This window comes from Notothenia rossii (assembly GCF_949606895.1).
Source record: "Notothenia rossii genome assembly, chromosome: 7".
Classification (NCBI taxonomy): domain Eukaryota; kingdom Metazoa; phylum Chordata; class Actinopteri; order Perciformes; family Nototheniidae; genus Notothenia; species Notothenia rossii.
Window position 1 is genome coordinate 16,333,187 of NC_136905.1, and position 103,950 is coordinate 16,437,136.

The window sequence follows — 103,950 nt, forward strand, 5'->3', positions numbered from 1 at the left end:
CAGTTATGTCTCATTTGTATATAATATATTATGTAAATATGTCTATATAATTGACACAAAATCTGTGTTTATTCTTGTTTCCTCTTGTGTTAATACCTGACGCAGTAGGACTCACATCAGTATGTGGAACTATAATTTTAGCGTGTACCCCTACGTTCCTTATGTATGTGACACTGTTCCCTTTTTTTCGCGGGGTTCATGCATCGTTCTCCCCTTTTGATACTGATCTCTGTGGGAGAGGTAGGCGGCTCTTCAGCCAGAAGCAATTTCCGTGTTTTAGTGTCGACTTTATGCACTTTAAGTTACTTTTATTACTTATTTTTGTTGTAGTGTCTCACGGGTGTTCACAATGTATTTCTGTGTTGTTTAATTTGTATAGGGGCACGTTAAAGAGAGTACTGACTGGAGAAATGTTTTCTTTCTGTCGCTGTTTCGTCAGGTATGTTGTGTTACTTTTTACGTTATGCCCTTTTGATACTGATCTCTGTGGGAGAGGGGCACGTTAAAGAGAGTACTGACTGGAGAAATGTTTTCTTTCTGTCGCTGTTTCGTCAGGAGTGAAATAAATGTACATCCTGAATGAAGCTACACGTCTGGGTCGTCGTCTTTCTACACAACACAACGCAGAGTCAGACACAGCCGGTTACACTTGGTGCCGTGACGACCCGTTGTATCCGCGACCAGCGCCGTCTGGTCCCCGGGGTAAAGCTGCTGCCCACCGGCGGGAAGAAGGAAAGACTGGAGTGTGTGTTTTTTTTTTTTTCCTCTTTTTTTTTTTTCCCCCTCTCTTGCTGCGACGGCAGGTGCGTTAAAGGGACAGTGTACATATTCAAATTGAGAGATGCACTGAGTCTGAGAGGACACTTATCAATGAGTATATCTGTCTATCTGTGTTTTATCATTTTATTTTATTTTAGTGTTTTATCTCTTGTGGGTGGCTTTAAACTGTGTTTTGATTGCTTTGTGGGATTTTTTTGTTGTTGTCATTAACAATATGGATGTTAGTGGGCATGATGTCACATTTGGGTTGGGGAGGGGCCAGCGACTTAAAGGTAGTGAAAGATTTGGGTTCGCTAGTGATTTCAACCCGACATTAACACCTGCTGCAAGCTCCACACCTATTATGCAGCCAGACCGTAAACTTACACAAGTAGTATCTGTTGAAGCTTTTGGGGAAATGATAACAAGTTTGGCTAAACAGATAGGTGAGAACATATCAAGCACCATGCACCAGCCCAGTGCTGCCCAGCCTCAGTCTCCCACCAATCCACACCCGTCCCACCAGGCTGATTTGTCTCAATTGAAGGTTGTGGTGCAGTCAGACACCAAGGCTCCGCCTTACTTCAGGGGTGATCGTGCTGATGTATTTTCTATTCATGAATGGGAGGACATGATGAGATGTTACCTGAATAGAGTGAAATGTGACACTCACGTAGAAAGGTTTGATCTGATTATGTCAAGACTAACAGGTAAAGCCAGGGATGTGGTGAAAGTGTCAATCCGCAGCCGACCTGACTTGAGTGCGACCGACCTGCCCACAGCTGTGTTTGACATATTAAAGGGTAACTTTAGTGAGCTGTCATACTCTAACTTGCCCATGAAAGATTTTTACGGCACTGTTCCACGTGCTGGTGAAAGTGCTATGGACTATTGGATACGCCTTAACAAGTCAATAGATGCTGCGGACGAGTGCCTCCGGAGGCGAGGTAAATGTGTAGATGACCCCAGTGCAGAAGTGGTCTTGATGTTCATTAATCACTGTCCTGACCCAGTCTCGCCATATCATTCCAACTGAAGGCACCTGAGCGGTGGACCACGGCTGAGGTTCAGGAGCGTCTGGACGCCCATATGAGAAATGTGAGAAAAACAGCAGCGCAGTCTCATAATGTGGTGGGTCTGTCAGTTTATAGTCAGAGCCCTGTGACTGATTCTTTTCGCCCTGTCAATCTGGGGATGTCTCAGGCCTCATTAGCGCACCAACCAGATCCCCCTCCCAACTCTCTACCGGCCACTGCCCTTGCTTACAGTCAGCCTCAGCCAGACCATGCTAGGGTGAGTCCCAAGTGTCCCCCTTATCCCTGCCTCTCTCTACTGTCTCTGACCCAGCCCCTACCACCGTCAACCCACCTACTACCGACGCTGGTGTTCAACAGGTAGTTGCAATGTTTGACAGAGTTCTGGCTATGTGCAACGCTTCCCTTACAACCAGTCAAAGGCCAGACTACCATCAGCCAGGTAACCACCAACAAGCCCACCGTCAGAATGGTCAGCCAGGCAACCACCAACAAGTCCACCGTCAGAATGGTCGACCCCGTTACCAGCAGGCATCTGAGTCCTTTCCATGCAAGGTTTGTGGCTCCAGGGACCATTCAACCCATGCACACTGCAGGCTTTACAGATTATGCCTTAACTGCTTCAGTCCTGGTCACATAAGAAATCAGTGCCCACAGGCCTCTCCTTCCTCAGCCATGCCACCTTCTCCCTCCAATGCTGGTTTAAACTAGCCCGCCCGTGCAGTGAGAGGGATAGCATGGGCGGCACTAGTGACACCCTCAGTGAGGAAAATGACTTAAGATCAACATATGTGAACTGCTGTAGTAATCTTCCTGATGACAAAACTGTGATTGCTGTGGGTTCACATAGAGTTGAAGGAGCCAATGACTTGTTTTATACCCCAGTGTTAGTAGGGGGTCAGTCAACTTTAAGGGGGATGCTTGATTCAGGGAGCATGTCATGCACACTCAGCGAAGAGGCAGAGTCCAATCTTAGAGCTGCTGGTGTCCTCCCTTGTCCTCAGCCTGTGCCAGAGAAGGTGGTCCTAGTTGGCTGTGGTGGCCTTATGACACAACCCAGATGTATCTATGACCTGGAGATTGAGGTTTACGGTTCTAAATTCATTGTGCCAACTTTCCTTGTCCCAGGGCAGAGAGACGAACTCATTATTGTAGCAACGTCATCAGGCCCATATTACAGAGGATGAAGTCTGATGAGAAGTACTGGGAGCTCATCCAGTCCAACACCTCAGACCCCGACTGTGAGCAGTTTCTTCAGTTGCTCAGCTGCATCACTCGTTGGTCTGGTCCTGAACTGCCTGACAAGGTTGGCACCGTCAAGCTACGGCAAGCTATCACTCTAGCACCACAGAAGGAGTATCTGGTGTGGGGAAAGCTACCTGGCAGTGTTCCTGTGTCCCTGGGAGCACTGTCATTGTGGAGCCCACCTCCTCCCGTTCAGCCCCCAAAGACATTATTGTGGGACGGGTTGTGGCACCCATGTGGGGAGATCGTTGGGTCCCTATGAAGGTCCTTAACCCAACCAAGAGTCCCGTGACACTACGCCGCAATGCTAAAGTGGCCGATGTGTTTACTTGTGTCGCGATGGAAGACCTTCCCCTCTCTCAGGGTGTGAATAGGCCACAGACCAGTCAGGCAGCTGACCCTCCTCCCAACTCAGATGCCAGCTCTACCCACACTCAGCAGCTTAAAGACTGTGGATTGGCAGACATCGACCTCGAAGGCTGTGCGGTGTCAGATGAATGGAAAAAGAGACTCTCTGAACTGTTGCTCACTTACCAGGATGTCTTCTCCAAAGACAAGCTGGACTGTGGGGAAGCGAAAGAGTTCGTCCACCGGATTCATCTCACTGATGATCACCCCTTCAGGCTACCCTATCGCCGTGTCCCTCCAGCACACTATCACAAACTGAGAGAGGTGCTGTCTGAGATGGAGTTGAAAGGCATCATCAGTAAATCAGTCAGTGAGTATGCATCGCCGCTGGTCCTTGTCTGGAAGAAGTCAGGAGAGTTAAGGATCTGCACTGACTTTCGCTGGCTTAATGCCAAGACCGTCAAGGACGCCCACCCGCTGCCTCACCAGGCCGACTGTCCTGCTGCCCTTGGTGGAAACGCCTTTTTCAGCACCATGGATCTCACATCGGGGTTCTACAACATCCCCCTCCATGAGTCTGACAGGAAGTACTCGGCATTCACAACACCCTTAGGCCTGTATGAGTACAACAGACTTCCCCAAGGTCTTTGCAACAGTCCCGCGTCCTTTATGCGGATGATGATGAGTGTGTTTGGTGATTTGAACTTCTCCAGCCTCCTCTGTTATTTGGACGACCTGCTTGTCTTTGCTCCATCCGAGGAGGAAGCCCTGAAACGGCTGGAGACTGTCTTCTCGCGGCTCAGAGCCAACAACCTGAAGCTGTCTCAGAAGAAGTGCTACTTCCTTCGCAGGACTGTGGGGTTTCTGGGTCACGTGATAGACAGCAGTGGCGTCTCAGTCGACCAAGAGAAGGTGAGGGTTATCTCAGCTTTCGGGAAGGAGGATCTCATGAACGACGACGGTTGCACCCCATCTCAGCGGAAGGTCAGGTCTTTCCTCGGGATGGTGCTTTATTATCAACACTTCATTCCTGGCTGTTCTTCCATCGCAAAGCCACTCTACGCCTTAACTGCAGGGCAGAAGAGGAAAGCCAAGGGCTCTTTCGGTCGGAGAAGAGCTGGCACCTTTCGAGAACTGACTCCTCAGGATTGGACCCCTGCCTGTGAGAAGGCATTTGATGATCTGAGACACGCACTCCTCAACAGCGTGGTGCTGGCACACCCAGACTTTGATAGGCCTTTCATCCTCTCCACCGATGCTTCCCTTGATGGTCTGGGTGCTGTACTGTCCCAAATTTCTGCTGGTGAGGAGAAGGCAAGACCCATCGCCTTTGCAAGCAAAACTCTCAGTCGCAACCAGCTCAATTATCCTGCACACAGACTGGAGTTCTTGGCTCTAAAGTGGGCGGTTTGTGAGAAGTTTAGCCACTGGCTCAAGGGTCACAGATTCACCGTCTGGTCAGATAACAATCCTCTCACATATATCATGACCAAGCCGAAACTTGACGCCTGTGAGCAGCGGTGGGTTGCTAAGTTGGCTCCGTATTCCTTCGAAATCAAACATATTCCCGGCAGGTTGAACGTGGTGGCGGATGCCCTCAGCAGAGACCCTTTCGTGAAACCTTTGAGGGAACGGTTGCTGCGTGAACCCTACTTGGAGCTACTGGACCAGGTCTGTGACGTCAGTGATGGGTCTGTGCAAGATGCCTTCCGCCTCACCTGACAACCACAGTCACTGGAGGGTCCATCTCACTCTGACGCCATTGAAGGTTCAATGTCTGAGGATGAGGTCTCTTCTCTTCTTTCCTCCTTGGACGAGTGGGACTCTGCTCCTAGGGAGCGTGCAGCCTCCCTGGTTGATCACCTCACCACCTTTGAACCACCTGGCCAGGACACGTTGCATTCCCTATCTCTTTCTGAGCTGCAGTCACACCAGCAACAGGACCCAGTAATTTCCAGGGTCGCTCTCTATGTCGACAGGAAGCGCAGGCCTTCCAGACGGGAACGCTACAATGAGAGTCAGCCGACTCTGAGAGTCTTGAAGCAGTGGGATAAACTGACTCTTCTGAATGGCGTCCTCTACAGGGTCACGAAAGATCCCTTGACTAGACAGAAGAGGTCCCAGTTCGTGGTGCCGGAGTCGCTAAAGGCAGATGCATTATCTGGTGTTCACGACCATGCTGGCCATCAAGGTCAGCCCCGCACACTGTCTCTGGCCCGCCAGCGTTTCTTCTGGTACGACATGGAGAAGGATGTCCGCAATCATGTGAAGCACTGCCACAGATGTGTTCTCAGCAAGACTCCTGAACCTTCCGCAAGAGCCCCACTGGAGAGCATTAAGACCTCTGCCCCTCTGGAGCTTGTGTGCATCGACTTCTGGTCAGCTGAAGACCGTCACAACAAGTCTGTGGATGTTCTTGTGATCACCGATCACTATACAAAGTTGGCACATGCTTTCCCCTGCCAGGATCAGACAGCTAAGAGAGTAGCCAAGAAGCTGTGGGACAACTTTTTCTGTGTTTATGGCTTCCCTCAGCGCCTTCATTCTGACCAGGGAGCAAACTTTGAAAGTGAGCTGATTGCTGAGCTCTTGCAGTTGTCAGGGGTTGACAAGTCCCACACCACACCTTACCACCCTATGGGGAACGGCGGCACAGAGAGGTTCAACCGCACCCTGGGCAACATGTTGAGGTCTCTACCACTTCGCTCCAAACAGAAGTGGCCGCAGATAATACAGACAATGACTTTCGTGTACAATTGCACTGTCCATGAGACCACTGGGTTCGCGCCCTTCTATTTGATGTTCGGGAGAATCCCAAGGCTGCCAGTGGACCTTCTGTTCAGGAATGTACTTCATGATGTGACTGTGTGTGACTACAATGCCTACGTGAAATCCCTCTTGGAAGACCTGCACTGTGCCATGGCACTGGCCCAGAAAAACTGCACAGCGGAGCAGAGACATCAGAGTGACCAGTATAACAAACGGGTCAGGGGCCAACCTCTGTCTGTCGGTGACCAGGTGCTGCTGGCGAACAAAGGCGCCAAGGGAAAATGCAAGCTTTCTGACAAGTGGATGCCTGTTGTGCACACTGTGGTGGCCTCAAAACCAGCCCTCCATATCTACCGGATCAGGGATCCAGAGGGACATGAGCGTGTTGTTCACCGAAACCTGCTGCTGCAAGTCAACTTCCTTCCGCTGGAGGAGGCCTCGGATGGTGAAGATGATGCTCCTGTGCCCGCACCTACCCCTAGCATGACCGATACCGCTCCGGCATCTGATTGGCATGGGACAGAGGTGTCCGAGTTAGACACAGCAGCTGCAACAGCTGGGCCGTCCCTAGCTGGTTCCCTCTCGGATGTTGACGGGGAGGATGGCCGCACCGCCTCATGGGTCCTTGAGCAGTCCCCTTTTGATGACTCTGTTCATCCAGACCACCCACCACCTCCTTCTGTGTTGGTCACCCCCGTTTCTAGTGACCCTGCAACTGCTGTAGAGACCCCAATGGCTTTCCCAGCTCCTCTGCCACAACGGCCCCCTGCCAATAAGCGTCAAGCATCACATGTAGATGGCCAGGTTACCTCACGATTCGGCAGAGTCATTAGACCTGTGCGCCGCTTCATTGAGTCCATGGCACAACTTGAGTCCCTTCTTGAGGGTTGAGATAAGGCCGCGTGCTGTTATTAATGTGTGAAATGTGGCGTGTTAGCCATTATTTGTGCTCTGGTGATATACTGCTGTATTGAGCCTTTTTTTATTTTTCGCTCATCCACATCGTTTGGCCAGGGTGTGGGGTGTAAACTGCACCTCACCTTGTCTGTAGAGTACTGTGGGTTCTTGCTGGGCCCAAGCGAGTCCCTCATTCTCTTATCCTTTAGGTAGGAAGCTCTTATTGCTGTTTCATATGGTTTTGTTGCTTGTTGTAATGGCCAGTGTGTTTATATGTGGATTGTTTTGCGACCCAGAATTTTGCATAATTCTAGCGGGGTGAGTGTAACAGGGACAGTTATGTCTCATTTGTATATAATATATTATGTAAATATGTCTATATAATTACACAAAATCTGTGTTTATTCTTGTTTCATCTTGTGTTAATACCTGACGCAGTAGGACTCACATCAGTATGTGGAACTATAATTTTAGCGTGTACCCCTACGTTCCTTATGTATGTGACACTGTTCCCCTTTTTTTCGCGGGGTTCATGCATCGTTCTCCCCTTTTGATACTGATCTCTGTGGGAGAGGTAGGCGGCTCTTCAGCCAGAAGCAATTTCCGTGTTTTAGTGTCGACTTTATGCACTTTAAGTTACTTTTTATTACTTATTTTTGTTGTAGTGTCTCACGGGTGTTCACAATGTATTTCTGTGTTGTTTAATTTGTATAGGGGCACGTTAAAGAGAGTACTGACTGGAGAAATGTTTTCTTTCTGTCGCTGTTTCGTCAGGTATGTTGTGTTACTTTTTACGTTATGCCCTTTTGATACTGATCTCTGTGGGAGAGGGGCACGTTAAAGAGAGTACTGACTGGAGAAATGTTTTCTTTCTGTCGCTGTTTCGTCAGGAGTGAAAATAAATGTACATCCTGAATGAAGCTACACGTCTGGGTCGTCGTCTTTCTACACAACACAACGCAGAGTCAGACACAGCCGGTTACATACATACGTATGTGCATTTAACTGTTGTTTTAAGACAGGCTTGAAAAATAAATGAATCTATAATTTAGTGATCTACCCTTGTTTGAACAAACTGTACAACTTACCCTGGCATGGGTCCATTCTTGGCCAGGTTGTACACTTGTCTCGGGTTCAGAAGATACTGGAACTTTCTGTATATCCTAAAAGAGTGAATATGCCGAGAGATTAGAAAACATTGAGATGACAGAGACACAATGCAATCATTTGTTTCAAACATCCCAGATAAAAAATGTGGATTAGTTGTAAAATTATGTCCTGTAAATGCCGACGCAGGCCGCCGTCCAATCAGATCGTAATAAGGCAGTGGACTGGGCAGCAGGGTGGGACATACCCAAAGTCCCCTTGAGGAGAAATCATTAGAAAGACTAATTCATTTTAATTTCAATTTCATTATATCAACTGGCTGAAGTCATATTTTGATCTCATAATTTAAACAAATGAGGGCCGGCGTAATAAGTAGTGAGTGAATGTGTTTCAGTAATAACCCAATTAGCCTTGGGTTAAAGAAGGGGGACCAGTCAGGGAGGTGACAGTGAGGAGGGCGTGGAGAGCCGACGGTGAAGGCGGCCGGCGCTTTAGGTTAGTGGTATTGTGTTTTTATTTGACTAAGTAAGCCTAAAGCAATTGGCAGCCAGAGGCCATGCAGCCTCTCTCTGCGGCTGAGGAGCGGGGCTTCAGAGGCCTCTTGTAGCATGTTGAGACAGATTGTGTACTTACCTCTCTCCCTGCTTCCCTCCGCTTTTTGGATTGACAAACACTAGCAGAGGATGAGTGCCCTCTATTGTTGTGATCTGAAAGGGAGATGTCAAAACAAACCGTTGGTGTTTGGAGACTGCAGGATGCTTCACAGGAATTCACTTTCAAGCCATATCCCTCAGACGTTTTATCGAGTATATACGGCACATCCAAGCAATGCCAGTCATCTGTTTTATTTCATAGTTTTCCAGTTTCATTCCAGAGGAGCACAAGTGGTACCTGGATACGGCAAAGTCAGGCCGCTAACCGATTCTTCGCCTGAGTCCAAATGAAATCTTGTGTTAATTATAATATCCAATTATAAAAGGAGAACAATGATGAAGCCCCAAAAAATGTATTTCTAAGGCAAAATAAATCACATAAATGTTCCTTTTATGTTGAGTTTTAGTCAGATGATGTTAAGGATCCCATGAAAAGACTCAAAGCAACAATGTATTAGTCCACATGTTAATAATTTCCTACAGTGTCTGTGGCACACAGCCCGAAGCCCTATCCTTCTAGAAGTTACATATCAGTAAAACAAGTTCACAAATATCAGGTTTCTTTTTTTAAATGGCTCAGAAATGTCCTTAAACAGCAGAGCACTGTCACTTTTAGGAATTTAAGCAAACAAGAGATACAAGAGTATGTGTTTTTGGACAACAAGAGAGCTCTATGCCATGCAGTATAGGAAAAAGTTCAGGCTTTGGATACACAGACACAACTTTTCTTACTGCCGTTTGTTGATATTGCACATTTTCTGCAAATAATTTCTTAGAGGTTATGAAGGCAGGTAATATGAGATGCCAGGTATCAGGTTTAACCAGACAGCCATGGATATACAGTACAGTAAAACAACCCATCTTCCTCTCAGCTAATCAATACTCTCAACCTGATAAATCATGATTCATCACAATTCAGTCTTAGTGGTTATCTGTCACTGCTTTCTAATTGGCAGGGCAGTTTGTCTGGTGTCACATGGGAGGCGGGGTTCCTCTGAGCGGTAGTGAGACTGTGGACAGACAGAGCCTGCGGTGAAGGAGGCCAAACTCACAAATCGCCACATAAACAAGCTCTAATCCAGCGGCCCTGTTTGGATCGCTCCTCGTGCAGTTAGTCTGCGACAACTCGCCCCGTGCTCTCCCTGACACAGATTAAGCGCTTAACTCCCCCTGTCTGCTATCCCAGCAGGCCGAGGGTGAATTAATGAGCTCCCTGTCCAGTCCAGAGTGATCCATTACTTCCTGTAATTATAAATAATAATCTTGATTATTATGCTGGTTAGCCAGAGAGAGGCATAGATGGATGTGCCTGGGATATGATTCATCATATTTCTCTCCCAGCCACGCATAGACGAGCAGTCGCCACGGACAGCGGCAGGTTTCCATCGCCTGCCCGCTGCTGACAGATATTAGAGGGGATCGGAGCGGACTGAGCTCTGCTGTTTAATACCGAGTCCCAGCAGCGCCTGCAGAGCATCCAATCATAGGTCCCAAGACCAACTGCAGAGGTTATTGGTAAAACAATATGGGTCTGTCTATTTTCAAATAAATGTCTTTCTTCAAATCATTGTTCAGACTGATGGGCTATAACTGGTGCAGCAGCAAGTTCACAAGAAATCAACCAAGATATATCAGATCAATCAGATATTGGTAAAGGTTCCACAGTTTAGTCTTGGGGCAAACCGTGGAACAGGCTTTTACTGTTTTAGGAAAAAATTATTCCTTATTACACCAGCTGTGATATGTTTGACTCAAGGACCTTCTTTGTACCGGTTAAGCTCCCCGTTGCTCTGATTTTAAGTTAAATTATTAACTTTTTATGTCTAACTACTGAAGTTGTGACTAATTTTACTAATTCTGCTTCTGATATAAATGACTAAATAAGGGATCAAAAGAAATAGTCTTGTGCTGATCTGAAAGAAATACATCCAGCCTGTAGAATAACTCTGGAAAAAAATTGATATTTTACATCTTAAAGTTTGACATTTTTTAAAAGTATGTTACTAATTTAAAATCGGCAAATATTTTCCCACCACAGTAAAACCTTATTTTTGCTGAAATCAATATGTAAAAGGAGATTTAGATCGATATAGGATAGATTCAATTAAAGCAGATAAATTGTGTCAATGTGAACTAAAGCAGGAAAACACTACACAGAGCGGAGGGCAGAAAGCTCTCACCTGCAGTCCTTGGCCGTCCACAGTGACGGAGTTGGCTCTCTGCATCTTCCCCCGGCTCGACAGACTGCACCGGGAGTCCTTCCTCAGCGTCGACTGCCTTTCCTGAGGTCAAAGGTCAAACAGAGAGGATCCAAAAAGATGTTTCCAATGTTATGTCATGAAAAACTAAAATGTACAATAAAATATATTATGTATCCTCTCTCCAACTGAAATTAATTCAAGGCAAAATAAATAAGACTTTCCAACGGAATTTAGACCATCATTTTGAAATGTAAATACAAAACAAGGCAAAGTCAAAAAGGTTGTTTTTATTAGTTTAGTTCATTATCAGATGTTGATATTCAGAGATTTTTTCTCTCTTTCTATACAACTAGAATACATTCAATTAATCTTATAGAATCCTATAAATTACAAAGATGATTTTTAAAGCCTTTAAAGAAGAGTTTAGCCCTGGTCGGAAAAAGCTGCAATTTGATCTGTTTTAAAAATAATTGTAACATTTTATTTTATAGCCGGCAACTATTAATAGCAGACCACACAAAGTGAATAATCTATGTTTTAGAGATATTTAATGAGAAATGTAGGTTACAATCTTTTCCCCTGAACATCTTAATCAAATAATCAAATAATCTCGTAAAATCCCTCTTTCAGAGCTCAGTGGGAGAACCCAGGCTGATGATTGCATCCTCAGAAAATAACAGTGTCAAACAAGGTTATCCTCTCTCTGCCACGGGACCGCTGACCAGCGAGCAGAGAAGTCTTACCAGGACGACGGGGCAGATTGAATTCGGGGGCAGGATGTGATCCTTCAGGGGTCCGCAGTCACACTCAGGTTTCACATGGGAGGCACACTTGTTATGGAGCTGGCGGAGGTGGCAGTTGTTATTAACAGCAAACGTGTGTCAATAACAAAACATGTGTACATTTTCAGATATAGGCTCAGGATTTATTTGCATTACTTGTGTCAATGCTTCTGTTTCTATTTTGCTATTAACTTGCAACAAACAAGTGTTTTCTGGGTGTAAATTGGTGGAATGACTTGTGAGGTATCAGAGGTGCTAAAACAAAACCCTAAAAAACAAGAAGCAGTGGGAATATAATGAGGAGGTGGCTGCCTCTCCTCAGGTGGTGGCTTACCGTGATTTGACACCACACACAGTGGAGCCCAGTCAGGCCCTGGTAACACTTAACGGTTTTGTGACACTTGTCACACTTGGTGGGACAGTTCCCTTCCACCCAGAAATGATGCATTACCTGCGGAAAGAGGGAGAGAGTAGAGTGAGAAAAGAAACATGGTGCAGAAAAACAAGATGTTGTATACAAGTGAAAACAAGTAAAGAAAGCAAGAAGGAAAGAAAAAAAGGAAGAAGGAAAGAGAAAAAACCCAGAAAGGCCAAACAAATGGTGCCATCTGTGTCTTTAAACTATGCTTGTCCTGGTAATTAGAAATGCTAAGTAGCAGATCGAGTTTTAATTCCATTAGAAGAAAAGAAGCCCTCATCCAAAGCCCCGTGGAGCATCGCTGATCCAAGCGTGCCGATTGGTAAACACTCCAATTGGACGCACCTCTGTGTTTTTCTTGGACTTGACATAGGTTTTGATGCAAGACGGAGGAGCGCGAGCCACACAGCGCTCATGCACTGTGTATTTGCAGACTGGGGAAGAAAGGAAAACAATGAAATGCAATGTAAGACTTTCAACTAGGAAAAGACACAAAACAGAGGGGAAAACACATTTTCATACAGTTTGAAATGATATAAACCAAGGTTTGAGTGATGTGTTTGGGAAAGCTGTTCTGAAGTTTCTTTAGCCACCATAAACACCACCAGGCTTTATTCACACGACTGTCTGAATGTGCTTTAATTGTCTTTTTCCCCTTTTCTGCTCATAGTGTTGGAGAAAGCACTAAAAACAAGTTTTAAATCATCATATGACACTAAAGTTCTTGGTAAACCTCATTTGAATTACTTCCGTTTTCAAAGAGCCAAGTGAAAAATCAGATGGCAATTTTTGAAGTAAATTGGATCACAGTGAAACACCCATATTAAGTTCACAGCAACAGACAACACTGGACAGACAGTAAGGGCCAAGTGTAATGTATTTCTCTCTGTCCGTGCCGATCAATGTATCTGTCGAACCCTTAATGGTAAGTGAATTACTCACAAGAGCAGCAGAGTCCCTGCTTCCCCAGTCCAATTAGCATGTTGAGACACAGGTTACAGTAAGCCGGCTTGTTGAAGTGCTTCAGCCTCCACACGTGTTGCCCGTCATCTTTAACATTCTGGAGCAGAAACACAAATGATTGATTCAATAATTAAGTGATTACATTTATCATTTCACATTCTAGTGGAACAATCATTCCCTAATTATTTCAATGATTTAATTGTCATTAAGATTTGATCACTAGCTGTAGTTAGCTTTCTATTTTTATTTAATTCCTTTCAGTAAAGACTCAGGACAAGTTTTGCCATCTTCCCTTTGCAGTATTATTCATTCATAAAAAATGAAGATTGGTAGGGAAGACTCCTGAAGCTGGTCAAGTGGCTCCATCTAGTGGAAGAAATATAAACCGCTCTCAGTTTGAGGATCACAGGGGATACACGAGAATAAGGAAGCTCTCAGGAAACCACTGGGTTTCATCTGTTACTAAATCATTTTTGAGTTTTACAATATGTATTAATGATGATGATGAATGTTTTTGTGTTGTCATTTACTGCGTCTGACCTTTTTTAGATTATACATGAAGTAGCATGGGCATAAAGAAAAAAAAACATTTCAGATGCGTATTATTTTAAATTCTAGTAAATAATAGTAGAAAAAACGTTGAGTAAGGTAACAAGAGCTGAGGAGAGACTGATAGAAACGGAGCAATATACACTTCTAGGATGCAAACAAATTAATTTCTCCAGGTTGTTGTTCACCCACAAACAGTGTAAGGAAACTCTTAAGTATCAGTTTTTAAATAACACCTTGAGTTATTATAAGTTTGTATGTACAGACATTAAAATATCAACTAACCATTTAAGGTGATTGGTCATTTTTCAGGGTTATGTCTCAACATCTTTTGCTTGGATTGCCAAAAATGTGGTTAACAGACTCCAGTCAATGGCAGGATGAGTTGTGATAACTTTGGTGAACCCATGAATCAGGCCCACCATGAGGTCAAATGTGTACAATACCAAAAAACTACACAAAAAACATTTAATATCAGCCTTTGCTGGGAAAACGCTAGACTTGAAGACCATGTTCGCCTGCTGATGTTAGCATTGAGCACAAATCACAAATGTTTCTAAATACAACTCTTCATCATGACTGTAGACTGTTAGTTTAATAAATGAACATTTTGATATTGTTAGGTTATTGTAAAATGGATACAACCGATAAAAGCTGCTGTACATGTTTTGACTTTGTAAAATGAAACTATTTGAATATACTCCAGGTTCACAATACATGTATGAGATTTCAACTGATAAAGAAAGAGCTGTGTCAAAACTGGAAGCAAATATATCAAGGTGATCCAATTTGTATCCAAAAAGCCCTTTCTAAGACTTTTTTTCTTGTAACATTACAAGTGAGTGGTATCCCTATCTCTCTGTGGCCTCACCGTCTCCAGGCCCAGCAGCACCAGCAGTGGGATAGTAGTCATGCCTCCTTGGATCCACTCCTCCAGTGACACCGTGCCATCGCGATCATAGTCTATCTCCGACATCATATCCTGCAGGATCTACAGTAAACACAAAGACAAAATTAAAGGTCCCCTATTATTCTGTTTTTCATCAGTATATTATAGGTCTCAGATATAAACAAAACATGTCTCTGAAGTGTTTGGCTCCAAACACCAAACAGATCATTGCAGCATCCCATAATCCTCTCTGTTTCAACCCTGTTTCAAAATTGCTGATTCTCTGTCTGTTACTTTAGATGAAAATAAGGAGCCCCTCCCCACGCCCCTCTGAGAGATATTTGGTTAAAAAGAACACAATGGTGCTCTAGGAGGAGATTCAGGTGATAAGGTGTGTGTGTGTGTGGGGGGGGGGGTTACCTTGGTTGGTAATTGGCTAATGGTTACACAAGCCAAAAAAATCGTTATGACATCATAAAGTGGTCAACATCTGATCAGCTCATTTTCAGACAGGTTTTTATATAAATGGATCAGGACAAAAAGTGAGCGAAGCTTTTTTCCTGAAACTTTCAGAATGTCTTTACACAGAGGGGACACATGTTTATGTATAAAAGACAGGAAAAAGTGAGTTTTGCATAATAGGTGACCTTTAAAAAAATAATATATTTTTTTCACAGTTCCACGTTGTATATTGGTAATCTGGTCTTAAATAACGTGGCGATGAAATAAACTCTGTGGAAACTACATTTAATGAGCATATCAATACTATACCCACTTGTCATTTTGATTTTAACGGCTCTTAAATAATGTTCAGTAACATCCTTTGTGCTAAACTCCTGCCACATTGTTGTGAAAGAAGCATGTCTAAGATTGCTGAGAAGGCGTGTGGTTACAAGCCAAGAGGTTTGCCAGACAGGATATTATATTCAAATTCCCATCATTACTGATTTCTGTTAACTGGGATTAAATATGTCTCTTACTGGTTTCAGCTCAGTCACGTCCCACTCCAGGTACTCAGCTACATGCATCATCTGGGAGATAATGTGCTCCAGCTCCTGCGGCGAGACCACAGACAGTCAATTACAGGCACAAAAATACTGTATTTACCTTTCTGTGTATTGCAGCCTTACAAGTTGATGTCCTTTAATGTCTTTGGCGTGAATAGACTGATGAACAGTGTGTAATAGTAGGTTAGGAACGTCATTCTCCCAAACAGAAGAGTTGTTCAGAGAAAAACAAAGGCAGCGTGGGAAGAGCTCCGAGGCTGACGGTTTAATTACAATGGTTACTTTTTAAGGGGGGGGAGGGTTTGATATTGGGATAATAAATCACCATGATGCACTTGGACTTCTTTAAGATGTTAAAAAACAAAATGGTATTATTATTATTATTATTATGTGTATTATCTTTAACATCTGGGTCACACACAATGAATATTTCTGAGCGCTCTGTGTCCTCTTTTCTCTACACTTCCTATACCAGCTTATAATGGGATACTAATAATAGAGTACATTACAAAATCTCTCCCCACACCCCACCCTTTCTCCCTCCTAGTTAACCCATCAATCCATTCTATGCACTTTCTATACTTGTACACAAAAGCACTGGTGCGCTTTCATTCACAACTTTTCTCTTTGATATTTTTTCTTATGTCATATTCCTAAACATGTGTTGAAGTATAAAATGTAGAGAATGGTAGCAAAGGATTTGTGTGTTTGTAATAGTATTATTTACCCCTCAAGTACTAACAAGTACAAAGAGTAGAAAGACAACTTAAGTACTCATTATGCAAAATGTCCACATTATGAACTCTATATATTGGACTTATTTGAATTTGAATGAATGAGCAGCATTTTAATGTTGTCATGGTTAATGGTTTATAAAAAGTATGAGTAATTGAATCAATAATAGAGTATACAATACTAATTTATAGAGAAATGTACCTTTAAAAAGTTATCTTGATATAAATGCAGTGAAGTGAAAAGTACCATGTTTTTCACTTATTTGTAGTTAAGCAGAAATAAAGTGGCTTCAAATTGACACACTTAAGTAAAGTACCTCAACATTGCGCCGACATACAGCACTTAAGTAAATGATTTCTCATTATTATTATTATTATTATTATTATTATTATTATTATTATTATCACCAAAAGTGCTCATGTATTTTTATCATGTTGGTTTGTATATTTTTATGCAAATCATTAACATTCAACAATTATAATGTTCTTAAGGAACGCAAACCCTCGAAGATGAAATGACTCTTAAAGGTGGGGTAGGTAGTTTGAGAAACCCCACCTTTAAGCTGATGATTTATCAATCAACATAATAATTATCTGCACATTTTTAATGTATGTTGTTGGAAGTATTGGACAGGAAACTGTTTGTGAAGAAGTTGTGATTCTATATTTTTTATTTTTTTATCTAGAATATAATCAGCACATAGTGATAATAATTGACAGGAGAGTGTATCCTGTCATAACTGTAATTTGTGTCTTGAGAGCACACATTGAAATACAACCCATTAGACATGACTTGATCACTGATCACAATCAGGGGTAATATCAGGTTCAATTAAGCTTTTTTGAAAAATTAATCCCAGTGAAAGTAGTTTTTTATTTACCGAGCTGTCCAAAGAGCCATTTCCATCAGTGTCATAGAGGCGAAACATAACTGTGGAGACAAAAAACAAAATGTCAATCTGTAGCATACACAGCCTGTGCTCTACACCCTGAGGGTTAGTGAACAGAGCAGTTATAGGCAGGAGAAACACAGAATTCACTGCTCCATAAAACTGCTTTTTTTCCCCTCTCTGCACTTCACTGCAGGTAAATACAAAACATCCTTATACTGAAACTTTAAGTGTCTCCCAATTGCTACTCAAAAGTGTCTCCATGGAAACAGACAGCTCCCACATCTCAGCTGTGATTGGCTCTACCTTTTACATCACAGTGATGCGTTAACACCCTCAAAGTCTGTATGTAACAGAATCTAGACAATAAGAACAACATGACCTGGCCGCAGATCATTTCCATACTAATGTCTGCTCTAAGAGGTGCCCCCCCCCCCCCCCACACCCCATCCTGCCTGACGTGCAGCAGAGGGGAGGAGGGTCTAACACCACAGGGAGTTGACGTCAGATGGAGGTTCGTCAGGCCACTAACGAGGAGCTAAGTGCCAGTTTCCTGAGTGGGTGCGACCATTTGGGGGTTTAGTAAAAATTATGAGAATTGTTACTTCTGTCCACAGTACAAAAGCAGAAAATAGTTTTCTCTGTGGCTCTCATGAAAGAAAAAACTAATTGGAATCACTTAAATCTATATATATTGATTTAACTTAAATATATGTCTCTCTACATGTATACAATCATTTCTATTAAATATAAGAATAATACAATTATGATTTTTTTTAAGAGACAAAAGATGGTTTCATTGAATATAGGACTTGATTCAGCCTTTTCTCCATTGCTTCAATATACTGTCACTCTTTGTTTATAAGTACAGTACCTGAAACAAGGGAAACTGCACGGGAACAAGTTACATTACATATTTGTATTTGTTTAAGTTAATAACAATGGAGACATCTGAGCTGGATTGCCAGAATCTGCTCATTTGAGATGATCTTGATAAAGCGATCAACACAAACAGCATGTATTGAAACCAGAGCAGTTCTTAAACTAACCAGCAGAGGGAGCTGTCCGCCTGATAAAATACCAACAGTGGTGTTCGCAGAGTTTGAGAGGCAGGGATACAGGCAGGAGAAGAGCTCAATAAGACATCATCCATAGTTAAATCCATGATGTGCTAACACACAGGCAGCATCAGTTTAATTATTTAACCATCCTTGAGCTTAATGAGAGCTACTCTACTCAATAATTCAGAGAATGGATGAGAATTATAGCTACGCAGAGAAAAAGGTCTGATGTCCAATTAAGTGATGTTACCTTGTGATAAACGCAATTAAGAGATGTGGGAAGATGTGTGAACAATTGAGAAGGGAGACTTAATGGGAGCTGCAATGATCGTCTCCAAAGAAAGTTATAAAGATAAGTGTAAATGGTGGTAATTAAAAATTAGGAAACCAAATTTGGTTGTAAGACAAAACAACAGGAGGAAGAAAGGCCCAGTTTGAATGCATGAGTTTGCTGACAACAAAATACACCAGAGACTGAAACTCAGAATTTATAACCTCACAAATAGATGCACGACGACAGAGAACAGGTAGAAGAAGATACCTGGACAATATTTCACTGGAAAATAAATATGAATACAAAATCCCAAGGTAGATTGTTTTTAGAAAATATCCAATATATGTTTGGTACAAAATAAGATGACTGTGTATTATCAGCGTTCCCTACTTTTCTCACAACTTAAGATGAGAAAGAAAATAATTCAATGTTTGAGTTAAACACAGCTGAGGACCAACGTAAATTTAGACAATACACTTAATAAATATTATTATTTTGGGGTTTTTCTGATTAATTTATGTTGTTTCAATCTTTTGTACCCGAGCCAGTCCAATGTGTGACTAAGAAGTGTTGAGATATAATTCTCAGCACCTGGACAAGGTAGTTGTTTTTCTTTTTTCAAACCAGTGGTTTTATTTATTTGGGACCAAAGATGTATAGACTTTGAAAGCAAAGAGGGATGGCTAGGAAAGCTGATCCAGGCTTACATGTAACGTGATAGTCATTTTCAGCGGTGAAAAGTACTCTAAGTGAGGTAATGTACTTACAGTATATACACATTTAACTTGAGTCTTTTCTTTCCATGATCTCATAGGCAAATATTGCAATTTCTACTACAATATTTAATTACCAGCTAAAAATATTAGTTTTTGCAAAGAGTCAAGAAAAAATACATTTTGTTATATATAAACTACCCAACAGTATATATAAGTACTGCTGAAACGATGTGTTGATTAATTGATTGACAGAAATGTATAATTGTTAAATATCTTACTAACCATAGTGAAAGGTGTCTGTTTGGCATGCCCTTTTACACCATTGTAACACAGATTACACAGTTAAACAGATGTTTTCATTAACTGTGAAAGTTATATCATACAGCATGTAACCATAGCAACTGTAGTACTGCTGGATGCTGCATTAGCAGATCAGACCAAACCAACCATGAGTTACATTGACTGAACATAAACTTTGAAAAAAGAACAAAGCCAAACTTACTTTCCTTTGATTCCTATAACACACTCAGTATGCCCAGTTCAAAACAGAATAGACTCCACCTCATTCATTATTTTTTCTATAAAAAAGGACTCTGGCTTTGTGTAAAATTGTGAATTGTAATTTATCACAGGATTATTTCCTCAATCCAATTAATTAGTTTTGTTCATAAAATCTGAAAAAATATAATTACTGCCATATTCCATTGATTGCTTGTTTTTATACCAATACCACCAAATGTTCTGAATATTTTTGAATAGATGGTAGCATTGTTCTACAATTTTGCAGTTTTGTCGCTGCTTTTAATTAAAACTGAGCCGTTCTGTTCATCAGTAAAGTGGAACTTCTGTGTGAACTATTCATATCTTAAACTGCACTGTAACTTTTTATTCATGTACTTTTTTTATTCATGTACTTTGTATTCATGTATTTTTTCTTTTAATGTTTCTTTTATTATCTTTTACTGTTTTGAAATGCCTTTGTCTGAATGTCTTTCATTTTTGTAAAGCACCTTGAATTGCCTTGTGTTGAAAGGTGCTATATAAACTTGCCTTGCCTTGCCTTGCCTTGCCTTGCCTTGCCTTGCCTTGCCTTGCCTTGCCTTGCCTTGCCTTGCCTTGCCTTGCCTTGCCTTGCCTTGCCTTGCCTTGCCTTGCCTTGCCTTGCCTTGCCTTGCCTTGCCTTGCCTTGCCTTGCCTTGCCTTGCCTTGCCTTGCCTTGCCTTGCCTTGCCTTGCCTTGCCTTGCCTTGCCTTGCCTTACTGTACAATGCAACAGAGAAAAGATTCATGGTTTGTCCTCTCTTGCCCTTTGTCTTTCTCACTGGACTTCAGTCTGACCTGACTGCTTTCCACCCACTGAGGTTTGACTCAACCAGTGACATTACTCCTGCCCTTATAGTGGCTCAGGTGGGTGGTTGCGTTTTTTATCTTTCTATTTTTCTATTCAGCTCCAAGTGTTTCATCTCTGCAGTTCATAAACCTGGATTTTTGTACTTGACTGTACAAAACTGACTTTCTAGATTCTCAATGTATAAAGGCATAGGAGCCAAAAGCCTTGTGATGTGGGGGGACACTCACACTCCAGCTTGTCCTCAGGACGCCCGCCCTCCAGCAACGAGAGGTAACACACGATGTCCTTCAGCTGCACCGTATCCAGAGGCTGTGGCAGTGCGACTGTCTTCAGAGGGGTCGAGCTGCCTTTCATCAGCTTCAGCCCTGCAGTGAGACGGATATGAAAGGTCAAAACATCCTCCACAATGCATCTAATGTTAGCTCAACAACATGCTGGCACCACATTAGTCATACAGTGAGATTGATCAATGGTGGGTGTCCAGTTCACAAAAGGCGAACAAACAGTCCAGTTTTAGTCTTTGTTTTTAAATCAGGGCTGTACTCCTACAAGTGATTTGAATGGATTATAGAACTATACTGTTCTACCGTTTTTCAACCTGATCTCATTGTGTTCAAACAGTAAAGATTAATACATGATTACTAACGCTGCTATTCCTATTGATTCCTTACTCTGGTAAACTGACATAACCGGCTAATGTACATCAGCTTGTTGTCAGCTATCTACTAAAGGTCCTAGCTTAAAACTGCATTCAGCTTTTTTATTGGCACTTACGTCACTAGTTTTTCTTTGTGGTATATCAAAAACTGTGTGGTCCCATTTGCATGAGCAACACACGGTAGAAAGAGGCATTTGTGTTGTGTTGGTATTTAATACCACTGACGAGAGTAATTGCTTCATCGGGTTCATAAAATATGCAACAGGCCCAAGGCTTAAATATGGAAACACAGTAAGTATAGTCATTAGCAATGGCAAACAGGTGTGCAAAATAGAATTACAAACTGAAAAGAAAAATGAGAAATGTACATACATGCTCATCTCGCCGTTATGAGCAACTTCTCCGGGGTACAAATTCAAATTCAAAAGCTTTTATTGTCATTGTACAGAATACAACGAGATTTATAGTCACTGCTCCAGCGAGTGCTTTGAAAACGCTGCGCACAAATGTATTTTTTCTCTTTCTCACAAACAGGTTAGCTTTGACTCTAGTCTACATGCTGATTTGCAAAATTATTATTAAGGATTATGACAATAAGAAGGCCACTGTTATTTCTTAGCAGTTTTGAGTGCATTTGAAATAGCTTTTTCCCATAAAAGCAGGTATCAATTGAGATTACAGTGGACTGTTATGGGGGAGAGGAGCATTCAGCCTAAGATTAAAGTTTTCCATTTAGTAGTCTACTTTCCAGTACTCACTATGGTCATGTGTTTTGGGTAATGACTGAAAGGACATATTTAATACAAGCAGCTATGTTAACATTTTCTTACAGTCAGTGTATATACACAGCTACAGCAGCCATAAAATAAGTTATTATACCGTTTGCTTCTAAAGTGCTTTTATTGGGAAATAAACCTCTTGTTAACGTTGTAAAAAGAAGACTCCTGTGTGCAGACTGAGCAGTTTATGGTAGACGGGACATGTTAGTTCTCCCATCTGAACTCAGATGAGGATCTGGGCTCCATGGTGTGAGGACTTCCTGTTTAAACTAGATCAATAAGGCCTAATAAACACATTCACAGCAGGATGCACTGACTCAGCTCAACACATGCTCTGGGAGGTAGGGGCAAACAATGTGCATTACATAAAAAATGCAAATAATACAAATCATGTTAGGTGATGTGCCGAGTCTACATTAATTTCATTTTCTGTTGATATAAAAAATGTGTGAGACTTTCTGTATATCCAATGTGCCGAATATTTACCCATCATGAAAATATGCAGATATCTTGTATTACATTATGTAAGATATAGAAATAGAAGTGACACGCAGGTTTTATCTCTGAAACAAAAAACCTTTATGTATTAAAGGAATTAAAAATGTTTTATCGGATGTGCCTGTTGTGTTTGTAAATTATATTTCAGAATATGCAAGCGAAGGATGATTTACTAGTTTTAATTGTCCTGCATTGATCTCTTTACAATGCTTAACTGATGCTAGTATATTCATTGCTACACTGCAGGTCAAACACTGATTTTATCAAATGTCAGCAACTTGTTTTTAGGTAAAAACCCCCTGCTACAAATGTTCAGCTGAACTGTAGCAACATTATGTGCTAATGTACTGTTCAATCCCCAGGGAGAATCTTCTGCAATTCCATCAACTGAACGGTAAATGCTGCTTTTGATCCTGACAGGGCAATCTCTGCTGCTGTAAGCTTGGGGTAAATGCACACCAAAAAGCAATAAAAGGCCATTTTATTATTTCAATTACTGCATCTGTGTGTTGTGTTGTACATTAACATACATTAATGATAACAGTTTTACACAGTACATCCTCGTCTGTAGCTGATTACAGCAGTTATCAGCATCATGGAAACACCTGCTTATTGTGCTGTTAAGAAACATTTAATATTGTGAGATCTATTGACACGTTTCCTTGCACCCTCTTAGTTTCATGACACAGGTGACTGTTAGCTGTTTAACCCTAAGCAAACATTTGGTCATGCAACATCCATATTACCACTTGCTTTAGTTTGCTGTCTTTTATAAGGAATTTGATCATTATTCTACAAAACATCCTGTGCCTGTGAGATTAGATTAGTGTTCAGGCTTTACATGTGTCCTACTTCCCAAGTCATCTGCACATCATGCAAAAACACTCATAACATCAGCACTAATTGTATGTCATTATCAATAGGCAGACATTGGACAGTGTAAGAAGCTCCTTTAATAGCCTCAAACACAACCAAGAATCAAAGTGAATGCTAAGAATTAAAAAAAATTACATTACAGGTGATATGAGGTCAGAATTGAGATATTGGCCGACACAATGGGATGTTTGGAGTATGTTCTAAGAGTCAATGCAGGGGAAGGCTGTCTCTATTATCGATAACTCATTGTCACAGCAGAATCAAATATAAGTGTAAATACTGTAAACAAAGGAAACCGAAGCCAAGACAATTGGCAGCCGCAACATAACAAATTGCATTGTGTGCCACCGAGCTAAACTTGGCAGGAAATCTGTTATTATCCGATGGCACAAAACACGGATTCAAAAAAATGTTGCGGCTGTTACACAGTAAAGAAAAAAATCATCACCAAAAAGTCACTAAGGAAATGCTGTTGGAGCATTATGGAATAAGGGACAGACACATTGGTTGCACTTTAGCCACAAATGCTGCAATGATTTCATTTAAATATTAGTAACTAAACACCAACAGCTTGAGGGTTTGTTATGGTAAATACTTCCTTTAACACTCACCAGAGACTCTGGGTTTGTCAGAAGATGAGGGACTGGGTTTGGGACCCTTGTTGCTAAATGTCATGAAGAGGTGTTGACAAAACTCTTCGGGGAGTTCGCTCTCCAAGAACGTCTGCATGAAGACCTTGAAGCCCTCAAAGTCGATATCCTAGAAAAAAAAACATGATAAAAACAGACCATGTTGATTGTCATGGTGAGCTGAGCTGCAGTTTAAATTGTTTTACTTTTGGGGGTGACGTCTGCGGTCACTTGCTAAATGTTTAAAACTCTTGTTACAGGTTTATGCACTCAGAAAGAGTGTTGATGTGGGTGGTGAAGCTCTGTTAGAGTGCTTTCAATGTTTTTGCAGTCTATGTTCTGTGGTCTTACCTATCATTTATTTAGATTCAAGAAACACATTACAGCAGTAATGTCTCCTAAAAATAATAATCCCATACAAACAAACTGCATTGTGAATTACATTTCAAAGCACATTTTTGACTGTCTCATGTCTTTAGTCAAAGTCACTGGAAGTCCACCAAATGCCGGCTTACAACATGAAAACCAATTAATGTTTTTTTAAAAACCAACCAAATATTTTAGTTTTGTTTCAATAAACATCAACCACATTTTAAAACTGTAAACATAATCCAAGGACCACACATGTCTCCCTCTAAACCAAACGAAATATTGTATTTCAATTATATAGGAACCTAATTATGTAGGAGACAAGATTGCATTTGTTTACTGTATATAAATGCATTTCTCTATGAATGCCGTTAACTTTATTGCTCTCTGAAAACATGTTTTTGTTCTTGACCGTTGTGTTGAGTTATCAAGCGTGACACCATACAGTATGAGCAAACACATCAACAACAATTGAAAGTGAGAGGTGAGCGTTACCTGGCTGAGGATGTCGTGCTTCTAAATCCGCAGCATTGTAGAAAGAAAGAAACCCAACAGGTTTATGGTTCATGCAGTTATCACAAAACTGCATGGCTTCATATCAAAATGTGCTACAGTAAATGTCCATTTTACACCTAAGCATGTGAAAACCCTAAAAAACGCAACGTGTAGTTCTCTGGATTAACTGCCACGACATTAAGAGGTAATAACTGTCTGGCATCAATTATCAATCCATGCATAGTGGATTACATGTGTAAACCTAAAAAGCACTGATCACTGTGGATTGAGATTATGGTACTTTCTTTCCCAACCTTAAATATACATAATCAAACAAATAGGAAATGTTAAACATTTGTATGTACAATTGTTAACAGCTATGTTCTTAAAATCAAACATATTTATGCCAAAATAACACATATACAATAATGTTATTTCTCAATGTTTAGGAATATGCAGATAGGCACATAAAGTATAAACTGTACATACGTACCTCCTCTGGATTGTATTTTGCCAACACACCATCTCCATGGAACTCCTGCAGCACATCCTTCAGCTTCTTGGTGGAGTCTGACGGAAAAAAACGAGGACATGGTAGTAATTTGTGTGTTGTGTTACATTTCTGTTACAAAGTTTGGCTTCTTCTCTCATTGAGTTTGTATTTTAATAATAAAGATGTATTCACAGAACAGTCTGGTCTTTGTCAACACTTTGAAGAGCTGCTGAAACCTGGTCATGGTAATTACTGTCGATGCAACACCATAATGTCTGCGTTACACCCTCCCACTCATGAGTCAGATATGAAAAAAAGTACCTTATGCTGTTGACTACTGTGTCACCTCATGTCAGCAGCACATGCTAGCTTACAGGCTAAACAAGTTCCACCTAGGAAAAACAGTTTGAACAAATATTCAATCCTAATAAAAAAAAGCAATAACACAATGTAAAAAAACAAACTGCGTTCAAATGCATACAAGATTAAAATAACCAAAGTAATGGTATCAAAATATACAAAAACTGCCATACTGTAGGTAATCATGCAGGAAGGCTTATTACACAAGAATAACATTATTATCCACCACGAGTGAAAAGTATTGCGTGCATCCGCCACGTGATTCTGACTTTCATTCTTGCTTTATGCTCGCCTATACATTTAATGAAAATCGGACCGGTAGGTGACCAAAATGTCAAATGTAATTCACCTGTTTTAAAAATACAGTTTTAGCATTCAGTAGACAAAAAAATATGTTGAGCATTGAGGGATTTGCTGTGATAATTATTACTGCAGAGTGTTTAGGCTTCCCGCTACTGAATCCATTTACTGCACCACAGATACCAGGTTATAAATGTAACAAGTTAATTAAAAGTAACATTTTCATATGCAGTTTAGGGCCTGGTTCACCCTTCACAAAGCTGTGGTTTGAACTTAGAAGTGCTTCATATTAGCTTAGTTTTCTCTCACCTCTGAAACGCAGATCTTTGGCTCCTATCGTGGATAAAGCTGTGACTGTACTCCAAAACATCATCATCTAAAATTGCTGTTCATTAAACAGCAAAGCGTGTCACTGATTGGTAATTAGCTGGTGCATTTGGATTTAACCTAGCAGGTAAAAAAGGAAAGTGTACTGTAGTTGTTGATTATTTTATTTTCAAAATCAGTCAAAGTTGGGAAAAGTGTATCATTAATGTTACATAATGTATTTCACTATATTAAACTTTCCATACATCTGTTGCTAAAGGTCTATTAGTTGCAAAGCATTATTAGAAGCTGATTTTCTGCATCCATTAAGATGTGCTTTTGAGCTCCTCTTAACAGCTTTGTGTTGGCTGTAACAATGTGTTGCCTCAGGCACTAATGGCTTGGGACCTTTGATTTTTTTCAGTATGCATTTGACCAACAGTGAGTAGATATAATTGCTTCGCATTGGACTGTGTGTGTCATCATTATTGACCACCTTTATTAGAACGCTGTCTACACAGACCCATTACGAAGCAGAGTGATTACGTATCCACCGATTGCCTGTCACATTCACCAGCCACAGCTGAATTACAATGTATTTTCTTAATCAGGCTAAATATGAAACCATTGTGTGGCACACATTAGTCAGAGGACATGACTCATTTCTCTAGGTTTCTAAAACACACTGAAGATCTTGTCTTGCTCTGAAAGTAAAAGAATGTTCCCTCTGTGAAGCAGCACTGGGCTACATAATACACACATTAGCAATTATATCAGACAAAGAGAGTCTAACTGTTGTGAGATAGATCTCAGGTGTCTGATTCGGTGCAGAGCTATTAAAATGTTATGAAAGTGGGCCCGGCTCACTTTAATGAGAACGAAGGGAGACATTCAGTAGGAGGCGAGATGAGAGGGGAGGCTAGCAATGTGATGCCCATTGTTGCTGCTCAGAGAATGGGATATTTTATAACCTTTAGCTGCACAGTGCACAAAGCGCTGCCCGGAGCTCGTTGAAACATGATTATCCAAATCTTTCTAGCGTGCACACACGCCTTCACGCAGGCGTGCAACCACACCGAGACTCTTTAGTTCTCTGTTACTGCCGTGCTTTTTTTCATCCTGCCTTTTATTCCAACACAACTAAACGCTTCTGTTAAACCTCACGACTATGAAACATTTACTTGTTTGATTCCAAAAACTACTTAGCCACCACAAAGCAAAACAATGTAAAAACACAGAAACAAAAAACAGAACCTGATTGGCTCTCGAAGACTGTGAATGTGGAACAATGTTGACAATGTATGACAAGGCATAGCACATTTAAAACGAAGAATTGTCATTACCAAGGAAAACAGTGGAACTAGAGATCTTAGGTGAAGAGCATCAATTATTAATATTTATAGCCAGTTGGTGCAGTAGTTGAAATCTTGAAGGTATCATGTTTGACACTGAAAATAGCTCTGTAATATATTCCACCCTGTGTCTACAGCCTGGTACAAAGAGCACTTAGGATATATAAAAGTTAAACACCAACAACACTATTTCTTGTCACAGTGAGTTCCATTGTTTTTCTTCCTGCAAAACAATTTACTCCGACTTGTACTTTCAAAGTCCGTCCAAAACTATGTGTGGGTGATGCACAACATCCCACAGTTAGGCTGCTAGGTATCGTCATATTTTCCGTCCTTGGTACCATTTCAAATGATGAAATGTGTCAACATCTTGGAGCGTAACATAAACTCCAGGCATCCAGAGCACAGTCTGCTGAGCAGGGGAGCCATTTGTTGGGTTGCAAATTAATCATTCAGAGCTAAGGCGGTACCACACAGATTACATGCTTCAGCAGCTTGAGCTACCTACATTAGCATGACGAACATGCAGTGTGAAATTACGACGACAACATTTTATCAATAGAAGAAGGGACGTTGAGATTAAGCAGGGAATTAAGTCATAATGTAGTTTTAAAGCAGACACAGAAATTCTCTTGATATTTTTTAACTGGGTGAATTGATGCTATCGGAGAGAATGTACTGTATGTATTGTTCTGTTAATGTCTCTCAATGTAAAGAGAGGATTAGTGGAGATATAAAGGCAGAAATTGGCATCATGCCAACTTTCCAATAACCCAACCTGATGAAGTGAATATGTGCCATTTGTTATGGAGTGCTCTGTATTTGCTCCAGGAGTAATATTTAGAGTTTTGAAAATGAAGAAGTGAATACGTTGCACCTGTTGCCTGCCTTAACAGTGGTCACTTCTCATCTTTTATTGTTACAGGTTAATTATTATATATGTTAAAATGTGTCCTAACAATAGTAACCAATGCTGCACGATAAATACGAGGGTCTGTTATTGGTATTGCCCGTTACTGCTTTTTTAATCTGTGATCAATTAAGTTAAAAAGTGGTCAAAGACATCCCTGAAATCAACCTTTTGAAATCAACGTTCTGAGATCCACACATTACAATGAAAACACTGGTTGATGAAATGGATTACTTGGAGCTGAGCACCTGTAATGGATTCCTGATTATCATAACACCTGTAAAATGACACATTCAAGCAGAACATGATCACACGTACAAAGAGACACCTAGAAAAATACATTCTGTCCTTATCACAGCCAGGCACAAACAGAGAGTCCTTGTCCTACTCACACTGAGTGTAATCCTGCAGCAAGGCGAATTCAGTTGGGGTCAGTGTGACCCATTTGTCCTGGCTGCTCATCGTGTTCAGGCCTTTTCTGTCCGTCAGTCGAGCATTCCCCGGGCAGCAACACACAGCGGGGAGTTTTACTCTGGAAAAAAAATAATATCAGATCATTGCCCATTAACAGCGGCACAAATCTCTTTTTACTTCATGGTTGTCAAAATGAAAAAGAACAGTAAATTCACCAAATACAGATGCACCTAACTAATCTATATATGGCTGAATTGGAGCTTGTTTGCAATAAGCTGTGTTTTTTCCATATTGTAAAAGGTCCAAAAAACTCTAGATATATCAATACACACAATTATTTCGAAATGTCATTTTGCCTCAATTCCCAAACACTGATATGTCACTTTCCCCAGTTCCCTGCCTCTGTCTGTAGCTGTCATCTCAATACTTGGCAAAAGAAGAGCCAAAATGGGATTTGGTGTCTAGATCGCCATGTTTTGATAGATGTTGTAACGATTGGACATTTCAGGCATTGACTTTTATGTGAAGCAGAACCGATGACTACAGAATTCAACATAATTAAACATTTATGGAGACCATTTTTTGGATGGAAACAAGTAATAACAGAAAAGGGCATATCGCATAATGGGACGTTTCTGAGAACATTTGACCTATGTACATAACATATACATAAAGTCTACGTTATTGTTACTTTATAACACTTGGAATATGCATAGTATACATATGTACAGGATTATTTGTGATTCAGAGGAATGAAAAGAATATGGGAGTGAGGTGGGTGACATTTCTGAAGAAACGATCCACCCCAACATAAAAACCCAAATCTACCATCGGCTTAACGGATGTTTTCAGGGTGAAGCATCATGAATTGTTGGCAGCAAGTGGAAGGTAAGAGGAAGGGTTCTTGTTTGAAAATAGTCACAATGGTGCTGCTTTTCAAATGACGTTCCCTCAGCTTGACTGGTTGCTATGATGACAACACGATCAACAGTTTGTCAGCTGTTACTTGTATTTTTTAACCGAGTCCAATATGTAGTGTTTGACTAGAGGTAAATTAGAAGCTGCAAGTGTTCCTATTAAAATACAATTAAAGCTATTTAAACAAGGTTTCATTCATTATGCAGAACCAAAACAGGAATGCAGCGACTGTTTAAAACAGAATCGTGCACAATACAGGAGCGTGGATCAAGTGTTAGCTGTTGTGGAGGAGGAGCTCCCATCATACTGTATGAGTACAACATCAAGGCTTTCCCTTACAGTTTGTGTAGCTGTCACATGTGTGTGTGTGTGTGTGTGTGTGTGTGTGTGTGTGTGTGTGTGTGTGTGTGTGTGTGTGTGTGTGTGTGTGTGTGTGTGTGTGTGTGTGTGTGTGTGTGTGTGTGTGTGTGTGTGTGTGTGTGTGTGTGTGTGTGTGTGTGTGTGCGTGTGTGTGCGTGTGTGAGATCTCCAGTGTGAAAGGTATTCTGAAACCAGAAATCAACAAGTAGTCATGTTCATTCGTGAGGTGGATGGACGTGTGTGAGAAAATAAATTACATTGATGAGTTATAGATGTGTCTAATTTAGCTTGGACGTCTGTGTGCCTTTGTTTATTCAAGTGCGTGTGTTTATTAATTCATGGGCGAATACATTTGCAGAAACTTTCCTGATGGTACAACATGATACCTTGAAGGACCCCTTTATGAAAGGATAATTGCATGAAAAAAATATATACAAAATAAGAAGGCAACATTAGTATTATATTGACACAATGTAAAAAGGATAAGCAACACTCGGTACAATTTGCAGCCACCATTGATTTTGTGTGAACACGCTGGGTGCGTAGGAATCAGCCACCCTCACATAAACTTTGATCTGCAGCTGGAGCTGAAACTATAAAACACTCTGCATAGTCTTCAAGGTTTCGTACACAAAGCCAAAGAAGGAGCTGATAGAGAATCTTTGTATTCATCTTAAATATCTGTGACTCTAGTACTCCTGCCATGCACTGCACTGTAATGATCCTCTCTCTCTACCCAATGTTGTAACTGCAGTGCATCCTCAAAACACTCTGCTGGCATCCATTCAACAATCAAACCCATGTCCACAAATGTCATCATGGATCAGTGTCCTCCAGTGATCCAGTGAGTATATTCAGTGTGGATCCATGCTCTGTTCACCACACTGACACAAGATCTAAGCTCAAACATCACTGATGCCATGCCGCTCAGATATAATAGGTAGTGGCCACTGCGACATACAGCACCATGAATGAGATGTGGTATCAACATGAAGCTCACCTGCTGCAGAGCTGGGGTTGACCACCAAGAGAGGAGAAGGGAGGAGTCCTCCAGGCAGATGTTTTCAGATGAAGCTCCTCAGCCACATTACTGCCGTATCCTTCTTTCGGTCTCCTGTCAGCTGCAGGGCAGAAGTGGGTGTTTGTAATTAGATAGAGGGTGAGAGTCTGTGTGTGAAAGAGAGGAGACGAGGGAGCAGAGGCAGCAGCCCTCTCCGCTGCATGTCAGAGTATGAGTATGTGGATGGTGTTTGTTTTTCTGGTCAGAGCAGCTTCGCTAGGGATGTATAGTGGTGAGAGAGTGAGAGCGCAAGGGAGAGAAAGAGGGAGAGCGCGAGAGGGGGAGAGAGAGAGAGGGAGAGAGAAAGAGGGAGAGCAGAATTATCCAACACTGCTCTGCCTGCAAGGATCAGTTTCCATACTCCCGCTCGCTCACGTCACATCCCTCTCTCAATTCCTTCCCCCTCCCTGCTCTGAAATAAAAAAGCCCTTAGATCCTCGGCTCTATTGCTTTTTTCTGTGTGTCTCCCTCTACTACTCCCCCCGCCCCCTCCCTCCTTCTTTAAAGCCATCTCTACTCAACAGTGGCACGCATCAACCGACAGCATTAGCATTCAACGCGACAGGCGGTAAGTGCAGCAACCTGTGGGATGCCCTAAGAGAAGCCGGGAAAAAGAGGAAGATGAAGACAGAGCGAGTAGAGGGCGGGAGTAAAGCAAAGCGAGAGCAGAAAAGATAAGAAATGGGGACAAATAAGAGAAGAGAAAGAGGATGAAGATGATGAAGGGGGACAGGAGGTGGAACAGGACATTTTGTAACCAATTCTTTATTCCCCATCTTATTTCCTGGGGACACAAAACATGAGGTATGTTAGCAATCACAGCATGCATACAGTGAGTCTATCACTGTATGCATGCTGTGATTGCTAACATATTATTGAGTTCACACTCACTGTGAGTGTGAACTCAATAATAAAATACCTATAAAAACCTTACGCTGAGAACAACATATTAAAATGTGCAGAAATCTCTGGTTTAGATCTTTGGAAAATAGGAATCCAAAACTCCACGTTTACTATCAACGAAGCTATATTTAAGGTCGACATTAGGCTACAGTTTTGAGTGACAACGCAAATGTAGGATGATGCGTAAGTGTCCAGATTTCAAGAAAAAGGCTTAATCATTGTTTACGTCTATTGTAGTCCCCTCTTACAATATGGCCATATGTCCTCGGGGACAGGGGATGAGGAGGTGAAATGCGCATTATTAAAATGTTTGTTCGCCTCTAGGATCCACTCGGGCTTGAAATTACTCATTTTTATTTTCATTTACCAAAATCGCCATGTCTCAAAGGGTAAAAAAACATAACTTTTGTGAAATTATGTTTAGAAATAAAGCTGCTTGAGGCTAATGTGTTCTTCCATCATTGATATTCCAAACAGTGTCATGACATTTTCGGCACTTAGCCCACTCTCTCATCCACAGAAATGCATGATGAGTGCACATATCGAAATGAGCTCAGATTCTTAGGTGGCCTCACTGAGAGCAATCAATAGTAATGAAGTCAGAGGGTAGAGACACAGCATCAACACATGAGCCCAGTCCAGTGCATTTGATTTATATAGCCCAATATCACAACCCTCCCACAGGGGCCTTTACATTCTCAAGCAGTAAAAACACTATGTGCTTTTCAACCCAATTAAGTGTGTATAAAAATATACATGTATACAAAATAAAGATATATCCAGAAGGAGTTTAAGCAGATCCAGATAGTTTAAGACAACTGGACAAGACAGTGTTAATTAAAAAAGATAGCACTTATTTGATATCATTTCATTTGATCAATGAATCTGAAAACAAATCAATAAAATAAAATATTAGTAACAATATACATAATTTAAATCACACCCGTACTGTACACTTAAACAATTGCACACACTGTTTTGAGAAAGACGTTATGCGACACAAATTCAATATTTTAAAATAATAATAGGGAAAACATGTACATCGCAAAAATGTTAAACAGAAAACACAAGCAAAATGTTTACTGTTTACAATGAATTGTTTTTATTCTAAAATTACCCACTTTTGCAATATAGTACATGCTAAAGAGCAAATTAGCATGACACACAACATTGTTAGGCACTCACAGTATTTATTCTAGGAAAGGGAAAGATAGTGTTTAGTCCGAAACGTACTTTACATTGCGGTAATTCTGAAGTTAATATGAGATAACATGTAAACGATGAATAGTAATGGACCAAGTACTGAACCTGTGGAACTCCAAACATAACATGGAGATTCAATATGTCTTCTTTCTATATATATAGTTTCCTTAAGGTCACAAAAAGTTCATCTATATTGTTAATGGGAGACATTTTGACTGAAATCCAGGTGTCAAAGTGAGATCCTTTGCCATCAACCAAACAAGGATTCACTATGCCTCTAACAAACTAGTTCATACAAGGTGTTGTCCAAACACCTCTAAAAGCAATAGTGTTTAAACTATTTTATGTTTATTTATTATACATGTTAAATTGTTGGAGTAGCAATATCTTTAAATTGTATTGGTATTATTCTGAACTTCCCAATGACTGTCTAGTTTTCCATGAGCCAGATATTTAACCTCCAGCTGCACATTTGGAGATAAAATATACATTGAGCTTTACTAGTTATATAGTTATAGTTTATATGTTCAGAGCAAAACCTTGCTGACGTTGACATAAAGGTTACTCAATAACAGTTTCTGCTCTGCTGTTTTGGCGTTAAGACCATAGACTGTATATATAAAGGTTCAAACCAGTCTGGAAGGATAAAAGGGCCTTAGCATGCTGCTTCCTGGAACAAACGTATTGTCTTCAATTCATTTACCAGCCCACCTTTAGATAACCTTTACATTGCTCACACGTTTTATGCAACTTCCCGCCTACAGGATCCTAAGTTTAATTTGACCCACAAGCCTCAGCATGGATTGAGTTTCAGGAAAGATTGCTGAACAATGATCCAGATATTGGCAGTCTGTCTGGGTAGCGGCTAATCAGTGTGCACATAACATTTGTGTTTTAGCGTTGCCTCCGGGTCGTCTGTGTAGGTCATGTGGGCGTCAACCTTTGTGTCACAGAGGAAGAGGTATTTGAAGTATTGACATGTCCTTCACATGTAACTGTCAACATTCAGATTCCCTATCTACCGTTGTGTTTCTGAAATGTCTTTTTATTATATGTTCTGTCTTCTGTCCTAGTTTTCCCATATATAAAGTTCTACATTTAGGCAATAAGACGGTCTCTACTGTATGTGGACAGAAAGACAGCCTGTACTAATTAAACCAACATTATACATCCAGCTCTTGATATACACAATAAAGTCCGAGCCCACTCTATATTAATGTAAAACTTTGCGGTTGAGTTTTACATGGAGATTACATACACAGTTTTACATGGAGATTACATACAGTTTTACATGGAGATTACATACAAAGTTTTACATGGAGATTACATACAAAGTTTTACATGGAGATTACATACAGTTTTACATGGAGATTACATACAAAGTTTTACATGGAGATTACATACACAGTTTTACATGGAGATTACATACAAAGTTTTACATGGAGATTACATACAGTTTTAAATGGATATTACATACAGTTTTACATGGAGATTACATACACAGTTTTACATGGAGATTACATACAGTTTTACATGGAGATTACATACAAAGTTTTACATGGAGATCACATACACAGTTTTACATGGAGATTACATACAAAGTTTTACATGGAGATCACATACACAGTTTTAAATGGATATTACATACAGTTTTACATGGAGATTACATACACAAAGGATACATGTCAGATATGTCCGTCACTGGTGAGAGTGTCAGACCTGCTTCCTTACGAGATCTCTTGAGGTCATTGTGTATGTGGGTCAGGCAGACTATAGGCAGGTTGGAGTAGCCTCCTTGGCAACTGCTGCATCAATACAAATTCAAATCAAAGTTTTTAATTTGTCTCAATAAACAGAATCTACGTTTAACAGTCCTGCGCCACTTTCCTGTACTGCATTTCAGAGATTGGAAGTTTTGGTCTCTCATAGCCCAACATTATTTTCTCCCCAAGTAAACCAATTTAGTCTTAGAATGTTTTCTTAGGAGAAAATATGTTATGGCGTCCTATGTCCTCTTGAAAAAGACACTTGAGGCACAGAAACCCAATGTTGAGACTGGATTCAAAGATGGTGATAAAAGTAAAAGCACCCATTTGATTTTGCAAAAAAATTGAACCCTGCAAATTAGTTCAACCATTTGAAACCACCTCTCAAACACCCATGGAGCATTCAGTAAGACAACATTATGGCTACACTGCAGAACAAGGGATTATTGCTTTGCTAGACAAATGGTGCTCAATGCTTGTGCATTATTCATTTTGTGCTGCCTGCACCAGTGTCATGTACTAACATTAAGCTAGTAAGTGTTGAGAACGAGACTTGTAGCAGCAGGAATGTAGTCCAATATTTTAAGGCCACAAGACATTGGTGGTAAAGCTGAACGTTGGACTCATACATTACCCTGACAGAACAATGACTTTATCATTAAAGTCTGAGTCTGCAGACTGTGTTTTCTCAGAGGATCACATATGCCTGGAGCAGGCTGTCAATAACTGCTTGAGGTCAGTGATGGAGAAAATGGTTTTCCAACATGGATGGTGAAAACAGTCTGCATTCATAACTGGAAACTGCTTCTAATCGTTTTTAGGAAGACACCATGGATTACTTTTTCTGTAAAGTGTTAAAGAAATAAAAGTGTATGATCATTTTGAAGAATTCATTAATAATAAATGAGTAATGAAAGCTGTAGGTGTTGGATCATCGTCTAAAGGCGGAGTGGGACTTCCTTTTTCTTTAGATCTCACATTGATACAAATGTGTATGCCGGTGGGGAATTGTCTTACTCTGTTGAGCTGCTTCTCATGTAAACTTAAAGGTTTAATCAGTATTAAGATAATTGTATATATAAAATATGTGAGAAGTCATAACAACAATGCTTCATCATCACACAGTGGCAGTTTGCTTTGGCCAGGGAGGCACAACATTGTAAAGTATTGACTCCCTGAGTGTTAGCCAGAGCTGATTCTAATGTATGACGATTACAGCATGGAGCACATATTGCAGCCTGAATCGTCTGCCATGACCAGCAGATGGGTTGTAGAGTTAATTTATTGCCATGTAAATCAACATTACAACTTCTAAAATCCAATCAAATCAGCCTGTTACTCAGAAGAGAGCTGGTGTCACCACCATAACCCGCCTGACTGTGACAGCTGCCCACAGTCGATACATCACTTCTACACCACTTCTGGCCTTCTGTGCTATAAATAGCAACCTGTGTGTAGAGTCTAGTGCAGAACACCATGGATCATAATGGGACCTTTACGTAAGGTCTTGTGCCATGCACCAACACAGGCTGACCCTGGGTCTTCCTTCCCGTGGGGATGGGGCTAATGCTGGCTGGTTAACAGACAGATGGGTCTCCCGCACTGAGATCACATCCCCAGGCAGAAGCAAAAGAGCATCAAGAAAGAAAAAAGACTGACGTACAAACTCAATAATTAGACTCAAGCATCTTCCATTTTGAGGAAATGTGTGAGTACGTTGGGGGAGTGCTCATGTAGTTTTTACTTTGAAAGCCCCTATTTCTTGTCAGTGAGATTATTGTCTCCATCAAACACACCTATCATTGCCTAGCATGGCAGCTGGTTTCTTCCAATGAATCATGTCATCACATTTCGCACAAAAAGCTGTTTTGAGCCTTACATATAAGTGTTGGGTCGGCTAGAGACCACGCAGCCACATCCACCATGCCTGTGAGGAACTACAGGCATGTGAGATGCATTACGGAAAGAGGACTGTTTGTCTAAAACATCAACAATGGTGAATTTCCTTGTTATAAAAGACCTGCGCTGAAAGCTTTGCTCTAAAATGTTCCTCCTGACTGGCGGCGGTAAGAGTGTTTATTGATAGATTCCTTATTCAATCACCTGCCTAGTATTCGTTGAGTGCTAGGCTGCAATGTCAGGTTAGAGAGAAGGTATGAAAATACTGCAAAATACTTTAAAATTGCTTAAAATATATATATATATATATGTGTGTGTGTGGAGGGACTCCCCTCCTTTCCCCTGCAGACAGTTGGTGCAAAGCATTGAACTATATTATCAGAGCATGAGTCACTGGAACATTCTGTGGCTCTGAGGGAGCAAATCACATTTGTTCGCTCTTCCCATCTGCCATGTAATGAGGAAAAGAGGAAAAAGAGGGAGCCACACAGACATACAAGTTGAGCTGTAGTGTGAATTTGGTTTAACTGTTAATACAAAGATACAACTAACATGTGTAGATTAAACACACATTTAAATGTGATGACATACAGATACAATTACATATAATTGAGAATCTGCTCTTTTATTCTTTCCATCTTTGCTGCAGTGTGGGTCGGACTTATTTAGATTTCCGTTGATGCAGTTGGAATCTCTGCGGCTACTGTACTTTTATTTATCTTGACAGCTCTTTAAAATCACTTTGACATTATTTATCAGCATAAAAAAGGGACGAACCAATGTGATTACAAATGAACTTAAAGGGGACCTATCATGCAAAATGCACCTTTGTACGTCTTTTATACATGAATATGTGTCCCCGGTGTGTCAGGGAACTCACCAAGTGTCAGAAAACACAACCCTCTCTATTTTCCTCCGTACCCAAATCTCTAAAAACGGGGCTTTAACGGATCTGATACGGACTGATCCAGATTTGAAAATAGTCTGACGTCAGTGATGAGGAGCTCCGCCTATATGGCCAACTCTTCACCAATCAGGGGAATGAGAGGTTGCCGTGGCATGGCAACAGCATGGTAACATGATGCTCGTAATTCGGCCCCCTCCTTTGCAGGGGGGCGTGGTCAGCTGCAGCGCATGTAAAGACAGGGGTGGAGGAGAGCAAAATAGAGCGAAATGAGGCATGGCTAAAATACATGATCTGTTCGGTATTTTGAAAATAAAAACGTATAAATATACCTTATATAGGTATGGCCCTACAATATATTATTCAAATATAGCATGATAGGTCCACTTTAAAGTCACTTAACATTTCACCAATGATGAAAATGCCAACTAAACAAGTAGTAGGCAATCTTGTAAGTTGTAATGAGGGAAAATGATGATGCAATGCAGGTGTACAGTGAAAAAATGTAGACAGAAATGTTAAAAGTAAGTCAAATTTGGAAATTGTGTTATTAACTAGCCCATGACCCCCTATCATTCTGAAAAGATGAGTACCCTGATACACATTAAAAGATTCAAAGTTTGCTTTAAAAGTCATAACTCATTCACGCCACTGTTTTAAAAAATACTTCTTTCTCAACACTTGGTTCAAAATGTTGTGAATGCACTGAGGTGTACTAATGAGGTGAATCACAACCATGCATTTACCCTCAAGTACTGAAGCAGTCGTCAGCACAACGAAGGTGAAGTTGTCTGGAGCATTCGGGCGTTCAAACGTTTTCCTGAACACTGCTGATGTGATTTGTACTCGACCCAGTGAGCAGAATACATTCTTACGCTAACGCAAGCGCTGTGATGATATCAAACTGGCATGTGAATATCACATCTCGTGGGGAGCAGAAAAGGAGCTGCACTCCTGACTTTCTCTGCGGTAGGTTGACATTTTTGAGTGTGGTTTTGTCTGGCCATATTTCATTTTCTTTTTTTATCATTAACAAATCCAATTTGTATCCAAGGCGCTAAGCAAATTCCCCTGTAGCATAGAGGTTGTCCAAAAAAAGGCTTACAAGACTAAGATTACAGCCATACTAACTGCGGGGCTGTACTTTGAAACAGTAGCACTAAATTAATGTTAACACTAGCATAACGACACAATAACAAAGACAATGTTAAAATGCTGTAGGTTACAGGAAGGTAGGAAGTTTTCAATGGTTACCGTCTTAGTTCATCATGATAGCGGTCTTATTACTTGTTGAGACATCTTACTAATGTAGCCTGGTCATAAAGGATAGAGCAAGTTTTTTACATTTCGTGACATCATCACTGTGTGCCTCTCTTTGCGGATCTCTAAATGTCAACACTTCTCCTAAAGTGACAGCTTTTCATTTACAACAGTTTGTCAGTAACTGTCTCTATTAATAGTTGTTCACCTGGTTACACTTATATAACCCATGTTGTATAGCCACATTTAAATTCCCTAAAATGAATCCTCTTGGAACCATGAATGTCTGTACAGAAAGCTTTGCTGTCTACATGCTGTGTACACCCATCAAAGAGCCACTGGTGCACTGACTGACACAACTCCTCTTTACCATGAACGCACACATTGTCATATTCTCTAAAGAACCACATGTTTATCACGAGAGAGACAGAGATAGAGAGTTGTTGCCATTCTTAGGCATTAGTTGAAATAAGATTACATTTTTAGATGAAATTGTTTTTCAAAATTCATTCTTTCTATTTTCCGATAAACCAGAGGCTGTAAAAAAATAAATAACCACTGGTTTGTTTTGTTGCCCTCTTTTACATTACAGCCAGATCTAATTCTCATTGGTTCACTCATTGATCGTCTTTCTCTAGCAACATTTCCTCGTTCCATTAAGCGAGACCCCCAGCAGAATTCCCTCACCGCCCATTAGGAGGATTTCATGTAAAGGTGAAGGCCATATCCTTCCACACTGAGATCAATATGTCAGCTTCTCCACCGGTCGGATGATCGCTTCAATAACCCAGTGGATCATTAAAGAGCAGAGAATAAGAGCCGAGCAGCACAGAGAAGGACTCTGCATATTTGCCTGTAAAATTGTATTCGGTAACTATAAGGTCACCTTTCATATTTTCATATCATACTAAATGGACTAGATAATGAAAAGAAAAATATCAGTCAATAAACTATCATCTAGTGGGAGAAATGGGTTTATTTTTCTCTTTTATACCTAATGGGTAAACCCACTCTGAATCTCACAGAGTAGATTACTGCTTCTGTATTTGTCTTTATGATCCTGATACTTGAAGTGTTTGAATTCTACTCCACAAATACTACACTTTAACTCCATTAAATGTGTCTCAAATCTTTAGGTAAGTACTGTATCTCCATATTTTGAATGGACTGAAGTATTAAGTGTTATTTTATGTGCTAAGAAATTATTCTACTTCCGAGGCTGAATAAGCTAGACTTACATTCATGTATAAATCTATTTTGTGGAGATATGTGGTTCCGTACAGCCATTAAACAGCCCAAGAGTAGTCTATATAAAAAGAGCTAAAATTAGCACAACATTAAACATTTAGACCAGAAAAATGCAACACATGCATTTATGCAGCAGTGGCATTATAACTAAAACATCTTGTAAATGTATACTTGTGGAATACTGACAGGGATGATTTTACTGCTCTATTAATACGTTTGATAGTTTAAGTATGTTATTGTAATATGTACATTCTGTTACTCAAGAAGAGATTTGAATGCAGGACTTTAAACTTTGTTTTTGGAGTATACTTCAACCTAGATAAACATCTGAATACATCTTTCTCCACTGAATAAAAGTAACCTGCAAATGAATGTACATTGTTTCAGTTCATCCTGTTCAGACAAGCTTCCTTTAACACTCAAACCCAGCTTCTTGTTCCTTAGCATAGGCTAGAGCTAAAGACATTAGCAAGTCTTGCTAGCTAAATGCAAAAAAACAAATTTAACTGAAACGTTATTGCAGTCATGATACTCACGTCTGTTTGTTGATATTTTCTGTTGTTGAAAAAGGCTGGGAAGAAAACTTCAAACTTGTACTAACTCCATTTACTTTGCATGTAGTGGAGGAATGAACACATGCTAATTGCTGATACATTATTAGCTTAGAGAACAGAGGGTCTAACCTCGGCTTTTTTCTGTGGTGAACATTGTGGGTTTCTTTACAAAACACAAAATGGACCACTCAAAATAATCTCAAATAAAATCCAGCATAATTGTAATGATATACTACTGTATATAAAAATGCATTCTAGAGGTTTCTCAATTCTTAAATGTCCCCTCCTCGACTCCTATCCTCGATACTTAGTCCCGCCCACAGGAGATGCGAGCGGAGGACTGAGGAGGGGAACCGACGAGAGAGGAGGGGAAATTTGAGTATTGAGAAGCCTGTTATGTGACCCCCTCCTGAGTCCAAACCTGTAACCATGAGTTGGCCACACCCTAATTAGTGATGTCACAGCAGGTGCTTGGTTTTCACCCCTGCTGGAAATGAGTGGCAGTGACATCACTGACCAAATCATGAACAGTTTCAAGATTCAAATTCGAAATAAACTATTGCTCAATAATAAAGTTGAGGAGGTTTCTTTTAAAATTGTACACACAATATAGGCTATCCAGCAAAAAAGACACTGCAACGATTTGGACTTGATATTGAATATTCCTCTACGTTTTGTAATCTACAAGAAGAGACTATTGGCAATTTTTTTTAATGAATTCTTCTATTGTAGAATATTGTGGTATGATGTAGAATGTTTTATTAGGAAAAAGACGGGACAAAAGGTTCAACTCCAAAATATTTAATCTGAAGTATCAAAATGTATTTTTCTTTCCTTTTTTTCTTTCTTTACTTTATGTAATGTCTTGTTGCTTTGTATGTCCGCCCCTGGACTTTGTTGTATGTAGAATGTATGATGTTCATGTGTGATGTTGAATAGATGAATACATTAAAATAAATAAATTAAAAATTAAAAACATTCCATTTTTAATTTATATGCACAACAGTAACAGTGAAGCATTTGCAGTGAAAACCCTTTTTATGTTTATTTAATTGAAAGTTACGCAAGTAGAACATTCAATGAGAATTTAAACCAAAAATAAAGCAAGTTAAAATATAGTGCTCAAATATGAAAACGACAATCAATTAAAGTAAAGTATAAACCATTCATATTTGACAGTATTTCAGATAAATGAACTGAACTAATAAAGAGAGGTAGTACTGTATATGCACAATGAGAAGTTCAAAATACATATACAAAGATGTAAACAGGAATGTAGTCAATGTAAAACTATTACTGCTTTTATTAATTTGCTTTTTTTACCTACACCATACAAATTGTTGCAAAATGTCATTGTACCTGAATATAAAAACAAAAAGATGTATCTTCTTGTAGTTATAAAACACAGAGGTGATTAGTGTTCTAGGTATTCCCAGAGTCATTTTAATAGTGCACATGTACATCCAAATGAGGTCATTATGTACCTACAGATGTGATGTGCACCTGTGGTGTGAACACATTTATTAACATTTCTGATATTTCAGTGAAGCCCATGGGTGTGCTGCACATATGTAAAGCAGCGATGCCATCTGTAGACCTGTTAATATGACACATCATGAATATTCATACCGTTTTCACAAAATCCAGTCATTTACATAAACCGCATACAGTACTGTGGTGTTGTTATAATAATTCTTTCAGTTTCACACTGAAATTATAATGTTTACCTTAGTATGTAAACAGTACTGCTTTTATGAAATAATGTTTTGTGGGAATGAGATCAAACATGTACATACAATAAGATATCTTTCTCATAAATTCCACAAACTCATATTTTGCATTGTTTATCACTAAACAGTTGTTAATTATTTATCTAGGTATGATTTTGTGAGAGGAGGATTTTTCTATTATTTATAAATATGACTTTGATATATCAGGGGTTAATATTAAAGTTATGTTTAAGTAGTATCATATAAAAGTACAGATTTTACACACTCTTAAGGGCGCAGGCATAGGATATTTTGCATTGGGTTGCTTTGTGATGAGACTGATCTCACACCCAATAATTTATTTAATATCAACATATTTAAATGACATGGAATATTCATCTTTATGCATAACACCCGAATGAAATGAAATTATAATCTATCCTAACAATATATTTTTAACATCTAACATCAAAGTATTTTTCCTGTTTTTTTTTTTACTGGACCTTACTATTTGAGTGTATGACTTAATGCCTCTCAAAACCATGGATGTAGGAGTGTTGTTGAACACAGCTGCCACTTGTAAACAGTTTGTGGATTTACAAGACTTTTGGCAGTTGATAACAGCACCATCTGCTGAGGACTGTGTGTCACTCCCACACAAGATCTGGAGGCTGGGAGGAGGAATTCATGCGGACAATCTGCTCTTTCTACACACACACACACACACACACACGCTCGCACGTCACAAACCTCCAGGTTGTCTGGTATTTTTAGGGGAAATTAAAAGTGGAGATTAAAAATCTTTTATTGCAATAAGAAATTGAGAAATAATGTATCGTACAGTGTTGTGCAAATCAAAATTAAAAGGCAAAAGTATAAGAAACATTTTCTTATGAGGTATATGTTGCATAGTAAAGGTATTATATAAAAATGTTAATTTATTAGTACTTTAATTATCACCGCAGCACCTCTGTTATTACAGTGTAGAGAAAAAAGCACAGAAGACATTTATAAGGAGGGAGAAATGTGAGAGTCTTGTTTTATGGCTGCTTTACATGTTAAAGCATAAACAGACCTTAAACAGTTATACATAAAACGTTTAAAGTGAATCAAGCAAAAGCTGAGGTAACTGCGTCTCGTACTCTACATCAACAAATATTTAAGGTCATTAAAACATGTATGGATGTATGTCAATGTCAATTTTGACATAAAAAAGTAAAATGTGGTCTGAGTCTTCTTATGTTGACTCAGTCGGTCTTCTTCCTGATGCTGAACATCTGGGAGAAACTCCGCAGAGCCCAGTACAGCAGAGAGAGGGAGACAAAGGCCTGGACAACACACACAGAGAGAAGGGTTAGCAGCAGATAACTCATTATACTTTCTTCAAAATAACGAATGCGGCACCATGTAGGAAATCAGATTTAGCCAAGATGACAGTGTAGGTGACTGTCATAGAATCATTAAGAACAGACACCAGCAGTCTGTTCTCTAAACGGGTTTGAAAACCGGCTAAGATGTTTGACTGTAAAAGGGTTAATGAGCCGACAGTTTGTAGGGCATATCATAAAATGCTCTGTTGATAAATTGAATAACCAGTGTTGGATGTTATTTTCATTCAAATGGATCGCCAATTAAACTGCCATTTAAGTGATTCATTGTTTGTTCTATTAAATATCAGAAAATAGACCAAAAAACATTACAATTTCAGAGAATAGTTTACATGTGTTTTTGTTTGTTTGTATTGCTTGTTTAATGTTTAGCCCAGTTAAATAGAAAATGCTGTTACTTTGTGAAATAGACGTTCAATTTTCTCGAAGTTTACTTACATATAAGTATAATACATTTAAGTATAATACATTTAAGTATAATACATTTAAGTATAATACATTTAAGTATAATACCGCCAGGGAATGTATTTATCTGGTTAGTTTATTTAGCTAAGTTTTAATTCTCACTCCTTTTTTTCTCCAAGCACAGGCATATTGCCTTCTCCTGTGATAAGGCAGAGTCATTAACGATCTCTGATTCAGATAATCACAGGACAGCGTTGATGGAGAGGGTCAGAGAGCAGGAAGGACATCTGGGTCCAGGGACAGGATTTACAGCGTCTTGTAGAATAATAATAGTGATTATGGATCAGGAGTGGTTAAGTATCAGTGACGGGGGAAGCTGTGTCACTTCGGTGTCTCAGAATATGTCTATGTCAATTCTCCGGCTGTAAATTCCAATAAATCTAAAGCATCTGAGATCAATTCAAAGCTCTCCTGTGTGCTCCTTGTATTCTTGTTCTTTGCTCCAAAAATGTCATCACATATTGAGAAACTCGAACCAGCAAAACTGTTGATTCATTCTCTGAATAATCAACTAATTGATATCTGTAAACGTGCCCCACTCTCGACAGAGAATAATCCCTTATTTGATACAGAACAGTACGTTTTGAAACATTAACTTGACCTTTTTCCCCCTTGCATGATTTGAAGTGATTTATTTATATACATTTTCATGTGGATATTAACTGACAAACATTTGTGTGCCTCGACAGGACACTGAAAGCACTATGTTGGTTGACCAGAGAACAATTATTTTGAATCTGATTTGCATGCTGCAAAATGTTACACTGAGTAAAAACAAGATGGTTTTCATATAATAATAAGAAAGTGTGAAAGGTATTATTTACGACCAGTCAACACAAACACTGAAAGTGAATCCCTAATTGAAAGATAACAGTGAGAAGCTGCGGTCTCAGGATTATGTAGAAAGTGGGCTCAGAGGTTAAGGAGCAGGTCTTCTCCCCTGATGCTCTCACGATGAGGTCGAAAAGGTCTCCGTCATGGGGGACTTCTTTTTTCCGTGCGGGGCGGGGGGGGTTGAGCCAGAATACGCCCTCGCCTCCACCCCTCGCTGTGCTCTGGCTCATAAACTGCATCCTACATCGCAGGCCGAGCCAAAGCCAGACCGCTGTCCATCACAGGCAAAAAAGCCTGATGGGAAAAAGCAATGTTTCCTTCTGGAAACCGCAGCTGTGTTCCTCTGAGAAACACTTGAAGTGAGAGAATATAACACAGACCCCTCTCTGCTGTTCAACCTCGCACTACCTGCCTCCACTGAGGGACAATAAAAGATTAACGATAGAAAAAAAGGAAATAAAACAACTTTTTAAAAAGGTGTTTTTTTAATCCACTTACACCTACCTGTCAAATGTGTGCGTGTGTCATATACCTGTACTTTTAGACTTGGAGATATGAGATCAATCACAAGATTATAAAACTATAGTCTGATCTTTGGTGGAATGTATATATTTATACAGAGTATTTTCGATTATTTGTTGAAAATATTTGACTTTTTACTAGTTTATTTTTCAAATAGAAGACAATATGATGAGTTCATAAAATATATTGAAATGTTATAGAATAAGCAACATATATATATATATATATATATATATATATACGTAGCTATATATTAAGTTAATACCTTAACTTTAAAACTTTAAGAACATTTCGCAATTAATATGTACTTTTAAATAATCATAACGGAACACTTTTGCAGTCTGGCATTTACCCAAAGTAAAAGTAAAGGAACTGAATACTGGATTACCCGCGGGTTTACCGGGAGTTGTGGATAAAAGTAGTTTCCAACAAGGGAATCAGGACTCATATCAAAAGTAAACATGATACAAAAATGTGGCTTCTACCCGATAAAGTTGTAACCCACACCCTTGCTGCTCCTGGTAAATCCACTTAACAATAATTTAAATATGACAATTAAAAGTCTAAGTTCATTAAAGGAAAAACAGATGCAACAATACAATTACATGGGGCTGATTTGCATCCGTCTTGGAGATGGATTGGGATCGAGAGGTTTTCCTGAACCTTGCAAATCACATTTCAGTCTGATTGAAACATGACAGAAGTTTCTATCAAAGCCGCATGTTGAGGCAAAGGAAGGGCACCTATTTTTCTCTGTTCCCATCCCTCTTCTAGCCCCTCTACGCTACATTTTAATGGACTATGGAGGAAATCCATGTGGGACAGATTACATAGTGGAAGGAAGCGGGTTTGATCGTCTACAAATAAGCACTACAGCCAGACAGCAGCGGCTCCCAAAGTAGAGATCTCAGCAAATCGTCTCACACTCACTTTGTTTTGGGCAGAAGGTACTTTGTTAAGGGAAGTAATACAATAAAGGCACGGACATGTGGCTTTTGTACGTTTTTTTTCCCCTGCCTCATTGTTGAAGTTTATTTACTTAGGGGGATACAGCTCTTAGTCTTTTACTGGCCAAACGTTCTTCAAAATAACTTTGACATGGTAGATTTTAGGTAGCACTTATAGTCTGACAAGTACATCAATATTGGGGTGTTCTAGAGGGAATAAAATCCACTACCAACTTTTTTAATATTTCTACTTTAACATTATATGCACTTTGGTATCATTAATGAATTCTGACTGTTATGTATTCTTATGCCACACTAGGAACCAACGTCATTTATTTGTTATCCCAGTAAAGGTAAGTATCCATGAAGGGATACCTGAAATAAAACTGGTAAAACAAGCTATCCTATCTGAGAGTACTCACAACAGTCCCGTAAACTTTGATGTAAATAGCTGCACTAATAAAAATAGGAAGACAGTAAAAAGGGATATTCCTATTTATCAACAGAATCAACGTAGCAGCAGGATGGTCTGACTGGCAGCTACTTGTATGTGTTCTTTTGCTATTGAAAATAATGTGAAAGTTGTATCAGACTAACCCATTGTATTTCTATTGTCTATGCACATTACAAGCGCTATGTCATTTTGGAATAGTCAAATTATTATGGCAGTTCAATGCCAGTTCTACTCTCTGTATGTTTCTATGCACTCTGTACACAGTTTAAAGGACTCTTGTGACTCCAGGTGGCTTGCTGGCTCTGGCTTGCATTCATCTACAAGAGTCATAAACCTTTTGCTTTGTATTTGATGTGGTAGCCTGTATCAGTGTCTGCAATGTATTCAGGCAGCTAATGTTAGCTTGCTAGATATCTGAAGATTTCCAAAATCAAAAACAGCAGATTAATTGATTGTGCAGATGTTCTTACTCTATCTGAGCTGAAACGGATTATTAAGTTAAAGCATGTGGTACTGACAGTCCATAACTGGATCAGATAACCTGTATTTTAAATATGTGTAACGGTGCCTTGAAGGTAGTTCAAGACTTGTATTATTGTTGGTCAACTTTCTCGCCTTCAATAACACCTAAAATGTGATGCTTCTTAAATATAATAACCTCATGAATTGTAAATCCTCCCAAGGGTTGAGAAAATGTAATTTACATGATTTAAGGGTATACTGCCAAGCCCTAGATCTAGGAATAACAAAGTTGTTTTTCAACCTTTAAAATAAACATTCAAATATGTAATTCAACTAGCATTACAAGCCTGGTGTATTGTATTGCAAGTTTCTTAAATCCCAAATGTAATATTGTTGCACTAGCTGCAATAGAAATGACAAGTTAAGATAAGATAAGAGCTTCTTTAACTTAAGACATATCTTTTCCCATCTTGGGAGTTTTATTCTCCCAGACGGTGTCATCATTGTTCTAAATATCTTTGCCTGAAAGGGAAAACTCTCAGTACTTAAAAGATGGTTAAATATTAACGGCCATCTGCAGCTCTAAAATCAAAATATCAGTATTGAACTCCAGAACAGAGCTGCTCAACTCAACAGGGATCTGAGTCATTTGGTGAGCTGGTGATGGATATATAGCATTGGGCAGCAGATACATTAAACACCCAGAGTGCATTCTGGTGACTTCCATCTTCCAGCCTTCAGCGGGTTAACATGGCAGAGCCTCGCTGTTCTGAAACGCAGCTGCAGTCGAGATTGAAATGAAAACAAGGCAGAATGGCTGCTGTCAGACGTGTGATATACGACCTGTAAATGGGATGTTTTCAGAGCTCCCTCTCCATATGGCTGCCTACAGTCCACCAGACCTGGACTGAACTGTGTCGGAAAATAACTTTTTGTTTTAACCTGGCTGCAGAGCCGGAGTGGGTGGAGCTTGCTGCATCCTGATTACATTAGTGAAAATAAACAATAGTAAATAATTGTTATAACGTAGAGCCGTATTTAAGCCGTATTTAAATAAAAAGAGTTTGGGTAAACAACACAAAACCCATTCTCACATTCTCTTACTGCATGTATAGTTCAGCCACAGAGAGTGCACAGTCCTACAGAAGTACACCTGCGCGCACGCACACATGCACACAAACACACAAGCATTTACGCGCACACGCACACACACACACACACACACACACACACACACACACACACACACACACACACACACACACACACACACACACACACAGAGAGAGAGGACTTCCTGCTCATTAAGAGCAGATATTCAGTCTCTGTGCTCGGGTTGTTAGACCATACTCAGGAAGGATATGCTGAGCAGGTTAATGTCCCACCAGAGATTTAGAAAAGTGCCCCTGCTCTGTAGCAGAGCCATGAGAAATATCGCACTCACACTCCCACGCATAACACAAACACACAGACACATGTACACACACACACACACACACACACACACACACACACACACACACACACACACACACACACACACACACACACACACACACACACACACACACACACACACACACACACACACACACACACACACACACACACACACACACAATACACACACACACACACGCACACACACACACACACACACACACACACACACACACACACACACACACACACACACACACACACACACACACACACACACACACACACACACACACACACACACACAGTGCAGTCAGAGAAAACACATGTGAAACAGCAGTTGCGTGGTGAATGTGTAGAAAAATACAAAGTGGTCTGATGACACGCCAATATGGAAGATACAGTTGTTTAGAGGTTTTACTTTTCACATATGGTGTTTGTCTTCTTTCACCATGTGTCTGCTAGGAGGTCATAATTAACATCAAATAATTACTCATCCAGATCATTATGTCTGGAAAGATAAATCCTTGAGAGTATCTTTTTACTTCACTTCAGACCCCAGAAGCATGGCACCGCTTCAGCCTCAATAATAGAAGCCCTGAGTCCATCACTAAGCACAGTTCCCTGGGGCCACACTGCTGGACCCGATGGTGAAGAGTGCACTAGTGGGCAGAAATGTGGAATTCAGAGTGAAAGACACATGTCCAGGAAGCGAAGATAAAAGACAAACACACAATATGGTGGATTGGACAGAACACTGATTTACTGGCAAAATCAAGTCCCTGTTTGTATTCACAATGAGAGAAGTTGTCTGGGTGTGTTTAAAGAGGCAATAACCAACAAATATTGCAACACAGATGGTATGGCTGAAATCAGCGCAACAAACGTAATCAATACAGATCTGTCATCCTACGAATATCTATTTGACTTATCTAAATCTGGAATAGGATCAGATAAAGAACACCATTTATCTCCACAGACATTACTACAACCCACACATCTGGCTGAAAAGTGCAAGGCTGAGAAGGCCGCTAAGGCATTTTGAGAAGAGAAACGTTGAGCCACTTTTAAAATAAAAGGAAGTCCGTTCTAAAAGGAACGTCAGGACCTCAGAGAAAAAGGCTGGGAGAGTCATAAGGAGGTTGTGAGTTGTCAGGTATATGTATATTTGACCAACAAGATCAAAGTGTTGCCTTTAACTCAAGAGCCCATCTTTTTACATCACAAACACAATCTCTGAGAGCGAGATGGAATATTTCATATATAAGAGAGATTCCTACGGCAAATCACTGAGCTTTCAGGTGCCTGTGCACCCCAACTAAAAACCTGTTTACATTAAGGAAGTCAAGCTCTAGAGCAGTCAAGTAGAGTCCTTAAGGCCTGGCCCCACACTTACCCTCGAAACATCTCATTTGACTCTGTGTGCTTTTGCCTGCAACAGTTATTCTGTACAAACCTTTCTATTGAGCGGCCTTTGCTTTCTGTAGTGGGAGCTGTGTACACTGTAGCAATCAAACTCAAAGGTCACTCAAAGGTCACTCAAAGGTCAGAAGAAAGCAGGAACACCTGAATCATTTATTTGTAAAAACATTGGCTGTACTGTATGTTGCCAAACACAGTGTGTCTTGTTGTCTTTAAAACTATGTTTGCCATCTGATTGCCACAGAAGATCTCTAACAGGCCCAAAATACAATTTAAAATTAACAGATATTGACTGATTAAGGGTTGGGTGATGTTACAGATTCAATTTTAAAAGGTAGCGATTACCCTAACCAATCAGAAGCAACCAGGGTTTAGTGTGATGCTCAAGGGCACAGTGGCATGTTGAGAGGAGGTAGAAGATCAGCCAGCTAGGGGCTTGCATAATAATAACCCTAGCACCCTGAGACTGGGTATTATAAGGGGTAAATACTTCAATCTAGAGACCTTCTCATCAGACCCTGTCAATTGATTCACTGTCAATGTAGAACAATTGATTTGCTGAGGTCTGTGTGTTATAGTTGCCATTTCCAGTTTTGCAACCTTAAATCAGAAGTATGTTCGAACCCCCTGCTCACAACTCCTGGCATCTGGAGACATTTTCCAGCTCACTTCACCCGAGATACTGTTGCGCAAACTATTGGGAAAAAGCACCATAAGGAATTTCATTTTACTACAACATCAGACGTGTGATTGTTAGCCAGTAAGCCAATGAGCGTGGCGGGGAGAGAGATTAATAAACTGAGGGAAGAGCGATGAAAGCTTGCACTGCAATAAAGATTGCTAAATTAATAAGCTTAGCCTTTATTCACTCTGAAAACGTTTTCAGTAAAAATCATTGACTTATTTATATTTGAACTTTAGGAAAGTCTTTTATCATTTGTTATGTTTTAAATTTTGGAAATTGGCATTACAGTTCTGTGAAATCTGCTTTATGTGCCTTTCAGAAGAGGGAGAAATGATACTGTAAGAAAAAAATACTGCCGTCCGGTTCAATCAGGTTCACATGTTGGCTCTGAGGCTCTATCATAAACTAGATGACTGTTGTGTTTCACCCATGAATTAAAGCACAAATAGGAAGACAAATTCAAAAGAAAGTCAACGTTGGCCCCAGAGTCTTAGCCCACAAAAGCCAAACCAAACACTGCTAGAGAACCCCCAAAGGGCCAATTGCTGTAAGATTTCCATAGCTTTACCTGGCAAGTGGTTTGACAACATAAACCAAGCGGTTACTCTTTGACGGGCCCGATCCCCTGCACATTGAGTGATAATATTTCACACTGTGTACTGTCGACCACCCCGCTGTTTACTCCAACGGAACAGTTTTACCCAGCATTTCTCTTTCAAATCCCTCCATTTTCTCCCTGGGAGGAGATTTCCTTTCCTTTCCATTCCTGCAAGCTCTCAGATGATGTCATGCTCGCAGAGTTTCCATTGCTCCAAAACAATCCTGCTAACCTCAGCGCTGCTTCTTGCTACCACACATTCCTGCTTCAAAAAAAGGCCACTGACCCCTTTCACCTGAGATTTGGCGAGAGGAAACTACACTCTCAGATAACGCTGACCTCTCACCTTATGCTGCCTTATCTCATGGCTCATGGCTGCGATAGCAGGACAAAGGGTTGGGTTTTTCACTTTTGCAGACAAATCAGGTGATGTGTTTAAGATAACTTCACTTTGTGCCTTTCTGCTTGACATAACCTTCATAATATTGTTCTGACCTCTTCCTCTGGCCATGGATCATTTATCTTTCACTTGAATGTCTGACAGAAAAGCTATTTCAGATTGGAACCCTATCAGCACAGAGATGGAAAGATTTTAATGTTCAAGATTGGACTGGATCACATAGATTTATATCTGCTTCTCAAATGTCCAACTTGCATGAGCCAATGTATCACTTCTTGAGCCCATTAATTATATGGAAACAACCCAGTCATATTGTAAAATAATAGGAAAGTAGACAATATTCTGAGGCTTTATTATTCCTTATGGATTATATTTGCATCTTTAATAACTACATAAAAGGAGAACTGACAGAAAGAAAAAATGAATGGCGTGTAGACTAAACTTTCAGTGGATTTTAAACCAAAAAGTTAAATTTAAACATTATTTCTACTCAACAGGAAGCCCTGAGACGCTCTCTCGCTCTCAACCAAAGACAGGTGTATTTTTATGAGCTCTCCTCTTAAATTACTGTGACTTCACCAGCAGTTGCCGTTTTGAGAGAAGATCTGATTAATTACTCTGCGATATACAGCGTCTGAGTTCAGCTCCACAGCATGATGCCCTGTGCCTTCAGGCAAAACAGGGGCCCACACAGTAACACAAGCATGTGTTACATAATTACAGTACAAACCAACACCCCTCATACTCAACACACAGAAATACATGTGTATGTGAAACACACGATTAGACAGCGGGATATCCCACAGACATTATAATGCTATCAAGTACAACCCTGCAATAAAAACGATGTTTATATTGTGGATTTGCTGTTGACAAATTGTAAGAAAAGTGCTTATTTAGGTAATTGCTTAGAACCCCACATGCACAGAGGGGAAAATATAGGTGGGCTTTTTGAGTGAAGATCCTGATCATTTAAATGTTTATTTCAAGTACAAACGTCAAGCATTTGCAGATACTGTATTAGCTCCAGTCCTTGGTTGCAGATATCAGAAGCAGTTGCACTGTGCGTGAGGTAGGGGTCTGTAAAGTTGTTAATTGCAGTGATAATTGTTTATTTTTGTAAATCTGATGAATAAGCCGAGCAAACTTTTGCATATTCAAGATTTCTGGATTTTGGCATTTATTGGCCAGCACAAAAACATATTTAGAAAATGTCCCCATTATATAGTTTGTGCAGTCTCTATAAAATGTCCCACTCAGTCGGTTACATCTTAGTCATAAAAACTTTTATTCATCTTATACATGTATCTTAAAAAGGAAAACGCGCTAATGTATTATTACCAGATTTCCTAAATCTCTATTGATCTAAGTGTAGGCATCAAAAAGCCATAATCAGTTGGGTTGTTTTTGTGCGCGTCCATGATGACACAACCTGAGACTGGTTTAGGATTGAGACAAGTACAACTACTCTATTCACACGTAAAGATGCTCATACACAAACACACACAACGGCACTCGCACAGACAGCTATAACCTCATACAACCCGCCCCCCTGCTCATTCTCACACCCGGATACCAGCCTCGTCTCATCTGAACCATTTCTTCATGTGCGCCACACAGACGGGGGTTTGGGGCGGGCGAGTGGGCGGCTGGGAGAGAGAGGCAGCCCTGGTTTACAGGTCAAGCCTGTAGCTTTACAAGGGAAATCTCCAGAGCCACTATAAATACCACTGTGAGCTTTAAGGGTGCAGTATATCACACCACTGGGTTTGATGGACCACAAACCGACCTAGTTTTTGTAGTTTTTTTTTCAGTCCCCCCCCTTTTCCGAACTGTACAGTCGCATGAGCCTGAATACAATTAAATGTGAATTTACCCTCCTCCATTTCGAGTGACTGTTAATTGATTGGCCCGACTTCAAAACAGGCCCCCCCACTGCAACAAAGAGTTGGCCGTTCACCTCACACGTCAAACCCATATATCATTAAAGTACCTTCAAGTTTGGGGGTGGTTTCATGTTTTTACCCTTTGCTGTAGATCTGAGCAAATGGCACAAATATGTCAGGAACCAATTGAAGTAAATTGTATGGATTTTCAATGAGCCCCACCTGCAAGCAGGACATTTATTTAGCTCAAGCTGATGTACTGCGACTTGAAATGAGGCCTAATGATTCGCTTAAGGAAACGGCTGCATAAAACTTACAGCGCTGTCAAAGTGACACAGCCGTGCAGCACGTGCAGCATGAATCAAGACGTTTTATGCTCTGAATCTGATTGGATATGCACTTAAGACATGGCTTTAAGAAATTACAATTCATTCAGTTTTATTCCATTTTACGATGAGAAAAAGAAAAGGTGGGAAAGCCTCGAGTTGTCTTTTGAACACCTGAGCAGCACAGATGTGGAGTCAGAGAACAAAAAAAGCTGCGATTCAGCGCTCACGTGCAAATCTCATCAGGCAGCTCTAGTTAGCGGCAGACGGCACTAATTGGTTCCAGAAGTGTTGCTTTTGTTCACACTGGCTAAGATGGCAAGCACCAAGGCGGGCAGAACAAAAAAAAAAGAGGCAGTCGAAGGGAGGGAGGGGGGGGGGGCAAGTAATGAGAGGTCAGCCGCCATTTACAGTTAGGCTGCCAGAGGCAGAAAGGCACGCCAATTTTATGGTCAATTGGGCGATGCATCTGGAATCATAGATCACAGAGCTGCTGGGCTGGACTTAGCACCCAGCTCAAACACATTTCACACACACAGAACAGACCACACAACACACACAATCAGATGCTACACACACACACACACACACAGAACAGACCACACAACACACACAATCAGATGCTACACACACACACACACACACACAGAACAGACCACACAACACACACAATCAGATGCTACACACACACACACACACACACACACACACACACACACACACACACACACACACACACACACACACACACACACACACACAAACACACACACAGGGGTACATAATGCTGTCATTTGAATATTTAGTTTATGGGCCATAATAAGAAAGATTGTCTGTCTGTCAAATTGACTGTTGGAAAGTATGCATGATGAATCTGAAAATGCAAAAGTAAGGAAAAAACCCTAAATGAAGGTTTTGTGATATGATTGAAATCTCCAGATAAAAAGAGTTATCTTATTTTGTGTCCACTATGCTAAGTATACACAAAAGTATAAATGTTTATAAATGCAAGCTATTTGGTATATTTTTCAGTGGAGGAAGTATACAGCCTTATGAGACTGCTACTTTAAAATGAATTATAACACACTACACGTGGTCTTACCTGTGTGGTCACAGCCAGTGTAGGCAGCAGGGGCTTCATATAGCCGTACCTCTGCATTGTCACCATGAGGACGCAGCGTAGCATCTCCAGGACAGCCGCTCTTGGCCTGTAGATGTCAACCAACAACACTTTCAGCTTAATACCTTCACCTGTATGTACCTTGACTAAATATCCAGGACACATTTCTGCTGTGGTGTAACAGAGATAACCATATTTTTTAATGGGAGGCCGTTCAATTTCCAGAGCTGATTGAGTCCAAATACATTTGACCCCTGACGAAGATGAGATTGTTGATCTACTAAGGCGTCAATTCCAGTAAAAGAGATGGAGAAGCCTTACTCAGATGGGTGAGTGTTATTCTTATATAAAGACCGTTCAGATGTATCTTGTGACCCCTTGGAGTCAACATGCTGGGGGTAGAGCCTTTTCCCTTTTTCTAGTCTTACTAAATACATTTCCAAGTTACTATAAAATAATTAACACATGAACAAATGTCAGTACTGTACCTCTGATCGACAAGGAAGCCCATGGAAGTGATGGTGAGCAGAACGTAGCCGGTCATCCCCAGCATGTTAAACTGTGACAGCGTCTAGGAATCAACATATGTTCGCATGCCATGAGACATTTGTGGTTGGGAAAAAATACATTAGAATTGAAACCTTAAATTAATATCATGGCTGGTTAAGTAACGATCACAGGAGACCTTAGTGGGAGAGCAGTAACAAACCACACGTCTGTTCGACTGTTTACTTGGCAATGCCAACCAAAACATCTCTTACCTTCAGAATAAGTGTACTGGCACATTCAGTATCCTGCAGCAAATGTAATCGGCCTCTTACTTTACACTGACATGCCTAGTTCATATAGACGCTCTAATCATCCACGATGGGTCTTGACGGGGGACTTGACCACAGTGGAAGAGCCTGCAGTTTGTATCCCGATAGCCCCTAAGCTGAGCCAAAACAACCAACATCGCATCAGAAATTCCATGCAGACTCTCACTGACCTTTTGAGAGCTATTTGGGACGAACACAAAAAAACTGAGCGGTACAGAGCGTGATGTACGGCCTAATTCGTGTTCTCTAACCTACGGCCTTGGCAGGGGGCCGCAGTTGGAAGCCCGGTGTCTCCTGAGGATGCCACGGGCTGTCATCTTAGGTTTATATTTCTCCGACACTCAATACAGAGTCTAACAGTCAGATATTACTGACTGCTCCCATACAGTTCCGACCCAGAAGGCCATATAAAGTAAACATAAAATTAACCCATCAACAGGATGCAATAAAACTATCCATAAGCCCCGACAAGAACTTTATTGTGTGGAGACCCTCACGGGAACATAAAGGGATGATATAATTATGTTTTCTGTGAATCAAACAGGGGGGGGGGGGGGGGGGGAATTCTGGCCTCGTTCCATCTATCAGACTGAAGGAACCAGACTGTCAAAGTGTATTAAAGTTGATTCTTGCATGAGAGTTCAAAGGCTACAGATATAGTTATTTTTAGCGAGAGGTGTAATGAGCAGAGAATTATTTTGGTATCAAAGGTTATGTGAACTTATCTGTGTTCAATAACCCAGGGAGTTCAGCTGCCGAGACACTCTTGTCACATGATCTTATGTGTTTTTTTGACTCTCTGTCAACACATGCGGTCAAGACGCCATGCTCGAGAGCAAATCCCCTCCAAATCCCTCGGAGTCGTCAGGTGGGGTTACACTTATGAAACCCTTTCAAAAAGAACATGGATGAAGAAATGCTTCTTTCTTCGTGTTAAATTGTACGCTGAACAAGTGTCAAACTGCAGCAATAACAGAACAGGATAGAAATTAAAGTTAACATCTGGTGGCAGCGTAATGATTGTGTTATTCTGTTGTCCCCCGAGACGAGGCAGATTAAGTCATTATTCAGGCTGCAGCCGTTATTATGGGGAAGTTCATGAGGGTTTGCTGGACAACAGAGCAACCATTGAGGAAATTCAGCAGTAGCAAAATGTTACTAAGATAATATACATCCTATACTCTTCATACTTTTTTTAATATAAAATTCAAATCTTCATTCAGAACTTATGATATGGACATTTTCTTGTTTAAGATTATTTATTTCATTTTAACTCCCAGAGATTTAACTGCTCAGTGAACAAAGTACTAAGATATTTAATTTAAATACTAAAGTATTGGCATTAAGATAGAAAACCAAAATCAAAAGTGCTTATTTTTAGACTAATGTATAACATAAAACCTGGATGATAATTATTGATGCAGTCGTGTGTCAGCATCAGCTTTCATCTTACCTATAATAATAGTACATCATATTTGTGTGAGTATAAATCTGAATCTGCATAATGATAGCATTGTACAAAGTTCAATATTAACCTCTGATGTATAGTGAAGTAGAAGTAGTATAGTATTTACAAATGATTGGTAAATGTACTTAGTTTCTTTGCACCATTGTAAATGCTGAGGGTTGACATCTGACACAAATTAGTATGAGCCTTTAGAATAAATCCACTTTAATCACACCCAGATTACACATAATTGGAGTCTGAAGTCCACACTTTTAGCAATCATCATAACACACGAATGTTATTGAGTTGTTCTGAGATAAGACTTAATGACATGGTCAGTTCCTCTCCCTGCCTGCAATAGAAACAGTTTAGCACCCTATAATAAAATGTGAACGTTGGCCTGCTGCTGATGTAATTGAAGACTAGCCTTACTTTATGTTTTCATGGCTTCAGATTAATGCAATACCCATAAATTGTCCGGCAGTGTATAATCAATTGTCAAGCTGAATAAGCGCCTAGCGAACATGTGGGTATAAATACATAAGAGTGACATGATTTATTGTTGGGCCAGAGCGCTCACTTTGTTATTTTCCTTCCAAGTCCTGATTGCTGCATCCTGAAGGCTATTTGGGTTGGGAAATGGTTGACTCGACAATTAAGGCGTTTGTGTTCACTGCTGGACCACCAGCTGGTGTTTCATTCGCCGAGAGGGAGGGGAGCCCTCGACCCTGGAAAGGAGGTGTGTGTGTAAGTGTGTGTGTGTGTGTGTGTGTGTGTGTGTGTGTGTGTGTGTGTGTGTGTGTGTGTGTGTGTGTGTGTGTGTGTGTGTGTGTGTGTGTGTGTGTGTGTGTGTGTGTGTGTGTGTGTGTGTGTGTGTGTGTGTGTGTGTGTGTACCACAACTGAAGGAGCACCACGGAGGTAGTGATCAGAAAAAGACAGGCCATTTTATTTGGGAGTTTGAAGGGGCTGGGCGTGACAGCACTTTTTGGCTAACCAAAACTATGCCTGGGGAAAATAGGCTTCCAAAGATAACTGCTGCGGAGACCTGTTTCTCTTTTTTGTGATGGAGGAGGAAGGGGGTCTTTTGGCTCGTCGAGTGGAAAATAATAGACAAAGGTTGTTCTAAAGGGGAATGCCGATCAGTCATTCTGTCATGATGTTAGTCAGAGCTAGTCTTTTCCTGTTGGATAAGTAGAGGACTCTACTCGACCATGGACCAGCCACAACAAACTGCATAATTGGGTGAAATAATGTTGGCATACAAACATGCAGCACTCAGTCTTAAATTAGGAGCCCTGGACCACCTTGTCATACTTTATATGAGGGATAACTGTAACCTAAACATAACAGTAGTCAGTGTGTGACCTAGAAGGTCAACAGTTTCAACCTTACAGAATTCATTCCCTCCTTCAGAAGGACTCCCAATGTGCTTTTGACATTTACAGTTTGTCGTATAGGACAAATACATACCATCTTGTTGTCAAACACATCTTGGTAGGTCCCTAGCGCCAGCAGGAAATGTATGATCACATACATTTGTAAAGGCAGCGACCAGTTGGGATCATGAGGCACTTCCTGTCCGGTCAACTGCACATGGAAAATGAAACATTTTTAATTTCTCAATCCCTAATTTTTGTTGTAAGGAGAGTAATATTCTGGACTGATTCTCACACCACATTTTGCCCACACTTATATAACGATGATTCACTTAAGTTTACCTCATGTTTATTGAAACATGTTCAGAAGATTTACAGTATGGTTGTACTGGTCAGGGAAGTGAAACGCTCATAACATGACTATTTATTAACAACCAGCAAAAATACATATAAAATATAATTGTGGGTGTATTATTTCTCAAGGACCATTCAACTGTTTAGAAACCATTAAAGCTACAAAAATGCTTTCAGCTAGTTGTTTTTATAAAGGAAGGGAGAATTAAAACAGCATCAGGGCAAGAGTTGAAAGAAAGTAATGCAAAATGAAAACTAATAGAGAGGAAAAGTGAGTCAGTGAGAATGTTTGAAGCCTTTCAAAAAGGAAAATGTATTAATTGAACTCATAAAAGTCATGTTTAAAACTCTCTGATAATCTTACTTTCTTCCGATTATTTTTTTACTTCCATTGTGTTTATTCTCACCACAAAAAGTACTTAAGTTGCTTCAATCTCTTTCAGGATGAATTGTAAAAATGGGTGACAATTAGTCTGCTTTGTTCCGTGCAGAAAGTCAACAAGCATTTACTGGGTGCAGCCGTTTTCCCCAAACACACAGTATTATCTATTATATGAGTCCTTTCTTAAGAATTCCCTGAGTCATTGGCCTGTTTTAGTCTGTTTCGGACCAAAAGTAATTATGCCTGAGGGCCTTGTGTTGAATCTGCATCCTTTTTGGAATGGAGTAAAAAAACCTAGCCAATGATTCCTGTGTCTTATTCAGGGGGTTTCCCAGGATCCCGAGGAACCAAACCACCACATGTGGGTTCCCCCGCATCCCATCCCCAGCCCTGTAGGTATTTCAGCACGCTGCTCTGCTTATTCTCAAAGAGCTGAAACACGTTCAGCCTCCTCTCCTCCCTCACTCCCCCTCTTTTTCCTTTCTTTCCCTCAGCGGTAGATATCAACTAGCAGCCGTCTACACAAGGCCTTTCAAGATATTTCGGTTCAATTCCAGCTCTGTCCGTGTTTAGAATCACACCGCTGGGTTTAAAGGGGCCAATTTAATTGTTAAGGCAAAGGGGAGGTTTATTTTTTTGAGTGTGAAGCATGAGGGAACTAAATATGTGACACCATCAGCGTTATTTCAAAGCTAACCGCCGGGGCATTCGACTGGAGCCTGTATTTCTTTCTGCACACACACACACACACACACATTCACACTCAACTGCATGCGGTTTTAATCCCGCAGACTGCGTTTAAAGACGGTGAAAATGAACTTATTGTGTTCCCTCAACAAAGGCTTTGCAGCTTTTATTTGATGTGGCAGTTCCTTGTAAAACTTGTAGAATATGTGAATCCTTCAATAAGGAATGCTCTGAGTCATTTAGCCCTGTGTGTTGCGTGTGTCAAAATGACGGGTAATGTATAATGCTATTCTGAAAAAACAGATATAAAAACAGGGACAATGTTGTTTACTACCTTGGGATTGTCGAGATGGTCGCCAAGCCGAGGTTTACCAGGTTTCCAACTCGGGCCGTTGATGAATGTCAAACATTTGTCGCCGATAGTCTTGAAAGTTGTAGATCTTCTCCCCAAATACAAATAGTAGTGTAACTAAAAGAGAAGAAATTCAAAAGGTCAAATATCAGACACAACATTCAACTGATGGATGTTAGTGAAGCCATAACTGCTATGGCTAATCCTGAGTAGAAACGTTTCTGCTTTCATTGGGCAGGTCATTGCTCACAGTGAGGGCAGCGGAAATAATCACAACATCCACCTCCTGGCATTTCACTTTATTGGCCTCCTTCACCCTCAGCTGGGCAGTTTGTTTAGAGTGGAGTAATGTTATGATTACCAAATAGCCACTCAGCCAGCAAAGGGAAACATGAGCCTATGCCTCATTTACTAAAAGGTGTTTGCACTCAGAGGGATGGAGGTGAGATGCTGGTCGCACCAATGATGGCGGATGGAACCCACCTGAACATAGAGGATCTCAAAGGTGTTGATAGGGGACACCAGGCCGAACACCACTTTTTCTTTCTCTGCAGTGAAGGTACCTGACAAAGACATGTACAATTTGAATATCAAAAACTGAAATAATGTGAAAAATATCATTAACTCTTCCTATGTACAGTTGTAACCAGCATTACGAGCTTTCAAGCATTGATTGCAAAATTAGTCCAGTCTGGGATATGACATATACATTTTCCCAACTTGCATCACAGCTCCGCTCCTGGGATAAAACACATAAATCCTTCTGCAGCCACAGAAAACTCTGGATAACGTTAACCACAAAATGTAATCAGTTACCTCTCGCTGACGTTTAGTGGAAGAATTGCTGAGTCGGGTATGAAGGCTGCAGGCAAACCTACGTTTTAAAGAGTCACTGTTTCCCTTCATGCTGATGCTATAATGGATAGTACCGCAACTTTTTATAGAATAATGAGAGGCAAAGCGTCACAGACACCAGTGCTGATACGAACACTGAAAACAGCTCACTAATATCATCTTTCAACCCTTTCATGGTACACAGGAGGAGATTATTATATTTTTAAAGAGAGACACGTAACAGTCACATCTCAAAGCCCTGTGAAACCACAAGCTGCTAATATCTTTATATGACTTTAAATTAATATAAAGCACCGAACACTCTCTGCAAAATTGAAATATTGATTTTTAATAATATCTACAAAAAATGCATATAAATAAATATACATTAATATGGGGCATAACATTAAGAAAACACATTTGTATCCTCATAAATGTGAGTTGGCTACACATCATCAAAGTCAGGGTATGCTTTAGCACTTCCTAGTCTTGAGTACACTAAAACATTCCTCCTTAAAAGAAGATAATCTTGCAGCAGTGAGCAAGAGTTAATATCTTCTATGTCCGTAGGGGGAGATAAGGCTGTCATTTAGCAGTAAATGCTAATTTAGCAGTTCATGAAAGAAGAGGATAGGGTATGTTTTATTTCAAAGCTAAGAAATGGAGGCAGCATTGTTTGTCTTTTGTTTTAATCCTAATCCTATATTATGAATATAACTGTTCAGCAAAAACATTCAGAATCTTTACTTCTGGTACCACATTTCTGATTACTTTTCTTACCAAATAATCGGTCCCATATGATGAGAATTCCTCCGTAGTTCTTGTCAAGGCAGTAGCTGTTCCTCCCTGTTGGAATAATATTTTGTCTGATGAACAACAAACATATTTAAACCAGTTCAAGAGGAAATACAGAGAAATTATTTTCTCGAGATACAGGGATGGGGAAGGTGTTTGACTATGTGTATGTGTATATGTGTGAGTATGTAGGTGTGCATATGTATGTGTGCATATATGTATATCAGTGTATGTATGTGTATGTATATGTGTATATGTATATATGTCAATCAACAGATAAAGCTGATTAATAATACTAATAATATCAATAATAATAAATTATAATTATTGCAGATTACAAAATATAAATATATCATTTAGGGACAAGGGGGTGGGATTAAATAAGTCTTCTTCTCACTCCTTTTCGAACATTAGATGTGGCACTGTTTATGTTGATAATGCTGTTGTTGTTGTTGTTGTTGTTGTTGTAAATGTCATTTTCATGTTTTGATTTGTTTTACATGACATTTGTTTTGTTTTTGTAATTTTACTTGTTCGAAATAAAATCAATCAATCAATCAAAAAAAACTAACCAAATCAGTCCAAGTGTCATTATAACATTTCAGCCTGTATCACATATGTTTGCTCTTCCTGTTAATGTTAAGTCTAAGCCATGGAAAAATCTAAAGACAAGAATGTCGTTCTCACCATGATGAACTTTGTGATGTGTTGGTGTGTTGAAAACCCACTCCAGAGGTCCAAGATTTTTGATCAACTCAAATAGAATAATGAAACACAACTAATTAGTAATAAATGCAAACATATAATGTGTTCTTTAAATATCATCACAACCCAATCTCCAGTTCATCCACCGGGGAGAATACTGTAATTGTGTTACTTAATTCTATCGCAACATGTCCATTTGAATATGTTGTTGTTAACATGGAGATTATTTTGGGAGGATATACATTTCAATGTATTAAAATATTGGGGTAGAGACATATTCTGACTTGACAGGGGCACTAGACAAAAGGTCAGAGGGTTAACAAAGTCATAGAGGTTCATCGTCTGAAGATCATGAATATGTGCCAGTCCATATGACTACTGACCACTGACTAATCATTTACTCTAATGTATTCTTTTGTATCAAAGGTGTACTTGCCAATTTTATGTAATACTGTAATTCTGACCAAACAGAAAACAAACAGATTGCCTTAGACAACTTTGCGAATGATGCTTTATGGTAGACTTGTTCCTTGTATTGAGTGAGGTCACCTATGTTTGTTTTTATGTGAAAAAGAAGAACACCATTAATATCAATATCAATCAAACACTCACAAATAACCATCATTTTGTTTGTTTCCTCAATCAAAATCAGCTCAAATCAGTTCAATTGTTTAATGTAGAACAGTATGTGTCTACTGCTAGGATAAGAGAAAAATATGGCAGTTTGTAAAAATAATCTCATGTAAAAAGGACTTTTTTTGCATAAAACTAGGAAACATAAATCATGTTATTTTCTTTGATATTAAACAGATGCCCCAGTGAGTCATTAAAGATTACAGGGGTCACACAGAGCATATTTCACAAACTTCATGTTTCTATTCTTGACGAAACTCTCAGATATTTTGATGTTTGGCATCGGTACTGCAGACCCCTCAGTCTGCAGAAACTTGCACGGCTGGACATCATTTCTCAGTGATTCATTATTCCCATGTAATGGCTGCGTCTGGCAGTCGAGCGTGAGAGTTTTATCTTGAATGAAAAGGGTCTCCACCACTTCACTCCGGCTCTGAGGCTGGAGCGGCGCAGCGTATAGCGTGCCAATAAATTACATGACATCAAAAAAACAAAAGCCCCATAAAGGAGGCATAAATTACATCCCTCCAGAAAATTGTGACTATTACGACTGTTTTCACTAATAGTGCACTAAAAGATGGAAGGCGTTCCAAATCCATTCATTCCCTCTCCAGATTGTGGGGCTTGTAACAGTGATACTCCCAGTTGCTTTAAAGGCTGAGAGCGGTCATGCTTCTGTTTGGAATATTTCATAAAATCTCATTATTTTTTATTGAACACAGGTTCCACTGCAACACGGGATCTACAAAGGCTCGACTCAGTAGACATATTAGTATTGGCACGGGGAGAAAGATAACTTTACAGACTTGTGTTCAGTCGGATTGCCCTTTTAACTTTGGGCACCAACCATGAATGGAGGAGAAGAAATGCAGACAGAGCTGCACGAATAGACAATATATTTATAGATTTGACTAATATTACATATTCCTATTTGAGAAGTATTTTATTAAGTATACATTATTCTATTTGAGTTACAACTAATAATGTATTCAATTGAAAGAAAAGGTCTATTTAAACAAATCAATTGATCATTTCATTCCCCTGCAGTATACAGTACACAAGGCCAATGTCACAAAGAGCATCTTAATCTTTTCCTAACACTTCACATGGAGGTAAAAAGTCAGAGTTTCACTCAGAGACATAAAACAGGACCCGTGTGAGGTAATAACTGATAGTAGTTGTTTTTTTACTCCATCTGTCCAATGGTCAAATCTTTTAACCATTAAACATCATTATCGATGCCCACTCCCCATTATCCCATGTTTCAATTTTTCCAGATTATATCGCTGTTTTTCCACAAAAACAGTCAATTAATAACAGAATATATGACCAGTGTTTAAACATTTACCTCAGTGTGGATCCAGAACTGGTAGAGAAGGTTTAACTGTATGTGGACGGCGAAGACCGCGGGGGGTGCAATAAGAGCCATGGGCAGGTAGAAAATCTGAGGAGAAAAAAGATAATACACTATACACAAAGTCCTACTTCACTAACATAAAGCTTAATTTAAGAACACATCCAGGGATTTATGTGCAACAGATGAAACATTTAATTAACACGATCACTAACATATCTTACATTATTGCTCCAGATGTGTGGATGCTGGTAGAAAATCTGACACAGGGAATTACTGCTGTTCTTTTCCACTTAAAATCTCTCCACTAGTAATGTCACTCTGAAATTAGGAGCACTTGATATAACTTCGACAGATTTACAGATAATTCCGGCAATAGTTTGTATTTTTGTACAAAGTCGATCTCTTACCAAAGATTAGTCCAACGTTTCTACGTTGTCTGTGTTACCCAGTCACATGTGACCTACTGCAACTGTGTGGCCCTCAAAACCATTTTTAATAGTTTACAGCTTTAAGGGTTGAGACAATATAATATGTGTGTCTGTTAATATGGTCAATGTGCCAGATGAATGTAGTCGAACATTTTTGCCATGGCTCTGACATGACATTGGTTTCCGACCAATCATAGCTCTTCTTGCTACACAACGTGCATGACGTCATCGAGAACCCAAACAAAAATGGCATCAAATCCTTTTAGTCATTATCACAGATTGTATCATTGAATTTGTCACCGTACTTGTCATCCATTCTGATCCAGTCTTGTCCCATTTTATTTTTATTGGGCGAATTGAAATTCAGTATGAGGGAAGACGAATAAGATATTCCCTCACAGACACTACTTGGTATTATAAATAATGAATTTATTATTCTTATTTATATGTTGACAATTCAACAAGATAATCAACCAACCTATCCTTTGAGAGCATGAATGATATCTTACCCATGACGTGAACTGCTGGGTGAGGGACTGTCTGAGGGCGGTGGTTAGGTTATAGTACTCTGAACTGTGGTGAACCTGGTGAGCAGCCCAAATGAAGGACACCTCTGTATGAAAAATAACAAAAACACACATAGATCCAACATGAAACAGGAGTCCAAGAGTCCAAATCTCAGCGGTTATCGCTGCATTACCTGCTCATTAACATGTTACAGAGCTAACATATCATCTTTCATGAGATTTATATGCGGGCCTTGAAACCTCACACACATTCAGCTGCCTTTACATCACCACAAGTGATTTATCTCAAAACCCAACCTCCCCAGATGAGTAACTAAACACGTTCAACCCCAGAAGGAGTAGTTTGAGTCCTGCTCCTGGCCAGCCGTGATGAAAACCTGAGGCTTGAGTGTAACTGGCCGCTGGAGGAGGAAGCGTTCAGGTTCTTATGGTGGTTGGGGGTATTCGGCTGTAGCTGGTTAGCGTCCAGCTTGATGTCCCAGTGCTCCAGTTTACATTCCTCTGCTGTGTTGTGATACTTGCTACATTAATATCTGTGTTACACTTCATTTTAACATCCAACGGGAACATGCTTGTTAAGTTTCACTGGATTTTGGGCTGTTTCCGGACCACCCCGTCTAGTCTGTGCTTTTTGGCACCTCCAGTCCACTCTGGCCTCTGGAGCAGTACAAGAGAGAACAGTAACCTTCAAATATCCCAGAACCACAGAGCCCCATATAGACTATGTATAGAGATGTATTTGTTTTAATAAAAGCAGCCCAAGTTATTAAATGAGGTTTAAGTTTTATGAAGCAGCCTTGATGTGTGATTAAGGGATCAATTATCAAGCAATTAAACTTCTAGTATTACGCTTGGTGTGCATCACAGTGTGTGAGCCCAAATACACATTTAACACTATTTTTAGCTTGATGACGATGCACATCTTTTATTTATCTAAAAAGTTTTATGTGTCTTAGATAGGACCATAAACAAATATTTTCTTTTAGACAACAACAACAGGACAGTTTGACCCTGCCAGGGACAGAACCTGCAGTAGTATAATGTTGATTACTGATTAGGAGTGATTAAGTGTGTTGGTTTGAGCGGAGGCTGTGGTGTCACTACTGTGTCTCAGTTAATGTCTACCATGTGTTTCTAGTTCTTTGCTCCAATACTTTCATCACACCCACATCTTGAGAAATGTGACTATTCGCTTCTAGTGGACAGTAAAGAACAGAAGATAGCAATATATCAAAACAGCAATGTGTTGTTGTACTGTGCAAGGGGTTATGAGGAAAAAGATGTCATGGCCAGCTGAAACGAGGATATACAATATATCAAATAACCACCTTTAAACGGTGGCCACTTCAGCATTATCAGTTTCTCTGGTTTTATTATTTATTATTTTATTATTCTATAAATTACTGACAACATTTCTCTGTGTTGGAATTCAACAGACACTGGAATAGAATGGCTGCCATACATATACAAACTGAGTAGTCTCCTCATTTACTCCAGAGCTGTAGGCTAAGTTCTTTTTGCCAACTTAAGCCTCTCCTTTATGTACCTTTATATTTACTGTGCAGACATGAGGGTTGTCTTAATGTTATCGTCTAACATCTAAGTCCACGGCTGATCAGATACAAATAATATTTCTTAAAATGTCAACTAGCCCTTTAACCTATCTGAGAATGCCAAATCCATCACATGTGTGTGCTGTGCTGAAGCGCAATTCTGTATTCACTGTATTTATTATTATCTGTGTATTTATTCTTATTTATACATTTCCCATCTATTTACATTTATTTTCGTATCATTTATTTTGTACACACTTCTAATAATTGTGTATATAACTGACTGTTTTGCACTCTGGTTAAACCCTACTTAATTTCGTTACACTGTGCTTGCATTTTTGTAATGACAATAAAATAATCTAATCTAATTTGAATTTGTGAGGTTTTTACATTGTAAAAGTGTTAAAGCTCGTAAAACTCTCGCTTTTTAATATACTTGTGAATGGTAGCAAGGCAGTCGAAAAAACACCAACTGGCGGATGGTCTGCTGCACCTGAACAAACACAGAACTGAAGGTACTGAAGGTGTGCAGTGTGAGCGGAGTAGCGCCACAATCTGTCCGGACACGTTCCCAATCACTGCAACTAGGAGGACTTCCTCAAGTGTTTGGGGAAACCCAGAGGAGCTCCCAAGCAATCTCCACACCGTGCTTATTTAACAGGGTTATTGCTGGGTTTCAGAAGGTGTGAGAGAATAAATGTCACAAGGAATGTTTTTGGAAGCATCACATACAATGTTAAATTGTGTTTTTTTGTATTAAGTCTAAGGAAAAGGGCTGGACTTTATTTCAAACTGCATTTGCCCTCTCAACGCAATAGTTTGCAGACAAGGCAAGGGTGTAAGATGAGAGACACAAATAAATCTGACGGCATCGACAGCAGTCAAGCTCTAAAACGATGACGCTTCTTCCGCTCTGAACCATGGGGGATTCAGAGAAGAACTGTCCTGCTAAAAGACATATTGAGAGGATAATCCAGTCTTTGTTTAATTCCAGCAGTTTTCTTTTTTTCTTCACAATGGAATCGTGCTTGGCAGGACCTAGGACTAAGGGCAGCTAAGATTGATGCTTCTTGTCATTGATAGGAAGTAGGAACCGCTAGGCTTCACTGCAAGCCCATGTCCTCATCTCGAACTCCGCGGGACGCTGCATAGTTTGGCAGGGCCTATTCAGGAGGGAAACCCCGTTAATGGTGAGAACCAATGCCACAGAGCTCACTTTCCCAGCACAGAAACGCTGAGGACGGTACTTCCATGAGGCCGCCAGCGTGCCTTAACTCACGCTTTCTCAGGAATAACATGCATGAGACGTGCTAATGATAGACAGTTTTGACACTTTGTATGAGACTTGGCAGGTAAAATGACAGCATTGGTTGATTATTAAAATCCTTAAATCATCAATGTTCACCAGACAAGTACCTTAAATGTGGGGTAGGTAATTCACTTCAGAAACACTTTTTGTTATATTCCATGGAATGCTCTTAACATCCCGATAGCAATGAATAAATAAAATGCTTTGACAATAATATATACAAATATTTCACCTGTGGAAGCCGTGGCGCTGTAAAAAGCACGACCAATTATCTGCCTCGGACCGCAGCAGATAACTGGATGGCTTACCTACCTGTCAGCCTTCCATCTCGTGCACAAACTTATCTCGTGCCCTCATTGGTCATGTGCACGTTCGTGTGTGTTAGAGGAGGGGCTCTCTAAGGAAGTCTGAAGGAAGGGGCAGATTTGTTCCAGTTGTGTACTTTCAAATGCAAGCTTACTCGAGCTGGTTTCTCCATTCTTACCTACCCTACCTTTAAAAGTGGCTGTGTGAATGACGACTAATAACACACCTTTGTTCAGATGGCCTCCTTCAATGTGAGCCCACCTGCAACTAAAATACTGTAAGCCTTGCTATTCTGGTATTCAAAACCAGGAATCACCATACTGTGAGAAGAGGTCTGGCAGTAGGGTGATGTAATTCTACGATTTCCGATCATAATGACCTGGTCAATACTGTTGAATTATATCATGACACATAATTAAGGCCTATAAGTCATCATCAGTCATGTTACATAGCTGAGTTAGACTTTAACAGAGTGTGTTTATGTCCAAATCAACCCTGTCAGGAGCAATGCTTACATAACCGAGTCGTATAAACGCCAGAATGCAAAGTCCTATTGAGCTCCATGGCTTTAGCTCCAGTGGAGGCCTGCAGTAAGTGCCGATAATGATCAATCGGTATCTCGATAATGCTGCCACAAAAGTAAAGTATGACTAGTCAAAAAGAAAAATAATCATCAGAGAATGAAGTCCCAATCGACTCTATTTAACCAACAAAACCCTGTGAAACGCTTTAACAGGTCAATCAATCAGCTGCCATATCATCACCCTCAGCGACAAACTCCTGGCACTAACACACGGTGTCCTTCATGTGCAGTCCTCTGAGTGGTGGGCCGCCGTGTCAATCACACGGGTAATGGCCTGTGAACAGCCCTCCAGTGTTTGGATTGGCGGGTTCTTGGATGGGGTGCCAACCCAAACAGCGAGTTCTGGACTCGGTGGGACAGTCAGCCAACTCCCCTCCGCTGCTGCCATACTTCATGCTGTCCACGCAGCTCAGTCACACACACTAAACTAAACACACTAACCCAGGTCAGGCCCACTTACAGCTCTCACAAACAGGCTTTAAAAAAACGTATAGAAAGTGAAGGGTGACGTAAAGTGGCTTTTCTGTTATATTTAATATAATCAACACTGTATCACTTACAATTCTATTAATGCTCACTTACTGAAATCCCGTAAATATAAAACTGTTTTATACTTTGCTGCTGCTCTCTGTTGTTAACGTAAAGGAGGATGATAGATGTTATATTTGATGCTGTAAAAACCCAGGGTTTATGGGACATTTATAATACCTAGATAAAAAGAAATCAACTCCCATTTTTTTACGTGTGTTTGTCAATTAATTATTAAATCAACATTTCGACATATTTATGACGAATATAAAAAGGGCAATCGTTTTTTATCCTAAGAACTGAATAATAATTGTTTTTCCATTTTGATCATAATTTCCATCCAAATTAAATTCAAATACAGGAAACAAAATAAAGAAGAGTTCTGCATGTTAGTGTTGTTAAGTCGAGAGCAGCATGAAAGAGATCAGAATTCATGAGAGATTAACAGTGCAGATTATAAGTTTCATGTGTTTCTTTAGGGCGACAAGATGAGACATGGCCGAGTTAGCTTGATGAGAAGGTTGTGACCGTACTCTGAAACTACAAGCAATCCACATGTGAGGCATTAGCACTCATCTTCATGTTTCATTCACAGTCAGTGCAGGTTTGTCCTCAGCACTGCTTGCTGGTCACCTGATGACAGAGGAAAGTCTGTAGGGAAGGAAGCACACAAGGGCAGCAGACATCCTAACGATGGCCTCCGCTGAGCTCAGCGACCCTCTCAACGATCATAACACACTCTTCTTTTCTACACTTTGTTAAAATGCCGCGCACACAGGCCCTGTGGACATTACCTCTTTGTGATGACTAGGTTCAATCAGAGCATTTCTCTCTCTCCCTCTCAGTAGACGTTCTCTCTCTTTCATCGCGCACACAGCAGACAGAGAGTGTGAGCGCAGTGACCTATAGATCACGGTTGATGTTATCCCTGCCTCCCATGAGACCTTTCACTTGGTCTCTGCTGCTGCCGTGAGCGAGACCCCCACATCCTGACCACACTGTACAGACAGACCTAGCAAAGCAAGTGGGGGCCCATATTCTTCTGTAGGCCCCGCAACCTGCACCGGGCCAGGAACTTGCCGTCATGGTGAAGATTTATGGAGACCTCGAGACCTGGACGCCCGGGGAGGGTGCAGGTTAACCCCCCCAGCCCCCACCACCTCCGCCCTGCCACACAGCCCAGAGGAGCTCCTCTTTAAACAATAACATCCACATCGTTTGAGTCCCGACGGAGGAGCAGAGGAGATATGCTGAGCACATCTGTTTCTCTTGACAACTGCTGCTGAGGGGAGTGGGGGGGGGGGGGTGCGGACACACCCGCAGACAGGGAGAAGAGGATGTAGTGAGGTGCTAGGAGAGGAAATGTTGATAAGGGCTGCTCGGCAGGGACCTGAGGGTAGAAACTGTTCAATACATATATTCTGCTTACATTTTTGAAGTGATGTGTTTTACAAAACAAACTGCTGTGAGGAGCAGACAGGGCTTCCGTGTCGGCGAAACAAATACAGCAAGAACAAGCGAAACTCATCCTGAGCACACACAAACACTCACAGCCGGAGTAAAAACAATAAGTGTGGCTTGATATTGAGTAAGAAAAAGGTTTATAACGCTGTGAGCATGGGTCTGCGGAGAGCATTTCTCAGCGATCCCAACGTTGTAGTCCGAAAAACGTTTACCCATTTAAACAGTCGTGGTAGACACCTTGTTTGTTTTAATCACATATGTTGTGATATAATAGAGAAAAAGATACACAAAGAATCACAGGAGCAAAATTTACCATGACTGGAACATGAATGGGTCAACATTGTGTTGTATTTATCAAGTGTTATATTTTTTGTATATTACTATAATTTATCCTCAACATTATACATCCTATAAGAGATACTATTCTGAGAGAAGGGATGAAGAGATGAGGATGTGTTGCTCATGTCCCTAATGACTTAAATGCAATATGCAAAAGTAGTACCACTAAATGTAATAGTTGTCTGGCTGCCACCTCCTGCATTTCCATTTCAAGACTGGACATATTAGAATCACAGGTAACAAAGTAAACCAAAAAGATTTGCGACAAAACAGGATAAAACAAGAAGAGGAAATTAACTAAAATGGCAGGTGAGTAATGACCAGAAAGATTTAGCAAGACAAAACACAAAGAACATAATGTTCAGCAGAGACAGACTGGAGAAACCCGCTTTGTTGCTTAAGGCAATTTTCTCACATCACCTGAGAAATGGAACAATTTGGTTTGAAAAGGCACTTTTAGAAAATAAGTCTGTGCAATAACAACAATCTTACAAGCTGATTGCACTTCACACAATCTGTTTCAATCTGTCAAATGGTGCCATTAATCTGTCGCGGCACTGTGATTTAGGAAAGAAAGAAACCGATTTAAACAGAGACATGTCAACATCCATCAGCACTGCTCCCATGTGTCGAACGAAGAAAATATGGCTCTAGTGCTGGCACCATGTTCAGAGGAAAAGAGGATAATCCTGAAGCCTGTCACTGTGGCAAATATGTTATTTGTTTCTAGCAGTAGCATAATGCTAACTTGCAGTGTACCTTTTATGTTGTATCGTATTAAATGGATGTAGCAGCAATCACATTTTGATCTTTCATTTTGACACAGCCTTGATTCTCTTAATTGATGTATGTGTCAATGTTTTGATTGACAACCACAGATTTCTCCATGTTTCTCTCAGGACTGTCAATGTTCATCTGGGATTACATTGATTGGTATTACAAAATAAATTGAACCAAAAACACAAATTATTCAACAATCCTAGATTTCCTGTCAATTATACCCCCCCCCCCCCCCCCCCCCCTCTTCTCTCCACAACCGACAGCTTCACACTGAAAAAGAATCCATCACTCACTACCCAACAGGAAATCCATCATATTTGGAAGCAATGATAACATTCCACAGGGACTTTGAGGTGATTATCTGATGTTTCTGGGCTACAGGGCAGCAGCAGCAGCCAGTGTGGTGAGACGACTGTCGCGTAACTCCATTACCTCACGTATAATCAAGAGTACAGACAGCTGACTGGCTGATTAATGGCCTCAGCTTAGCTGACATGCCTGCATATAGATGCCGCCCGAGAGCAGAGCTGCTATTAGTGGCGCTTGCGATATGAGGTTAGAATAAACAGAATCAACAGGGCTGTCAACAATATGGCCGCATCCGAACAGTCAGCCTCCTGCTCACCCAAAAGCATCTGGTTTCAGGATGGTCAGAAATAGAACGGTTTTAAATATATAGTCTGTCTGACAGCGAAAGCATCAGACAATGTGGGTAAACTTGGAATTTATTTTCAATTCTTGTAGTTCACCAGGTTATTAAACCAATATGTCTATAATAAATGGTTAAATACTTAGCAAGGAGCATGTTATTTCAGGGGTAAGAGATATACAGCACCAGCAATCTGTCACCAACTGAAAGCAAACACAATATCAAACCACATTTTTTAAACAGTAAGAACAGATACAACCATGACTCACTAAAGCTGCAGTATATCGATTCGTGGACATGGAGCAGTGATAGGAGTTTAAGTCAATATTGATATCAAAAGTTTAGATAAACGAGCACTTCATTTGAGTCTGTGTGTGCACAAAGTTCATTCAAATGTTTGATCTTCCACATTTACCTCTTGAACCACAACTGGTGTTTGGCTACGCAGATCAGATCTAATGCCAAAAAAAGGCCACAAATATGGTCTAGCCACAAGCCACAAGCCACAATACATCTGTCATTGCAGAATCCTGAATTTCATCCAAAGGTCTGCAGACAGGGGCAGCTCACTTACTTCAAATCTGTTGTTATCACAAAGATCACAGCGTCTGGCAAAACCAAGCGGTAACGTCTCCTGAGTAAAGATGGCATCAGCACAGGCCGATGGCCTTTCAAAGCTCTTTCCACTTAATTAGTTTTTAGCTGCCCTTTCATGTGGAATTCATGTGAGGGAAAATATGAGAAAAGGGCCCATAAAACTGGTCACACTGAAAATGATATTCTTCACTGAGGCTAATAAGGGCTCTTACTTCCCAGCAGAGGATGTCATATTTCCATCGTTTGTCTTATTATGAAAGATTAAGATGATAGCTCATATGTCTTGACACAATTGGATTAGAGATGCTTGAGGGTTCTTGCTGTTTTGAGGCAAAAATCAACTACGAATATGAGTGCTATAAAATAAGACTTCTAAAGAAGCGTTACATGACAGTTTGACACCCGTTAAATTACTGGAAAATACTTTATAGCTGCATCCTACATCTGTCTCATTCCTCTGTGCATTATTATAGGAGACATATATTCCACACACTGAAAGGCTTTGGTTGAATCTTGTTCTAGGAAAAGATGGAGGTCGGAGGTTGACCAAGATGACCTCGGCTGGCCAGAGTGACGAGTGACGACCTGTGCTGTGGTCGGGGACAACCGCTTCACTTTGGTAACAAGGGGAAAAGCTTATATCATGAGTGAGCACTTCTGAGGAAATGAAAGCAAGTGGAAAAAATATTGAGACGTCTAAATGATTCTGCAGTTAAAAATAAATAAAAAATCCGACCAAATAAACCAAGCAGATATGTGATACAGTGAACGTCATTCCTCTGCACCGTGAGGCAATGGAGGGCAACAGCGGGAACACACACTTCATTCAGACACACATTACAGCTGCAATTCTAAAAAATAAGGTTACACACATGGAACATCCATGTGTGCTGCTCAGCCTGGTTTCATAGATCAACAAACCACGGGTTGTATGCATCATGAATTAGGCTCGAACACAGAGGGTTAAATAACAAAAACTGCTCAGCCACAGCAACATGCCAACATTTTACACAAAATGATAATGCCCCAAAACTGTGTATGTGTACAGGATAGGGCTGCTTGATTACGGCAAAAGTCATAATCACGATTATTTTGGTCAATAATTGATATCACAATTATTAAATACGATTATTCATTGACTTTGAAAACGTCCATTTATTGAACTTTAAAACAAATACAAATAATTATTTGAACAGTAAAAAAAAAAAATTTAAATAAATGATACATTTATATCTACATTTAAATAAATAATATCAAAATAATAAATAACAATAAACAAGATCAACACATATTTTGGAGCGCACTTCCATAAGCTACTAAACATATATAAATATGATAAATAAAAATAAATTAGACTAAAATAAATGAGATCAAATATGTTGCAGTGCACTGTCAAGACCTAGCAAAGCTAAATAATCGTTTCTTTTGATTATGTTGTTTTCGTAATTGTGGCAGGCCAAAATCGTAATTGCGATTAAAATACGATTAATTGCACAGCCCTAGTACAGCAGGACAAGTCTTATGTAGAGTGCTGCACATTGGAATCATGTTTTGATGGTTTGAGGTCAACAAAACAAATGAATATATGAATATGAATGTGCACAAATATCATTAAGAGGATGAAAAGAACGGGACAGGCAGTCTCTGCTTTCAATTTAACAAGAGCTCTAAGCATTTTGTGGAATAATCGATCACTTCAGTTTACTTTCCGTTTCAGGCAGACTTTGGTTTAAATTATTGGGCAGCTGTGGCTAAGTGGATAGAGTGCCGGACTTCAAATCAGGGGGTAGCTAGTTCGAGTCCCACTGCAGTCAGCATGTCGTTGTGTCCCTGGGCAAGACACTTCACCCCAAATTGCTTGTACTGAATATATGTCGCTTTGGATAAAAGCGTCTAACAAATGACATGTAATAATATTTGGGTTTCAGGGGCGAACAGATACAAGTATTGATTTTGCATGCCAAAGCATCAGTCTGCAGCAGTGGTGAACCGTGTCTATCACTACTGGACCTTCTGTAGACACACATACCCCCCGCCAAAAATCTTACTAAGGTTTTCACACAATTTACACAACATTTCAAGAGTTCATATTAAAAAGTTCCATTATAATGTCAGATACAGTACACTTTGATTTCTTTACTTTTCACAAAAGCAAGGGCATTTTCACTAATCTGATGCTGCAAAATGCTCTTAAATCCAAGGACAATGTTCACAGTCACCTCAAAATCATGTTGGTCAGTTCTTGGTGAGTCGGTTAAAAAAAAAAAACGTATGTTTAGCCAGATTTTCGACTTTCAGCCAAAACTATGTGGACTAGACGGCGGGCAGCTTGACGTGCCACTGACACAAATAAACATCTAGTGCAGGCCACAGATAAATAACTCTCTTCCGGTGTGCTTTGTGGCAGCTGAGCATCTGGCACGTGCATCAGTTGAGCCAACACACACTGGAAGAGTCATTTTTAAAAACATGTTGAGCCACTACTGTACAAAACTGTATCCGCTCTATATTTATTTTATAACTGGTGTTATAGTGATGCTGCAGGACATCACTGCTTTAGAGCTGTGACTGTATGCAGCTTGTTGCTGTGAGAGCTCCGGGTTAAGACCACAGCTCTCTGGAGGCCACGGCCCCTCACATCTGCACAGCTCCAAAGCAGCTGCATGTAACTCAAAAATAATTGCTTCCTCCACAATGTCTAGGACAGCATGATGTGTGTGCTCCTCCCTACAGGGATGGCAACTAATCAACATATTACAACCATTTATCATCAGCTGGCTTTGTAGTTTTGTGTTAGTATTATCTGAGGCACACGTGATAGATGAGTCTGTTGGTATGATTCTGGTAGGTAGTGGAGTTATACTGGCAAAGTAAATGTAAAATGCAATATGCTTATCACTGAAAACACAACACCATTATTTTTAGAATTTAAAATATGTAAAACTTACGAAATGCATCTTTATATCATGTATGAGATGCCTACTGAATTTAGCCATATTTAAAAGAAAATATAAGTTCAAAACAAAATAACGATTTGTATTATCAGTGGAGAAGAGGATTACACTGCAGGCATACTGTATTTGTCAAGTTTTGACTGACGTTCAAATCGATTCCAACAGAAAATGTGGTCACAATTTAAAACCACCATGAATCCAAGCGGACCACATACACTGTGCTTCGTGATGAAGCAAAACTTAAATATGTCACATCTAACTTTTTAAGCCAACAGAGGTCAAAGTTTCTGTATAATACACATTAAACATTTTAATAAACTACACTTTTAAGCCGTGATTAACTAAAGCCTTAGTTGTGAGCTGTGAACATCAGTGTGAGTGTTGGTGCTGGTACCGTGAGCGAGGCGGTGCACCCAGTAGTAGCAGAAGTCCACGCCCAGAAAGGCGATCCACCAGGTCCAGGCCGAGTCCCAGGGCAGCTCTAGCAGGCGGTACCGATCCCACACGAACATGTAAGCAGTCAGCTCACAGCCTCTCATGAACAACCTGAGGGAGTCAGTACACAGAGAACATGTTCAGTTCAGTTCATCTGTGCATCTTGACACACTTTCCTAGTGAGTGTTGCGTCTATTTGAGAATGGGCTGATGTCAGTTTGATGTCAGAAGTGAGGTATGCCATTTCCTGCATACAAATACATCTAATTACATTGTTGGTACAACTGTGGCTGAGACATTTTACTTTAAATGGAACCAAAATGTACAAAGTTTCCATCATGCTGTATTGAAGAACAGCAAATGAGATTATAAACTTGTTATGAAAATGGTTGCTGAATTCTATATAATCGAGGTTCATTTTGGAACCAGTGGAGGGTCATAAAGAATAATGCAGGTTTAATGCCCAACCGCATTTTATCCTCTTATATGACCAAGAGGTTGCCACTTGGTACTGCCTGATGAACCTACTTTCACCTCCCTTCGGATGAGTGGTGGTCCAAAAAATGTTTTACTATCTACAGTACCATATTGTGTTATAACAAATGTGTTTACAAAAAAGTTATTTTTTCTGGTATGACATGCAGCTCCACTATCTGATTATAATGTATAGTACGGCCCGACTATGAGCAGCTCAAACACTCACAGTGGGATTCTGGAGATCATTCCAGAAGATACAGAGGTGAGTCCATCACTGAGGGTGACTACTGGGGCTCCTGTCTTCAGAAAACCCACCACCAGCTCCAGCACCATCAGCCCTATAAAGAAAGGAGTAGCCTGCACACACACACGCGCGCACACACACGCGCGCACACACACACACACACACACACACACACACACGGACGGACGGACGGACGGACGGACGGACGGACGGACGGACGGACGGACGGACAGACAGACAGACAGACAGACAGACAGACAGACAGACAGACAGACAGACAGACAGACAGACAGACAGACAGACAGACAGACAGACACACACACACAGAGAATCAAGATTCAGCACTGTTACAAACTGTGAAAACAAGACAGTTTCAAGCTGTGTCTCAGCTTGAATATTTGTCTTGGAAGAAGAGCTTAAATCTTGCAGGACTTTCATGTCTTATGATCCATGTTTATTTCCCTTTACCAGTCTGGAGAAAATGGTCTTACGCCACAATGTATTGGCAGATTGGAGATCACAAACATTTGTCTGAGCAGAGCTGCACTGGCGGAAAAAAGGGTCTCATTGTTTGCTTTAAAGATCAGGGCTAAAAAAAACACACCATGAAACTTAATTGTCTTATAAATACAGCAAAGTCCTCTAGCTGGTGGTAAGATAGTTAGCATGTTAGCTTAAGGCTGGGCCCTTTGACTTAGCGCGTATCCTTCCCCATTGTAAATGTATTTGAAACCAATACTGAAGGTTTGAAATGGTTAATGCCTATAAAAATGTGTACACGTGTATCAAGAAGTTGCCCCATATAAACAACCTTTCCTACTGTTTGGCCAACTTTAAACATATGCTGCAGAAATATGACATTCAAAGTTTTCTTTGTTTCTTTTCTTTAGCAACTATTTTTGCACATGATGCCACATGATTTTATTTCATTTTTGATGTAAACAAAAGACTAAATTATTCTTAAGCAAAGTGCGAAAGTATGCATTAGCTCAAGTAACTACTTATGACAGAACAAATGGTAAGCACAAAGCAAACAGTCAATGACAGACCTCTCTTTCTAACTGTGCTAGAAACATGTAATAACCCCGTAATGAGTCTGTCAAACATGGAACAAATTAGTGAGGGACGGGGTTAACAAACAGGTCAGGACTGCGACTTCAGCAACGTGTCAGACCTGCTGGTGAGCTCTAGCTCGAAGGCACACCTTGAGCAAGTGACTGCAGTCGTAACCGGGACACATGGCCCGCCGAGAGCAAGGAATGAAGGGCGTGACGAGACCGCAGAGGAGCACATCTGCAGGTGGGAAGGGAGGAAGTGTGTGTGTTTGATGGAAGTGAGAGTGAGAGTGCATGCATGTGTGTGCATATCCACATGTGAATGCTTCCACTTTAACATGCAGGTGTGTGATGTGAGTGTGTGTGCACAAGCAGAGGCGAGAGCACCACGAGGGACCAGCGATCACACGCAACGCTCCCAACATCTGGCAGCAGACTGCAGAGCTGCCGCCAACAAATGGGCTCGCAGCGAGGCAGACCTCCTCCAAACCCGCTGAGAGAGAGATTATCATTCTGGACGCCATTCTAAAACCTTCTCTTCTTTTTTTCTCTCCTTTCTAGCAGATAGTTTTACCTCCGCAGCCCCGCGTTCTTGACAGCTTGGGACAAAATTGGTCTGCAGGGCAAATTGATTCTTAAAAAAGCAAGGGCAAGACATACGTGTCTTTGTTTTTATAACTTTCTCCATCTTTTTGCTCATTTCTCTTCCTTTTTTATGATGTAATTGTCCTCCATTTTAATTTTTCAGCTTGATATTTTCCTCTGAATATGGACATCAGAAACTGTTTTTTCTTTTGTTTTTTATCTTTTTGCAAATAAACAAAAATGCAAACTGAAGAAAGCCTATTTAATACTGAAGCACATCCTTTGTGAATCGTTTGTTGTGGCATCTAGTTACTTTATTAGATTTTATTCTGAATTCGGGCCTTGGAACATTACATTTGTTGACCAGATGTCTGCACTTTCCCCAAACAGCCTCTTTAATAAGGTCACGGATGACTGGTGTTGGTTGACGACATTCAGGCTGAGAATATACTTTTATCTCTGCTGTCTGACAAAAATATTGTGTTTGCATTCAGGTCACTAAATAGCTACGAGGCATTACAATGACCTGCTCAGCCCTGATTCCATCCCTGAATCCAAACTATTCTAAAATTGGAAGATTGTGTTTTGCTTTTCTAATTAATGTCGCCTCTTGAGAGAACAGAATAATTAACTTAAACAGTGCTGAGTCACACACACCCATGCTAACTTTTATCACCGTCAAGCCCTGCAGCAATAACAAATTTGTTTAATCACGGTTGGTAGTGGGTTATAAGGATCCTGCTGTGAGGGTAATTGTTCTCCTCCCCTGATGTGCTTCATAAAAACCTCATAACAAACATGTGCTGTTAAACCTGCACCACACATCTGCCACAATAAAAGGAAACTGAGACACTGTAAACTGACTGAGAAGCAGAAGAATCCCCAAAGTCTTTTAAATTGTGCATTTAGTAGGCATGGGAAATTATTTAGTTGCTTTTAGATGTCTAACTGAAGTCTGACTTGTTTGTCATTCTGATACTGAATTTAGGAGTACTGGTTTCAGATAGTATACATTTCACTACTGCAATTCATCTAATTAGTGTGTTTGTGTGTAATATGTGAGGGATCTGTTCTATGGTCTCAGTTTCAAAAGAAAGGCCTAATCTCAATAAGACTGAATAAATAAATCTTGACCTCAACTGACATTGCAGAATAATTTAAATTGTCTATTGTTGTTAATAATCTTGCACCTGAAAAAACACCTGCATCTTTGTAGTTTGGCAAAGGTAAACAACTGTATACTTTATTTGCCTGTGACAAATGTAAACACACAGGTAATTCAAAGCTTTCTATTAATGCATCAGTTTTCTTCCAGATAATTGACTATTAAGTCTTTTTTTTTCTCAATGACACTAGAGAGTCTTTATCATTAATATCATTAGAGTTATTTTAGATACTAACGTTGTAATTAACACATTTTCCATTCATTTACAGATTGTTTTTAACTAATGTTTACATTTTATATACAAAAAGATATCTGAACATTATTTTAAATATGTAATCACTGTGCCTGTTGTTTGTGATAGGCTACAAAAGTAAGTCTTCTAACTCTAATTAATCGTGTATCTCTGCAGCTCTCTAGTTGATAGGCTTACTTAAGCACTTTTTTTAAATATACTTTTCAATGCAGCACTAGTGTGTTTGCCTTATCTGGTTTTACGACTTTTACTATAGGCTAAGGCTTAAAGTACTTCTTCAACATCTGAACGACAGTAGGCAAAAGGTCACCTGAAGTGCCTCAGAGAAAGAAGGTTGAACTCTTTTACACAACAACAAATCATCACATACTGATGAAAGTGAGGCTGTACCGACCTGTTGTACATACTGAGGCACATCCTCCACTTTCTGGAAAGATGATTCATTCGGTGTGATCATGAAAAACATTGCCCGGGCCCCCGTGGACAACGAGTCGGGGTTCACACCTCCAGCCATTGGCAGACCGCACCGTGCTCTCCGCTAATCCGTGTCACTCTCTGTTACCTGCGCAGGTATTGAGCGTTCCTCTGGATCTAGTTTCTCTGATGTGTTCGCCGTTTTACAGCCTTGTTTTCCTCTTTTCCAAGTTAACTAAGTCAGTTGCGTAATTGAGAGCGCCCCAGCAAACTTCCCACACACAGGAAGAGGAGTCCGTGACAGTTAAAGCTGCAGAATACAGTTACTGTATTTATTCAGCTGTAAATTCTGCTTCGTTTAAAGGGTGGCGAGAAAGGTTATCTTTGGTCAGGCTGTACTTCAGGGTATCTTACGCCTTATCGCTTTATCTCGCGAGAGTTATCACTGTTTGTACATGTTTTACAAGTGCAGACTCTCTGATTTTGGCAGCCAGAACTATTTATGGTCACACTTACACTTTTTTTATGTCGTATTCCTAAGTTATTAACATGTAAGATGTGCTTGAATATCATGAATTTCTCAACAGAGCTTTAGACATTACTTTATTAATGGGAAATTCCCCAAGGCTTGTTTCCTGCGCACACCAAAAAAAGGTCTGTAGTCTTTATTTATTAGCCTTTGTGGAAACGTGGATGCTGTAGTAACTTAGTTAACTGATTTGATTATTAGTGTATGAATAAACATTGTTTCCCTTTACATTAAGATTGAAAAGCCTCGCAGCACACAGACTAATTGTGTTAGTAATTGACAGAACCAGGTTAGCTGTGCTAACTGAATGCTCACTGAATAGCTTCTTATTTAAGGTTCAATGTTGATAGACAGAGAGATTGGTGTCACTTTTTATTAAAATTCTCCACCATAAAGCAAATAAGCAAACCAAAAAGTTGAACTTTACTGCTAATATGTGTCTGACAAAAATACTGACATGTAAATAATGTAAACTCCCAAGAGAAAGACTAAAAGTTCATGTCTCTTTAAACTGTGACGTAAGGTAGGACACAGGAGTCAGGTGAAACTGATCATAAAGCTCATCTAGATTAGCCTTAGCTGATGCAATGCAGATATGGTGAGGGCAGGTTCAAGGGAAACCTTAGAGGTATGACAGGTCAGAGGTTCGAACAGGTGTCTCCTGTAGATTTATGATGGCAACCAGGCTAGTTAAGGCCAAAGTTTTTTAGTCCAACTCAAGTCCAAGAGCAGATACGGTTAGAGGCCAAATCAAGACCGAGTCCAGAGCATATCAGGTCCTGTTCAAGATCATTATAAGCAATAACAGCTTGTGTTGGTTAATGCAGGCAGAAACAAAGTTATGAATAGAAAGTGAAGCAAAGTTAAAAGTAGATTAGTGACCCATAATACTTACTCATTTGCGTTTTGAGTCACCTTCAAGACAGTTTCTAATCAAAGTCTGCTGAAGAGAAGACCATTGTTCATTTACCAAGGGTAACCAAAAGTCATGGTTGACTTATTCCAATTAGCATCCTTTGACCACATGTTTAAAACTGTGCCAGTAATCCGGGAGAATAAGTGAAAATGCAGTTTAGTTATATGGAAAAATAATTCAGTGTTGCACCATGTGTATTGTGAAATGTCAATGTACTTTTAGGCAAAACATTATAATGACATTAATAATAATAATAATAATAATAATAATAATAATAATAATAATAATAATAATAATAATAATAATAATAATAATAATAATAATGACACTTGCTGGTTATGTCTTGTCATGCAAAATGTTGATTATTCTCTCCGAGCTAGCTAAATGGGACTGGCTGGAGATCTTCAAAGTTTGTTTGGCAGGAGCTGTGTCTTTGTCAATTCTCCGGCCGTAACCTTCAATACATTCTTCAGTGTCTGCCATCAAGTTCGAGCTCTCCTGTGTTCTCATTGTGTTTCGAGTCCTCGCTCCAGAAGTTTTCATTACAGCGCTTACTTTTTGTTGTTGTTGTTTATTAAACAGGCAGTAATCAGGAGTCGCTGCAGGTGAATAGGGACGACCATATTTGGAGGTGAGTGTGCTGTAACTTATACATTTAGTTGACTAAGTTAATAGTCTGTGGTAACTGGGCTGATTTGATGTTCGATTATCAAGGCACTAAATGTCTTCTATACTTGTAAATACATTGCACCGCATTTCAGTTGCAATGTCAAAAAGTTAAAGGATCACATTCATCCTGTGGTTTGCTTTGCAAGGGAAGGAAAATCAAATTAAAAAAACCTCACATGCCGTGTGAGGTGCCTCCTGAAAAAATTAGAATGCACAATCACAATGTGGTGAAAGATGAGATCAAGTCAAGAAATTATTTTCAACTTAGTTTTGTAACAGAATCTGATCCTTTGCGGGTTCTCCCTCTCAGATTCTTGGCAGAAGCCCCGACCCTGCCCGAAGGCTGAGGTGAATTTAGCATGCAGCCCCATCACCAGCTCTCTACACTCTTTGCGATGTTTAATTCATTTCAGCTTCACTTTATGCAACACCCATTTCAATGGGTGGCAGCATAGATGAAAAAAAGTAATTCCAATTATTATTAATTTTGATCAATTGTTACATTTTAATTGATCTGCAACTGTTTCTGAAAAGATTTAATAGAATACTTATTTCAACATTTTTTTGAAAATGACATCTCTAGGCAGAAAAGTGTTGACTAAAGAACCGTCCGTGTTTATTACTGCACGAGTTGAATAGTGTGGGTATACAACTATTGTTATGGTAAGACAATACAGATCATTTATATTAGCTACTGTAGGCAAATTTGATTTCCTGGCACTTGATTTGATCAATAACTAAATTACATCGTAATTTACATTTTATACAGTGGAAACTGAGTGAGAAGCAGACTGTGTGTTTAACAGTGCAAATCAAAGCCTGCTTCTCTCGAGACACACAACATGGAATGTTTACAACAGTACGATTAAAAATATTTCCAAAATGTTTTTTTACAAAAAAGTGTTTTTCTTTTTATCAAGGAGATTTTTAACCAATGGCGCTTTACAATATGTCAACATCCTTCCTTTATGTGCTCAGTTCTTGAAATGTACATATCGCCTACATAAGGGCTGCATTATTTATCACACTTCTCTGTATACTGTAGTTGTACACTTATTTAGCATCGTTGTATGACGATGGCGAATCAGCAAACAGCAGTCCTTCTAAGGACAGTCCTGAGGCAGCGCAGGGCCTATCCTCTGAGGGGCGGGGTGCATCATAAGTGAGCGTGCTCGGAGCTCTGGTCGCTGTCGTGACTGTCCTCATTGGCTAAGGAGTCCGTCGAGTGGTGAAGCGCTGCGATGCCAGAGAACTCTGATGGCAGCAGCGTCCCCTTTTTCACATTGACCAGTTCTTTCTCTCGGGCTGCCGCTCCCTGCTGACCGCCCTTCACTCTTTTCCACTTCATCCTCCTGTTCTGGAACCACACTTTCACCTAGAGGACAGAACATGTTAAATTAATTACTCAAACAAAGTCAACAAAAACTGTTGATATGCAATTAGGAAACCATTTTTCAGCAGGTTTCTTTATGATTGCAGCTACAGCTACAGTAATGCAGTGGATGGACTGTTCCATCTGCCACTTGGCGTCTACCTGTTTTTCCCTGACTCAACAGCCTCAACCGTATTTACGTCTCTCAGATTGATGATTAAGCTGTTGCTTAAAACGGTTTACACGTCAAGTAGCAGCAGAGGCCCCCTGAGTGTCGACACATGCGCCCAAAGGATTGGAGAGTTGGGGGGGCTTGTTCTTGTCACGCAGGGTGGGGTGGGTTTATTTTTGGGGAGTGTCATTCCGAGGGGATCGAGTGGTCACATGGTCAGGAAGTTAGTTGACAGCACAAACGTTTATCTTAGACGTCATCGGCTTACGGCGTGCTGAGTATCACTTCGGATTCTTTACAAGCTTCAGGGCCATTTTCTGAGAGCAGGGGGGGGGGGGGGTTGCGAGAGTCCAGCTAAGGATCATTTATATATGCCAGGCTCTAATGTCAACCCAAACATGTGATCCTTAAGGCTTACATATACACACAGTATTCAGACTCACTCAGCAGCACTTTACCTGCACTGCTTGACATCCTATAGGGACACATATTTCAATCTCAACACATCGCACTAGAAAGTATATTTTAACTTTGGATAGTTCACAAGAACTGCTGATCCACTTGATACAAAATTGCACATTTAAGCATCCATGGAAAACTTACAGGCCACTCTACTTCTTCGCTTTAAGGGCATCCCACATAACACATTACCAATAATCAAATATTTGCTTAAAATAACACAACCAGAACTGAATTGGTATACGAGTCAAAAAATAGACTACATTTGGGTTGAAAGGTGACGTCTATATTATTCATACCAGTTACAAGGTACAATAATACAACCTAATTTTCACTGAAATAAAGTATTTTAAATGATATTAGTACAATGGTTATACATTATGTAACCTTTCAACCAAATGTACTGGGTTTTGGATCCAGATCTTGAAGAATATGTTGAATTTTATTTTTTATTTAACCAGGTGAAAACATTGAGACAAAATCTCATTTACAATGCTGACCTGGCCAAGAATAGAATAGTTTTCCCATGCAAAACGTTGGGCGTCTACCAATGCCAACTTTTACAATATTCAGGTGTCCCACAAAGACATAACACCAACAGCTTATTCAGCACAAATCAAATGCCGTGGCCAACTGTTGTTATGCCAATATTTACCTCACTATCTCCCGCTAAATATTTTCCCTGACAAAGCTGAGGTTGCACTCACACACAGCCAATGCTGCATAAGCTGAAGACATTTCGTGCACATGTTGCTGCCTCGAGGCTGAAAAGATTAATTGCAACAGTCTGGGAAAAGGCTGAAGTGGAATTAGGATGGCAAACTCTGTGTTTGAGGTTTCTGTGGAGTTTTCCTTGACATGGTGGTATTGAGAAGTGGTCCTTCAACATTCTTTTTACACTATTTGTAATGTGAAGCAAAAGCAGAGGATTACTGACACGATTTCAGATACATTTATCACTTTTCACGTCACAGTTTCCAGTTGCTCCCAAATTAGTCAGAACCTAAATGCGACTGTGCAGGTTTACTACTCGCATTACTACGAGCCACTTAAAACACACTGGCATGCACTTTAATTTACTGGGAAAGATTTCTTTTGATGGACACTTTTATCTGAAGCTTCTTACACAATATACTGGGGGCCAACACACTTAGCAAGGACGGTTCTACTATGAATTGAGCCAATTACAACACTTTGAGACATTTAAGGACTATAGACCTTAATCACCAACGCAAACATTTCCCGAATTGGGATCAATAAAGTACTATCTTATCTTATCTTAGTTATATTTTAGTATGTGATTGCAGGAATAGCAGTTGTCAGAAGAAGGGCCCTGCTACTAAATGAGATGGAACTCAATGGTGAGGTTTTAAGTTGAAGCAAAATGTCGACAGTGAGAAAGGTCAAAAGCAAATGTTCTTTTGTGTTTAATGTTGTATCGCTATGTACCCTACATGTGGTTCATGCAAAACGTTTTAGCTGAGCATGACACATACATCTTGCCACCACATGATTTAAATGGGAGGTATCACATGCATCTCTAAGGTTTCTCTTTCCAGTCTTTTCTTTACATTTAATCCACACTGTTTCACACTGCAAAATATCACTGGCGAGGTGTCAACTAAGTGTGACTTACAGCTTCCAAACGGGTGTCAGAGAACAACAGCCTGTACGCCGTTTCCTCCCCCCCCCCCCCACCCATTTGTCTCTTGTTATTTATTTCATGTGCCTGCATTTTACAGCAACTGGCCCACGCCACTGGCCCAATTTGTGCAGTGGGAGTGGGAGAGAGGAAGTGACTTGCTAGACAGCACTTCCTCCGGCCCGTCTCACTGCCTCGACTGTGGGCTGCTCGAAAGAATAGACAGGAACATCTGGAATATGATAGTCCCGTCACACAGCCACATCTGGAGCACAATAGCCCCTCGCACCGGAGTTACGAAAACACAGTAGCGAGCTGAAAAGCCTCCTAGTCGTCCCAAGGCCGTCTCTGTTTTCACAACATGGCATTAATGTGCTAATGGGGGGAGTCCGATAATGTCTGAACCCAGGGGGAAACAAGCTGCGGTGGGTAGGAACATACTTGTCTTTCAGTGAGGTCGAGGTTGACGGCGATCTCGTAGCGCCTTAGTCTGGTTAGGTAGTTGTGGTGGGCGAACTCGGCCTCCAGCTCTCGAATCTGCTCCTTGGTGAACGCCGTCCTCTCCTTCCTGGGTTTGCTGCTCACGTCTGACTTGTAATTCCCGTCCTGGGACTCTGAAACCAAACACCACACAGTTCCACTCAGATTTATATGCAACAAAAAATAAAAAAATAAAGCCAGTGTTATGTGGCAGGTGCAAGTCAGCAGGGGAAGAAAAGAGGCGAGGTAAGAGAAACAATGGGAGCTGTCAATCACACTTTATTGTTCAGTCATTGTTTATGAACACTTTTAAGTGGCTGGAAGGACTCACGGCGGCTACACATGTGTGTCTGGCTGCGGCAGCTGTGCGGTAACAATAGGCTGGCTCTTATACTGCCAACATGGATTTAATTTGTCTTCGTCTTAAAAGGAATCTGCTGCTACACCCTTATTTTTAAATATGGAACAAAGCAGGTTTGGTAGAAACATAAAATCTATTTCTTAAGTTCATTTTTAATTAAGATCTCACAGGCAGCTCCTCATTGGGAAGGAAAATATATTTATTTCTTTCTATTTGTTGCTCTTAATGTATGTGTTACGTGTTCTTTGACATTTTCAGAATGCCAAAGTCAAAGGATAAAAATCAAAGATAAAAATGCAGAAAAAGCAAAAGATCTCCAAAAGTGTTTCTGTTGTTGCTGGTGTAACTGATATTGTCACTGATCAAATTATGATGAAAAAGTAATAAATATATTATTAAGTCTCCTGCTAATAGTAAAATATATATGTCTGCACAGGAAACACAAAGCTGGTCCTTGCAACATACTATGCCTTTCATTAAGAAAAATCTAGGATATACACGTGGAGAAAAATACCTAATCTCCACTTCAGTTCATCAACCCAGAACAATACTTTTTGTTTGGTTATTTCCACAAACTTTCCAAAGTAAACACGCACTGTTAATTTGCCTTCCTACGTTTCCTATTGTGGGCAGCGCTTGTGGTTTCTCTGTTGGACGTGCTTCAGTTGCACATTGCACTTGGAGGCAGCAGTGATTGCATGCTAATTTATCTGCGGTCCTGTTCTGTAGCGTGTGTTAATCCAGCAGGCCTGCGTCAAGCAAAACTGTAAATAGTCCTGCAGCCCAGAGCCAGACTCACAAATGGTGCGAAGCCTGAAGCCACGTCAGAGGAAACACTATCTTTTTACCTAAGATTTCCATCCGGAGGGACCGTTGCTTCTGTTTTTCTGTCAGTATAGAGAGTTTTCCTTCGAATTAAGTTTGTGTTTTTTCAGAACAAAATAACTCCCCTGAGAGGCTGAAGAGAAAATTAGGGGTCACCTAAAGCTGCTATACAAAGTTACATTTGTGTGGCACCTACACCATTTTAGAGCCAAGGACAAACATATACATCAACTGCAAGAATTCCCACATTTTATGAAATGAAGCACATCATTGCTTGACCCGCAGCCTGTGTCCAGCTCCTCATTGACCTTGCCTCTCCCTCCTTGTAATTTCTAACTGAGGGCTCCAAACAATGTGTGGCTGATTGAAACGGGCCGTCAGACGTAATTATTCGCTCTCTCTCTGGTAAACACAGACATTGTGTGAAGTGAAATAAAATAATTACACAACCAGCTGCTTCAGACCAGCAGGCCTGGAGTTAAAATGAGCGGCAGGCTTTTATGACACAGCCACTATACCACAGCAATTAGGTCCCCACTGTAACTTTCATCTCTCCACAAAAAAGGAGGAATAATACGAGAAAAAAAGTACACGCAGCACGTAATTTACTGTATGTTCCCAAATGAACTGAGCTCAATGCAGGAGGGACCCTCTCAAAAATATTGTCTTTTCTTAAGAAAATAAGACAGAAATGTGTGTTCTCTGACCATGGAAAATTGCATTTGAGTTGTTTTCCTTTAGTGGAATTGTGCCTTCTTTATTTTCCTTTGGGAAAGAAATATTGCAGAACCACACACAAGATTGAAGTCGAATGCATCGACACATCCTTTTTCTAAATGTACTTTCATGAGAAAGTGTCTGCCAGCTAGAAGCACCTCTCTTATATTTTACAACACTGCCTCAACAAAATAAGACTTCAAGCACCTTTTATTGTTCCACGCAAAAAATCTAGTAACTTCTTAAAAGGGCGACCGCTCCCTCAACAGCATTAGTCTATGCAAATATAACCCATGAATTCGGCTAAGTGCACGTACTGACACTCAATAGGGCTACAACTCTCCAACTTGACAAAAAAAATGAGCAGGTTCTGCGGAAACCAGACACCTAAAATACCAAGAAAGCTGGCTCATCTCATTAGCCCGCCCTGCGGCCTTCCTTGAGGAAACAATCACAAGCGAGTATTAGACAAAGAAAGTTGAGATGCTTCATACTTGAGCTAAACCTAGCATGGAAATGAGCTCTAAGGTTTTGTTATTATTTCTGTATCTAAATTCAGGTTTTGCTCAGGTTTCTGGTCCAGATGGTGAAACCCAATCCGGGCTCTATCTCATGCAACTGGCAGTGGTGTGATATTTAGACAGCTGATTGAGTCAGCAACCTAGTTAGCCCCGATAATCAGCCTGATTGGTGTTAGCGTGGAGGGAATGCACGGCACATGTAATGAGTATGCAGCAACTTTTGTTACAAGGGAAGTGGGATTTGGAGACTGAGGCTTGGTTTCCAAATGACAAAGGAGGAAAGGAAAAAAGGAGGTGGTGCGTTGGACTTGTGGATTAAATACACCATTGCACCATTTCTGCATGAGGATAACAGGACAGGACTATAACAATTAAGCCGTCTGGCTCTCCAAAGGCTCTGTGTTTTACATCATTTTGACATATTCTGTATTGCATGAATCTTTGTGTTTAACTACTACATCTAGAGTTCCTGCTAAATCTGGTGTAGTGTAAACTTTAACTGCGATTTGTTACCTAGATTATTACAGTGCGGTTAATTGCAAGAAGTTTTGAAAACAGATGGTCTGACAGAGGGACTGCATGTTGTCTGCAAGTGAACACCAGCATCCTGAGCAAAAAGTAACACTCATTCAGAAATATCATTCAGTGGTCCAGCGCAGGTGATACGCTGTGCGAGCAAAGAGGCCCTTTAAAGGGGGGCAGGGTCGGCGCTGAGGGCCCACAAATCCTCAAATGGACACACTGAACGGTGAACGCACTTTCCCTGGAAAACGTAGAACTCTCACTAATATCACGTTCCCTGAGAGGACTCCCGCGACCTCGGCAGTTTGTCACGCCGTGATTGATTATTATGGGGACTGCAGGTTGGAAATGTCCTGCAGGTCATCATGGAGGTGGTAACTTTTTAGTATTGTTTTAAAGGAGGGGTTTTCACATAAATATATATAAGATTTTCTTTTAATAGTAATGTCTTATGTTTGTGTATTATTCTATTAATACTTTGCATATTAGATATTTCAAGGACGATCTCAAGCCTTAAATATATCTTAATATTTGCAGTTTATCTACAAAAGGTGTGCACGCTAGTCAGTGATATTTTTTATATCAAACTTATAGCACCTGCACTAGCATTTAAGTGCAGATTTTCTAATTTCCTAATGAAAAAAATATTTTATTTAAGTCAATCTTACTGAGCTTTAGAGCAACATGTAATCAAGGCATTTTGAGGTTTTACTTATGGCACTAAACATAATTTCTAATCTTTGGATAGTCAAATCAATCAATATCACATTATTAAAGTACATAGATATTTAAAATTGACATCTGCAAATTGCGATCATTTATTACATTTCAGTAAGCCAGACTGTGATATACTTTAACTAGAAGATTACAAGAAAAAAGGCTGAAACGCCTCCGTCTGTCGGGTGTTTAGTGTGGCGTGAGGCGCCGGTGTAGTCTTTTACAATCCGTGACATTAATTCTTTACTGTGTGCCTCATTTTCTGCCCTCTGAAGAGTGTCGCAACAAACCAGATGTGATTTTTAAACAAAACATGTCAGTAGTCAGATGTGCCCGCACAGTTACGATTGGCCTTTGCTCCACGCTTCAGTCCGCCTGCTGCAGCAGCCTCCCTGCGTGTCAGCCAACACCTACAAACTGCTTCTCAGACCGATTTTTGTTTTCCTATCACAGCCGCACAAATCTTAACAGTTATGTTCTGTTGAAAGATTGAGAATGACAAGTACAGATGTTTGCTATTCATGAACTCTGCTTGGAATTTCTTAAAATGCTGATATTTATGTGATGATCTTTATCTAACAAGCAGACTGAACAAAGAGACGTGCGGAATCCCTCCAAAATATGGAAATATAGTCTTTAGCTGTTCAACATGTGACAAGCAGCTCTATTCAAATAAATACACATTTAATGTAGAGAGAAAAAAGTTTGATTGCATTGGATTGGATAAAATCAGATGAGATATAGTTTATTGATCCGCAATTGTGAAATTATTTATATTGAAACAGGAGGGAAAAGAAGCTCTGTCATGAGAGGGCAGTGACTTAAATAACAAAAAAAGGAAATGTCTCCTCTCCTCTTACCTGAGCTGTCACTTTTCCTCTTTCCGCTCCTCTTCTCGGCCTCAGCAGGTGAAAGAGTCTGTCTGCCAAAGTCCGCAGACACACAGGAGGCCCCTGTGGGGGTGCTGCTGATGCCCAGGCTGGGGGTGCTGGCGCACATACTGGGCCCCCCGGGGTGGCCCAGGTCTGGGGCTATGGGCCCGCTGTCATGGGACGAATGGGAGTGCGGGTGGCAAAGGTTGTGGCGTGTGCTATTAACAGGTGATGGCATCTGTGGGATATGCCAGGATGTGTGGTGCTGAGGCGCGTGGTGATGCTGCTGGGGGGGCAGGTGGCCGCGGTGGGGGTGGTGGTGGTGCTGCCCGGGAAACAGGCCATCGTCCATCTGATAACTGGAGATGATACAGGGAGAAGGTGAGGAGGTGGAGGAGGAGGAGGATGAAGAGGCCAGGTCAGGGTAGGAGACGTGGTCCGAGCGTCCGTGCAGGGTGAGGGGAGACTGCGTGAAGGCAGGGTGCAGGGCCTGCGCCGGGGCGTGGGGGCTCCGCAGGCAGCCGAACAGCGTGTGATCCATGGTGTGCAAACACACACACACACAGTCCTCCAGGAAAGGTGAGAAATGCAGATAAAAGAGGTGAAAGTAACTAAATAAAACAAATAAAAAAGATCACAAGCACATATCCAAGATGCTCCTCTTTCTCCTTTGACTATCCCACAACTTTTTTCCTACAGTTAAAAAATTCAAATAGTCTTCTCTCGATAAGTCAGAGCAGAAAGCGAAGTGTGTTTTGAAACGGGTGTCCTGTGGTAATCCGGAGCGTGCGGCCAGTTGCCAGGCGGTACGGGATAAACAGTTAGCCCAGGGTGAGCGGCAGCAGAGCCTCTCAGATGTCAGGAGGAAGAGGGGACTGGAGCTCGAGGTGGTTCCTAGGAACTGCAGAAAGAGGGGAGCCGGCGGAGGGGATGTTATAAATAGTGTGTAACTTGAGAGGAGGCTGGGTCACAGACTGCATACGCGCTACTGACCACATACATATGATCACCCTCCAAAAAGCACAGCACAATAAATCTGTACTATTAAAATGGCTGAGCCTCAGGAAAGAGGGCAATTTATTTTGGACTTGGACCTGACCTCCAGTGGCCATCTTTTTTTCCCCCTTGCAAGAAAACAGCCCTTATGGTTCAAGGGGTGGGCTGGGGAGAGAGGGGTGATGTGAGAGTGCGTAGAGAGTGAGAGGAGACGAGGTGTCAGAGGTTAACTCAGTGTGTCGCCCTGTCTTTGTCAGTTTTGACCCTTTAAAATACTGTTAGTCTTGTGGAAAAGAGGCAAGAAGCTTGAACGGTTTCCTCTGCACATTGGTTTGTCAGCCTGTTCTTTTTTTTACTAAGTCACTGTATATTTAACTCTCCAACTAAATAAAGCAGGATCCAGTCTGAAATAGGGGTTATACCCTATACTCTTAACTAAAAACCACAGTTCATTTACATTTATTGCAACCATTCATTTTCTAAGAGCGAGGTTTTTCTTTTTTTACACATGATTTTTTGTCTCATTTTGAAATGAAACACCTCACATCGTCAAACCGAAGTACACAGCACTACTGACGCGGTCTGACCTTCGATATGAGGTCATGAAGTTAAAATAACAGCTTTGATTACAAAACAGCGTCCCAAACACCAAATGTGTTGGCTTCAAAATAAATACCGTTAATTACTGTTCCAACATTCAACAGACTTTTCTTTTAATGAAACCAAACCTTAAATCACTTTTAATAATTATTTTTTAAAGAGTACACACAGACAGTAACATCTTGTAGCGTCGGGAGTGACTAGAAATAAATGTCTCGGAAATGGTTTATGAGTTTGTTTAATTCAATATTTGAACCACCTACGACTTCAACATACATCAAACAATCACACATTGTCAGCCCTCACACTGAAGTCTCACTAAATCAGTTTGGCCATAAAAGTGTCATTTTCCAGAAGTGAAGAAGAAGAGAAAAAAAAGATAAGCAGCCGGAAAAGAAGACAGTCTTTGCTTTGGCTTCTTTTATTCTTTCTCATATTATTATTATACATTTAATTTTTGTTAATATTATTATTATTCTTTAGCTCATATAAAACTGCGACAGACTTATCAGGCGTCAAACTCTTTTTTATAACTTCTAATACGAGACACAGTCTGAAAGTAATTTACTAAATTATGAGGATTGTTTTACAGTAAATGTTATTTTAGTATTTTAAATTAAAATAGCTAAATTGTATAATTTATACAGAAAGTGTGAGTAAGATATTGTAATAAGTAGTTTATATATATTATTACAAATTAAAGATCAATTAATACCTAACATATATTTCCCAATCTAAAATCCAAAGAAATAATATGACCAATACTGTAGTATATCACGGACAAAATGAAAGTCTACATATATCAGACTCAAATGAATATCATATTTAATAAATATATTCCTCTCACAGAGCTTTCATGGTTTTACAGATGGACAGTCACAGTAACTCCACACTCTGGGGGTCCGGCTGTGCCACAGGCGCTGTGGGCCGCCTGAGAAAGGAAATTAATTCCTCTTTGAGAGAAAATGACTTTAACAGATATCGTGGCGGAGGCAGGCTGTAACTTTGCCGCTTTCACTCCCCCCCCCCCCTCACCCCCATTCCCTCCAAAGCCTCCTCAGGCAGCAGAGGCAGCGCAGCAGAGGAAAAGCACCTTAGGTGAGTGAGTGTCAAACTCTTCTACTGTTTACCTTACAAATTAAGGCTATTAGCAGGTTAGCTGGGGCTATATATTTGCTCAGGGCCTTGAGCAGGTATTAATACACACGTGTTTCCAATCCTGTCGTAGTCTCAGAGCACCGATGGCCTGTGGTGTGAGTGTTTTCTCAGTCAATCCTAGTCTTTGCCCTTGTGGGCTGTATGAGGCAAAATATACCACTGTGTGAAAATGTGCGCGTGTGGGATACACTCGTGTATCGGGCCAATACTAGACCTTAATTGTGAAAATACATGGTGTCACCACGGCAATTTGAGGTTCAACAAAACACCTATTAAATGTTGTTTTCTTTACAAATTTTACTTGTGAATATCGTTTTAATTTAGGTCTGTTTTTCTTCCCAAGCACTGAATACAACTGGTTCTCTTAAGAGCTGCTAACCCCAACATTTATGACATTAGTTAGGATTCATTGAAGAGTTTCATTGTCCCATGACGTTGTAAAAGCTGTTTCAGAGGATTTTTTAACTTTAAAAAGATTTTATCTGGACATGAAAAAAGTCTCATTTGAAGATTTTGTGAATATTGGAACAAACCATCAATGACATATTTCTAAAACCTCCAAAAGCACATATTTGTTGAACTTTTTATATGATAGCATGCCAATGAAGAGAAGAATAAAAACAGATTAGGGGTTATATTTGTGTAATTCATTAAATATGTCAGCGTAGAGGAACGCCGCCCGTGTGTTTCTGAAGGCGAGGCCGGGCGGTTTCACCACAGTCGACAGAAAGTGAAGGTAGACCTGCTGCTCCACCTGTGGCTGTCCGTCACTCAGCAGCTCACTGACACCGTCACCAAAACAAACATGCAATACCACTTTGGTCCTTTTCTCACATGAAGTTTCACTTTACATGTTTTTGTACTGCATGATTTGGGTTAGGCTTTCTTTTGAAAATACGCAACATGCACTTCTGGAATCAGTATTTTGCTGTCATGTCATACTTACAACAGCTTAATCAAAAGTCAATAAAACTATAAAAAGTAGTGCAGCTTTGGCTTTCATGCGTCACAGGAGTCCCTAGAAGATCCTTTAAGCAGTCAACTTGAAATCTTAATATTTTCATTAATATGCAGTATACATACATTTCATTAATGGTTTGTTATACACTACAATATTTGAGCACATATTCTTAATGTATTTGTCAACAAATAGACCTCCTGTGGTGACTGGTGTAACAACAGATGACAGAAGTAATAATATAAATTATGTTAAGAGACTTTAAAATTGTTGGCAGATATATTAATACATTTATGAAATAATACAGAATAAATCTCTGTATATTAAACCTAAAATGCAGTTTATTATAAACCATAATATGCTTGATAGGGGCTACAATATAGTTTTAACCAAAGTAAAATGTGAAAAGTGATTTAAAAACCTGGATTTGATACGTAAAGAGAAGCATTAATGACAAATGTAATTCAGTCAAATGATAATAAGCATAATAACTCAAGATGTTCAGTCTTGGATAAACTGTATGAAACCGTATGACAATATTTCTTTGCCAATGTCACTGCACTCACTTCCCTGAATGAAACAGCCCCCGATGCGTAATGCTTCGAAGCAGAAAGCTTTGATCTCGCTCTCGGCCTCTGAATATAATAAGAGCGTTTAAAAAGACCCATTGTGTGTGTAATCATTATTAGACATTTTCCTCTTGGTTTCTGATTCTCTCTTTGCTAATATGGAAACATTTCAGAGTGTATAACTCTTAGTGAGCTCTCTCATCATGTATAAAGCATGTAGCCAAGTATAGTAAAACTATATGAGGAACCAAATACATCCTAAATGAGATGGGCGGTGTTGAAACAAATAATGTTCTTATAAATAAACTGAAACCTGCAGGATTTTGGTCTGAACTCAAATACCACAGTATATAATATAACAGATATTTATCTTTCATACTTGAAAGTGAGTGAAAGTCTAACCTAAATGAAAATGTAAATGATATAATATCTCCACTTTCTTTAAAAACCTGACGTCTGATGTAAAAACATTGCTGGCATGAATTTTTTTAGTTATATAGGATATTATCTAAATATTAGGACAAAGATATCTCTGTAAATTATTCAGGATATCACCAAAGATAAGGGCAAAATTAAATACTTTGATTAGTTTTCTAAACTAATAGATACAAATGTTGTATTAACTGTTTTTGGTTACCTTCTTCATTCATTTAAACTTTTTAAACATTGGGATTTTTCCTGATGTGACTTTTCTGGAATATTTGAGTGTGCACATCATCTTCAGAGATAAATGACATGCTTCCTCGGTTTGATACCACAACTTTAAACAGTGACAGGCGTTTCAGTGTTGAGATGAACATCTGCGGCGGCGGGGAAACTGTCGTCGCTGCTCGTTTCCTTTCAAACTCCATCCGCAGATTTACTGTACAGCAGTTGTCGGGAATATTGTCCATAGCGGGATGTCAGTGATATACGGCAAAGTCAGACACTAAATGTTGTCTCCGTTTACAGCTCCATTACATGAGGAGAACAGCAGGCAGCAACTGCATGAAAGCATGAAGAAAAATGATGACAGCTTCGAATGCATTTGTTGTTTTTAAGCTCACTCCGTGCGGCCTGTGATTGACAGAGCCAGGCTTTTGATTGCTTTCCTGCAATTTGGAAGAGACTTGCATAATAACTAAATAACAACTAAATCTAAGTAAAGATGTCCTTCTTCAAAGTCTGGCTTACTTTTATACGATGTTAAACACTGTTTGACAGGGTGTATTTCAATTGAGAATCAAGGTTTTTTATCACACTTTTCTTGTTTAAAATAAGATCCTAATTTATTTTTGGATTGTTACTACTGTCTTGGGAAAACCTGCAGTAGGATTTCTTTGTAATTTGATGTGCTTTCACTTCAATTCAATTCAAATCTGACTGCTATAAATAGAGAGAGTACAGATTATTCTTGATTATAATCTTCATCTAATAATTCAAAAGGAAAATAGGAAAATAGACATCAAGGGGCATCAAAAACATCTACATTTCTGTCTTATAAGTTATTTCAGAGCTAAAACAGCTCTTGTTTAACACTGATGATATCTTTCTCTTCACGGTCTGATTTCCTCCTCTAAGAGTCATTTAGTGAGCAGTGCAGCTCTGGTGGCCATTTTCTGTGTCTGTAATATCAACGGACAGCCGGAGTGAGATCATCATCTATAATGGGGGGCGGTTGGCGCTGCCTGGTGTGATGGTTCCCCTCCATCTCCAGCTTGAAGGCATTGGAGCCTGAGTAGACGTGAGTTGATGCTTTGCAGGGCTTCGCACGGAGTCAGACCACACCTCAAACAGCCCGGGGTCGCCACACTAAAACCTCCATTTAGATCTGGACCCGTTGCAACCGCCAAAAAACCAAAAGCGGCTCCGGCTCCAGCCAGCCACATTGCTAAGAGTGTTTCCTTTCAGACTGAAATTGTAAACGCCCTCTTTCACACTCCTCTCCATCTTCAAGTGAGTAGGAATGGGTGCCAGACTTCTCAATTTGTGAACGCCACCATTAGTGATTTTTATTTGTTTGAATGGATCGCCCGCCTACCAAACATCTAACCAAACCCTTCCTGCACGCTACGCGTCCTGCTCCACAACACACTGCCATGAAGGCTCCGTCCAATGGCTGTGCAAGAGCTCTGGCCATGTTGCATCACTCTGATGGTCCAGCTCTAACATGCTGTTCCAATAAGTGGAATCATTCAGAAGAGTGAAGTCAACCTTTTATAATTTTACGGCTTCCTTCTCTCTTAAGGTTCCTGGGAGTTTCTGGATGAATCCCAGAGCATTTATTCCATTGGGTTACTGTACAGGGGACCAGCCCCGCTTTCTGACTAATGTTAAGTCAATGTGTCGGGGCTGGTAAGTCTCATTAACACTTAATTCGGACTCAGCGCCATCAGTTCTAAGTGCCGCCATTCGTTTTTACCACAGTGGGTCAGTGATAGTGTTTTGATTTGCAGTGCCGTGTCCAAGAAATTCTGTTTCGAACCAGCAACTCGTTTTGAAGGAAACACAATGTCGCCCCCGTTACGTTTTTATCAGCATAATGTGGAAAAGTTGTTAATTAACGTATCTGGCAATTGCAGAAATCAAACCAAGCTAGTAAAATGTTACTTAATAAAGTATTTCATTTATTTTTTGGCCAAATTCTCAAAGTCGCAACACAATATCTGCACGTAATGAATTTCATTATTAAACCTTTTCATGGTTATGTTAAGGCACTGGCAGCACTATATATATGGTCTGGTTTAGTACAAGCAGAGACTGGAGACACAACATCTTAAACCCATCACACTAACTTCTGTTGCCTTAAGTTATGTGAAACCAGGACTCTGGTGTCAGAGTTCTCGTATCAGTTCTCTGATCATAATCCAGCCAGACATCATGTTTCTCATTGTAAATTTGAATTGTAGAAGTATTAGGCTGTATAAACATAATTTCTTTAAAACAGGGCTGGGATCCGGGATTTCTGTACTTTGGTTCCAGCTTTATCCAGGCAAATGTGAACGTTTCGCCAATAGCACACAGAGTGTACACCCCCGCAGTTCACCTCCACAGGAGTTTCCTCTCATTTCACATGATTCAAATACCTTTTAAAGACTGTGGTGTTTGATTGACACCTCCCTCACACTCCTTGTTCTCGTTATTGCACCTGTTAGGGCAGAACAAATCACACCTTTATCTACCTTACTACCAAACGGCCCTCACATGATTCCAGCCTGAACAGATGTCTGTTCAGAAAGAGTTTCTGGAAACACCTGTGAAGGTGTGCAGTGCATTATATTTGTGCCAAACATTGGATATTTTGGATTTGTCCGTAGCCACATTATTAGTAGATCTTTAATTCTAATTGGATATCAAAACATTTGATTTGTCTTTTGTCATTCTAAAATGCGCGAAGGTGGTGACAGACTTGACAAAGACTGGATTCGTGGACTTGCTCAAAAACGTGGACATACTGTATCTCTCTGATTGCACTTTACAATCTCTTGTAGATTTTTCTTGCCAATAAAGCTGCATAGATTCTGTGTAGTATTTCTAGAGCCACAGTACTCATATGATTAACAGTAATACTACATATCATTACAGAGCAATGTTAAAGCAAAGATAAACCACAAGACAAGTAAAAACATAGACAGAAAAGTAATCTCATGAAACCTTCCTGTTATGGCCTTATTGCTTTATCACTCAGGGGTTTATCTAATCACCAGTTGTATATTAATAACATCCACACAGTAGACCCAGGGAACTATAGTCTGTGCTGCTGAAGCTCTCCACCCTGTGACCTGTGGAGCTGAAGGTGCTGCCGCTCCTCTGGGGTCACTGGAGGTGCAGCAGGAGAACAGTGGCCTCTACTGGCAGGCCATGAAGAGGATTTGTTTATGTGTCTTAACCAACAAGCCTTCACGTACAGCTTGAATCCCTCTAATGCAGCAATAAATTAAGGTTTAACATGCTCAGCCTGAAATGCTGCTCGTGCAGGAAACGTGAATGCAAATTCAAATTTAAAATTAAACTTCTCATTAATGACCAATTACAAAAACAGCTCATTCCTTAGGATAAAAATCATAATTAATATCATAATGAAATGTCTTCAGTAACCAAAACTGTAAGTACATATTTAACAAAACATTTCACTGATGAAAAAGATCAGGTAAAAAACTGGAGATTCGGTTGGAATAATTCCTTTCCTTTCAAGCGTTGAGATCCAGCTACAGATGTGTCAAGAGCTACAAAAAGTTCCTTCTTCTTTTTATGTCTTGTTTTACTTGCGGCTAAAATGAAGATGAAATTCCCTTCTCCCATCATTTTACATCCCAGATTGTTTTCTAATGAAGGCATGTTTGAAATCCAGAATTGTTTGCTTGACATTTATGTGCCTGTAAATAAATAGCGTGTCTCCTCAGCAGCCCTGGAGTCGAGGGTTATTGCTGCTCGGTGTCAGTCATATTTAGCTCTTGCCCAATAGGAATCGGGTGACCTCTGCATATTTTGCACTCAGCGGGGTCACCGGCTACGCCTCAGGGGAACCGTTCTGCTCTGCGTCTCCTCTCACGCTGGGAAGTGGAGTTCCCAAGCATTTCCCCCGACTGTGGTCCAGAACAATCCCATGTCGTCGCCCAATCAGGGCACTGGACATCATGACGCATGGCCGGGACAATAGGAGGATACAGAGGCGTGCTGTGTGGGTGCAGATACCCCCATTTGTCTTGACAACAGGGCTGTACAGTGTAGTGTCAATATCCTGAATTGTATGTTGTGACACCTCAAGCCAGCTGTTTGATGACCAAAGTATGGAGCTCTAACCCCGCTAATATCTAAAATGTGTTGCCTGTGGATCAGATCTATGGAGTGTCACGCTATTAAAACTAACCAGAGAGCCGAGCGTCTCTGTTGCCAGTGTGTCGTGACATCTGTTGAAATCATAGCCCCGTTTTCAGCAGGGCCCTGTCCCGCCCTGTTTGCAGTTGTCATGGTGACGGGTCAGTGTGCAGGAGGCAGAGCAGGGTTTGGTCCAAGCTCGCTGGGACTGAAGAGGAGGCGGCGGTTTGGACGGGATGGACTGCTTTCAGTTCCAGGGCTTTCCAGAACCTCCCAGGGGCTTCATTAAAACAAAAGGACAAGAGTGAGGAGGAGGAGAAGGGGGTGGGACTTCCTGTTGGATGTTACGGACCAACTGTGACCCCAAAGGACCCTCAACTTTTAATGTGGACAGAAGGTCTACAGTCACACTGCAGTAATATCATGCGGATCTATTACAGAGGTTCTCCATCATACAACCTTCTGTGTCATCTATTCTGAGCAATTTACTGCAACTAAAACCTGCTGCCAGATAATCCTCTACTCAAGTAACACGTGACCAATACTGGCCACTACTGGTGACCAAGAGGAACTGCAAAAACATCCCATTAGCTGTCCCATTAGCCAGGTTTCCATCGAAATGTTGCCAAGATTTGACAGCACTCTCAAAAAACCACCCAAAGAAGATGCTAATTAATGCATGTGTCCACCCATTATTACTAATATTAGGAGTTGGTTAATCGAGATGAACAGCTGGTTGTGGCAGTTCTTGAGTCGGTTGTCGTGCTAATGGATGGAAGGATGGAAAGAGATGACAAGAGTTAAAAGAGCAGCATCCAAACCTCAAGCATGTAAATCCATGTTAAAACTTAATGGAAACTCCCCATAGACCTGATGTTTCTTTGTCTCATTAGTGGAAATGTATGCCACATGATTTGTTCACCAAGTCTGTTCCAGTTTTTTGCGTTTTGCTTCTACAGATAGACTTTCTTTAAAATGACATTCCCTAACTCACCATTCTGTATTGTCAAATACTGGATGATCCCGGCTTACAAAGATGTGAAGCATGACAGAGAAGATGCCCTGATGCATAGTGTGGTGGAAATGTCTTCATCAACATTAATTCAAGCTAGATTTCTGAATGCTCAAATTAAGAAGGTAAGAATTTCTGATTAACACTATCTGCTAACATTAAGGTCAAATTAAGTCAAGGAAGGATAAAAAATCTTGGAGTGTACTGTACAGTTCTTCTAAGCCCAATTAAAAAGCATCATCTCTTTCTGATTGGACAAGAGAATAAATGCATCGAGCTGCTCTCAATTCTTAATAAGGAGACAATTACTCGAGAAACGACAACTGCAATGCTCTCAACCAATGAGAGATTGCAAAGCTAACACTGAGCTATATAATACATTTAAGGTCCTAAGTGGCATAATGAATGTCTTTTATCTCAGTACTAACTTTTTCTGTCAGTTAGTTACAGTGGGTTTATTAGAGATTTCAGTGGAAAACAGCTGCCTGGAAACAACCCTTCTGAGAGCGAAAAACTAAAACAATGAGCTGAAAGTCTCTAAGGCATTACTTTACAGATAGTTTATCCGACAGTCGAATCGGTGCAGTCCATCATCGAGCAGGAAGAAAGAGTGATGTTCTTAGTCTGAAACAAGAGACTGAGGCAGGAGCCGGTGTGGGACGACTGCACTTAGATCAGAGTGTTCCATAACACTGACTTACATTCACATTTTAAAGAGTTTAAGGTGACACTCAAGAACACGCTGATAATGTTCCTGTGATCAGTGATCCTGTGAACAATGAGCGAGAGACATTACAGGAACATAAATCAGATAATGGATATATAATGTCATATTGAGATTGTTGTAAGAATTTGAATTTTTTTGTTCATGATTAAAGTTTT

General features: G+C 40.3%; 3 protein-coding genes across 3 annotated transcripts in view; all 3 read right to left on the minus strand.

Annotated features, from left to right (window-relative positions):
* dgkb (diacylglycerol kinase, beta) overlaps positions 1-31,809 on the minus strand; it is a 64,027-nt gene extending 32,218 nt beyond the window's left edge. The window contains exons 1-16 of the mRNA XM_079640995.1: positions 31,364-31,809; positions 29,064-29,203; positions 25,444-25,520; positions 24,951-24,971; positions 24,069-24,216; positions 20,874-21,011; positions 17,237-17,286; positions 15,595-15,669; positions 14,597-14,716; positions 13,156-13,273; positions 12,559-12,647; positions 12,130-12,246; positions 11,757-11,855; positions 10,993-11,094; positions 8,793-8,866; positions 8,141-8,215 (exon numbers count right to left, since the gene is read on the minus strand). Coding sequence (XP_079497121.1) covers positions 8,141-8,215; positions 8,793-8,866; positions 10,993-11,094; positions 11,757-11,855; positions 12,130-12,246; positions 12,559-12,647; positions 13,156-13,273; positions 14,597-14,716; positions 15,595-15,669; positions 17,237-17,286; positions 20,874-21,011; positions 24,069-24,216; positions 24,951-24,971; positions 25,444-25,520; positions 29,064-29,133 — 1,373 coding nt within the window. The 5' untranslated portion in view covers positions 29,134-29,203; positions 31,364-31,809. The remainder of the gene's footprint in view (positions 1-8,140; positions 8,216-8,792; positions 8,867-10,992; positions 11,095-11,756; positions 11,856-12,129; positions 12,247-12,558; positions 12,648-13,155; positions 13,274-14,596; positions 14,717-15,594; positions 15,670-17,236; positions 17,287-20,873; positions 21,012-24,068; positions 24,217-24,950; positions 24,972-25,443; positions 25,521-29,063; positions 29,204-31,363) is intronic.
* Positions 31,810-43,656: 11,847 nt separating this feature from the next.
* On the minus strand, positions 43,657-82,596 carry agmo (alkylglycerol monooxygenase). Its single transcript, XM_079691302.1, has 13 exons — positions 82,185-82,596; positions 78,715-78,845; positions 77,971-78,122; positions 66,497-66,600; positions 65,551-65,646; positions 63,552-63,618; positions 62,850-62,915; positions 61,719-61,798; positions 61,218-61,352; positions 59,555-59,671; positions 56,307-56,389; positions 55,801-55,906; positions 43,657-44,197 (listed from the first exon to the last, which is right to left on the minus strand). The coding sequence occupies exons 1-13, from the start codon at positions 82,302-82,304 to the stop codon at positions 44,117-44,119; spliced, it is 1,338 nt and encodes a 445-aa protein (XP_079547428.1). The 5' UTR covers positions 82,305-82,596; the 3' UTR covers positions 43,657-44,116.
* Positions 82,597-84,907: 2,311 nt separating this feature from the next.
* meox2a (mesenchyme homeobox 2a) lies at positions 84,908-93,891 on the minus strand. Its single transcript, XM_079691569.1, has 3 exons — positions 92,967-93,891; positions 88,405-88,577; positions 84,908-85,693 (listed from the first exon to the last, which is right to left on the minus strand). Exons 1-3 carry the CDS (start codon positions 93,517-93,519, stop codon positions 85,475-85,477), a joined length of 945 nt encoding a protein of 314 aa, XP_079547695.1. The 5' UTR covers positions 93,520-93,891; the 3' UTR covers positions 84,908-85,474.
* Between the last annotated feature and the right edge of the window lie 10,059 nt (positions 93,892-103,950).

Coding starts and splice junctions, on each gene's coding strand:
- agmo (XM_079691302.1), bottom strand. CDS start 82,304: ATGGCTGGAGGTGTGAACCCCGACTCGTTGTCCACGGGGGCCCGGGCA. Junction 62,916..63,551: donor ACATCACAAAGTTCATCATG/GTGAGAACGACA, acceptor TTATTCCAACAG/GGAGGAACAGCTACTGCCTT. Junction 56,390..59,554: donor ATGTGTTTGACAACAAGATG/GTATGTATTTGT, acceptor GTTGATTCCTAG/ACGCTGTCACAGTTTAACAT.
- meox2a (XM_079691569.1), bottom strand. CDS start 93,519: ATGGATCACACGCTGTTCGGCTGCCTGCGGAGCCCCCACGCCCCGGCG. Junction 88,578..92,966: donor GAGGAAAAGTGACAGCTCAG/GTAAGAGGAGAG, acceptor GTTTGGTTTCAG/AGTCCCAGGACGGGAATTAC. Junction 85,694..88,404: donor TCGACCTCACTGAAAGACAA/GTATGTTCCTAC, acceptor TCTGTCCTCTAG/GTGAAAGTGTGGTTCCAGAA.